This window comes from Panthera onca, chromosome D4 (genome assembly GCF_046562875.1).
Source record: "Panthera onca isolate mPanOnc1 chromosome D4, mPanOnc1 haplotype 2, whole genome shotgun sequence".
NCBI classification, from domain to species: Eukaryota; Metazoa; Chordata; class Mammalia; order Carnivora; family Felidae; genus Panthera; species Panthera onca.
Genome location: NC_138351.1, coordinates 15,235,787 through 15,371,003, shown reverse-complemented (window position 1 = coordinate 15,371,003; position 135,217 = coordinate 15,235,787). Strand labels below are relative to the sequence as shown.

General features: G+C 41.7%; 1 protein-coding gene across 2 annotated transcripts; it reads right to left on the bottom strand.

The window, feature by feature from the left end:
- Positions 1 to 53,023: 53,023 nt before the first annotated feature.
- Positions 53,024 to 132,802, bottom strand: GDA (guanine deaminase). 2 transcript variants are annotated; one of them, XM_060610063.3, is made up of 14 exons: positions 132,226 to 132,802; positions 97,557 to 97,645; positions 90,704 to 90,875; positions 82,822 to 82,909; positions 81,233 to 81,338; positions 79,763 to 79,790; positions 78,507 to 78,614; positions 75,879 to 75,986; positions 73,197 to 73,294; positions 72,331 to 72,398; positions 62,494 to 62,640; positions 59,547 to 59,677; positions 57,952 to 57,979; positions 53,024 to 57,060 (listed from the first exon to the last, which is right to left on the bottom strand). In XM_060610063.3, the coding sequence occupies exons 1-14, from the start codon at positions 132,346 to 132,348 to the stop codon at positions 56,990 to 56,992; spliced, it is 1,365 nt and encodes a 454-aa protein (XP_060466046.2). In that variant the 5' UTR covers positions 132,349 to 132,802; the 3' UTR covers positions 53,024 to 56,989. The 2 variants fall into 2 exon arrangements, with proteins under 2 accessions (XP_060466046.2, XP_060466047.2); XM_060610064.3 differs by having other exon boundaries at positions 97,557 to 97,641; positions 132,226 to 132,338.
- Positions 132,803 to 135,217: the final 2,415 nt, after the last annotated feature.

The following is a 135,217-nucleotide window of genomic DNA, read 5'->3' as shown; positions in this document are numbered from 1 at the left end:
GGAATGATTTCAGGAATGAAGAGGTCACAGGAGAAGCAGCAGAATAATGGCTCAATAATCAGTGAAATTATCTTGAGATAATAAATGCTTCTAGGAGGCAGCAGGCATGGGGGAGGGGGGAGGAGAGGAATTAAGTGATGAAAATGGCCCCAATTAGGTTTTCCTGTAATGGAGTTATGAAATAATCTGAATTGGCCAGGTTAGAATACTGGGTAAAGATCCCAATTCTTGTTGTGTGAAATCTCTCTTCTCTGAAAACATCTTTTATTTTGTCATTACTTTTTAAAGGAGAGTTTGCGTGAGCTTTGGGAATTCTTATTTTTATTCTTTCCAACTTATTTTTGGCCTTCAGATAGCTACTCAGAAGTTAATGAAGTGGCAAAGTTATACCAAGCAACAAAGAAATTGTTAAGAGAAGGAGGCGGGGGAAGGAAAAGCAGTGTGTAGAGACAGGCTTCCGTTCTTTAAGCCTTGGCTATAAACAATTTAACAACTAGACTTTGATCATACTGCATATGTGCCTGCATTTGACACAAATATCACCTATGAAGTAGGTATGATTATCATCCCCAGTCCACAGATGGAAAAACTAACATTCAAGGAAGTTAACTTGCCCAGGTCACACAGCTAGTATGCTGCAAAACCAGTATATTCAAACCTAGACCCAAGTGTATTCACGCTCCTGAATACCATGCTGTCTGGCTTCCCTGTGAGCCCTAACTGTGGGTTGCTTTGTACAAACAGCGTCCTGTCCACAGAGCCTTTTCCTATGGGAAGGTCCCAATGACAGCTGGACACTTTGTTCTTCATGACTCACCCCTCAACAGGCTGTGTTTCCATTGCTGACATCTTCCCACTGCTGCCTGGAGTTGTGTTTCTTCTTATTTATTTTCCTTAATGGAAACTAGAAGCTAAGATTGTTACTTGTAGTCACATTAGGGCTGCTCAGGGAAACGGACTTTATTTAATGCAGGCAAAAAGGAAAGAAAAGAAAGAACGGGCTGCTGGAATAGTACAAATCCAATTCAAGGAATTTCAACGCCCAGAGATGAAAGTCATTGCCCAACATTTCCCCCATATTTTTTAGGGTATGTGAGATGCCAGATGAATAACTAAGAAGACCTGAACAGATAACATAGTGATCAAAAGGAGGAGACTCTGAAGTCAGACCACTTGGACTCAATTCTGGTTCCGTCACCTACTAACCGAGTGGATCTTTGTGCCGGTTACTCAGAATATCCGTTTCTTCATTTGTACAAGGGATAAGAATAGTTCCAAATTCTTTGGATAGTTGTGAAAATTTAATATAATACTCCATGTGAAACTGCACAAAATAAGTGCTAAATAAACATCAGCTGTTACTCTATCAATATTTAACTTGCAGGGAGGGTTTATTAGCTTTGACATAGCAATTAGCACAAACCAAGCTTTCCAGAACAATAGAAAGGTATTGTCTCACAGTTCGGGAGTCAGAGACCCAAAATCAAGGTGTTGGCAGGGCGGCATTTCCTCAGGGGGCTCCAACGCAGATGCTTTCCTTCCCTCTTCCAGCTTCTGGTGGCTCTGGACAGTCTTCATGTCTGTGTCACTCCAGTCTCTGTGTCACCTTCAATGGCCCGCTCCTCTACATGCCTTCTTCTCTGTCTCTTATAAAGATGTTTGTCATTGGATTTAAGGCCCACTTGGGTAACCCAGGATCATCTCATCTCAAGATCTTTAACTTAATTACAGCTTCAAAGACCCTTTTTCCAAGTAAGTTCCCATTCACAGGGTCAGGGTATTAGAAAGTGGGCATATCTTTTAAAGGGCCACGAATCAATCCACTACAGGTGTTCGGCATGTCCTATCACTTCTCTTTCAGCTCTCTTCTTATCCCAATATTATACGGTTTCCTAAATGCTGATGGTCCTGCCTTGACCCAAAAAACACTAGCAGTCGCTAACTCCGTGTTAGGCTCAGTGCCATGGAGGATATAAAAATAAAACAGCTTGGGCCACAAAATAATGCAAATCAGAAATGATCGAGGCTATTAGAGAGATACAGATGGAGACACTGGAGGATGACAGGCCATTTTGGAAGGGGGACAGCAATCGAACCAGGTGGTAAGCACAAGATGCAAATAAAGGGGTGGGAAAATAACACTCCATGTAGAAGAAATAGCAGAAGCAAATGCAGAGAACTGAACTAGCCTGGGGTGTGCACTGAAAATAGCATTTTTTAAAAAATGTTTATTTATTTTTGAGAGAGAGAGTACAAACGGGGGAGGGGCGAAGAGAGAGGGAGACAGAGGATCCTAAGAGGACTCCACGCTAACAGCAGAGAGCCCGATATGGGGCTCGAACTCACAAATCATAAGATTATGACCTGAGATCATGACCTGAGCGGAAGTCGGACACTTAACCGACTGAGCCACCCGGGCGCCCCCTAAAAGCAAATGGTCATTGCTTAAGAACAAGGGTCTACAAACTATCCCGCTCTCTGTTTTTGCCTGGCTCCCAAACTAACAAAGGTTTTCATATGTCTTAATGGTTGGAAAAAACCCAGAGGAGGATGAAAGATTGGAACATGTAAAAATTATATAAAATTCAAGCTTCGGGGTCCAGAACCAAAGGTTTATTGCAATACGGCCACCTTCACTCATTTACATACCGTCTTCGGCGGCTTTTGTACTACAGTGACAGAACCGAGTGATTGCTAAAGAACCTAAAATATAAACTATGTGACTCCTCACAGAATAAGTTTGCTGACTCCTACTTTAGAGAAAGCATAAGGGGCAGAAAGGCAAATAGTGGGAGAAGATGACGAACTCGTTTGTTCTACCCACTCAGCCTCTTGTAATAGCCCCTCTTCTTGAGTTCGCCTAATCTTTTTCGGCTCGTCTAAATATACTATTCTAAATCTCACTCTCTCAAGGCTTTATTTGGTTATTTGCTCAATTGCTTCATAGCTGATTTTGCAATCCTCCTTAAGCTGTGGTTGAATCATAGCAGCTTAATGTATTACTTATTACACCTTCTGGTTAACGTATTTGGAATTTAGGAAACTCCAAACCACAAAATTGCCCCCTCCCCCCACCCCCCAGCAGATTGGTGGGACAGAGGTATTTGCAGAGACAAGCCTTTCTTCAACCTTCATGATGCATCATATAGGCAGCCAATGCTTCTACCAACGAAAAACAAATTTAGTTGACCGTTAGTTTTGTTATTTTCTTTTTCAACTGGTGAAGTTAATAGTGAGCCATTTGCTGCTAAGCTGCCCCTTGGGGGAAGGAAAAATGGCAGGAACTACCTTGCGATAATTGCCAACCATTGAGAGTTGAGTCTCTGTGCCCCCTTTAGTTAATAAGCCAGCCCTGGTAGCGATCATTAAGATGGTGATTTTTCCATGGAAGAGAAAACAGCTCTCTGATGAGCTGGGGCTGAGATTAGAAATATTAGGAACAGTGTTCTCAAACCTTGGCATGGGGAAGAATTGCCAGGGGAGCCTGTTACAAATGCTGTTTCTCTGCTCTCTCCCCCAGGGAATCTGGGTCTGCAGAGGAGCTCAGGACCCTGCAGGCAAGAGTTAGAAGGGGGACATGAAAGGTCCAAACTGCGTCCCACAAACGAATCCTTATCTTTTGCTCTTTAGCTGCTCCAAGAATCCCTTAGCTCTTATGGTTACATATATATTCTTACAACAAGAATGAAGTAGGCAGGGACATCATTTTGAAAAATTGCCCTTCTCCCATTCTATTTAACTAACTTTATCCCCAGGGAGTAGATATGAATTGGTCCCTAATCTGAGTAAGAAATAACTTGATTTGGGAGAAGGGCTGGGTCTTTGAAGGCAGTTATACATACATTGAAGTATTATACAGCCTTAAAAAAAGAGGGAGATTCTGCCCTCTGTGACAGCAGGGACAAACCTTAAAAACATGACGCTAAGTGGCAGATTCTCCATGATTCCACTTCTGTGACATCTAAAGTCATCAGACCCAGAGAAATCCAAAAGTAGAATGGTTGTTACAGGAGGCTAGAGGGAGAGACGGGGAATTGCTGTTCAATGTGTAAAGTTTCAGTCATGGAAGATGAAAAAGCTCTAGAGATGTGCTGTAGAGACGTGCTTATAGTTAACCGTAATGCACTGTTCACTTAAACGTTTGTTAAAAGGGTAAATCGTGTGTGTGTGTATGTGTGTGTGTGTGTGTGCATGTTTACAACAATTTGAAAACAAAAATGAAGGCACTATAAGTGGACGTTCAAAAGGGAACTCTGGACAGAGGTTGCTTGACTGAAATCTCACCTCTGTCAGCAACACTGTAAACTCGGATGAGATTCTAAATCTCTCTGTAGCCTAGTTTCCTCATCTGTAAAATGGGAATATTCAAATTCCTATGCCTTGCAGTAGCTTTGAGTGTTAAATAAACTATTGCAGGTAAAAAGCACAGAATAGAGACTGGCCCGTACCACATTTCAGTAAATGTAAGCACTTGGAGAAATTCTGTGTGCCCTCACGTACCTTATAAAAATGGTCATCAGGAGGCATCAGGAAATATCATATTTAAATGAGTTATAATTATACTAACCGACTCCAAATTAGCCAGGGACTTGTTCCTTACATACCACTCTCATTTTCCTTGTATGATCATGAAAATGATCCTCATGTTTATAAATCTCGAATCGAAACTTACTTTTTTAAAAAACATTTTTAAGTAGTATTTCATGCCCAGTGTGGAGGCCAATGTGAAGTTTGAACTCCCAACCCTGAGATCAAGACCTGAACTGAGATCAAGAGTTGGAGGCTTAACTGACTGAGCCACCCAGAAGACCCTTTACTTTTGTTTTTAATAACTAATGTGTATTGAGCACCGTATGCCCAAAACTTTGACAACGGCTTTCTGTGTTTCAGTTCATATATTATTAATCCCATGGGATAAATACTACCACCAGCCCCATTTACCGATGAGGGAACGATGCCACACAGCTGGTAGGCAGGGAAGATCTGGGACTCAAATCTAGGTCAGCTGACCCTATTCTTCTAGATAAGGAGCTCTCAACCTGGGGTGATTTTGCTCCTGTGGCAGGCCGACCCCCAAATATGTCTAGGTCCTAAGACCCAAAACTTAGGAACATTACCTTACATGGCAAGAGACTTTGCAGATGAGATTGAGTTAAGGATCTTGAGATGGAGAGATTAATTTGTGTAGTCCAGATCACCCAATGGAGCCTTATAAGATCTTTACAAGAAGGAGGCAGGAGAGTGAGAGTGGGGGAGAAGGTCACGTGAAGCCAAAAGCCAAGATTGGAGTGGTGTGCTTGGAAGTTGGAGGAAGGGGCCACTACACAAGGCGTACAGGTGGCCACCAGGAGCCAAAAAAGGCAAGGAAACAGAGTCTTCCCTCAGAGTCCCCGGAAGGAACCAGCCCTGCCAACAACTCGATTGTAGATCCATAGGACTTATTTTGTACTTCTAACTTCCAGGATTGTAAGAGAAGACGTTTGGATCGTTTTAAGGCACTAATTTTCTTGTAATTCGTCACAGCGGCAAGAGGGAACCCATACAGTCCTCCAGGGGACGTGTGGCAACGTCTGGACACGTGACTTTTGTATCTGTCATAACTCAGCTGCGTGGTAGCTAGTGAGGAGAGGCCAAAGATGCTGCTGAGTGTCCTACAATGCACCAGGCAGTCCCAACAAAGAACTATCCAGCCCAAATGTCACTAGTGCTGAGGTGGAGAATTTCTGCTCTATAGCACTGAACTGGCAGACCTGAAGGAGTGCCAAACGCTCCAGATCTTCGGTGTTCCTTCCATCTAGCATAACCCAGGTTGGTGGTTGGCACTTTGTGGATGCGGAAACTGCGCTTGCCGGGTTGGTTGTTAACCCACTCGAATCAGTCGTGGTATCATAGGATATTTGTTACCTGTAAGGTGTAATTCAGGCTCCTCCCTCTGGTTGTGAAGGCTCACCACAGCTGACCCCCACCTCCTTTTTCAATACTACTTCTTATCAGTCTCCTTCACCAACCAAACAACCTTGAAAAGGGGGCAACTCCACGTAGCTCAGCGGCAGGAACAGACGAACTATCTCCTTGGTGAAGCAGCTCCAGGCTCTTCCCGCCATGGCATTCCATTTCAGATTCAAATTCCACAGGAACAGTCTGCTTGTTCTAATGTGGCCAGGTGCTCTCCCCCAGGCTAATCACCCATGGCCAGGAGTCTTCTTTTCTCACTTGATTTGGAGAGAACTACCGGTGACTTTGAAGAATTCTCTAAAGCACTTGCTCTAGTGACTTACACACAGCACATATGCAAATATTGGTTAAATGAATGACAGGATGAAACACCAAGTCAATGGGACTTATTCTGTCCTTTATCTCTGGCCCTTATTTTGTAACTATAGCATCTGATTGTGTCACCTCTGTGTCAGATTTAACCTAAGCATTATGTAGCAAAATGTTTTTAAAAAACTAAAGTTCAGGTTCAGAAACATGTTATTACTAAACTAACTTTTGAAGCCTCCTTCTTTATCATAAGAAATGAACAAAATGTGTTGAGGGAAAAAAACAGAAATACATAAGTTACACTCAATACTACGTAATTTATTTAATAAATCAAGAAGGAAATTTATACAATTCACAGTTGATCATTCTGGGCCCACTACATACTTTTGTTCAACCTAGTAAATATTTTCCATTTCCTTGAGTAATGGCCCACTGCTTGTTTGGTAAATAAAGTTTTATTGGAACACAACAGTGATTTTTTTTTTTTTTTTATGTTTTTCTGTGGCTGGTTTGGTGCCACATGACAGAATTGAATACTCAGCAATAATCCTGTGGCCTGCAATGCTAAAATATTTCCTATCTATTTTTTTACTGAAGTGTTTTATGACTCCTGAGTTAAACTCTATAAACCTCTTACTGGTGATGTATTCTAATCCTAAAAAAAAAAAAAAAAGCTCAGGATTCCACCCTTACCCTCTTTTCCCACTCCAAGAGATTTCTGATCTGGATCAAGGACAGACAAAGGGCACAAAGAAGTCGCAGTGACATTTTGTGGGGAGGGGGAAGGGGCCAAACCCTCTTCCTGTTGATGATTTATTCTCCCCCTTCTCGTGCTGTCTTTGGAGATAGATTACAGAGGCAAAGTGGAACCACAACGGGTACTAGGAAAGAGTCATGTCATTGTTTAGAGCAGATTCGGGTTTAGGTTCCCAAAGAGAAAAGTCAGGAAAGAGTCTATGCAGTTTGCATTCGGCTCAGCCCAGCTGATCAAGACAGGCACTGGGGCAGGGCTGGGAAGAAACAGGGAGCCTATAACCAGCATAACCATGGTGTTCATTCTTTAGCTCTATTCCATTATGGAAAATGTTAAGATATTACAAAGCTTCCTTCTCAGAGTGAACAGAAATTCTCTTCATGGGTATTGATTCATTCCTCTAGAGCTTTCTTTTCATGTGGTATGGGCTTAATTACGTCCCCCTGCCAAATTCATATGTTGATGTCCTAATATCCTGTACCTCAGAATGCAGTATCTTTCTTGAAGGTAGCGCCTTTAAAGAGGTAATTAAGTTAAAATGAAGTCATTAGGATGGGCCCTAATCCAAGCCATCTGATGTCCTTAGAAGAAGAGGAAATTAGGACACAGACATGCCCAGAAGAAAATGCCGTATGAAGAAGACACAGGAAGAACAGCATCTACAAGTCAAGGAGAGAGCCCTCAGGAAGAACCAGCCCTCTAGACACCTTGATCTTGGACATCTGGCCCCTAGAATACGAGAAAAGAAATTTCTGTTGTTTCAGCTACCTAATCTGTGGTACTTTGCCAGGGCAGCCCCGGGGAACTAGTATCCAATGTATCAGCCTCCACACAGGAGGAGAAAACTACCATGTCGTCTGCTCACCGGGTTATACATCCATTTCCTCCTCCTACGTTTCATTTTAGCTTACTGACTGAGTACTACTTCCGTTATTTTTTAATACATATGTTTTCCAAATGTTTCTACCCATTGATTCAGCGATTCTACCTCCAGGAATTTTCCACACTAAGGAAATCATCCCACAGAAGCACAAAGCTCTATCCACAAATATTTATATCCCAGCGAGGCATAGCATTTCCTCCAACTTAAAAAAAAAAAAAAAAGGTATGTTATAGATACTTTATTTCACACACAAAAAATTAACCCCACATACATTTGGGGTGATATTTTCAAATAATACGAAGATTTATAAGTAAACAGTGAAAATCTCCCCTTACAGTTACCCACAAAGGCACTCCTCGGAGATAACTATGGGACTGTATCATCTGCACATATGCTGATGAATAGACACTCGTGTGTCTATTTAAACAGAAATGGGAAGATTATTATACATAGTATTAGAATGTTTTTCCACTTCTGATATCACGGATATCTTCCTACGTTAATTCAATTTCTCATCCTTTGCTCTCTTCACAATTCGTGCTCAGTTTGGAAGATTCAGGCTGTCATCCTCTTGTCTCTGCCTAATGCTCTGCTGGGTGTCCTTTCTCTGGGCTTTTACAGCACACTGGGCATGCCTTGCCCAGCACGTATGACCGTAGTTAAGAATAACGGCTCTAGAGTCAAGCTGCCTGGGTTTGAATCCTAGTGTATTGGTTTCCTATGGCTGCTTTAACAAATTATCACAGACTTGGTGGCTTAAAACAACATAAACTTATTATCATACAGTTGCGGAAGATACAAGTCCTAAAATCAAGGTGATGGTATGGCTGTGTTCCTTCTGGAAGTTCCAGGGGGAGAATCTGTCTCATTGTCTTTTCCAGCTTCTGAAGGCCTCCTACCTTCCTTGGATCATGGCCCCTTCCCCCATCTTCGGGGTCCACTCTGTAGCATCTTCTAGTCTCTCTCTCTCTCTCTTTCTCTCTCTCTCTCTCTCTCTCTCCCATACATACAGACTCTCACACCTGTGGTTTCATTGTCACATCTCCTCTGACTCTGATACTGCTGTCTCCCTCTTATAAATCTCCCTGTGATGAGATCAGGCCTACCCAGAAAATCCAGGGCAATCTTCCCCTCTCAAAACCCTTAACTTAATCACACCTACAAAGTTCCTTTTCCAAGTAAGGTAATGTTACGTTTTACTATTTTACCTTACAGGTAATTTCTATGTAGAGTAATATTCACAAATTCTGGGGATAAGGTGGTGGACATCTTCAAGCACCTTCTACCTACCGTATCTGGAAACACTATCTTGCTATCAAGATATGCCTCAGTCTCGACACCTATCAAAAGAGCAGAGTGGCACCCGTGGGGCTCAGTTGGTTGAGGGTCAGACTCTTGATTTCGGCTCAGGTCATGATCTCATGGTTCATGAGATCGAGCCCCAAGTAGGGCTCTGAGCTGACAGTGTGGAGCCTGTTTGGGATTCTCTTTCTCCCCCTCTCTCTACCCCTCCCCTGCTCTCTTGCTCTCTCTCTCAAAATAAATAAATAAACATTAAAAAAAAAAAATAAAACCTCACTCTGTGCCTATGAGGTAGGTACTATTAAACCTCACAAAAAAGGGAAAAAAGAAGAGCAGAGATCATCGCAGCTCATAAGGTTTCTGTGAGAATTCAGTGAGTTCATGTGAATGGTGTCTCAAACATGGTATATGTTCAGTAGTGTTCGCTATTATTACAACTATATAGTTATCTATGTGCCTTATTTGGCCGACATTAGACTAGTTCCTTGAAGAAAAAAAAAAACAAACCAGTATTCCTAGGGCCTAGCATAGGGTCTAGGACACATTACATCCTCAATAACTGTTTGTTAAAGTGAATAGCTCCACCTAGGAGACTATTATCAAGCCAGTAAAAATGAGAGAGAATTTGCAGTGTTATTAAAAACATCAACATGTTGTCACATTAAGTGACAAAAGCAAAATAAAATATGCATAGATAATCAGAGCTGTTTTCTTAAATGTGCACAGCTAGAAATTATGCGTAAAAATAGACTGAAAAGAAATATGGCCAAATGCGAACAGTTGATAGTCTTGGAACGGTAGAATGATGGGCGATTTTTTTTTCTTCCTATTTTTACCTTCAGACTTTATTTATGTCTAAGATGTAAAAATAACACACATCTGATTTACACACACACACACACACACACACACACACACACACCTTGCTCAAATATGACAGGCGACACTATGCATTGAGTAAGAGCTCAGGCTCTGAGTTACCATCTGGGCTATGGTGTGGCCCGCCACTTACGAGCACTGGGCTAGCGGTGGTTGCTGATGTTTTGGTTATAGCTGTTGTGTTTCTGTTTCACTGTTTTCGGCTGAACTGAGGACAGAGACCGCCTGCTCAAAGGGCTGCCGAGGGACCAGTAAACGCCCAGCACATCGCCTGTCACACAATAGAAAAAGGTTAGCTGTCCCTCTCACAGCCATTACTGGGAGGACGACGCTGATTTGAACACACATGGAAAGAGTTATAAGGAGGCATCGGTTCGGAGAAGGGAAGCAGAGAACATCGAGGATAAAACCAGCTTGCTGGATCTCGGGATCTAGAAGACCTATTTCATTTCAGCCCGTCTTGGGTATGGATGTGCCAAATCTGATATTTCAGGAGTGTATTACAAACATTCTATTTTTAACAACAGAACTCCCTCCCCCCAAACCTCTTTCAGATCCCCCAGATATAAAGCGGATCAAAACAGCTGCTCCAGTAAAATGGGGGTCAGGCCATGCCTTCTGAGCTCTCCATCGCTCTTACTGACCTGAGGCTTCTGGGCAAATACCTTGGAGAGCACTCTTGTGACACAAACCTAACGGGTTCACAAAGTGTAATTTTGCCCACTTCTGGGAAAGGGGGCACCGTGTCACTGGCGCCCTACTGTAGTTTTAGGGGGCAGCAGGGGCAAAGGGCGTATTAGGAACAGCTGTCCCCAGGCTTCCGGGCACAGCATTTATGCATGTCTCAGGCCTGTTCCTTAGGAGCTGTGCCCTTATTTGAGCCAGAACTACACAAGGGCATTGTCCTCAAACACTGGTCCTCCTCTTTCTTGACTGGCCCTTTGTTTACTCATTCATCAGCAGGTGGCGGCTGACACGTCCCTCTTTGATTTTGTGGTTCGGGAGCAGCAGGCTGAGACCTGAGCCGAATAAACATCGTATCATTTGGCAATGGCAGGATTCCTGGTAGCCTGGGTCAGGCGAGGTTTAAGGAGGATTAGGTTTAGATTAAAAAAGGGGTTGAGTGATTTTTTTACCCCTGTGGTCTCTTTTAAGTGCCTTAGGGTTTTGCAAGAGGAAAGTGGGCTGACAGCCTGGGCTCAGTTGCTCCAGAAATAAAAGTTGGTGAGCTTGGTGTTCTTTTCTGGAAGATCAGAACATATGCTCCTCCTGACTGTGGTTTCTCCCGTGAGGGTCGCGGGCTCTTAGGAATTTGCTGAAAGCTCTAAACCTTTTTCCTAGAAAATTCTGTGCGTGTGTGCGCACACACACACACAATTGTACTTATTTCCAGGTGTTCCAGGCTGGAGGGATTTTAAGAGCTTACACAATTCACTACTGGGAGGCGGCACTCTTCCCCTGCTGAGCCTCACATGGCTGTCCTTCCCAAAGCCGCTCCTCAGTGACCACTGGTCGTGCTGAATGGACCTTGTTGTCACAACGCCAGGTTTCCTTGGCAGTCTGGCCCCGGAGAGGCTGGCTGGGGGCTCTGGCAGTCGCTCTTGTTTGTTACACAAAGTCTTGCCCCACTCCCTGGCGACAGCTTGCAAACCAAAACTGTTTCATTTCCCAGAGACAAACAGGTTTGAGGGGAGAAGGCGGGGGGGGGGGGGAGCGGCGGGAACCAAGCCACCGCTCACCCCTTTTGAAAGCATAACCTCTCTTTGGATTCCCTAGAAGATTGTCTTTGCACCCCAGTGTCCAATTTGGCTTCTTGGGCAATTGTGGTTGGTTCTGTCCTCCAACAAAAGAATCGGCTGGCTGAATTTTTCCTCCTTATTCCTCCCTTCCTCTGCGGGTTTATTTCCTCCCCACCACCGTTTCTAAAAAGGGTGAGACTAACAGGGTTTTTCTCAAATAAATGGATGTTCCCATTTATGGTTAGACGCTGAAGTGCCCCATCTCTTGTTTACTCCCTGGATGACAGTGAGAAAGTTATTAACCTCTCTGAGCTTCAATCTTCTCCGGAGATTAAAGCAGTGCCTGCTGCATAGGGTGGTGGTGAGAAATGAATCAGGGGCAACTTGTTAGCAACTCTCTCACTCCAAGTGAACATTTGGGAATGGTTTATCATACATATTATAAGCAGATTCTTATCTGCCAGTGGCACATGATTTCCCCGCTAGGACTCCTTCCAACACCTTAAATACAAACATAAGCTCTCTCTAATTTTGTACAAGGAAATTCTACATGCCATGTCTAGGGTGAGTAACTACTTAGGTGGCATCATTTTGGGGCCCGATTGGAGGTTCTACACAGATAATTTTCTTAGCATGAAGGTAAGGGAACCCGGTGCGTCCAGCGTAGTCTGCTGTGTGATAAATACATTTTAAAACGTTCAGATGCTGCTCTTCATTTAATACCACTGTCATAAAAGTTATCTACCACGTACTGGTAGATATCCTACAAACAATTTACCTAGTTTAATCCTTCCAATAACCCCCCAAACAGGTTCTATTATTAACATAGCCATTTTGTAAATGAAAACAGAGGCTCAGAGAGGTTAGACAAATGGCCCGGGGTCACAGAGCTTGTAAATATCAGAGTGGGTGTTAAATCTAGAGGCTCCTGTATTGTGCTGCTTTGATCACTCCAAATTTTTATGAGACTGTGTTGCCTCTCTTTACACTCCTGAAAACAATAATTTTCAGTTGAGAAGCTCATCCTTGCTGCCTTTGATGGGCTTGACAGCCTCTCCCTAGCAGAAATCTCAGATGGCTTAACACTGTCCAGAGCAAACTCAGCTTCAGATTTATTTAAAGCAGCCTTCGTGTTGTTTATAATGCTGCTAGACAATTTACTTTTTAACCTCCGTGCAGAAGAAAATTATGTAAGTGTACACATCGTTCATTGCTCATCGGAAAGGGGGCTGGGGTGGGAGTAATAGTTCCATCATCTACATCATCCAAGTGTTTGTTACTAAACATAAGGAATAGTTCTTAAAACTGTGCACAGACTCCCACGGTGATGCTTGTAAGAACTCACGCCATGGGCTCCAGCCTATTTTCTTATTTCTATGGGCCCTGAGCGTGTTTCATCTGAACTAAACTTCTTTATGGGATGTTTTCTTCTGATTATAAAAGTGATATATGTCCATCGTAGGAAATTCAGAAAATATAGTAGAGTATAAAGAAGCCAATAAAATAGGGCCAAATCTCTTATTGTTTGATCTGGGCCCAGGTTCAAAGCTCTTTTGGGTTTGAATAATAACCTGTGCAGTTATTTTTGTGAAAAGCTACAAAGAAAACCCCTTTGATTCTAGGGCAATTTCAAGGTATTTTACCTTAAGTCATTTTCAAGCAGTCAAATGAGAATAAAGAAAAATTTTCCTACTTCTAGTTGTTACAGATGAATCTCTAGAGAATTGTTGAATGGGGGAGCAGTAAGCTTCTGATATTCCCAAATGCTTCGTATTGTATGGCAAACTGGATTCTTGTCTTAATATTTAAAACTCCCAAAATGATCTGGAATACTGAGTTTCCAAAGCTTTGGTTTGAAAAGACTTAGTAACTAGAAATGTGATTTGCCACTCCCCATTTTTCCCCATTTTTCTTCCTATTCATGAAAGATTAACATATTACACCTAAAAAAAGAAAATACAAAAATTGAGTTTTCAATAATTACATGTGGGCATTTAAAATATTTACATCTCATCTGAATGTGATTCAAAGACTGAGTTACTCCCACATATATTTCTTTCTGACTGTTCTGGCCATCAGATATTTTAAATCTATTTAAAAGCTTTTTGCACGCACTAACTGTATATGACCACAAAAAAGAAAAAGATCATACACATTTCCTTGCCCGTATCCTTAAGTCAACTATATTCAACTAATACATAATGTCTCCAGCAGTATGAAAAAATCAAATAGATCAGAACCTCATTTTCTTCTTTCTGTTTCACTTGATCTGAGAGTCAAATCAGAGAGGGGTTGATTTCACTCTAAACAGCAACCCTTCCCATGTTGTGTGCAGGGCTCAGTCCTATAAGGCAATTAGTGTTTTCAAATTTACAATCCACAATTTGAGAGGCATTAATTGCTTGTATAATTACTTATTTATGTAATATTTATTTACTTCTTTTCACTTCACCTCGTCTGAGAACCTCAATGTGATTCGTAAGTATTAACACATTGTAATTATGTTTCATCGCAAGAAAAACATGATGTATGGTCATTAGTAGTTTTAAACCATCGTTAGCTTTGCAATTGACCAAGAAAGCTGACAGTGAGATTTGTGGTTGTGGCTTATCTCTGATTTAGAGTAAAATCATTCTTCTCTTCATGTCAAAGATATGCTCTTACATATTGAAAAAAGTCTGGATGATATTTTAGCATTGCTGAGTGATACCAGAAGAATGTGATGTAAGTTTACCCTTCTTACTCTAAGATTTTCAGCATTTTGCCTCCAAGATATTAGGGATGTCTTTAATTAAGCACATGAGATTTTACTCTTAGGGTCCTCTAAGTGACTCTGCACTTCTAGAGTAACTTCCAAGAACCAACAAAAAGTCTAATAACTAGAGATTTGGCATTTTCCAGAATGAAAAACAATGGGCAAGCCAACAAACATTGTTCTGATACCTAGTTAGTCTGTCTAATCCTGTGACCTGTGCCCTTTGCCCTTTCCTCTGGACCCTTGGAACATTTCTGGTCTTTTCCTTCTAAACTTCAGATTGCTGACCTGCGTTATTTGCGGTCACTGTCTTAGCTGTTGTTACTTTTTAGTCCATTCTCTTAGGATGGTGGTGCTCCGTGTTGTGAATTATGATTTATAATCTCTTGTCTTCTATTTATGACCTTCTGCTTCTTTCCAACATGATTTATTGCTGACCTTGTTTTTGACATTTGGGCATGATGCTTTTGTATTTCAAAGCTGACCTCTGATCTTCGTGTGTTATATTCTGTTAATCTTGAGCAATGGATCTGGGGAATCACAGCTGAGGGGAGCTGAAAAAGGTCCCAGGAATGTAGGGGTAGCTGCTATGATTCACCAGCAGGGCCATGAGAGCTGATGTATAGCGCTGCTCAAATCCGGAACTTGTTTGGACCATAAATCTGAGTCACTCTCTGACCTAGTAATGCTCCAGCAGGGCCTCTGAGTCAAGGAAAAGGATCACCGTTGACTTTGTAGTGAAAAACAATGTCTATTTTTCTGAAAGAATGAACAAACTTGTAAGGCCCTCTTATTTCCTTTTAATCATACATTTTTCCTAGCAATATGCTAACTTCACAAACAAGTATCTGTGTATATCTCAGTGTCTCAGTAATGTTATTCATGTTCACGTTAGTGTGTTTAAATGTTGATAACTGTGTCGTTCTAGCCGTTTGGGTCTGCAAACAGATATGTCCCCATGAGGACATACTCAGATGGTCTTCTCAAAGTTTTCAATTGGACTACATTTAAATTAATACTAAAGGAAGTAATTACATTATAAAATTATAGTTGCCCCACAGGCTTTTGAGTCAAATCCCTGTTGTCCTTGAATCTGGCCATCGTTGATCTTAGGTACACCTTAGACATGATAATTTTCATTAAGGTTAATTCTATTAATTGCTGGGTGGCCCATTCCTACATCTAATAACCCATTTTCTGAGATACCTTCTTTAAAAGTAACAGAACTTTCTACCAAAGCAATGTAAGACCAGTATTTTAAAAATTATTATTATTTTTGAGCAGTCCTCAGTAGAAGCAGAAAAAGGGACCATTTGTCTTCCTTCCTCCCTCCCTTTCATCCTTCTCTTCTTACTTCCTCATTTGCACTCTTTTTTAGAAAAATATTTATTTATTTTTGAGAGAGAAAGAGAATGAGCAGGGGAGGGGCAGAGAGAGGGGGACATAGAATTTGAAGCAGGCTCCAGGCTCCAAGCCGTCAGCCCAGAGCCTGACGTGGGGCTCAAACCCACAAACTGTGAGATCACGACCTGAGCCAAAGTCAGACATTTAACTGACTGAGCCACCCAGCCACCCCCTGATTTTACACTCTTATAAAAAGGAAATATATCCCAGACATAAGCCATGTGGCTAGCAAGTCAGTATTCTATTACCAAAGCTTATCTCTTATATTTACCCGGTTGTAGACCCACCAAACTCTACAAGACAAGGACCACTGAAGAATAGTTTTTGGAAGAAGTATTAGCTTTGTATTTTGATACGTCTGCATCCAAATAGATCTTTTCCAACTAATCTGCTGTGTGACTTTGTATGAGCTAACCTCAGTCTCAACATTTGTAAAGGTGAGAAAACAACAGCGAACCTGTAGAAAGGTGACAAGGATCAAATTGGATAAGAAATGTAAGAACCTAAAAACAATGCCTTCTAAATAGCAGGTACTCCAGGTGTGGATCTAAGCTAATCTCTCAAATATTCTAACAACTCTGACTCCCCTCTCTCATCACTCTCTCCAGTCGTTTCTGAAAAACAGTAAGCTTTTCCTTATGTGGGAGTAATCCCACCTTTCAAAAAGAAAACTCCACTTTCTCTGTACCATCAGCCATCATTTCTTACTCATCTCACTTATGTAACCGAAGAAGTTTACAGTAATTGAAATTTACTAAAAGAAATCAAGAAACTCTGTCCTTCCCCCCATTGGCTGCAGTTGATAATGAGATTTCAAAGAGGGATAATATTGTAAGCAAAGGGAATTAGAAGATGGAACTGCGAAAGATCCAGAAAGACAGGAAGAAGCTATATGCAGATGCAGAAACAGAAAAAAGCATCTGAAAGGGCTAAAGTATTTTCTTAAAGAGAAGGAGGGGAATTTTTTCTTCTCTTAAAAAACAAAAGTGGGCACCTAAGGGAGGAAGGAAGAAAGAGGGAGAGGCCATCACATTGTTGCAGATAAGGAAGAAAGACTTGTTTTTTTGAGGACAAAGATGATAAACGTTGTAATCATGCTTTTTGCATTCTGTGTTACATAACTTTCACCTTCCCAAAACTCTAGTAAATTTGGCTACCTGTAAGAATGCCTTGTGGGGGACTAGTTAAGTGTCTGACTTCGGCTCAGGTCACGATCTCATGGTTTGTGAGTTTGAGCCCCACCTCTGGCTCTGTGTGGACAGCTGGGAGCCCGGAGCCTGCTTCAAATTCTGTGTCTCCCTCTCTCTCTGCTCCTCCCCAACTCTCTCTCTCTCTCTCAAAAATAAACATTAAAAAAAAAGAATGCCTTGTGTGAATGGTGTGTGTGTGTGTGTGCGCGTGCATGTGTGTGTCCATGTGTCTGTGTACCAAGAGAGAGGGGGGGTGGGTGAAAGACTGGGTTCTACATTGTATTCACATGGTACAGAATAAAGAAAGCAATAGTTTATGAAAAGACCATACCTAAACTCAACAACTTTAGCAGAATAGGAACTTGAGATCAAAGCTGACCAGGAGAATGTAAGCCCTCCAGAAATTCATAGAATCATTGAGGAATGCCTTAGACTTTCCACAAATCAGGGGCAGGAGGATTGAGGCTATCTCCTGTAGGTCTTAAGGGGGTACAGTGACCTCAACTATGACTCACATTATTTTTTTAATTTTTTTAAATCTTGATTTATTTTTGAGAGAGAGAGACAGAGTGCGAGCAGGGGAGGAAAAGAGAGAGAAGGAGACACAGAATCCGAAGCAGCTCAGAGCCTGACACAGGGCTCAAACTCCCAAACTGCAAGTTCATGACCTGAGCTGAATTTGGACACTCCACCGACTGAGCCACCCAGGCACCCCTCACATTATTTCTAAGTCTATTTGTTTAGGGGCGCATAGGTGACTCAGTCGGTTGAACATCTGACTCCTGATTTCAGTTCAGGTCATGATCAGGTGCATGAGATAGAGCCCAGTGCCCCTCCCCCACCCCCGTCTCTCAAAATAAAAAAATAAACCAAAATAATAATAATAATAATAATAATATAAATGTACTTGTTTGACATTACTTGCTAGTGAGTTTTCTCAACCAATTCAAAATTTGGATCTGTTAAAGAAACAAAAAGGTCAACAAATAAAAATCCACAAGCAGAATTTAAAAAAAAAAAACAGTAATGGCAAGACATTTTCCAAAAATGTCTTCAAATAAGGAAGTTGACAATTAACCAACTATTTCACTTGACCAGTTTCCCCATCCTCAAATATATCCAGAGGAAAACAAAATGCAGGCACTTTCCACTGTTCAACGTAGCTGCCTGTGCATAATGGTAGCCCAAGTGAACTTAACTCACTTGCTGTCTTCTGAAGTTACTAATTAGCCCCAGATAAAATATTTAGCATTTGTGAGTAATAATACGCACCACCCAGCCCCGCCGTGCAGCTTCTTCTGTTCAGTATTTATTATATCCTAACTGTACTAGATGTTCTGTGGGTATAGACTAGAAAGCAGGCACAGTCTATACTATCAGAAATTTCATGTGGAAACAGAATGTATGTTCACTATATTCTCCAAAGGCTAGTTCCATTTGCAAGAACGCAATAGTATTTATTCTGAAAGTTTATTTATTTTGAGAGAGAGACAGCGCAAGCAGAGGAGGGGCAGAGAGAGAGGGAGAGAGGATCCCAAGCAGGCTCCACACTCACAGCGCAGAGCCTGACAGGGGGCTCAAACCCACAAAGTGCAAGACCATGACCTGAGCTGAAACCAAGAGTCAGACGTTTAACAGGCTGAACCACCCGGGTGCCCCAGAACACAATAGTATTTAAAAGAGAAGAAAAAGGGGAAGCCAGAGATTGTACATTTGGGTTCTCTGGGAAACTGACCCTGAGATGGAACTTGGCATGCAAATAGTTTATAGGGAGTGCCCTTGGGATCAAAACCTATGATGGGAAGGGAAGGAGAGCAAGAAAGCAGGATGGGGAGAGGGGAGAAGAAGGGGTGTAAACCAAGGCCTGAGGTGACCCCACAAGGAGCGCTAAAGCTGGGGTGGCCCTTCTGCATTGCTCTCAGTTGTGAAAGGGAAGCCTGGACCAATAATTGGGAGCTGGCTGCTCCAGGAAGTGCTGTGACATTGAGTAGAATAGCTCTGTGGACTGTCAGCTGAAGTCCTTCCAAGAAACAGCTGGACGAATAGATCTCCGGTCCCGAAAGAGGGACCTGCGCAGAATGGCAAACAGCAGCCACACCCCCGGAAATTATTTAAGGTTTTGGAATTTAATCTAGTGATGCTGTAGACATATTAAACCTCCCCATCCCCGGTCTTTGGGGAGTTCGGAATGACTTTTCTGGACAGATTCTCCTTAAGCAGGGAACTTCGTTACACTTAGCCACCTTATGAGCCCATCTGACAAGACAGTTTTCCCGGACTGGGAAACGTGTTAGTCAGAAGATAACTACCATCACTTTACTTGGGATAGTCATGAAATTATTGATATTGGAACGAAGTGGTTCCAAATTGGTTCTGGAGTCAGACAGAATGCTAGTTCTTTCACTGGAGTGGTCTAGGTGCTTTGTAAACAGATTCACTTAGACCTTCATGTGTATGGGGAGCACAGATGGTTGACAGTGTCTGTCACGGGAAGGCAGCTGAGATGCTGTTCAATTCCTACTATTTGTAACTTAAACCTCTGCCATCAATAAAGAGAGCAAGTAGCCATGCTGGCGGAGATGCCTTGAGTTCAGAGCTATTAGCTACCCACTGCGACTTCACATTATTGTTAAGCACTTTACTAGGGCTCGGGGAGGGACACAGGACAATCAAATGAGGTCCTTCTTTGCTCTCAACAAAAAAGAAATAATAAAATTATCTTCCAAGAAATTGAGGATCCTGTCCTACCAAGAATGTTCCAAGAGAATCCCAAAGGTAAATTTCTTCTGTACTAAGCACTGTCCTACAATATGGAAGGAAAAGAAATCCAAAATCTTTCTTTCATTTTCCTGATAGGACTATGTGCACACACTCAAGCGACATGGGAATAACACTGCATCTACTTATCTCACAGATGTGGCTGGAACTTGCCCCACTTCAGGGTAACGGGAATGAGTTCAATGCATTATTGTTCGATTAATTAATTAACATAATGGTCCCGACCAGATTGTAAAGCCCAGCACCTTGCAGATGATTGGCTTTGTGTAGCAGAAGCAGGTGAAAATAAGACTAGAGACAGTCTGGCCAGGCCCTGTGCTAATTTGATTCATAATCTCCTAAAAAGTAAGACACATAAGATGCTCTTAATTGGAAATTTTCTCTTCATTAGAGAAATATGTCTTGACATGTTTTCATCTGAGAACCACTATGGAGTTTGTACAGAGTTTGGGGATGGCTCCGTGCGAAGTTAATCATAGCCTGCTCAGTTGATTATAGGATGCATTCTGTTGGCTTGTCACGTGAGTAGAGGGAGTGTTAACTGCGTGACATAAAAGGACTGGACGTGCCAGAGAATTATGTATTGTGTTATTGGTTTAACTTTAGAAATGAGCCCAGCGCTTAAGGCTGAAGACCGCTAATCAGCACTGGATTGTTCAGACTCAACAGTCCTGTTTACAACAATGGCAGATAGTAGGCTGGAGGTATCTTTCATTTGCAAGTAAAATGGGAACGTTGTCATTGAAAGCCCGTTAAAATTGCTACAGATAGAAGTTAGAAATTAATAACTTGATGAGGTTATTGAAAAAAATGGAAAAATATTTGTTAAAATTATCCAGCTGTTAGAACGTTCCCTGTCCCCAAGGAAACACTGGGATACTGATGCAAAGTGACTCGCCCTAATTTATTATATTCTTCAAAGTAAGTGCTACGTAGCATCTGAGAAAAGAAGGTATTATAGCTGCCACACTCCTAACTGTAATAAGCCAAGGTAGAGTGAGAAAACACTTGCTTTTTCCCTGCAGTGCTTCATCCAAATGTGGACAGAGTGCTCAGGAATTTTTGTGTTTTGTTATGGTAACAGGTACTAGAGTTAAGTGCTGGTTTGAGAATAGTGCTTGAAAACTTTAAGGGCATCTCGCTTTGTTTTGTCTTGTTCACAACTGGGGTAGCCACTATTCTTAATGGGGAGGGAGGTCTTATTATTTACTTTTTCAGTAGATAATTTTTTTGTAGGCTTCATTTCTTAAAGCATTTTTAGGTTCACAGCAACATTGAGCAGAAAGTACAGAGATTTCCCATATAGCCTCAGCCCCCACACATACATAGCCTCCCCCATTACCACCATCTCCCACCAGACTAGTACGTTTGTAAGTTGATGAACCTCCACTGATGCATCATTATCACCTAAAGTTCGTCATCTACGTGAAGGTTCGCCCTTGGTGTTGTCCATTCTGTGGGTTCAGACAAATGTGTAATGACACGTACCCACCCTCGTAGTATCACACAGAACAGTCTCACTGCCCTAGAAATCCTCTGTGCTCTGCCTTTAGATAATTATTTTTAGCATAATTAAAAAAACAGACAAGCACGGAAGACAGTTCTCAAAAACCAGCAGCCAAAAAGAAGTCTATTTGGCTCACAAGATTTGGATTTCTGCCTGTATTTACCATTGTTGTTGTATTTCGTCTCCTGAGCTATTGGCGTCTCTGACCGTAGCTCACCATATGTAGACCAAGGGTATCCTCCTGAAACAAATACATTCCCGGCTCACCGGAGGCAGTGGATGGACTTGATTTCCATGATGACGGTAAAGGGTGACAGGATGATACATTTTCATTAATCCTTTTCAAATATTCAGGCAAGAACCCCTGCTTGCTCTGCTTTGGTCTGCGGCTCAATTCTTCAGTTCAGTCTTTACTTCCCCTCGAGTTCCATCTCATTTGTTTAAATGAAACAGAAAGTAAATTAGGAAAAGCCCAAAATACTTTGACAAATTTAGGTCAATGAAAAGGCCTAAGGACTTTTTCTCTTCTCATTAGAAGATCGAATTCATTCATTTGTTCAGTTGGCCAATAACCAAGTATACGTCGCCAGCCCACAGATCCCAACCCGGTAAGCCCCCCAGGGGACGTAACAATGCTGAGGACATATCTTCTGACTTTGGGAACTGTAGAGAAGTCCCTGTCTCCTCTCTCCTCCTGTCCCCTCACCCTTTCTTCCCCTGCTTATCCAGTACACGTTTACTCAGGAATAGACCCATCTATCTATCTATTTACTGCCTAAGGCCCCGCTGTACATCATCTTAACAAGATCATGTTAAGGCCTCGAGTAGTAATGGCTTGGAAATATTTTTAAAATGTTTTTACGAAATCGAATTTTCCTCTGCCGGCACCTATTTCTGGATTTTCTGTTACCTCACAGGCGACTGTAGTCAATTCATAAATAAAGAACCCGCTTTCTTTGGATCCACGTCGCAATATGATATGTGCCCGTCCTACTAATCACTTAGTGATGGTGCAGGAGAAAATGAGTGTTGAAACATGGAATACAAACCGGGGCGTCACAAAGACCTGCGCTTACATCTGGGCTCCATTACTCAGTTGTTCTGTGATCCTGGGCAAGCTATTTACCTTGCCTGACCGTGGTTTCCTATGCTGTAGAAGGAGCTCTATGACCTGCCTTGAATACGTCCAGCAAGAGTTAAAGGGGAGTCTACCCCAAGCTGCCCCAGGCCGCATCAGCCCAGAGACGTGAAATGGGTCTTCTCTAGGAACAGTGTTCTGCTTTGCTAGGAATGCCGTAACAAAATACCTCAGGTTGGGTGGCTTAAACAATAAACATTTATTTTCTTACGGTTCTGAGGGCTGGGAGTCCAAGGTCAAGGTGCTGGCAGAGGCCTCTCTCCTCGCCTTGCAGATGGCTGCCCCGTGTGTGTGTGGGCACCTGGTGTCTCTTCCTCTTCTGGTGAGGCCACCAGTCATGTGGGGTGCACTGTCTTACATTCATTTGCATGGTGCACAGCTCTTCTGGAATCCCAGAAGCTGTCTTGCGGGTGCCGGGGGCTTTCAGGTGCTTCTCCTCTCGCTCTGCCCAGGGAGCCGCCTTGGGGTCCTCCCGTGCCGCCGCTCCTGCGTGGGCCCTCGGTGAGAACACGGACGTCTGCCCCCAGGGTGCCCTGCCCACCGCTGAGGGTGCCGTGGCACTGCGGCCCTCTTCAGCCTGCACCGCAACACAGGCAGGCCCGGCCAGTGGGGAGAACACCGCTCGCCCCGCTCTGTGTCACAGCCTGTCACTGGGCCCCCGGCAGGCGGCCTAGACCTCTGTGTCTCAGCATCCCTCATGAAAACAGCTGCCTCGTCATCTGTCTGCAGCCCCTGGCCCCAGAGGCCTCAGACAGTATGGAACCAAATGGCACGCTGTTTCCTACCCTCCCTTCTCTACATCAGGCACCAGGGCACGCCACCCCTCCCACTCAAGATTCAGCCAAACTCACTGACATTGACTTCCGGCGGCCTTGCTACTAGGTCGTGCCCAGGCTCAGACAGATCAGAATCCCTTTCCATTCGGGCCAAGACTCCTTTACACATAAACCCTTGCACCTACCCAGCATGCTTCTTCAACAGGTGCCTTGAAGGGGACAGTGCCATTAGCTTCAGATACAGCTCTCTTCGCCACTTGACGTCTTGCAGTGGTTCAAAGGGTAGGCTGTGCAGCCGGCTTGCCTGGGCTCCAATCCTGTTCTGTGACCTTGGGCCCGATCTTTCTCTTCCTTAAGCTTCAGTTTACCTATCTGCAAAGTAGGTGTAAGAATAGTTCATACTTTGTAGAATTATAATAAGAGAATAAGAGTTAGTGGTAATACATATAAAGAACTTATCCCCTTGCCAAGGACATCGTGGTTTTTGTCATTACCACCCAACCCGCTCCAAACAGGACCTCTTCCGGGTGTTTGTTTCAGGGATTAGCTCCTTTAATTCTCGAAGAATCCCATGAGGGAGGTGCCATCCTGATCTTGATTTTACAGACGAGGAAACGGTTAAGTCAGCGGCCCGAGAGGGCACCGTTAACAGGCCATACTGTCAGGATTCAGTCCAGTTCAGCGGGACGCTGCACAGACTGTGCTCTAAGCACTGTGCCCAGCAAAGGATATTTATGATTATTATAGTCACGATCAATTAGTCAAGAGATTTTATATAGATGTGAAGTGCACCTGAGTCGGTGGAGTGAGAAACACAGGGCCTTATAAGAAGCAGGGTTTTCTTTCAAGAATGTATGACCTCATTGGGATCTATAACCTCACTGACCTATGTGTGTAAAAACAGAACTGAAACAACAAGGGGCTGTGTGCAGATAGAAGTGGGAATAAAATACACTATGAGTTCTAAAAAGGGACAGGGAGCCCACGGCCAACCAGTGTGGTCAAGGAGGGCTTCAGGGAGAAGGTGGGCATGATGCCTGGAACAAAGGAGCTTTGAACCTGTTTGATGATTGAATAAATTCGGCAGGCACTGAAGGATAAGCAGAACTGGGAGAAATTAGGAGGAGGAGGGAAAGACATTTCAGAAGATTGAGGTGACCAAATACATTGCTACATTAGAGGAAATACCAATATTGTTTAGATTAGTAACTTAGGGTGGTCCTAAATGCATGTATCTCCAGATGCATTCAAAGCAAAATCACTTTTGCCAAGCTGCCCAACCTCTTTAACACCAGGGCATGTCGGCATAAAGGAATGAAGCTTCTAGAAAGTAGCAGCCAGTAGCCACAGAGCAGAGGCGACCCGGGCTCACCAGCTGCCCACGGACTGAAAGAAATGAGAATCTTAGTTCCTAGAACTGTTCTAAACAGCTTTAAAAAATACTTGGGGAGCATAGAAGCGTACCAGTGTTTCTCAGTGTGGCTTTATGTAATTATAACGCCAAAGTGTCTAAAAGTGATAAGCTACATGTTACCAAAGCAAACAGAAATCGTGCAATTAATTTTGCATAAACCCAGTGATGAAGCTAGTCTGAAGGCTCAAAAATGAGATGCATGATGAATGAAAACAGATTAAAACTTAGTGGTTCTTGAGTTTAAACATTTGACCAGCAAAAGTCAAGCAATAATAATGACAATAAAAAGCAGCGTCGTGAGGTGATGTCTGGCCACACAGACATGGGGACTGAGTTTTACTTATGAAATGCTTTATTAGCACAGTCTACCTGAAACAGCAGGACAGCACACGCATGGTCGCACATTTTGGGTGGCAGCACATCAGCTCCTGCCTCCCAGGCTATTTGAAAGAGAACATTCCATGCATTGTGCATGATGAGAAAATTGCAGTGGGCATCAGGACACAGCGGTCTTACTTTTAGATCCAGGCAGGAGGGGTCCTGTCCCCGGATACATAATTTTGGGGGTTTCTGCTCTGGCCTTCCACAAACAACATCCCTCCTTATGGAGCAAGGAATACATGGGGTCAAAGGGATGCAGAACCCAGCAGTCCCTTCCCCACCTTGACCCAATGTCTCCATTTCTGAGGGCATCTGTAGACCTTGCCCTCAGGTCTCTCCTTTGAAGAGTAGACTGTACCACTGCAGTGATAACCTCCAGCCAGAAAGTGACCAAGGACCTGCTGCCCATGAGGTGTGGACAGAGTTCAACGGGGGCAGTCTGGGGTGTCCACACCCCTTGCATCAAAGCTCCTCATGATTGAGGACAGAGCTGGGGTGGGGAGGGTTGAGCAAATGGCGGCACCCAGGTCTCCCTATGCCACTGTGTTCCAACGTGGTACTTTGGAGATTCTAATTTCAAAAACCTCTAGGTCGTTATCATGGCGCATAAGTCGAGGTGTACCACTTATCAGATTGTCCACTTGGTTTATAACCTTTAAATAGTTAGACATAAGGTAGGTGGATCCCCTTGACATTCTTGCCCTGGGTCCCACAAATGTTTGTGGTGGGACCAGAACACAAAGAGTCTGATAGAATGCAAAAAAGGACAAGGACATAGAAATCCTGAGTCTCCTCTTTTCTGAACCCTGGACTAGGGAATCTGTGGCACAAACAGGGGTCTGCGAGTGTTGTGTCCACCACCAACCCCATGTCTTTCTGTTCTCTTTCTTCTTTCTCTTCTTTTGCTTCCTTCCTCATGGCCTTATTTCTCCATTGCAAATATTGGAAGGGCCAGCCAATGTCCACCTTGGGCATTGCTTAGGCGGTCACCCACAGGTACCTGAAGGTAAAACAAAGTTGTTCAGAATTACAAAAACATAAACTACCTACCCAACAGCACAGCCCCTCAAGGTCACAAGTGCCAAGCCCCACCTCACATTCTAAACCAACTCAGGTGTTCTCCTGGTTCGCTATTCCTAAAGCTGGCCATTTTTAGCCTTTTGGAGTAGAGTTGACTCAATTTCTTTACTTTAATGGATGACCCGTGCCCTTCCTTGTATTCAGAACATATCTGCTACCTCAGTTAGTATTAACATCTTTGACTTTATTAATTTTTTACTTTGAGAGAGAGAGGGAGAGCACAAGCAGGGGAGGGACAGAGAGAGAGGGCGAGAGAGAACCCCAACAAGGCTCCGCACTGCCAGTGCACAGCCCGACACAGGGCTTGAACCCACGAACCATGAGATCATGACCTGAGCCGAATTCAAGAGTCGGATGCTCAACCAACTGAGCCACCCAGATGCTCCAATATTTCTTACTTTAAATGAAGCCAGAATCAGTGTTAAAAATTCTTACACCTAAACATAGCTTTCTTGGTAGAGTGTCTGGAAGCAATTCCCATTCCTACCCTTCTTACGCTGATGCATTTTGTAGCTTAGGCTAGAAAGGAAGGTGACTCAGGAAGTAGACTTTGGGTGCAATTTGTACCAGTGAGGTCAGTTACTGGTTTCACCAACCACTAAAAAGGATTCAGGAATTTACACAAACTTAAAGAAGAAAATATTCTACTTTCTAATATTCTAATTTCTATTTAGAAAATATTCTAAAGAAGAAAATAAGCCTACCTCTGCTTAATAACTATAATAAATTTATTAACAGGCTGACTTTGGTCATGCGTTAGAAGGAACTAAAACACCAAAAGTAGGTGATATTTTTCTTTTCTCAAGCCAAGTGAAAGAGGTGGCCTTTAGGAAAGGTCTTGAGATCTGAATACAGAAAATGTGACTTTGAATCCCAGCAGGGCCTTTCACCAGCTGTGCAACTTTGCGTAGGTTCCCTACAGTCTCTGAATCTTAGCTTCCTCAATAAAATGGAAATAACATCTATGGATTGGATTGCCGATGGTCTCAAAAGACATGTATCATAAAATGTTTTCTGAACTAAAAAGCACTGTAATTATGTTATTATTAAATGCTCATTACAAGGCCATTTGCTCTCAAGTGTCTGTAAGAAGAGGACAGAGAAGAATTTTCAGGAAAATGGCGAAAAATAAATGGGAAAAATGATAAAGATACACACTAAACCAGAAACCACATATTTAATATCACCCATTAGACTCTCTGTCCACAGTGGGTGCTGAATAAATATTATTGACAATGGACAAAACTGAATTCATAATGAAACCTCCCCCAAGAGTCAGATGGAATTTTAAGTCAATATTTTTATTTCAGGACCCAGAGATTTGCTCATCATGTCTCGGTAAATATGTTAGCCTAGAAAATGCACACTTCCCTGAAGTATTTCTATATCCTATTAAATGAGCAAACAAAAAAGCCTAGTAACTATCGCCTCACACAAAAATGGAAGGTCCAACAGGACAGAGAATTTTGTCTATTTTATTCACCGAAATATCCCCTGTGTGTAAACCCAGTGTCTGGTTGACAGAGCATATATATTTGTTGAGCAAAAGGAATTGATATGTCTATCTAGATGACCACTGTAATTTGGGGGGCTAGTTTCCACAATCATTTACATTTAGGAGAATCACAAATGAGCCCAGCGTTTCTGTTCCAAGAAGTCCTTTGTTAGTATAAGACTCTGTGCATTAATGGCAAAGGTTTCTTACATTTAAATTTTGAGTGAATCTGGCCTCCCTCCATGGAAGGTAAGGCTGTGTAACTCACAGAGACTTTGCCCGTTGAGTACATGGTCTCCTACCAGCTGGAGGAGAGGTGCAAGACCGAGTGTTTCCCATGCTAAAAATAACTTACATGTATGCAACTTAATTATTTTATAAAGGTTCTTTTATATATGATATCTCAACCACACGGGGAAGTAGGTAAGTGATATCGCCTCTCCATCTTGTTAGAAGTTGGGTCCTTGAGTCCTTGTCTGCTGACCTTCTTACCAGCCCATAATGTAGGCATGTGGTCATAATTAGGAGATTGCTAATTTTGGGGGCGCTTGGGTGGCTCAGTCGGTTAAGCGTCTGACTTCAGCTCAGGTCATGATCTCGTGGTCGGTGGGTTCAAGCCCCGGGTCGGGCTCTGTGCTGACAGCTCAGAGCCTGGACACTGTTTCAGATTCTGTGTCTCCCTCTCTCTCTGACCCTCCCCCATTCACGCTCTGTCTCTCTCTGTCTCAAAAATAAATAAACGTTAAAAAAAAAAAAAGAGATTGCTAATTTTTTTATCAATGGAAAGATGCTTAAATGAAAAAAAAAAAAAAAAAGCCAATTTAAACAGCTGTTTGGAGTAAGTTAAATCACCTTCAATTGAACATAAATATCCCCAAGATGCTTTCAAACTGTGTTATTTTTGTCTCGGCTTTCTGGGTGGTTCCTCATCTTCACTTTACCTTGTAAGCTTGAACCCAGTTGGTTGTCTAACTTCCTTAAAGTACAGTGCTCTTTACCATTTACTTTCATTCTGTTGAGGAGAATGTTCTCTGACTTCTTGTTGTTTATGATCTAAAATTAAGTTTATTTTAAATCTTTCCTATTTCCTGCACCCTAAGCAAACTACGGAAGAGATAAATGTACAAAAAATAAAATCCATGGACCAAAAGCAAAAAGGATGTGGACTCTTAGTGGTGAAGGAACTTAATTTAAAAAGCATGCCCCCCCCTGCTGGGGAAGTGGTGATATGACGTCTGGAAGTGAATAAAATTAGAAAGGACGGTGCAATCATGTTGAAGGTCAAATCTGACACCCATAAGCCTTTATTATCATGTAAGGACCCCTAAAATTATAAGCCTTGCTGCCTGTTCAGATTAACTTCAATCACATACTCAGCCCAGAAAATTCAGAGTTCAAGAATAAGATAGCACACTATTGAGTTCTCTGAAGATATAAAATTCCATCTTAGACCAAGGGATTTTCTTTCACAAATTATTTATGAGGACACTTTAGAAGAAAATAGAAAATTTACTTCTTGAAAATTTTTAAATATAAATTTAGAAACAAAGCATACTAGTTGAGATATTGAAAAATATCATCTTCCTATATCTTTCCCCACAAAGCCACTCCAGAGACATTAAACAAAAGCTATAAAAATATATAAAGGTTCTTCTTAAAACTGAATTTCACACCATATTTTAGAAAATTAAGTATTATTAGACCTAGAAAGTATCTGAGAGTTGATTAATTCAAGTATATACCCTCCCCAAGATTTCCCTCCCACCTCCATTATATAGATGAAGAAACACAGTCTATCGAAATAGGATAACCACGCAAGTTCTCATGCCCAGGAATTAGCAAAATAAGGTTATTATCCGTGTCTTTTGATTCCAATCAGTGTTCTTACTGCTTCAGCATAACCACTTCCTTTCTAATGATCCCACAATAGCACGTCCTGCCAAACTCTTCAGGGGTACCTAATTTCATGTCCTTGAACCTCCTCAAATTATATGCAAAATGTGTATGCATGTATTTTAATGTCTGCCTATATAAAAGAAGCCCTCACTCTGTAAACATTCATGCATGCATAATTCATGCATTCATTCAACAAATATTTATCAAAGACACTATGTGGAATCCTCAACAAAACACAGGCAAACTGAAACCAGCAGCATGTAAAAAGGATTATACATGATGGCTAAGTGTGATTTTTCCTAGGAATGCAAGATTGATTTGATATCTGAAAGTCCATCTTGTAACATACCATATTGATAGAATAAAGGGCAGAAAATAACATGATCCTCTTCTTGTCGACATTGATAAACCGATCTCAAAATTCATATGGACATTCAGGGGAGCCAGTAGTCAAAGCAATCTTGCAATAGAAGGACAAAGTTGAAGAACTCGGACTTTGTGGTTTCAAAACCTACCATGAAACTACAGTTATGAAGGTAGTATGGACCTCGCATAAGGGTTGACAAAAGGATAAATGGAGTAGGATTGAGAATCCAGAAATAAACGATCACATTTACTGTCAACTGATTTTTGACAAGGGTGCCAAGACAATTCATTGGAGAGAGAATAATCTCTTCAACAAACAGTACTAGGACTATTGGATAACCACATGCAAAAGAATAAATTTGGACCGCTTACTTTACACTGTATACAAAAATTAACTCAAAATGGATCCAAGACTGACATGAAGATGGTAAAACTATAAAACTTCGGGAAGAAGATACAGAAGTAAATCTCTGTGGCCTTGGATTAGGCAATGGTTTCTTAGGTACAACACCAAAATCACAAGTAATAAAGGAAAAATAAGTAAACTGGACTTGATATAAATAAAAATTTGTGTGTGTTTCAAAGGACACCGTCAAAAAAGTGAAAAGACAATCCATAGAATAGGAGAGAATATTTGCAAATCATAAGGGACTTGTATCTAGAATATATCATAAAGGATTTGGATTTAGAATATATAAATACTTACAATTAAACAATAAGAACATAAATAACCAGACTTAAATGGGCAAGAGATTTGAATAGGGATTTCTCCCAAAAAGGTATGCAAATGACCAATAAGAACATAAAAAGATACTCAACATCATTAGTTATTAAGGAAATACATATCAAAACCACAATGAGATACCACCTCACACCCCTAGGGTGTCTATAATAATAATAAAAGACAATATCAAGGGTTGGTGAAAATACGAAGAAATAAAGACTCTTGTACATTGCTGGTGGAAATGTAAAATGGTGCGGTTAGTTTGAAAATTAGTGTGGAAGTCAGGCCGGGATTGAAAGAACTTTTTTCATGGCTCCTCCAGTAAATGGTTTAAACTTACAACTAGTTTGAGGGCTGTGCTAATAGATTGTGAGCTCTTTGAGGTAGGGTCTATGCTTTGGCAGCCTCCAGACTCACACACAATGCCTGGTACTTAGTGGGTACTCGTTCAGTATTTGGGGAGTTGAATGCTAAGATACTCATTTGAATGTGACTTAGCTAGAGCAAAGCTGAATCTCAGAAAAGACAGAGCTACCCCATTCCCCCATCTCTCCCAAGATGTTATGTGTACCTTGGGTTGATAAAGCCTTCTTTAACTCTCAGGGAGTTTGGGGGCACTCCTTAAAATACAGTCCTGCTTTGGGGCACCTGGGTGGCTCAGTTGGTCGGGCGTCTGACTTCGGCTCAGGTCATGATCTCGCAGGTCGTGTGTTGGAGCCCCGTGTCAGGCTCTGTGCTGACAGCTCAGAGCCTGAAGCCTGCTTCAGATTCTGTGTCTCCCTCTATTTCTGCCCCTTCCCCGCTGGTGCTCTGTGTCTCTCTCTAAAAATAAATAAACATTAAAAAAAAAATTTTTTTTAAATACAGCCCTACTTCAAGTAAGACCTGTCCTGTTCATTACTCTTCTACTCCTCCTTGCCCATCCAGCCCTCGAGGAGCCTACTTAAATATCCCTATTGGCTGAGGTCCAGCTGTCCCATGGGAAGAAAGTGGATTTTCCCACAACTGAAGTTCAGACATGCATATGTAGCGGGAGGTTAAAATTCAAATTCTGATAGACTTCAAGATGTAATAGCAGTGAACATCCAATGTGAGGTGCCAAATCACCAAGCACAGAATTTTAAATGAAATGAATGAGAACTTCTTCCATGATCCTTACAATCTCATGCCGCTTTGAGAATACAAAGGGTATACAAAAGCCTCCAGGATAGTGGGGAAGGGATTAGGTGAAGAGGCTATCTTTGGAGGATGCTGGACTATGAGCCCCATCTCCTTACAAATCTAGATTGGCAATGGATTCTTTAGAGGGAAATCTCAGAAGGTCTGAGATGCTTCTCCCGGGAGTTGAGGGGAGCTCTGGAATTGGGTCTGACGCCTGCCTGGGTCATTCGATGGGTGAGAGAAAAGTTGCTTGACTGCTTTGATGGCCATGCTGGGAGATGTCTGAAGCACTGGTTGGGAATGGCAAAAATTTTCAGTTTCTTGGACCAGTGAATAAATGGGTGCCTCCTGCAGACCAGAGGTGGATCACCCAGCACTCAGAGCTGGCAAAGGGTCATCTTGGGCTTCTCTGATTGGATGACCAGGAGGGGTAGAGGGTCCACAGCATCAGGAAGCTGGAGCAAATGCTGGGGGCAGAAGAAGTCATGAGTCATTTATGGAATAAAGCTGCATCTGCCGAGGCTCAGGGAACTCAGGAGAGGGACCCAGCAAAGACCTGGAAACAGCCTACAAACTACCCCCTCAAAGAAAAAGTTATCTGTAGCATTGCCAGGTCTAGAAAACAGTGAGCCAGGTATCTACAGTGCTAGAACTTTCCATTTCCTTTCCTTTTCTGATGTTCTTATCTTCCCAACCCTGAAAGCAACTGAAACTGGCTAGCAAGTTGGTGTGGTGGAACGGGAGAAGGGAGAGAAACTTGTTTTGCCATTTATCATTACCATCACTCGTGCCCTTTTTCCCTCACTGAGACCCACAGATCTCCTTGCTAGGAGGCCCTGATTTGGGTTCTGCTGAGAGAGGCACAGGCATGGGGACTGGAAGGAGGGAGAAGCTAATTTTTTCTTCTGCTGGCAGCTCCTTCTGGCAGTGAGTAACTGCAGCCTACAGCATTAACTGTGAACTCGAGCACATTGGTGGTGACTTCAGCAGCTCCCAGGAGCACAGCTGCCCGGATTTCCACCTAACAGATCCGGTGAAGTGCCAACAGCAAGAACACTTCACACGTCCCTAGTGGCTGAGCTGTGTGTTTGGCTCTGGGCTCCAACAGACACCTTCTTCACTCCTTTCCCTCTTCTGCTCCTCAAGCTCTTCCCCTTTGAGAACAAGCTAAATCCCTCTCTGCTTGACATGTCTCGACCAGTGCCCAATTCTCTGACCAAACGCTAACTGATACACTCTCTTGTCTAAGTTCCAGCCTGAAGCAGGTCCAGACCACATCTGGGGAGGAAACTCGAAGCTAAATCAAGTTCAATGCTTGAATTTCTACTTTGGGCTGGATATTCTAATTTCTGAATTAAGAGTAGGTTTGGTTTCTAAAGGAACCGTAGGCCTTAAAGTGAGCTGTGAAGTCATGAGTCTGCCAAGGTCTGAGGAAGATCACTCCCATGGAATAATTTTACAGGGATGTAGGAGACTAAACTAATGTTGTGTTTTGATTGTGTCATGAGCCAGGCTTGTTCAGCATGTTTGCACATGTAGACCTGTATTGAAGAAGTCTGTCTTAATGACCAAAGGGAAACAGCAGAGTTTAAGGGTGTATGCTTACCAGCCTCCAAGATGGTCCCCAGTGGTCCCACCTCTTTGTATTCATGCCCTTGTGTCATCCCCTCCCACATCAAATAGGACTGACTTGGGTAACCAGTAGGATATTGTAGAAATAACAGAGTATGATTTCTGAAACTAAGTCATAAAATATATTGTGGCTTCTGCCTTGCCTCCTCTTGGATCCTTGGCTCTGAGGAAAACCAGCGACCATGTCATGAAGACACTCGAGCAACCTTATGGAGATGTCCATGTAGTGAGGAACTGAGGTCTCCTGCCAACAGTCATGGGTGTGAGCATCTTGAGAGTGGATCCCCCAGCCCCAGTCAGGACAATGACAGCCCCGGCAGACATTCTGAAGATACCTTGAACTCAAATCACTCAGCTAGGCTGCTCTTAGATTCCCGATTCACAGAAAGTATGTGAGATAACAAATGTTTCTTATTGTTTTAGGTCACTAAATTTTGAGCTAATTTGTTATGCAGAAGTAGCTAACAATGGTAAGAAAGGACAGCAGTTCTGGGTACAGGAGAGATACCAGACAGCAGAGGGACCAAGTTCTCTCCCTGCCACATGGTGGCTGTTGATCCAGTCCACATCCAGAATGACTTGTAAAGCGACCTTACCTGGGGGCACCCCTGGGCAACGAGTTGTAAGCAGTAATGTTGAGTGGGGACCCTGATGAGCTCAAAGCAAAATAGAGAAGTACGTCGAGTTTGTTTCCAAAACTATGTTGAGAGTCTTCCTACTGCTTTATAATTCCTGTAAGACCCGCCTCCTGACATCTCAGCCTACCCTCCTGCTGCACTGCTGCTTCCCCCTCTTTCTTTATCCAGATTTATAAACCACTTCAAATCAACATATACCAAGAGCTGGCTCTGTGCAAAGCCCTCAAAAATGAACAATCTGCCAGCCCTTTCCTAATAGATACTTCCCTGTATAGACTCTCTTGTGTTAGAAACATATTTGACTGCCTCTAACTTCAATGGCAGATGTTAAATTGTGGTCTGATTCATCAGGTCTGAGATGGGGCCCCAGACTCTGCATTTCCGGGAAGCTCCCAGGTAATGTCATTGCTGCTGGTCCAGGAACCACACTCGGAGTCCAAGGCTCTAAAAGATTCTGCAGTGTAGAGATGGAAGAAGGTGCAGAATGCCCAACAAATGCGTGAACTCTCAAGGGGGCACCCACCGCCTGCAAATCAAACCACATGTACAACTCTGGTACCTTATGAAATGTGCAAGTTGGTCTGGTTTTGTGAATTTTTCCTGTGGTGACAGGAGCCAAAGGATTCTATTTGTTCAGTTCGTCAGTCAAGACTTCTAGGACGGAAAGTCCTCTCCAATCACTCAGCCTGTTGTTGAATCCCCTCCGTGTCATCCCTACCAAATCATGGTCTGAGCTATGTTTAGATACTTCCAGTGATAGCAAACTCACCACTCCCAAGGCAGTCTACTTCACCTTTCGGCAGCTCTAATTTTAGAAAATTCTTTAGAAAGAACCAAAATATTTTGTCTCCAAGTTTCCAACCAGTCGCTAATCTTACTTACAAAGTCATTTAAAACAAATCTGCCTACATTCAGAGACGTCTCCCTGATCTGTGTCAAATTTTCACTTCTCCACATTAAACACGTTCAGTTTTTTCACTTAGTGCTTTTGGGCCATGCTGCTTGGTTTTAACTGATTCTTGGATGTTCCCCTGAACACGCTCCAGTGTGTTTCCACTGGAAACAATGACAGAGTCCAGTTAAAATAATGAAAGAAGAGATTCTGGAAGAGGGAAGAAAAGCAAGAGTTGAAGACAGTTTTCTAGCCATGATGAGTGATATGCTGTTGAACTCCGGGTACTGAGTTGCAGAGGGCTGAGGTGACACTGTGTGAAAGCCGTTAGCAGAAACACGATCACGCACAGAATAAAATGAGCACGGCAATCAGCTGGGGTCTGCACCCTAAACTCTCATGAAAGAAGTTTAGCCTGAGATCTTATTGCTTGGAATACTCAGGCCCAGGTTGCCTCTTCTGTCAGTGACAGAGCAGTGTTCTTATAACACCTGGATTAGAGCAATCTAAGGTACCTCTTTAAATGCTGATTCATGAGCCTTATCAAAAATGAAACCAACATTTTTGTGGCAGGAAGCTGCATTTTATTTTATTTTATTTTATTTTATTTTAAGTTTATTTATTTAAGTAAACTCTAAACCCAACATGGGGCTCGAACTCACGATCAAGAGTCACATGCCCTACCAGCTGAGCCAGCCAGGTGCCCTGGAAGCTGCATTTTAAACAAACTGTCCAGGTGATTCTTAGGAGCATGAAGTTTGAAAACCATTATTCTAGGTCCTATCTTGATTGCTCTTTGTTGCACCCACTGACTAGAAGGAAAAAAGGGCAGCTCTACCAAGAGAAAGGTCAAACACGGCAGGACTTCTAAGAGAGAGAGAGACTGGGAGAGTCTGTGACAGAAGTCAAAACTTTAATTCCTTTTCTTCTTAGAGCCCAAGATCTCCTTGCCCTCAACTTACTGCTTAAACTTGACCCAGTACCAGCGCACCTGTTCGCGTTGGCGTAAAAGGCCGTGGGCTCCCTCTAGAGGCCGACTATAATAAGGGCAGGGAGAACAGAGGTCATTGAAGGTGAGGAGGAAAGAGGGTGAAATGCTGGAGGGCTTCATAACTAACCCAGCTGGCACTCACTTACTCTATAGCCCCCTGGCACAGCAGTGGGGTCCAGGGACCCCAAGTGGGTCTACAAAGTCAAAACTCTGTTCATAATAATACAAAAATGTACCTCTTTTGTTCTCATTCTTGCGTGAGCGTACAGAGGTTTTCAGAGGCCACATGACATGCTGAAATCACAACAGATTGCACGTAGATGCAGATATAAGAATCCTACTGTCTTTATTAAGCCAGACGTTAAAAGTATTGGTAAATATATGTAAAGCAACTCCACTTTTCTTTCTTTTTAAAAAAAAATTTTTTTTAATGGTTTCTTTATTTTTGAGAGATAGAGAGAGTGCAAGTGGGGGAGGAGCAGAGAGAGAGGGAGACACAGAATCCGAAGCAGGCTCCAGGCTCCAGGCTCCGAGCTGTCAGCACAGAGCCCGATGCGGGGCTTGAACTCATGAACCTTGAGATCATGACCTGAGCCAAAGTCGGATGCTTAACGACTGAACCACCCAGGCACCCCCAATTCCACATTTCTAAGTTTTTTTTTTATTTTTGAAAATATAGCTATTTTTCATAAAATTACTTATGTTAATATACAGTGAGCTTATTACCACTATTTTAAGTGAATTAATAATTGTTTTGTTTTAATATCTAATATACTAAATATCTATAGATATAATCCATGTAAACAGAAACTCTTTGGGGTCCTCAACAATTTTAAAGAATGATAAGATTCTAAGGTTAAAACACTTGAGAACCATTGCTCTCAACCTTGGCCTCCCACTGGAATCAACCTAGGAAGCTTGAAACAAATATTGATGCCTGGGTTCTGTGCCTGGAGATCTTTATGCAATTAGTCTGGTGTGTAGCCAAGATATTGGGATTTTAAAAGCTCTCAGGCAATTCTAATGAACAGCCAAGGTTGAGAACCTCTGCTCTAGGCTGAAGGCTGTTATTGGAAGTGAAAACAAGCACAGCCATGGCCGGGTAGCAGGAAAGCAAATACAATCCTCAAATGCAAGTTGGGGGAGAAAAGCAGCAAACAGTAGAGCTACTGAGTTTTTCCCCCAAAAGTGCAACAGAAGGGAGATATTGTAAGCCTCTACCAGTCGAAGAGTTTTTCTTTGGCCGAGGATGTTGGGTTTATTCATACATCACCACGTCACTGGATGGGACAAAGAAGAATAGAGTAAAACATGACCCAGGTGAGGGTTAATATTTTTTTCATTAATAGCTTTATTCTGAGAGAGACAGAGACAGCATGAGAGGGGGAGAGGCAGAGAGAGAGAGGGAGAGAGAGAGAATCCCAAGTAGGCTCCAGGCTCCCAGCACAGAGCCCAACCCAGGGCTCCAGCTCACAGAACTGCGAGATCATGACCTGAGCTGAAACCAAGAGTTGGACGCTCAACCGATGCCCCAGGTGAGGACTAGAGCAGGTTTTAGGGACATAAGGTAATCAAATCTATCCACAGAGCTGTCCCCAGAAAAAGGAATCAAGCCAAATCAAAGCAAACCAAACCGAATCAACAGGATGCTATTCCAATTCCAAAAAAGTCAGGTTACACCTGGGGGTGTGGGTGTGGGGAAGGGGGTTTAGGCCCATAAGGAAATGCATTCCCCACTGTGATGGACACAGGCAAGTTTTCACAAGCTCCAGCAGGTGATCATTACTTAGCATGACCAGGGCGATGCCAGGAGAAGAAGAAGGTAGAGCTAAGCCTTCCGGGGCAGGGAGGGTTTAAACTACATGCAGAACTATGAATGCAGTGATAATCACACTTTACAGCTCTCAGGCTGACAGGGCTCTCAAGCTTTCAGGTAACCTGCTCCTTTTCAAAAACTTGCGTTTTGCAATCGGTTATTCAATTCAGACATCAGCCTCAAGCTCTTTTGCTTGAGCTCTGTATGGCCAGTATAATTATAAATTCATGTACAGCTGCTATGAAGATGGCCTACCACTGAGTAGAAGGAAGAAAAAGGAAGAAAGAAATTCATAATAGTGGTAAAAACTAGCATTTATTGAGCATTTACTATATTAGGCAAAATATTAAGAACTTCATATGCATTATCTGGTTTAATATTCTCAACGACCCTATGACATAGTCCTATAATTATTCCCATTGATAAAGAAAATAAGACTAAGTGGAAGTCAGCTACCACAAGATCCCCAAAAACCCTCTCTTCCTGGAACTCACCTCCTCATGTAGACCTTCCCACTTTGAACCAGGACTGGTCTGTGTACCAACAGCATAAAAAGAAAGAAACTGTGTGGGACATTCAAGGCTACATTACGAAGCATAGTAAACATTTAATGTTGGTCTTATGGATCACTTGCTTCGGGGAAGCCAGCTGCCATGCTGTGAGGACATTCAAGCTGTCCTGTGGAGGGTACATGAAGGGAGCCGAGGCCTAATGCCAAGACCCAGCACTAACTTGCCACCTGGGACTAAGTCACCTTAGAGAAGGATCCTCCAGCCCTAGACTAGCCTTTGGATGACTACATTTCTAGGTGACATCTGCTGGCAACCTTACAAAAGACCCCAAGCCAGAATTGCCAGGCCAAGCTCTTCCCAAATTCCTGAGCCACAGAAACTGTGTACTTTTCAGTATTCCCAGCAGGAATGAGCTCTTGGTCATAACCTTGATAGTACACCCTTATATTGGCTTTTCTTCTTTCCCTGTCTCCCACTCCCACTCCTGGTTCCCTCACTCCTGCCTCCAGGGATCACTTCCAATAAACTACCTGCACCCAAGTTCTTTTCTCAGGCTATATTTTTAACGAGAACCCAAACTAACACAAACATCATGATGATTGGGCTTAGATTCAAATGATGTCCTATTAAAAACATACAAAGAAAGGAGTTTAAATTTAAAGAACAATTTCATCCCACACCCCAAAAGTTCTTTGCTTGTTTGTTTGCTTTTCTGGTTCCCTCCCCCAAAAAAATAGATTTAGGAATTTCACCCAAACTGATGTGCAGGACTCAAAAAGGGCTTTGAGTTTGGTTTCATTAGTGTTAGCAATTTTCAACCAAGACTCTTTCCCACCTGCAGAGCTGCCCTTGAAATTTCACTGGTGACAAAACGTCCCCCAGGATTTCAAGGGCAGTTACCCATACAACCAGACTCTTGGCCAGTATGGTCTCACCAACCTGTGTGGAGTGCATTTGTACCAGTAACCAAAAATAATCAAATCTTTAATGAAAATTTTCTAAAGAAAGACTCTAGCCATGTCTTGGCTCTTTTCTTGGACCAGTATAAAATATTTCTTTGACTCAACCAAGACACGAATATTCTCTTGATATCCTTGGTATCCCAGGTTTAGTCTCTACAGAATACTCCTGAACATTAAGACTTCTGGTGGAAGCTATCAGAAAATCATATTAACATGCCTATGTCCGCCCTACTTAGAAGCCGATCGCATTGACTAGGTGAGTCAAACACTTTCCAGCATGCTGTCTCCAAAGATTGCATTCACTAAGCTGACTAGAAATCAATTGTTTGGAGTGAAGAATATATTTTCCCACAAAGACAGTCATTCCTAAGGTAACCAACCCACCGTGGTTAGTAGGGACTTTTCCAGTTTTAGAACTGATAGTCCAACATCCCAAGAACACCCTCGGGCCTGGTAAACCAACAGTTCTGGCAAACCGGGATACCAGGTCACTCCACTTATTTCAGACGGTTATGTTTCCAGATTAGTTCATAGAAACCTGTTTAACCCTTGGTCTGGCTGAAATGGAGTCCCGATCATGAATAGGTTCTGAATGATGGACAAGAGAAGGCAAGGTCCTGTGGTGTGTTGGAGAATCTCAGGGCTTATATAGGAGAAGACAGGACCAGAAGATGGCAGTATTGTACAACATGCTCCCTGGGCAGTGCTGGGACAGGGTTGCTTGAGAGGGGACATCCCTCCCTGCGGGCGATCTTCCAGATACAGAGGTGAGGACCCACCACCTACAAGGGGAAGAGGGCCAGGGAACTCTCAGTGGGGAGGGGACTTGAAGAGGGGGCTGTGTGTCTAGGCAATGTCGCTCAGCAACAAGGAGGGGAGTCTCTGATTCACAGAAACACGTTGGGGTCTTTTATGACGTGGGGTCTATCTTATGCACGGCTAGCTGTTGCTGGGTGAACTTCCACAAGGTATGCAGAGCCGTCAGGCTCTGGATTGCTAGAAATAGGCCTATTGGGGCTACATTTAAAGCAATTGGATGTGTAAGGATTCAAGGTTGTTGTTGGTGGGCTTTGGGCTAACAGTCCGATATACAGAGCTCATCTTTGCATACAGACTTCTAACCACGGGGATCAGAACACATGTCACTCCTGGTGCAGCCTTGACCATGAGAACAAAAAGTTCCCCTGCAGATGGCCTTCTGCTTCCCCCTCTTCCCACTCTTACACTTCCTACTTCAAACACCAGTGATGAGTGGCTGTCGTGTCCTGGAGAGAAAGGTCCAACAGGAAAGGGAAGGAGACGGTAGCGGCGGGGGGCAGGGGGGGCGCGAGGTAGTGTTACTGGTGGATTGGGGGTACTGAGCCAAAATAATAGGACAGGTGCGGACAGGATGTGAGGAACACAAATGTTGTTCTGGGACATGAGAGTAACTAATGGGACCTAGAAGTCAAATCTGCCTATACTGTAGGGATGAATCTTATAAACCATTTTGATCTTTATCCAGATTGTCCCGCCATCCAGCCCTTTTTTTAATTTGCAGAAACCCCCCACTCCGTGCGTCCGTGGGAAGTGGTACCCCATCCTTCACTGAGGTCACTCGGGGCAAAGTCTCCCTACTTCATGTCCCTGACAAATATAGGGGCACAGGACGCAGGCTGGCCCATCAGGTGGCCAGGCACCAAGAGCGGAAGTACAGTTAGAACCATTCGCCATGGCGGTGTTCTCCCATAGCGCTGGCAGTGTCCACCAAAAGTGGAGTCAGCAGGGCCTAGAGCACCCTGTTCCTGTAGCCTGATTTTCACGGTGGTTCCAGCCAGTCAGCCTCACGTTGGATCGTGCCTGACTTCTAAGGCTGATTCTCCAGCCTCCATGGTGACTTTGTAAACAGCTCTCCTTAGATTAACTGGGGTCATTTCCATTGTGTTCCACAAAGAAACCTGATCAGTACAAATGCCACGGCCCCTTTTTGATCCAAAAGTTGTAAATTTCTATGTCCACCTCTGTCCTCAGAGTCTTAAAACAGATCAAGTATGCTTCTCCCCACCCCCCACTGAAAGACAAATTCTTCCCAAGATTATCAGTCCTCTAAACATAATGAACAATTTCCATTACAGTAAGTAAATACTACCCGTATCAGACTCATCTCTGAACGGATAGAAAAAAAATAATGAATTAGCAAATGTGAAAACATTTTTATTGACCTGAAGATACAGTAATTTTAGAAAAGCAGAAGAGTCGACATTGTTTTCAATTATTGTCACAGCAAGATGCCTGTAAAATTCATATAATTGGATTGAGTGGCACTGTTAACGACTCTGGATATGTACAAATCTAGTCATACACTTCAAAATTTGCGGAGGCGAATCAATTTAATATGCTTTATTCACTTTCTGGGGTGGGCATTGGGTCATATCCCATTTGAACAAAACATCAGATGAGCTCTAATTTGCATTTTTGCCCACAACATACTTTCCAATTCTGCCTCATTCACAATATTATTTAGTATTGTGACTGTGCCAGTCATTTGTTAGATGGGACATTAATCGCATTCATTATCAGCTGAATGATTTGCTTCAAAGGGCAATAATAAATCACACTCAACTTAGACAGTCGAATACCAAACTCTTCTGTGATCTACTTAGGTTGGCCAAAGGAAGGTTGGTCACAGCTACCCTAACGGTTCCTCCTTTCCAGGGAACACAATATCAGAAGTGCTGTGAAGTGTGGCTCCACACTCTGTCTACTGTTCAATTAGTGCATATCCAGGATTATATATGTATCTGATTTGGTAATAGCATATGGATGCTTTGTTCTCCCGGTGAACAGTTTGTATATGATCATAAAAACAAAAATCTACAGAAATGTGTCCCAGTGGCAAAAGCAAAGAGAGGCCTTGAAATTTAGGGTCAATTTAAAGCCCAAATCATAGGGTATTCACTGCTACCCACCGGGAGTTCAAACAATACAGAAGCATATAAGTACAATTCAGTGACCAACCCATCTTCCCTGCAACCCTCCTTCCTCGAAGTAAGAAAAGGTTTATATGTATATAACCACCTGGGACTCCTAGCCACACTGGCATTGCCTGAGATGAGAACTGGAGAAAATGCATGGTACCCAAATGTGGAGAAAGCTGTGTCCCACAGGCCTCTAGCAATCATCCAAGCAGTGGAAAGGAGTTGTTTTCCCCAACCTAGTCAAGAGCCCCCAGGAACCCTTCCTATTGGAAGGTCTTTCTACGGCCCTCTATTGATGAAGCTTAGCATTGTGCCAGACAAAGGTAGAAGATTTGAAGGGTCTGGTTACATTTTCATAAGTAAGGCAACGAAGCATGAATTTGAAGTTAAGAGGCAATAAATTGATAACTGCCATAACACTGTGCATACTGCTCTGAGCATTTAAGTCTAACTCTTGGACTTGAAAAAAAAAAAAAACTAAAATAGAGTAGCTTAAAATAACCACTGCATTATTTTCTCTCATGAGTCTGTGGTTAATGGGGCCAGCTGGGCAGTTCTCTTATTCCGTGTGATGACATTTGGGGCTGTGGTCATCGGGAGGCTCAACTGGGCTAGAATAGCTGAGGTTGTTTGCTTACATATATTGCATCATGCAGAAATGACTGGAAGGTTGGGCTCAGCTGAGGTGCTGGAAAAGCTGAGTCTCTCCCTCCATGCAATCTTAGGACTTCTTCATCTTTATGTGCCTTCTCTATGTGGTCATTCCACATGGTCTCTTTAATAGGTCTTTTTAGCTAGACTTCTTAAATTGTGGTCCAAGAATGGAAAGAGCTTTGGGACACAGCCTTGACCTCCCTATCACTCCCAGGGCTTAAACAAGCTTAAATATTCCTTGCTGGAGATATTAAAGAAGGGATTCAAGCGTCAGCCAGCTGGCCAGACTAGATGATCTTTAAAATGTTCTTCCAAATCTGAGATTCAAGATTTCTAAGATTTGATTCGTAAGATCCTTCATGGGACTATGACACACCATCTTCCAAATTCCCCTGCTCATGATTTCATTTGGCTGTCTAATACTGGCAAGGGGATAATGCCTGTTAATTGGTAATTGGTTTGGCATAAGCTAGAGCAAGGCTTATCATTTGGATCATGCATGTATGTGTAGTAATTGAAAATAATTGACCAACCTACAAGCAGTGTGGTTGAATTTTATATTTGGTGAATACGTAAAACAATTTGTCTTACATTCTTACTTTTTTAAAAAAACTGTTTATTTATTTATTTTGAGAGAGAGAGAGAGAGCACTGAGAGGAGGGGAGGGGCAGAGAGAGGGGGAGAGAGAGAGAATCCCAAGCAGGCTCTGCACTGTCAGTGCAAAGCCTGATACAGGGCTCAAATCCATGAAACACGAGATCATGACCTGAGCTGAAATCAGGAGTTGCATTTAACCAACTGAGCCACCCAGGAACCCCACATTCTTACTTCTTAAGACAAATTTAACATACCCATGGAAATTCATCATTTTGCAGTATGTCCACATGCAAGATTCCTTTCCAGTGGACACATCTTTGCCTTTTATCTTCAAGGAACTGAGACAACTTGAGCAAGCCATTTGAGATTTCACAATTTTGTTTCATTTTTTTTTCCTTGTGAAATTGTCTTCACTAAGGACAGTGAGTAAATTATATTTGTTTGCATTGAGAATATAGTTGTTTTGTTTTGTTTTTATGTTTTGTCTGTTATAGAGTCTGGGTTCAACCTAAGAAATTATTTGATAATTTCTTTGTATAGGAAAAGAATATGTCCAGCTTCCTGCTAGAAAAATACTCTTCCAAATTTTCTTGTATTGTTTTAGTCTTTTATGAAAATTGTAAGCTTCCGCTCTGCTGGATGTCAATATAAAATTAATTTGGCTCTTTTCTCCCTCTGCAACTTGGCCGTTTTAGTTGTTCAACGTTGGCTGTTGCACAGAGCAGTCTGTTCAAGCTTTGGCCACTAGGTGGTGCACTCATGAAACATTATCTCCACCTCCCTGGATACAAGCAATCTTGCTTTGTACTCCCAAAATGCCCATTTTAGATCTTGTACCAAAGAGCCAGTTTCATTTACTTTGAAATAATTGTATTTATCTTAGGATTTAGCCCACTTTGAATTATATTTTCTTTCAATCTGATACATCATTTTCTTTTTTTAAGTTTATTTGTTTTGAAAGAGAGAGTGAGTGTGAGACGGGGAGGAGCAGAGAGAGGAAGGGGGAGAGAGAATCTCAAGCAGCCTCTGTGCTAACAGTGCGTGGGACTCAATCTCACGAACCATGACTTCATGACCTGAGTCGAAATCAACAGTGGGGTATTAACCAACTGCACCACCCAGATGTCCCTACATAATTTTCTAATTCATCTATGTTGTCATAGAATAAAATGAGCTGGTTAAAACGAGTTTCTCGTCAGTGGAGGTAGGCAAGCAGAGGCTGGATAGCCATTTGGTGGAGAGAAGTTGGAAACAGGTTGATACTTTATCTCTAAATACTTTCAGGTGTGGCCACTGTCTGTGGCTGCTCTTGTGCTACAAAGACAGAGTAGTCATGACAGAGACTTCTGAGGTATGCTCACTGCTGATCCACAGAGCCCCAAATATATACTCTTTACATAGACAGTTTGCAGACCCCTGATGGAATCTGCAAATGTTATTCAAATCTTGCCAATGATCACACCAGTGTCCTTTACTGGGCTTTGAATCTAACCCTCTTCCTTAATTTCCACATGCCTCAGTCTCCCTCTTTGTGAAATTAAGATGATGGTGGCCCCTTCCTCTTAGTTTCTGTGAAGACTGAGTGGATTCAGTAAACGTCTTGGAACAATGTTTGGCATAAAGTAAGTACATACTAAGTATCAACTACTGTTTGTTATTACATCAATCTCAGTTTGGTTTCCATCTTTTATTTTTTTTAATCTTTTCTTAATGTTTTTATTTATTTTTGAGACAGAGAGAGAGAGAGACAGGGCATGAGCAGGGGAGGGGCAGAGAGAGAGGGAGACACAGAGTCTAAAGCAGGCTCCAGGCTCTGAGCTGTCAGCACAGAGCCTGACACAGGGCTTGAACTCACAGACTGTGAGATCATGACCTGAGCTGAAGTCAGATGTTTAACCGACTGAGCCACCCAGGTGCCCCCTAGTTTTCATCTTTTAAAGAATAATAAGAGAGGAAGTCAGGAAGTTCTGATACTCTCCAGAATGGGGGGAGGGTACACCAGGTTGGGGTATCATCCCTCTGGGGAACAGGTGCCACCCTACTGAGGACTTCAGAGTCCTGCATAACTCACGCATCTCCTCCTCTTATAAACCAAGTGCCGTTCAGCTTCTCTCCAGGTGCATCTGAGAAGCCCCCAAGCGGTGGCAGCTATTTTTTTTTTTAATGTTTATTTATTTTTGAGAGAGAGAGAGAGAGAAAGAATGTGAGCAGGGGAGGGTCAGAGAGAGAGAGGGAGACACAGAATCTGGAGGAAGCTCCAGGCTCTGAGCTGTCAGCTCAAGCTAACAGGGCTCCACCGGAGGACAGTAAGATCATGACCTGAGGTGAATGCTTAACCAGCTGAGCCACTCAGATGCCCCTAAGTGGAAGCTATTTAACTGCAGAGGATTGTTTCATGGGTATTAAGTGGAAGCTGAAAGAATTTCAATAGGGAGTCAGACCAACTGACTGCGGAAACAGGGGCTTATTTCACCTCACCAACGATGAATCATAACTCTAACCTGTGTTGTCAAAATGGCAGAAGATACCTCCCCTCCCCCCACTCACACACACACTCCTCCCTCCCCACCTCTGCCTCAAGAAATCAGCTGCTTGCTTGCTGGGGTAATAGCTGCCCCGGAAGGGATAACAGTGCTCCATTTCAATGGCAAGTAGGTAGGTCTTTATTTAAGAGTTGTAGGATTACAACACCAACAACAACAACAACAAAAAGAGGCTATAGAAGATTTAATACAATAAATCTTGCAGGACTTGCAACAAGGAAGAACACAGACCTTTTAGGAGTCTTGACTAAAGGAGGCAAAAACAAAAAACAAAGTTACCAAGTGTTCAGCATAGCTTCTCGCCTTCCCTGGGACCACATGGTCTCTTCTCTGCTTCTCAGCACAGGCCAACCATGAGATCAAGACCTGAGTGGAAGTCCAATGCTCAACTAAGCCACCCAGGTGTCCATGTTGTATTCTTTTTGTCTAATCTCAAGTTGCCATCATGTAATGTTTTCTGGAAATCCCAGGCAAACTTACTATCTTTAGTGCAGTTTCAGAAATTTACCCCTTGTTTAATTCTCAAACATATGTTTCTGTTCCTTCAATTCCTGCACAGTCCCTTCTCGGAACTTTCCTAGTAGCTTCTTGGGAAAGCAGTTTCCGGCTTTCCTGGAAATGAATGTTTCAGCCGGAGTATCCATAATTTCCCTTGGAAGTTGTTCTACATTCTTCTGAGATGCTTGTCAGACGTTTTTGGCATCGGTCACCAGGAGTGATGGGATTTTGATGCATTTCCTAGTGGTTTTGTCTGCCCTTGAAGTCCAGAGATCAGCTTTCCATGAAATGAAAGTTTAGGGGCTTGCTGTTCTGTCCTTTTGGGACAAGGTCTACCCTGTCCTCACGTGAAGATGTGAGCCTGTTTGGTTATTCACTAACTGCTGCTTAAACAGTGTTGGCACTTTTCTAGAACAATGATCAGGGCTGCTTATACCAGAATCTCTCAGAGAGACCCAGAGAGACTTAGGCCTGGCTCAAGCATTCCTAGGCCACCACCAGAGCACTGAGCAGCGCCCCAGGACTGGCTGGGGAGATGTCATACCAACTTTCAGACTCCAAAGCAACTGCTGTTTTGTCTCTGGCTGCCAGTATCTGTTTTCTTTTTTTAAAGGTTTATTTATTATTAGAGAGAGAGAGAGAGGAAGAGAGAAAATGAGTGAGGGAGGGGCAGAGCAAGATGGAAACAGAGGATCTGAAGCAGGCTCTGTGCGGAGACAGCAGAGACCCCAACACGGGGCTTGAACTCACCAACCGTGAGATCACGACCCGAGCCAAAGTCGGACTCTTAACCAACTGAGACAACCAGGTGCCCCAGGCTGCCAGTATCCTGTGGGCCACAACTGATCACGAGGAACCCCCTGGTAACCCAAACAGGTGCCTGGCAAACAGGAGGGGCCGTCAGTGGGCTGGGGGTCAGGTTCCATTAAACAGCGTTCTCTAATTTGGGTCTGCTCATTGCACAAACAGGAAGTGATATTATTTGTCCAGTCCATTTGCACGAGTGGAAAATGCTGACTGCAGCCAGAGGAGAGCAGCCATGAGCTCTGGCCGCTCTGGACCTGACCTGGCCCTGTACCCACACCCCTGGGAGAGGAACATTCTCTTGAGTTCAAGTTTTCTTTGGCAGCAGGGAAGCCTGATGCTGCCTGCAGAAGTCACAGGGGTCTCCCCACCTGGCTTTTGTTTTGGTCTATCCAGGTGGGCGGGGACAGAGCCCTGAAAGGCCTCAGCAAAGGGCATAACGAACAGTTCTGGATTTCAATATCAGAATGGCAGTGTTTTAACCAGTCGTGAATTTGCGGTAGGGCCAGCTGGTCCCCTTTTAATCCATGTATTTCTGGATCAGGGAGACTCTGATGGTGACTTGGTGACCCAGGCTAATTGCATCATGTGACCCAACCATCTTCAGCTCACGGCTCCCAAGCTTGTCCTGCAATTTTGCAAGTTTTCTCCACTCCATGAAGTCACAGAAGTGTGGCTGCCTCTGCAGAGGGAACAGGTGCTTCTTTTAGCTAAACTTGCCACCATTTACTTCCTTAAACAGCGTCGGACTCTCCTCATATCCCACCTGGAATTCTGCCATGAGTGATGTGTCGCTAGTACCTTTATTGGATAGAAACTAGGGACCCGTGAGTGGAGGCTGGCCTGGGGTCGTGGAGGACGCCAGGTTCAGCTGCAGGTGCCCCTGTGGATGTGGAGAATAGAGCCTCTGGGCGTGCTTGGGTGGGGGAGGCAGCCAGATGCCTGTGGTTTCTTTATCGTTCGTTCATTTATTTACGAAGAAAATGGCTGTTTCACAATTTATAACCTGTTACTGAGGAATTTAGCCCTAGTGGGGCAGGGGAGAGATTAGAGGGATTTTAGGTGGGGATCTTTGATTTGCCAGAAACAAAGCTGGCAGGGGCTTAAGCCACCAGAGGATATTGAGGTAGCTCATGAAGTGGCAGGGCAGTAGGGAGCCACAGCAGCCCCGGGTCTCCAGTTGGATCAGGGCCTCACCTGTGCCGGAGCCCCTGCGTCTCCAGTTCCAGACTCAGGAAAATTCAACCTCTGGGTGTTTACGAGCAGGATTCACCTCTCCGGTTTCTCGTGGTGGCAGGGGCATATGTGGCTGGAAGCTTGTCTTTCCCCAGTAGCCGTGCACACGGTGTGCTAACAACACATTTGCCCCGTGAACCGGTAAAGGACCCTGGTTGCACACGAGGCTCACAGTCCTGCACTCAGTGAATGACACACCTTCTCTCTTCACTATTCATGCCTCTTACCACACCCGGTCCTTGTCTTCACCAGGATGGTCCTCTTCGAAACACATCGACCTGACCTCACTGAGGTCACAGTACAGTTCATAAGCCCCAGTCCAGACCTGCTGAACCAGAGTCTCTAGGAAGAAGGGCCTGGAAAACCTCATTTTGAATCAACACCCCTGGTGACCATTATGGTCACTGGGTTAGTCCATCTCAATCTTAGCTTACTTTTTTCAGAGGTCATGTTCTTTATGAGGACTGCTGTTGCTCATGCCGAATGCTCCTTTTGGAAGATTCTTTTGAGAACCTTCACATGGAAAAGAAATTCCTATTCTTCTTTACAGCTCAAGAATTGTGACACCTCTGTGTCACCTTCTTTTCTTCTGTGACACTGTCACCACTAGCCCTTGCCTCTGTTTTCCCTGCCCACCATGTACCCAACACACCCCAGCCTTCGCCTGTAAACACTCTATACATGTGTCATGAACTTCATATATTGACTTCTCTGCCTAGTTCTCTCACCAATCATCCCAGATCGAGTTCCTCAAAGAGATAAACATCGCTTTTATTTTTATTTTTTGTTACTTGAAAGAGAGAGAGTGCACAAGCAAAAGAGGGGAAGAGGGAAAGATAAAGGGGGGGAGAGACACACACAGAGAGAGAGAGAGAGAGAGAGAGAGAGAGAGAATCCTAAGCAGGTTCCATGCTCAGCATGGAGCTTGATGTGGGGCTCAATCCCATAGCCCTTGGATCATGACCTGAGCCAAAATCGAGAATCGAAGCTCAACCAACTGAGCCACCCAGGCACCTTGAACGTTATTTTTAACCCTTGAAACTGGGCCATGCCTGGTATCTCGTGTGCATTTAATAAAATATCACTTGAATGAATATTGTTTAAAACTTACCAACTTTCACGATGAGTAAATAAAACATTACTTACTAGGCTGTAACTTATGCTTCCTGCAGGGATGGGTTTCTATCTACCTTTTTTAAAAGAAGCAATTCATTAATCTTAAGTACTCACTGCTACCAATGAGAAGCATGAGAACAGCCATGTGCATTTCAGCGCAATTTGATCGATTAACTGCGATTTCCTTTGGAAGCAATTGTGCCATGTTAAATGGTCTACAGTGTCACAAACCATGTTTAATGAAGACTTTGTATGCATTGATGTTGACTTCTTTCTTATTTTATCTGGGCAGCAATTTTATAAGGAACATGAGGAATTTGTACAAGTCTCTACAGACTGGGTTTTCTCTGCCCATGTGTTACAATAAATAGCCCACTTGCAAGAGATAGCACAGTTGTCCTGGACATCAAAAAAATCTGTCACCGAGCTTCACACGACAACAACCACAAACACCCTAAAGTCCACAACTTCTCTTTTACACCCGCACGATGGAACCATTGCCATGGGGTTTTACTGGATGCATTGCCTGCCCCTGCATCGTGCCAGGACATGTTTATGATGCTGAAGGGGTCCGTGGCACTCGCATAAACTAATCCAGAAGATGTAATTGGCTAAGTCTGATTCATCTTTCATAGTTCTGCCAGGAGAAAAATGTTCATGGATTAAAAGAAGCGTACACACTGCTTTCTCCTGAGGCTCTTAACTTCTCCTTTGAAATAACAAAAGCCTCTCATTTCCTCTTCGGTTTAGAGGCTTCAGTGGAGATTTTCAACGTGTTTGCCAAGCGCAAAGCCATCCTTGCACTGGTTGCCAAGTTCAGGTGACAGTGGACTCAACTTTCGCAGGAAGACAAAAAACAAAACAAAAACAAACAAAAAAACCCCACCAAAGCTGCTTAAAATCTCTCCAGTGCTCCAGGAAGCAAATTTAGAAATTAAAAAACAAGAGTAAAACTCTTCCTAAGATTATTCAATTCAGATTTGTGGCTTTGTTTGAGAGAAGTAAAAACAAAAGTCTGATTTGGAGACCGTCCAAGATTGGGACAGAAATTAACTTCACTGTGGGGCACCTGAGTGGTTCAGTCGGTTAAGTGACTGACTCTCGATTTCAGCTCAAGTCATGATCTCACAGTTTGTGAGATCGAGCCCCACATAGGGCTTTTCACTGACAGCATGGAGCCTGCTTAGGATTCTCTCTCTCCCTTTCTCTCTGCCCCTCCACTGCTGCCTTGCACGTGCACTCTCTCTCTCTCTCTCTCTCTCAAAATAAATAAACAAACGTAAAAAAATTAATTTCCCAGTGAAGCTTCAAGTCTCTTGAAGCTTCAAGTTTTCAAGCAAGTATGAGAACCTTTTGTTATCAGACTGAATGATAATATTTCTAGGGACTTTACTTCTTGTATGTTGGATTTTACGGCTATGACTTTGAGCTCTCTACAGATGCAGAATGAAGTTTGCTTAATTCCCTATAGGGGTGGGCACAGTCCAGGCGACTGAGGAGGGCTCAAGTGGCCTGTGAAACTCCATTTCATCTGTTCATATTTTCTTTGATCACTTTTTATGTATAGGCAAAAGAATGTTTTATTTGGGGGGCACCCAGCCAACTCAGTAGAGCATGTGATTCTTGATCTCGGGGTTGTAAGTTAGAGCTCCACATTGGGTGTAGAGGTCACTTAAAAATAAAATCTGTTTTTAAAAAACGATTTATTTTTTTCTGAGTTACCACTGAAAGATTTCCCACTAAAGTCTTTCCCATGGAGAATACTTTTTTTAGCGATCTTTCTCTCTTCCCACCTCAAAATATAGACTCAACTCATACAGAAGCATGAAAAACCCAAGAAGTATAGCAAAGTTAATGTCATTTTACAATGATGGTGTAGGCGGGCTTGATGGTAAAAGCAGATGAGTCTGAATTCTTAAAAAAAAATAATTACACTTTAAAATAATGTTCTATCACTTTAAAGAACAGAGACTAACTCCCTTTTTCCATTTCATTTAAATTTTTTCCTCTTATCCCATTTTAAAACAAGATTAAAAAACCCCAAAACTCAAAACCTGTTCCCGTTGGTTAATACTTACGGGTCCTGTTCCTTTAACTGAGTGACCTCCCCATGGAGTCTTCAAACACCCTACCACAGGTTCGATTTTGCTACTAGCAAGTATTTTTATACCTAAACCTTATTTTATTGAAATCCCTAATTTAGTACCATGCAATAATTTGCACATGTCTGTTAATTAACTATTACAGAACTCTGTGCCCACGGTTGCAAATTAGGCACACGTTATCGCTAGCTTACGCGCCTGAGAATTCTCTTCTGGGTATTTTCACTAAGTTGTTCTTCAGGAGGAAGAAAAGATGCTTCGTGGCTTGCTCAGAAAATTGAGGGTGAATTTAAAGACCAAATCTTCTACCACTTTCTTATGTTTCGTGTTATAAAGAAAAAATGAACATCACAGCGCCGGGGGGGGGGGGGGGGGGGAGAAATCAGATTTAATCCTTACAGAATATTTTTATGCGCAGAGAGATCCTTAACATCACTTGATTTAGATTCTAAAAAATAAACTGATAAAAATACAGTTCAAATTATTTTTATTTCTGTTCAGTCTGTATTCATTTTAAAAATAATAACTACCGCATGGTGAGCCCTCACTTGGTCTCAAATGCTCTCCTGGGAGCTGGCCATGTATTATTCTATTTAATCCTCACTACTCTAAGGCAGGTACTTAGGTCAGGCCCCAATCACAGAATGGAGTCATGGAGACTTAAACAGCTCAAAAGACACTAGAAATTCCGCTTCCACACTGCAGCTGCCAGCCCACCAGGACCAAGAAACCAACCTGCGAAATCACTATCAGCATAAAAAAAGCTTAGAAGAAAATATCATAGAACAGAACACAAAAGGATGGAACAGAGTAATAGTGCAGAAAATAGCCCAAGGGCATCAGTTACGGAGAGTATTATTTTGTGGGAGTTTTGTTTTAAATCCACATGCACATATGTGAGGTATGAACTAATTCTTGCTGCTCAAGTGCATTTCTGACTCTGGGTTGTGACTTTGGAAAATAGGAAATTTGTGCAGAAATCAAAAGCGATCGCAATCTGATTCTGAAGGGTTGACATTATAGCTTAATTTTTTAAAGTTATGTACATTATCTGTCATAAAATGTCATGATACATGTTGGTCCACAGCTAAATATTCTGTTTTTAAAACTTCACGTTAAAAGGAGGAGAGCATTGTAAGATTAATCTCCCTTCTGTCAGAATGATAGAACTCACAACAACAAAAAAATGTAAACACAAAATCTCATTTATTTTTGTCTGAAGCACAAAGGAGTTCACTCAGCACATGAACAGTAAGCAAATCACACAAATATTGAGTAAAAATGTCCCCATGAATACACACATATATATTCTTAAAAGCAGCAATCAGGAGCTTAACAACCATGGAAGGTGGTTTTCGATAGAGAATGCTTTCTGACAGGCTCTTGAGTAGGAAGTGGACAGGTAAGTCAATGCCATGTAATATCAGTGACTCGAGTCACTTGAACCCCGTGGACTCTGAAAGCCATCTTGGAATTTATACTGACGTCCATCACTGGCCTGTTCAACTTTTGCATTTCAGTAAATTCGGATCAGATTTACAAACTAACCCCTCAGCTCTCAATCTCTCGCCTTTGGGGCTGTGGGAGGGAAAGGACAGGTGTGAAAACACGCATGGGGACCAATGCTAGGGCTTGCCAACAGTGTCCCTTCCTTCATCTTTGCACTTGTTTCCACACTTTTCCTTTAGACACACTGAAAAGGGTTGGGGTCCAAAATCATACCTAAAGGGGCTAGGTACACCTGAAGTTGCAAATATCTCTTCTAAAATTCATAACAATCCATGTAATCTGAAAATTATTTCAAGACGTTGCCATGACACAATTCTTCGTCTAACTTTTAAAAATTCCGAACACTCCTTTCAGACATGTGAATGTGTCCAGAAGCATCATCAACTTTAAAAAAATGGACAAAAATGAAAAGATGTCCCGGAGGCTACTTACTACACAAGCCTCCACTTCTGGAGATCTTTTAGGTATCGCACAAGGTAGAACTGATCCAACGTGCCTTCCAGCTTGCCTTGAAAGCCTTCCATATGTCTAGTTCTGAGGTGAAAAGATTAAAAATAGGAAGAGTCTGGAAGGGAGTGAAGATTCAAAATACATTGCTGGATCTCACATCCATTATGTTTCCTCTCTGACATCTCAGCTTTAGTTGCCAACAGGGATTTCAAGGGCACAGTTCAAAATCAGCTGAGCGTAACAGGAGTGTTTCCAACTACTTTCCTCCCTTCACCATGCAGAATTCGCACGAAAGTGAAAAAGAGATTCAGTGGGGTTCAATTTTCACAAAATTAACTCAGAAAGATCTGCTGCTGCCATGAAGGGAGCTAGTTCAAGATACTCTCTTGGATTCTAGAGCCCTTGACAATTAAATCAGAGAAGGAGCTTATGAAGGGAGCAGGGTCTCAGTCTCAGGTTATGATTATGAGGACAATGTCTCGGGCCCTAGTCCCATGTTTCATTCCCTTTTGGAAATTCAGTGCACCTTAGCTGCTCGGCCTGCTTTTGTGTTCTGTTGTAAAAAGTACCTTTGAAATGTGTGCTAGTCACCACTATTGAATCAGTTTTTACCTGCTAATGTGTATGTCACTAAAAGTACCACAAAACCCGAGGCAAACAGTGCCGGGTGAGGTGAGGGGGCTGATAAGAAGTCTCAATTAATTCTTTCTTTCCTGTCAGAGAGCAAAATATTCAAACATAAAGTGACAAACCGTGTTGGGATGAAATACCGCCTGTCCACAATTCAGAAAGTTAAGCCGCACGAAGCAAAGCCAAGGTTTCAAAGTGTAGAGCATTTGGCCACATGTATGGCCGATGCCTGTAGCGCTGCGAAAAGCATATGCGACGTTCGGAACACGGCACTTGGAGAAACCAAACACGTAAGTTGTAAGCAATGCAGGGAGATCAAACTACATGTAAACATGTCAACACATTCTATTTTTACTAGAAAAGAGAGTAGGGTCTTAACATCCTACTGGGCTACATTTAATGTTCGACAAATCGGTGGTATAGATCCATTCTACTTGTCGCTGATGCTGCGCTTACTTATATACACCGTGTATGAATCCTTAGTCTAAATGAAAACTGATGGTCAACGTCAAAAGTACATCTTTAAGGAAGGTACAAGTGTAGGATCTTGCAAATGCTGGGGATAGCCGCTGCCTATTAGTGGATTTTGCGTGTCTCCTCCAAATTCTTAAGCCCGCTCCTGTGGGTTAGACACCAGGTAATCATGTTCCTTTGGCAGGGACTAGGAGGCAGAGCAGGAAACACTCAGTCAACACTACAGAGAAATGGGGAGAAAACTGGCGGGGCCTTGTTGACACAGCTCGGGAATTAGGAATTCTGGAAATACAGAGATTGACACCGGAAACTGAATTTACTGAGTTACTTTATATCCCACAACACAAACTCTGTCGTTGTTGTTGTTTTAAAATAAGATCAAATTGTGAGTCGACGGTACTCAAGAAAAGTTCCTAAAAAGAATAACAATAAGATCAGTAGGTGTTGTGTATACAAAATCAATTATAAAAGTGTTTCCACCGGGAAAACAAAAACAAAAAACAAAAAGTAGGCAAATCAAATTACTGCTGATTTAGCATAACTATGTGAGAACAAAGTATAGTACAAGAGGAATTTGGTCTTAGTTCGGTAAATATGGAGTTAGCTATATGATATTACATGAAGTTCTCTCTCTAAAGTAAATAATAAAGAGTCACACTTAAGCTCGAGGCATGAGTGTTATGATATATTAAGAAAATCTATTCCTTTTCCACATTGGTTTATAGTATTTGGAATTAAACGGGAAAATGTAGTATTTAAGTGACATTCACATCAATACTTCTTAAGGGTTTATCATAAAGTCAATTTGTTTTTAATTATAGGGTATGGGAAAGCACACTGTAAGAGTTGGGAGGCATAACAATACTTTTTGCTTTGTTTCATGTTCCTAGATGTCTAGTACAGATTAAGTCCTATTAATATAACTATCAGGTGGGACATCTACATAGTTTTCATTATCCTAAAATTTCTGATGTCCTGAAAATTATTTGAAGTAAAAAGTCAATAGGATAAAATTGAAACACAGAGTACTTTCGATAAGCAGGACTTAAAGATTTGTAACAATATTTTTAGTTGAATTTGTCCTTCATTTCAAAGTTCTAACAGATTGATATCCGAGTATGAAATTTTCAGCAACTGTGGCATTACTCTTGGAGAGAATACGTCATTGCAATGGAACCCTTCCTTTTAGTACTGACGGATCCTTGACATCCAGCACTTACCCCAGTTTAGGAAGACCAGTCTACACAACAGTGTGGAGTATGGAATGTGTTTCTCTTCTAATAACACGGAAGCAATAATAGCATCACATAGTTATACTTTAAGGTGATTCTGAAGTACACAAAAATATCACTATTTATGCCATGTAGTTATATGAATAATATTCCTAAGAGACTTTAAATCTTTAATACCCAACCTCTGTCAAACACTTTGAAGCACAGAACTGTATTAAGAAAGCATGTGGCATCCAGTTTCTGACATTTCATGCCCAAAGAAGGCAAAGCACAACAATAACATCTCTGAAATGCAAATTCCATTAAGTGCAAATTTCCAGAACACAAGGTCAATCTAGAAACACATTTTAAAATTCAACAAGTTCTCTTCTGAAATTAATATGCTCAGCATTTAATTTTCAAACATAATCTGAATTGATTTTCCAATGTTTGCTCATAGTCTAACTTTTTCTCCCTCATAAAAATATATCCACTGTTTCATTCTCCATTTCTGATTTTCACATTTATTAGCTCAAAGTATCTAACCTTATAGGAGTATCTTTTCTCTCCACATTTCCAAATATGGAGTGATTTCACTTAAATCTCATAATAAGAACACCATCAGGAAGAACATTCCCTTATGTTTGAGCTTAAAGTAAATCCGAACAGCTCAAAAGGGAGAAATTTTGAATCCTCCCAAACAGAGTTGAGAATTAACGCAACTTCCTTCAAATGATTTGTCAAGTGAATACTGTAACTAGACACAGAAAGAGATAGTCATCCCAAGAACAAGATACTATTTTTTGACTTTCTAACTCCGCCCGGGCACAAGGGAGACGCAGAACCACGTGATCCCAGAGCTGGTAGAGGCCAAGGGTCTTACACTGAGCTTGAAAAGGGTACCACCTGCTTTCCGCCCACGTAAACTTCTTCAATATTTCGGTCATCTCCTGAAAGAAAAATGAAAGAATCATTCATCAAGGGCTTTTATGTCTGGAGTATTCTAATTGCCACCAGGCGGGTTTTAGAAACAAATACCACTTCTATGAGAGAAAACGCACAAAGGTGCTTTTTTTCTCTCAGATTGTTTCTTATCTGGACAAGGGGACATGGCCAAGGGAAGATGTTGCCTCGAATTTGAGGATTAGGGTTGGAATTCTGCATCTAAGACAGAAATCACAGAAAGTTGGGTCCACTCCCTTTCAGCTGGAGTGGTTTGCATTTCCAGCACCAACTGTAAAGGAAATACTATCTTTACACCTCAGAATCATACTCTGGGTGGTGAGGTGGAAGGCCTGCAGGAAGTGAGCTCAAGAAATAGCACCTGCGTCTCTCCCATCTCAGGTTTATGCAGGACTCAGAGCTCAGTGGACCAAGTGGAGGCAGGGTAGAGCCTTCGGTACTCTTTATTTCTGTCTCTCAGTGAACGGAATGGAATGTGAGTACATTAAAACAAAACAAAACAAAACAAAACACAAAAAACCACACGCAGTGAGACTCCACCACAAACATCACAAATACGACATGGTAGGGTAGCCTTGGGTGGGGGGCGGGGACAGAGTGAATGTAGAAGGAAGAGACAGGATGGCCCCTCCCCTGGGCCTGCCTGCCATTCCTCAGCTTTGGGTTTATCTCGCAGAGAGCCATGTGCATTTCAAATAGTGCCTTTAAATAGTGTGCCCTAAATGGGCTTGATGCTGAGAAATGTTAAAATAAAATAATAAACCAAATAAAATGGTCACGCATAGGGTTTAGCCTGTGGTGCCACAAATATAGGGAGCCATACCCAAGAAAGAGACAAGCAAAGATTTTATTTCCCACAGAGACATATATCCACCTACCTACATAGAGGAACTTCTGGATAACAGCCTAAAATACAAAATAGAATAATAATAAGAAAAAAATTCTGTGCATTTAGGAAAGTAAATTCATAGCCAATAGGGGTTGGCAAAGCACAGACATAGAAATGTATTTCTCAATGGCAAAATCTACTCTATTGGTGAAAAAGAAATGGTCTTTTGCTTAAAAAATAATCCTGGCTATTAACAAATGTTTATCCATTATGTAAAGTTCTTGGCATGTGATACTGAAATCTTCAGAGAAAAGTGTTACATAAATTAAAGAAATTAATTTAATAAAATAATTCAAATATTTTAAGAGGTGTATAAGAAAAGTGGGTGAATGGGACTCAGCCCTATTCCCACAAATTTACTTTAATGAAGGAATAAAAGAATAAGTAATATAAAAATAACAAATGGTACCACCTTCAAGCAATCTGGCATCTTTCTTCTAAAAACCTTGACAAGTTATATATAATGTCCTGTTTACTCTCACCAGTGTATTGATTTATAAGTAGTAGTGATGAGGAGAACAAATGCAAAATAAATGTAGACAAAGTTAAATTTCCCTAGAACTTTCAGCCCATTGACAAATACTTGAGACAGGCAGAGTAGGACATTCTTCAAGGAACTCAAAACTGCTTTGATGTTAACACTTTGCTAGAGGTAAAATGCAACCTTTCTTGACAATAGCCACGACTTCCAGGATCCTATGAGTCTTCTTTAACATATGAAAATACCTCCTAGAAACTTCCTTTGTCTTTACCACCCTTGCCCACCACCACCACTTAAAAGTATATAATCAATTGTTCCTCACAATTCCAGAGCAGCTCTTCCTGCCCAAGGGTCCTGCCTCCATGCTTAAATAAAAACATCTTTTTGCACCAAAAACATCTCAAGAATTCTTTCCTGATCATTCGCTCCCAGCCCTCATCACATCAGTAATAGTTAATTACTTTCTAGAAAAACTCAGTTTTATAAAGAGTTGTTAGGAAGAACCAGTTTAGACATAGAAAAAATATTTTAAAATAAGAGGAACAAGGTAATAAAACTCATTTTCGTATAAAGGTAAGAAAATCAAGGTAGCATTGTGGTCAAGAGGCCAGACTCTGGAAGTCAGAAAGTCCTGGGCTGGAATCCAAACTGTATCTACTAACTACTAATTACTAGCCAGGAGTCCTTAGGTAAATCACTTAACTTCCATTAGGCCTCACTGCCCATGTGAGCAATGAAGAGATATTAATAGCATTTGCGTGTCATTAAGAGTCATTCTAATGGTTAATCAAAAAGGATGCATGGAAGTACTTAATCCCATACTACCTAGCACATAGCAAGTGATCAATAAGGAATAGGTATATTGTGGTTTCTTGTAGTCAAATACATTCAAATATACAAATATCTTCAAGATACAGATTTCTGTCAGTACCATTATTCACATTGCATTGGCAAATGATAAACAGTTGAAAAGGATCTAGTGTCCCTTTTAAGATCCTCCTGCATTCCATGAAAAGTTTCAGTTTCTATCTTTTTTTCTATAGGGAAGATATTGTGACTACTTCATGAAATCTATGCCTTCTGATGAAATTTATTTTACTTACTTCCGACGGATCACCAAAAAAATCCCCAGAAAACAAGTCAATGGGAGAGTCAGACGCTTTGGGGTTGATCAGGAGGGCATCAAATTCCTTGCCCACTTCAAAGTTTCCAATCTCTTTTTCCAGCCCCAGGGCTACAGGTTGGAATAAATTAATAAACAGTCAGTCTTTGGAGCCATCAGGTGGTGAAAATGTCCCAGTTTGCAAGGACAGAATCTGCCAACATATCACTAGAAAAAGTTAGTATCTTAGTGTGAAGCAGAAAAGCTCTCTCATTCCAAGCGGTCCTAAAACTTTGACATACAGAAAGCAGAATAAGGACAGAGAAAGCAAAATCTAAGAATCAAGACAGTTCCCCTCACCACCACAATCTATGATTCGGATGGCGTCGGTCTATCTCAGCTCTGTCAGTGCATTTCACAGTCCAGCTGGTCTATGATTTCCATTCATCCCTCAAACAAACATGACAATTGACATAATATCTTTCTTCTTCTTCCCTCTCCTTCTCCCCTCACATTCCAGCTCTTTTCCTTGCCCTTTTTGTTCCATGAAACAGCTGACTGGATCTATTTTCATGGCAGTGAAATGAACCTCGAGTCAATAAAAAAATAAGTATCCTTTTACATATTTGCGAATGCAGGCATATCCATCATAAGTTCCTCGGTTTACATCCTGTGACTGGAGAAAATTCGCTTCTGAAAGTAAATAGATCCCCATAACTCAAGAGTCCCAACACTTTTGAAAGCAGACTGATTTCTCTGTACCCTCAAGGGCTTTCTGGTTGCCAGGGAAGAATGGTTTTCTAAAATAGGCATGGGTCAATAACATCTATTGACTTGATCCATCTCAAAGCTAGAATTCATGTTCCATGAATATTGGATGTCAAGGAAGAACATCTGTCACTTATGATTTAGTTTCAGAAGATGGGAGTGGTTGGCTTTCCTAGTCAATAAAGGTATTAAGTCTAAAGCTCCTTAAAGGCTGTAATTTAAGTGTGCACTGAGGTGCCAAATGGAAGCATGCATAAAAGGAAGGCCAACTGGAGGGCAGCATTATTTATTTGAATTTTTACATGTGTTGGTTGTACTCTGTCCCAGGCAGGATAGAGTCCAATGTGAAAATACTGGATTACGTATCTCTGTCAGACAATATCTGGTACATTGTATTTCTACATATGGATATCCAGTAGTCTTTTGGCAATTGTCTAAGCACTGATTTAGAAATCCTACTTGTTCTTAAAAGATTATTTAAAGGGCGATTCCTTTATTCTCAGAAAAGAAAAAGAGTGTGTAGCTAAAGAATTCTTTTAGGAAGACAGGGGTGTAAAAAGAATTAGAAAAGGTTAAAGGCAGTTAGGTGACTTCTACTAATTATGTGGGGAAGGACCAAATGTAATAGAAAATCAGCAGAAATTCTCTCCTCCTTTACCGATTACAATCTACTTCTTTTTGCCTTTGACAAAGAAGGATAACAAATATGAGTTTTTAATGACCGTATGCAACATAAAATAGTTGTGTGTTTAATAGGCCAGAGAACCGGCTTCATTTGTCAGTGTAATGGTATATATAAACTAACTGAGCTAATCATTAGAAGCTGGAAAGTCAGGCATGAACTAACCAAAAAAGACACAATTGCTTTCGTAAATTTGTAAGTTGGTCTAAATTCAGATTATTGCAGAGAGGCCCAGCAGGGCTGGTAAGCAATTCAGATACGTTTCAGGAAATGCAGTTTTGCAGCCTTAGAGCAAATGTCTCTGTGAGGGTGATTTATGCACATCCTGATCTTGAGAGTGAATGTAAAGGCTGTGGCAAGCTGGGAAGATGCCACAGTTTAAACAGGGAACTGTTCATCTCATTTCCCTCATAGTGTCATAGAGGCACAAGCTAAGGAGAAGAAATTTCATCACAGGAAGATCAGTGGCCCAGAAAATAGATTTAAAAGCTATACAGCCAAGACAGAAAAGGATTTGGTAAGCACCCCATACCAGCTTGATCACATACAGGATCCTGATGAAGCACCTCACAGAGAGTCTAGAATAAAAAAAGCACCATTTAAGTACAATCCATTCGCACCCCGAAAATAAGATGGTAGGCCAGCTACTCAAACTCAGATGCACAAACGGACTGGGGGTGGGGGTGGGGAGTGTCACACTTGTTTTTAAAAATGGGCGATTTAAAACTTGGAACTTTAGAAAACGAAATCATTAGGAAAATGCCAAGAGCATGACCTCTACTTGTTTTTTGTTTTTTTTCAATGTTCTTTATGGCGTTCATCATAGCCCCAAACATTCAAAGAAGAGCCAGGAAGTTCTCTTCCCAGGATACTCTCAGCTACTATCATCCTGCATTTCTAAGATTTATAGAGGAAGGTATCACAGTGCAAGGGTAAGAACCTGCGCTCTGGCATCAGACGATCTGGATTCAAACCATGGCGCTCTGTACCTTGATGGTTGTGTGTGCCTCATTCAGGTATCTCACTGGTAAGGTGGAATTCGTAGCAGTGGTTATCAGGATTGAGGAACAACATACGTAAAGCATGCTGCATACTGCCTGTCATCTGGTGAGACTTCAGTAGCTCTTGGCTATTATTTTTACTATTATTGTTATCATCACTCAGGCCAACAGAGAGCATGTTACTTGACTCTGGGAAAAAAAACTGATTATTTTAAAGAACTCACATGTGACCATTGCAAATATCCAGCAAAGCAAAATTAATATAATTGTGTGTTGAGCATGTCTTCTGTCAAAGACAGGGGGCTTGCTGAAGAAATGACATCTCCGCCACATATCTGAACCTTAAGTCGCTAAATTTGGGATATGTCCTATGAGATACAACAGTCATGAGTATGGGATGCCTGCTGATGCGACCCTCCTGTGCCTTCACGTTGCTTGCAAGGACACAGATCGGCATGGTTGTATACTGTTCAAGAAAGAAAGAAAATGGTCATTACCTTGACTGCCTCCAAGAGTAGCTAGTCTGAAGGCCTCTTTGAGGCTGAGGCTTTTCTCATTTATCTTATTAATTAAAAGTATATTGGAAACCATCACTGCTCTTCTGATTGCATCAAGCATGGAAGATGAATAACCACCGGCCACATCTACGGTAGACAAAATAAAGCCAAAGCAGTCACTTCATGAGATAAATGGAATATGAGCTATATGGAGTACGAGGTATGTGAGGTTGCGTTTTTGGTTTTAGTGACTGATATTCAGTCTGTAATATACTTCAAAGAAAAGATCTTCTCTAAACACAGAATAGGTATACAGTAACATTTAAAATAATTGAAAACCTGCAATTAGCATCAAATGGATACCTGTATTCCTTTCTTAGGGTTGCCACAACAAATTACCACAAATGTGGTGGCTTAAAGTAGCAGACGTGTATTCTCTCAGAGTTTTGGAGGGCAGAAGTCTTCATTCGAACTGTCGGCGGGGCCACGATCCCTACAAAGGTTCTAGGGAAGAATCTCTCTTTGCTGCTTCAGTTTCTGGTGTCTCCTGCCGTTCCATGGCTTGTGGCAATATAGCTACAATATGTGCCTCTGCCTTCAAATGGCCAACTTCCCTCTGTCTTTACATGGTGCTCATTTTCTCTTATGAGAACATTCATCATTGGATTTGGGGCCCACCTTAACTCAGAATGACTTCATCTTGGGATCCTTACCTTAATTACATCTGCAAAGACCTTTTTCCAAACAAGGTCACATTTACATGTTCCAGTAGACATCTTTTTAAGGGGGGGCAGAAACGCACAATTCAACCCAGTACAATGCCCAAATGGTTAATAAAGTTAAGGGAAGAAACTCTTATCTCTGAATATTCCCTGAAGCCTCACAGAAATATGCCTGCATAGTTATGAAAGTAATTTGGGTAACATGAGATTTAAAACAAAGTCACGCTCTTATGCCCTAAAATCTCATCCTAAGTCTATTCTAATCCAGATGAGAACTTTGGGCATTAAAAAGCTACCTCTTTATGATAATTTTTCAGGGATAGCTTTTAAAATGAACTTAGACATTCTGGAAAATTAGTGTAATAAATGAACAGTGCTGATGTAAACAGCTTTACATGTTGGTTGGCATCATCATCAGATGAGGAATGTGATTTTTAGTGATTTAAATAAAGTCTCTAACCATAATTAAGTTGAAATACTACGTTTGACAAGAACAAATGTAGAAGTTATGAAATGCATTTGCGTAAATAAATACCAAGTAAATAAATAAGCATGTTTTATTAAAGGAAAAGTACATCTATAACTAATAAAATACCTTTTATATTTTAAGGGTTCCTTCTGCGTTTCCAGGTAGACAAACTTAATTCTCAGTGTCTACATATACTTCAAAAGTGGAAAGTAATAGCCTATTAAGTAATAATCTCTAGTCTGCAGTTCACTTCTATGTGCAACTGTCTTCTATGTCCTTAGATAACATGTATAGAATTTTTTTTAGGAATTTTTTTCTTTTAGCAGATGAATACTACCAGAAGATCATCCACTTCTTTGGCAAGTTTTATTACATCTACCTAAGTTATTAGTTCATTTTAATGAAGAAGATATGATATATATGTGTGTATATATATATGTGTGTGTGTGCGTATATATATATATATATATATATGTATATGTGTATATATACACACACACATATATATATATTACACAGGCATATTACACAGGAATATTATTCAGCCATAAAAAATAATGAAATCTTGCCACATGCAACAACATGGATGGAGCTAAACAGTATTACGCTAAGCAAAATAAGTCAGTCAGAGAAAGACAAATACCATACGATTTCACTCATATGTAGAATTTAAGAAACAAAACAAGCAAAGTGAAAAAAATAAGAAAAAGAGAGACAAACCAAGAAACAGACTCTTAATTATACAGAACAAACAGATGGCTGTTAGAGGGGAGAGGGGTGAAGGCATGGGTTAAATAGGTGATGGGGATTAAGGAATATACTTGTCATGATGAGCACGGGGTGATGTATGGGAGTGTTGAATTATTCTATTGCACACCTGAAACGAATATAACACTGTTAACTAACTGGAATTAAAATAAAACCTTAAATTTAAGAAAAGTTATTTGTCCATTTTAGTAACAATCCATTAAATCTTCATTTTACCATAGCTTCAAAATTTCAGATAAGATTCAGAAATAACATACTTTTAACTTTGAAAAACATTGTCCGCTTACTTTTTATTGCTAGAACCAAGCAAACGTTAAGTGTAAATGCAGAATAAAAATGCTATCACCATAAGGTATGGAAACATGTAAAGACTGAATATATATTTCAAAATGCAGCTGACCTTTGAACAACACGTGATATGTAGATTTTTTAAATAGAGTACAGTATCGTAAATACATTTTCTCTTCCTTATGATTTTCTTAGTAACATTTTCTATTCTCTAGCTTACTTTAGTATAAGAATACAGTATATAATGCATATAACATACAAAATATGTGTCAACTGACTGTTTATGTTTTGGGTAAGGCTTCCAGTCAACAGTAGGCTATTAACAGTTAGGTTTTGGGAGAGTCAAACTATGCACGGATTTTCGACTATGCATGGGGTCAGCATCCCCAACCCCCACATTGTTTAAGGGTCAACTGTATGTGGACAAAGACTGAAAGGAACAAAAACAAAAGCAACGCCATTAGGATGGTATTAACATGGAAGATTTGACTAATGCAGTTAAAAAAAAAACAGGTTTTATGAAAGATGACAGAAAGTAGTATTTTCTTCAATATCTAATAAAAACTAACAATATAGAAAGAATAAGGGCAGATTAGAAAACAATGCTATGCAATTCACTGAGAAAATTTTGAGAGCTATCTTATTATGTTGCTGAGGATCCTATATTCTTCAGTTGTTATGTTAGTAAAGTACCAATAGGAACCATACTGTGCCGAAGAAAGAATGAATGGACCCTGGTGTTTAGTCTGGACTATTTGTGTAAAAGTCAAGCTTTTCTTCTGGGAATTTCTGTCCAGAGTAACTAACTTCCTGATCCCTAAGATACCCAGTGAGCTCAATGGTTTCCCCCTGCCCCCCAACACCTCCCCGCAACACATTTAATGAAAGTAAAATCCCTATTTTATCATATCACAAGAGGCAGCGTGACGGGGTGGAGAGAGAAAGAATGAGCTTTACATTTTACTGACCTGGTTTTAAACTGTGGATCTGGGGCTTTATTGTTTTATAGACGTTTGGTCGGTACCTTATGAACCTCAGTTTTCTCAGAAAATTAAAATAACATGACCTACCTTAACAGTTGCTGAGAAAATCCAATTAAATAGCATAAGTGCAAAGAAATAAGGACTAAAGGATGGAAACTACATGGGGGAACTGGAGGGGGCAAAAAGAATGCATTTTTGCAGAAAATGGATTCCCAAACCCCCAAGTCCCTCTACCATCACAATAAGGAACAACACTATCATTTGCCAGTCAACACGAAGGACATTATTTACAAGAAGACACTGAAGAAACCATACAAGAGTAAAAACTTGAGCCAAAGGGCAATGGGAAGGTAAAAGCACATGATTAGATATGTGCGTGTGCATTTTGTTTCATTCATTCATTTATTGACCGTCATTTACTGAGCACCTTCTATGTGCTTGATCTATTTAAGCACTCATAAGTAAAAGTTATGGGCTCCACATGAGCCAACTACCTGGCGAAGGAGAAGGAAAAGAGACACATGAACAAACAAATATTAAGTATAGATAACATTCAGCTAGTAATAAAGAAAATGGACAGGGAAAACCCATTTAGCCAAGACGGTGAAGAAAAGACCTCTTTAAGACAATGATATTTAAACTAGGACAGGAGTGAGAACTCAGCCATATAAAGAGTGACATAAAGGGCATTCCAGGCAGAGGAACAGAATGCACAAGTTCTTTTGGTAGAAGGGAGTGTGACTTCGTAGAGTGGTTTAAAACATAGCCAGTGTAGGGAACGGGGAGAAGTGAGAGACAAGGCTGGGAGCTGGACGGGTGTCAAACCATGCAGACAAAGCTTTGTGTGCCTTGGCATGAGGTTTCCCTATTCAAAACTCCACTGAAGGGTGTAGGCAGGAGGAGGTAAAATGGTCTGATTTTCACTGTAACTCTTTTGAAAAGAGAAGACTGAATTAGAAGGGCCCGGGATGAATGGGAGACCAATTAGGAAGCTAGTGCAGGAGTTTAGGCAAGAAACCATGGCAACCTCAGGTGGCCGTGGCTGATTTGGGGAAAGGGGGTGGACTCGGCAGATATTAGAGTCGTGGGTTGGATGAGTACGATGTAGACTACAGAATACACCTCACTCAGGGTGTGTTTGTTTGGCTGCAGCGAGAGGAAGAAGAGAAAACTCAGACGCAGGAAAGTGTGTACGTGGGGACATTTGGTGTGAGGAAGAGGAGGGAAGGATTTCCGATTGTTTCTATTTTCTCAATGACATGAGAGGAGGGTAAAGAAGTCAGGAGGGTAAGAGTTGGAGTAGAAAGTTTAGGGCAAACAAATAAGAAAAGGCCGTCTTGGAATACGGGGATGCATGCGTATTTAGAGCAACGTGATTGTCTGTTTGGGTAGTGCTGAGGGCCATTTGGAATTTGAAAGCAGAATTTAAAATGAAACCCCACCGGAGAATTTTTTTCGCAACAACTTCCAGATGCTCAGCTGCAGACGCTGAGAAGGGGAATCGTTGGGAGAACCAAGGAGGTTCACGTTTTGCTAAGTGAGTACAAAGAAAATGAAAAGGACACGAGAGTTTCCAAGGAAATGATTATAGCAATGTATTCTGGCATCTAAGCTGGGTAAATTAGGAGTGGAAAATGGATTTGAGAAAGCACGGAATCAGTGGCTTGGCGTTTACAAGTTGATCAAAGAACTATTGCTTTGGGAGTAATGGAACAAGTAAGATAGAAAGTCAGGAGATTGTCATTAGGAGGTGGAACCCTGGGGGGTGCCCAGATGGCTCAGTCGGTTAAGCCTCCGACTTCAGCTCAGGTCATGATCTTGGGGTTCACTAGTTCAAGCATCACGTTGGGCTCTGTGCTGACAGCTCAGAGCCTGGAGCCTGCTTCACATTCTGAGCGTCTCTCTCTCTCTCTCTCTCTCTCTCTCTCTCTCTCTGCCACCCCCCACACACTCTCTCTCTCAAAAATAAACAATTTAAAAAAAAGAAAGTAAGTAGGACCCTGGTTCCATGTATGTTGTTTGTTTTAATGAAGTCGTAGGTCTTGTTGACGTAAACCTTGTTCCATATTTTTTTCCCTTCAGATTACTGGTTTTTTGGTTTTTTTTACTATGTCCCTTTATTCTGAGATGAGAAATTTTATATACTTAGAATTTTGTTCCCATTTGCAAAATACATCATTCTGTTAACCTTACACAGAAACCACAATTTCTTGGTTTCTGTTAACAAAATCAGAAAATAGAAGAAATTTTAGTATTTGGAAAGTTTTTTCTTGCAGAGAATGTACCGCTTTCAAAGTTTGTGATGAAAGATTAAAGATGTTCAAATGACATAAGGGATATATAATACCAAACCTCAAGGACCTGGCACTCTGTATCAAAAGTAAAATATTCAGGTCCCAGGAACCTCTTCCCAACCAGACGGAGACTCTTCTTGATTTACTGATTTGCCATTTTAATTTTTTTAATGTTTATATTTGTTGCCATTGTTTACTGACTTTATTTTTTAGAGCAGTTTAAGGTTCACAGCCTGATAACTTTTTTATAAGATATTACTTTTCACACTGTGCACATTCTATTAAGATACATTTTTGATTTTTGCTTTCGTTTTTTAAACTCTTTTACAATTTTTTAAATCTTATTTCTGTTTTAACTGACTTAGCCTTCACTGATATCCTATTATAATATCACTTCCTTGATCCTGGCCCTTTATTTCGCCTCATAACTCATTTAATGCTGTAGATTTTCAAGTAGTTTTTCCAAAGCGTTCATGGGGAGAATATTTTCCAAAACTTTGTACATCTGAGAATTCTGTTGCCTTCACAGGAGAATCTCGTCCAATATAATATTCTTGAGTAACAACTATTTGGCTCCAAACTCTTTCTTTCTCTTGGTATTTTTCATGCCAAACTGGTTTTTAATTGTTTTAGTGATAACTGACTTTTTTTCCCTGCCTCACTGTTTTAAGACTTTTTTGTTTCCTTTTTCTTTGCAACTCCAATATTTTGCCACAATGTGTTCAGTTATGATTTAGCCTGGAACAGGGTAAGTTCTTTGAATATGATACACAGTTTTTTCTTAAGCTTAAGGAAAAGATTTAGCCTTCAAAACTTCTATTATCTTTGTTCTGGATCCTGGGCCAGGAGACTCCCCTGTGCTGGTGCAATGCTGTCCTGCGTTCCGCGTGGATCATCCTCAAACACCCCCTTTGATCTTTGGTCAACTTTGTTCTTGACATCACTGATTTAATTTTCTGCAACAATAGTTCTACTTCGCATAGCTTCCCTACATGGTTAGTTTATTTGCTATTTTTAAACTGAAGTATAATTAAGATATCATAAAATGCACAGAAGGCAGGTGTCCAGTTCGATGAATGCTGACGACTGTACATGGCCATTGAAGTACCTTTCAGAAAAACAAGATATTAAACATTTCCATTGCTCCGGCAAGCTCTCTCGCCACCCTTTCCAGTCAATTTCTGCCTCCGGCCCCAACCCTTGGCAACCGCTTTCTGATTTTTATCAACACCAGGTAAGCTCTACTGGTCCCTAGGTTTCATGCATATGGGGACATGCAGTGTGTGCTCTTCTGTGTCTGGCTTTTCTCATTTAACAAAATAGTTTTTAGATTGACCCTTGTTTTGCATACATCGGTGGGTCGTTCTTTCCTGAATGCTGAGTAGCACTCCATTGTAGGAATATGCTTCAGTTGGCTTATCCATTCTCCTGTCGGCAGGTGTCTGGATTGTTTCCAGTGTGGGGCTGTTATAAACACAGCTGGTATACACGTCCGTGTACTCCTCTTTCCATAAACACACATGTTCATTTCTCTAGGGTAAATACCCCAAAATGGAATTACCAGGTCCTATGCAGATGCATATTTAACTTTAAAAGCAACTGCCAGTTTGCCAGTTTTCCAAAGTGGTTGTAAAACTTACTGTCCCTCCAGCCGCAGCCGATTGTCTAGTGCGTCTCATTCTTCCCACCCTCCCCCCACCTCCGGTTTTCTTCTTTCATTTAAACACATTCCCTTTCCATCACAACTTGTGGTCTTTTCAAAGCACCACGTCTTCTTGTACTCCAAGGATGACGGCAATTTTCTGAAACTTTCTTCTGGATCCTGCAGTAGGTCATTTTCTGAGATAAGCTCATCTTCTCATCCTTTGGAATACTACTTTCTCTTGGTTTGCAATGTTTTTGTTAAGCTTCATGTGAGTTTCTCCTATCTCATAGGTGAACAAGCCCAGATCTGTCTCCACTGATGATAGACAGGGTGAACAAAGTACTTTTGGACCTGCTGTCTCTCTACAGTATGAGGTTAAATGATGTTCTGGAGCCTCCAGGGGACAGGCAGGTTGTTATATAAAGGGCATATTCAGGAAAGGGTGGAATGTAGAGGGGATATTTTAACAGAAACTATGTAAAATGCAATAGCATTCTCCAAATGCATAAGTGAATATATCATATTTAATCAAATCTTTGGTCAATACACCAACATTGATTTTTCCTTTAAACCAGTCTTTGTTGACTGGTGCAATGTGCCAGGAATGTGCTAAGCACTTTGCATGCATTTTTTTTTTTTTAATTTAAGCTTCAAAACAAGCTTATAAGGTACACATACCTATAACTGTTGTTATCGTAATTACGAAATGAAGTCTTAGAAAATTAAGGTAATCTGCTCAAAGTCTTACAGCTAATAAGTGACAGTTTCACCTAAAGGCTTTATGCATTCCTATACAACCCAAAGTCAAGAACTAGAAGTCACGTGATGAATTTTTTTAAGTTTTTATTTATTTATTTATTTTGAGAACGAGAGAGAGAGAGAGAGTGCATGCACAAGTAGGGTATGGGCAGAGAGAGGGAGACAGAATCCCAAGCAGGCTCCACACTGTCAGTGCAGAGTCCGAGGGGGAGCTCAAACACTTGAACCGTGAGATCATGGCCTGAGCGGAGATCAAGAGTCGGACACTTAACCAACTGAACCCCCCAGGCACCCCTGGAAGTCATATGACGAATTTAAATCATGGAGACCAAAATCCTAGAAAATTGGAAAGCAACACTTACCTGATTTTTGGCTGTCTACAAAATTTGTCATTAACTGACTAGCGTGTAACAAAAATTCTTGGCCATGTTTTTCTTATTCATTAAAGCTCTTCTGTGAAGGTAAAATCACCACCTTAACACCTGTGACTCTACCCAAGTATTGCCACAGTCTCAGTGATTGAAGCCTTAAATTAGAATAAAAAAAAAAATCTTAATTCTTTTGATTCATGTAAAATTGGGGGAGAAAATCTAACATAGCACACATCTTTAAAAATATTAATAATTCATTTTGTATTATTGTATATCTTACCAACATTGCTGGTATGAAATTAACTGAAACAGCGGTGCCTGGTTGGCTCAGTTGGTTAAGCGTCCGACTCTTTTTTCAGCTCAGGTCATGATCTCAAGGTTGGTGGGATCGAGCCCTGCCTCAGGCTCTGTGCTGACAGTGCAGGGCCTGCTTGGGATTCTCCCTCTGTTTCTCCTCTCTCTACCCCTCCCCCACTCACGCTCATTCACATGCTCTCTCAAAAATAAATAAATAAGCATTAAAAAATAAAAAGGAATGGAAAATATATCCTTGTGCCCCACACCCATTTAAAATTTTTTTTAGTTTATTCACACACAGTAATAAAAGGTTCACGGCAGATATGCCTAGACATTCGGCCTGTCTCATGTGTCCAAAGTGAGAAGCACTGCACATACTCAGGAAAAACAATTAAAATGTGCTGCGAACAAAAAAAGACATCTCTAATTCCTCAGACACCTGGACTGTCCTTCAACACAGCCAACGACAGACTACCTTCGGGAAGTGGAATCTCATTTTGTGAAACACTGCTTAAAAGCAAAACAAGTTCTCAACATACCACCGAGTTCACAATGCTGGCCTCGATAGAATCTGAGTTTACTATGTGGCAAGGTCAAATAATTTTCTGTTGAGACAGTATTTGCGATGACATAGTTATTAAAAACTGAAACCGTACAAACCCAAACCGTCAAAAGCTAGCCAGAAGGACAAAACAAAAGGGGAAGAAAAATCAAGGAGCTTTAAAAAAAAACAACAAAAACCCTTTAAAACACCTTAGAAGGACTTACCCTTTATCACCCAATCTCTGAACAGGAAGCAAGGATAATGGCCTTCAGGAGGTTAGTATCATCAAAACCCCTTCTTACTGCTTCCAACCTTACCATTTTATCAGCTCGAGACAGTACTAGCAGATAATAAAACTATTTTTTAATACATTTTTTTAATGTTCATTTTATTTACTTTTGAGACAGCGACATGGAGCGTGAGCAGGGGAAGGGCAGGGAGAGAGGGAGACACAGAATCAGAAGCAGGCTCCAGGCTCTGAGCTGTCAGCACAGAACCCCACGTGGGGCTCAAACTCACGAACCTCGAGATCATGACCTGAGCAGAAATCAGACGCTTAATTGACTGAGCCACCCAGGCATCCCATAAAACTTTTTTTTTTTTTTTAACATAGAACTGTTACCTGAAAATTAGTCACATCAGAAAGTTACGCACTTACTCAACCACTTTGCTTAGGTCCAAATAGCGAACTACTGACCTGTACCGAGCCCTATTTTCACTTTGTGTTTCATGACTTCAAGGACATTGAGAAAGCCGCTGCTGAGCCTGTAGAGAGAGGAGAGAGTCAGGACAAGGAGACCCACATGCTTCCAACAAAGAAAGGACACCAACAGTACTGATGGTGATTTCACTACACTTGGTTCCTGTCACATCGGCTCTCACGTTGGTACAAACTCATTAGCCACATCAGATCACCTGAGTCCCAGAGGAACACACAATCATAAAGGATCTTTAATCCTTGGGTTGAGGTTAATCTCAGGAGGGTACAAAGCAGCAAGAAGCAGAAGAGAAAGCAGGGGAATCATTTGTAAGGAGAAATAAATGAAACAATTCGACCTTGCAGTTAGTGCAAAAGTCTTATTGGTCTTCAGTGTTTTTTGTTTGTTTGTTTTGGTTTGTTTTGAACCAACTCATCCTTCTATGTGAAGACGTACAAATTATAAAGCATCATCTCTCCTCTCCGTCTGGAATAATTTGTTGCCCTGAATGAGTCGGGACTTGCAAGGCCAGAGAAAGGGGATACCACCGGAAAAGGGGGTGCAGGCTGATGCGTCGGGGCCTGGCAGTTCACAGGCTGCCGCTGAGAACTGCAGAAACTAGGAGAGAAGGGTCTAGGATGAATTCCAGACGTGATGCATTGCACAGACTCAGAAATTTTAAAAGACGCTGTGTTCTTCGCGTGCATACTCCGCACAAAGTGTCCTCTTTCGAGGGCCTCTGTCCCAATCAGATAGGCCTCTAGAAGAGGGACACTAAAGACATGACTGAGAAAACGGAGGTCTTTGGGCTGCTAACTCACACCCCAAATGCTCACCAGCTACCGACCGATTACCGCCTACTTACGATAAGTTAGAATTGGGGCAGTGTGAGAGCGCCGCTCCCCGCTCCCTGAACACCTTGAGTTCCTCGGCGGAAAGGTAGCAGCCGTGCGCCATCACTGTCTGGAGAGAAGAGTACCCGCGTGGAGTTTACCACTTAACAATGTTTGGTGAGTCTTCACTCACAGCGAGACGTTACAGGTACACGCAGCTGCTGCGGCTGGCCTCGTCCCCACAAGAGCATTTATGATCACTCGTATGGATAAAATCCCTGTGTACCGGGTACCCCCTCAAAAGAGGCCCGTATGAACATGGGATCACACGAGGCTCAGCAAGTTTTGTGGCTCTTACCGTTTTCTCTTTTTCATCTGGAAAATAACGAGGGTCCAGGTTACCGGCAGTATAGGATACCCACCCCACCCAAAGATACTACGATGGCTTCATCGCCACCCTAAGAAAACAGCCACGTTATTTTATTTCCTAACTCTATGTGGGGAGCAACTGGCGGGGCCGTGCTTGTTCCCATCCTGATCAGAACTTTCTAGAAGTGAGCTTTCCTTTGCCAGCACATGGAAGCTGTGGGGGTAATCCTGGAAACGGTCGTTCTTTATTTCTGCTCCTAGTAAAATATATGCACAATGCTCTTGACACATAAAACCATATAATCTTTGTTCATCTATTTGTAAGTCTTTTTTTTTTTTTTTTTTTGTAAGTCTTTTTTTTTTAATTGAAGTATAGTTTACACGACCAAATAAGCTTTGTTTTATCACCCATATTCACATTTTCACAATAATTAGGAAACGTGATGTCTTATAAGCATTAACGTGGAAGTAAAATGGATCAAAGAAGTTGGGCGGTGTGCACACACAGGAGAATTTTCTGTTTAGTCCTGGTAATAATTTGTGGGTTTTCCTGAATGAGACTTACCTCTTTCTTATGGCATATATCCATACAGACACATAGAATGGAATATTACTCAGCTATAACAAAGGATGAGATCATGCCATCTGTGACAACATGGATGGACCTAGAGAGTATTATGCTAAGTGAAATATGCCAGACAGAGAAAGACAAATACCAGAGGATTTCACTCATGTGTGGAATCTAAAACAAAGAAAAATGAATAAGCAAACAAACAGAAGCAGAAGCAGACCTGAAAACACAGGAAACAAATGGAGGGTTGCCAGAGAGGAAGGTAGGCGGGGAGGGAGAGAATGGGTGAAGGGGAGTGGGAGACACAGGCTTCCAGTTCTGGAAGAAGTCATGGAAATAAAAGGCACAGCACAGGGCATATAGTCAATATATATAGGTACTATAACAGCATTGTGTGGTGACAGGGGTAGCGACACTTCTAGTGAGCACAACACAACATAGAGCAAAGTTGAATCACTACATTGTATACCTGAAATTAATGTAACATTGGGTGTCGACTATACTCAAATTTTTAAAAATTAAAATTAAAAAAAAAAAAAACGGCTTTACTCGTTCAAAATTCTTTTCCCCTCAGTACAAAACCCGTTTTCAAATAGCTTTCTCTTTTGGGAGGCACGGTTCCGTGACCACAGAATTAATAAAATAAAATTTTCCCAAGCTCTATGCAAATAAAATTAACATGCAGCTAGAAGGTTAATTTATTAATCACATGGAAATAGATGTAGAGAAGGATGAAAATTACAGTGTAGCATTTAAAGACCTATGTAAGGGATTAATCTTTCAGATTAGTCATATTCAGCCCTCTGTTCACATAAGTCCAGAAGAACTGATTTGCTGCAGTAGTTAAACTCTCCATACACTTTGTGCAATTCATTGAAGGCCAAGGCTAAAGGGTATACTGTGGAATGAAGTCTCTCCTCACTATATTAATCTAAATTAATGTAAAATTATTTAATTATGAAAGTAATATACACTCATTTTTTTAAAGCAATAGCAGAGTGTTTAAAAACAAAGAGTAAAAAGTCCTTCTGCCTTCTCCCTCAGGAGGATCACTTTTAACATTCAATGTTTGTATTTCAGATAATTTCTTTCTAACTGAGCATGCAACCCACACAACATCAAGCAATACTGTACAAACATTCTTCCTTGTAAGCCTGGATACATCATTCTTGTGAATGTTGGATAAAATTTTAATTATGAATGTTCTATAATCTAAACAATCCCCCACTGATAGATATTTTCTAACTTTCACATTAATTAACATTCCTATTCATATCCCGTACAGAATGGATCCTTAAAAACGTACCTGCTAACTCAAGGAAATGCGTATTTATATTCTAATGGATACTGACAAAATGTCCTTAGGCCAAATGACCTACCCTCCCTCTAAGAAGCCTTTAGATTTCTTTACTGGGATGGAACTTCAGGTCATTTTTAACTATCTACCCACATATGTGCATGCTCTAGTTTGGGAAATGCACATAGGTTGGAGAAGTCTGGAGATTACTATTGAGATTTTATTTTATTATTATTATTTTTATTTGAGAGAGAGAGAGAGAGAGAGAGAGCAAGAGAGAGAGAGAATCTTAAGCAGGCTCCATGCTCAACACAAAGCCCAACATGGGGCTCGATCTCACAACCCCAGGATCATGACCTGAGCCAAAATCAAGAGTCAGAGGCTCAACTGACTGAACTACGTAGGTGCCCCTGAGATCTTAAAGTGTAGATAAATATGCCCTGCTGTATACAGGCTATGTCACGATATGCAATGTACCTTATTTGTCAGAAGATTGTTCCTATCATACACATCTGTGTAGTTTTTATAATCAGGAAATAAGTTCTTCACAGCTGCTACTTCACTGGAGTTCTCACTTATGTGGCTCTACAAGAAAAGAAATAATAGTTTCAATTTTCTAATGTCAAATACCATCAGAAATGATACTTCTTCCCCAAAAGGATAAGGATGGATTCTACTTGCCTATGTAAGACCACGAAGACTGTACATGTGTTCTATTGAAAGCAATGATACATATCATATATGACAGCTGCATGAAAAATTAACTATGACTATGTCATTACATGAGCATGTAATGTTCTAACCCTAACCCTAAGCCAATGTTATGTTCTTCCAATGAAGTCTTTTCAAATCCCATACTATGTTAGGAACAAATGAAAGTAAAAAGTACTTGAAAAGGGTCAAGAGCTTAGCTATTGGTGGCAATTTGCTTCTGGGGTTAGCCGTTTAAGATAAGAGTTTAAGGGCCACAAAGGGACAGACAGCATGGTTCCCTCATAAGAAAACTAGAATTTGAACAAGGAGAGCTAAATATTAGCTCAAGTTCTGAGCTTAATTGTGTGTCTTAGGGTGAGTCAGCTACTTCCTTTGGCCTCCACATTCTCAGCTCTCAAATATGAGGGTTGTGCTAAGTGAGTGATTTTCCAAAAATTCATATAAAAATTCATAGAAATCCAATATGTAAAAGGCATCAACAAGTTGCCTTTCAGGAAGAAGCAGGGTTGGGATTTGGGAACCCTGTCGTCATTCTGTTCCCTTTGTCACCTTCCAGAATGTCTCCTGTGCAGAAAACAGTTTGACAATAACAGAGCTAGACAATCTTGAAGTCACCAAAAAAGAGCCCATAAGAATCCAAACGCAATCAAAACAAATGAGTCCTGGCCCCCACACCTGCAGAACATCACAAACCCCAAGAGGGCAGAAAGTGTTTTTGAGACACAACACTTGGGTGTAACCACCTCACTCCCTAGCCTAAAACAAAAATCTCCAGACCAACTGGTGATGAGTACATATTATGGGGGAAAAAAAAAAACTCATGAGCAAGTTGCCATTTTCAAGAATGGCAATACCATTTCCCTTCTCTGTGAAGTAGAGTGTCAGTCAAATAAATAGAAGAAAAAAAGAGCCATGTTCTAAAAATAGAGTATTCCAACTAGAGGGTGAGCTTTATCCTGTCCTTGAGGAAACTTAGACCACTGAAGAAATGCCTGGGCATCTGAAGGGAAAAAAGGACAACCAGATGATTCATGTCATTGTAATAAATTTGAGGAGACGTTAAATGCACATGCACACATACATACATCCCCAGCAAGGACACGCTTGATTTGGTTGTGTCTTCATGGAGCTCAGGACAGACTACCCCCAATTATGGCACTGTGGCATATTGTATTATTTTAAGCTGAAGGAAAATAGCTGAAGTGGGAAGGTCACTCTGACCTTCCTCCACCCTTCTTCCTTGAAACAGGGAAATAAAATAAAACTCTTGTGTGAGGGGTGCCCACCCTATACTTGGAGGGAAGAAGCATCCTTATCTCTGAAGACAAAAGGATGCCCAGAAGAATCCAAACCAAAGATCATATTCCTCCATGACTGCACTCGTCACCCAACCTAGCCTAGAAATGCTTTGGGCTCTTTCTTTGGGTTTTCATTTCCTTACGAAGTCTCCTGTATCATGTAAAGCTGAGATTAAATACCTTTGTATGCTTTTCCCTTTTTAATCTGTCTTTGTCAATTTAGTTTTCAGATGTGGCCAGGGACTCTAAGAAGGTTAAGGAAAACTTTTTCCTCCCCTACAATTATGTGCAATTGAATAAGAAATACAAATATCACAGTCCACAAAAAAAGGGGGGTGATGAGAAGAGTTGATAAGCCCTAACAAAATAAATCTTATTAAAACAAAACAGAACACCTTCCACTCTGATATAGAATCAATGTGTTGTCTCTCTCTTCCCTTGCCCATTGTGATAAGATAGTCAACTCTTAAGACGGAAAATTGGAGTGCAGTACGTGATGAAGCCCGGAGGATGTGTGAAGGGGAGCTTGCAACCCCCAATTTTAACCTAGCTGGAAGCTTTAGAAGGGTTTTATTCCTAAATTGCAACCATTTAATGACAAAGTAAGATATGCTTTTTTTGTTCCTGATTTCAAATTAAGAAACTCAGAACAAAAGGGCTTTTAAATGCATTTTTGCAAGTAGAAATTAGGTTCTTTTTGCTTTTCAAATAATGGGTGGTTCCTCCAAAAATCAAGGACTAGAACACTGACAAGAAGTATCAAATAAAAGAGAGAAGTAGGAAAGAAATGCCTGAAATTTATCCTACAGAGAACAGGTAACTGGTGTGTCGTAGGTCTGGCTTGGTTACTCATGATGTCTTTGTCTCTCCAAAGCCTGATCAGAGAAGACCAAGGGTAAAAGGAGCTTCAGGTTTCTTACCTGAGAAATGAAAGGAGTGGATTTAGGTGACGTCTGTAAGAGCCCTTCCTGTGCTATGATGCTATTTCTCTAGGAGATCTCAGGAGAAGAATTGGAGATTTACTGCAAGAATTTAGGGTACTGAGAAGTCTTGCAGGTTTGGACAGAGGCAGAACTAGGGGGAAAACACCCACCTGAATGTGCAAATTATGGGTCTTCGCGAGGTTTCCCAGTTTACCCAACAAAGTCTCAGAGCAGGAAAGGGAAAAACGTGGTGTCACTATGGGCTTCACTCTAGAATACTGGAAATAATATAAAAAGCAATTAGTCAGGAAACCATGGATATCATGAATGGGTGGCAGACCCTAACATGCGTATCATACACATGTAACTATGTTTTCATTTTGGGGGACAGTCTCCCATTCTAACAGCGGGTGGAAGTTTTGGGTTTCATGGAAACGGCTCATGACTGAGGACAATGGAGACAAGATTCTACAGCACCAAGTTCAATGGAAGAAGATTCTGTCCTAAATGACAGACACCCCGAGTCACACATTCACATGAAGGCTCAGACAAGGCCTTGACTGGGTGGCCTTCATGAAGAGAAACGGGAAACAGAAGAACATCCGAAGGAGGCCACTGGGGAGACTAAAAGTGAGCTGGAGGCCTATTCACCACCTACATCTTGGGGAGGTGTGCTGGCCGTGGCCTCCCTCGGGACGTTTAGTGGCAGCATTGGCTCTGATGCGACCCAGGGTAAAGGCTGAACAGGAGAGAAGGGCTCGGAGAGCAGTAGTGAAGATGAGGACCCAGGAGGCTGCAGGTGGATCTCCCGAGATTAGATTGCAAGTAATGGATTTCTTAGATTTTCAATCAGACCTCAAAAGGTGGTAAAGGAAGGGGCTGGCTTGCACAGTGGAGCTAAGAACCAGCATGCTGGGGTCGGGAAAGGAAACAGCACTGCCTCCAAGGCTCACCGACACTAGGGCATTGCAAAGAGGAGTGTCTGAATGCCTGCAGGCCATGTGATATACCACACATTAGGCACCAAGGCAGCCAACGGCTGGGGCATCAGGGTGAACACTGTGCTTCAGACCAGATCAGGGAGTACAAGAGGCCAGAGCCAACGTTGAGGTAGCCAACTTCCAGTTTTTACCAATCTGTCCACATCCGTGAAGCCCCCTCCTACCTCCCCAGGGACCAGTCCTGTGAGATGAAAAGGTTCTAGAGAAGAGGAAGGGAAAACCACAGAGAAGACAAAAAAGGCTGACCTCACAGAGCTGAGTTGATGGGTCCACTGTAGGAACAATTTAAGGCTCTGGGAAAATATTTCTGCATGCATGGAGTAAGCCAAACACGCGCAGACTAATCTTTACCAAACAACTTAATAACGCATCCTGCAAACAGCACAAAGGCAATCCAAAAACAAGCTGGGAACAAGCTTACTTACGTTCTTTTGGAGCATTCTCGACACAAATCTGAAATACAGCAACAAATGGGAAAATAGAAAAATGTGGCATTTAAAAATACGTTTTTAAAAAGGGTGAAAACATGATCCTCACAGGTCCTAACTTCCAGACAAACATTTCTAATGCTGTACATGTTTCACCACCAGCAGTTAAAGATTAACAAGTAGTAATTATTCTGCTTTCTCACGTGCGGCCAGGGAGATAAAGTGCGAAATCAGAGGGAACTGAAGTTTTATCATCTAACATCAGCTGAGCTGTTCGTAAGTATCCCCACAGCACCGAAGCCATTCTGCTGGCTTAAGCTCTATTTGGGGGAATATTGTAGGGTGTTACGCTCCTTGGATATTAGAATCATGGAATCCTATGCACCTGGAGGTGTTTAGAAGCCATAGGACTCTCTCCTCCTAATTTTCCTTTATAGAGCGAAAGCTACTTTCTCACACAACATCATCATTCATTTCCAAAGGCCAGGTGCTCCTGGGCACAGACGATAGAATAAGGCAGAAGGAATAGGCCAGAGGTGGCTGTGAATTGGGGGCAGGGGGCACCAGATGGGACCAGGTGACAATCTTACCCATTGTATCTGCAGGGACAGTAGTATCCGTAGGGCCTATGAAATACCTATTTGTGCCCTGGCCGAATATATTTACTAGCTAGCTTCCTGCCTACTGGTAGACCTTTGTTTTGGAACAAAACGCAGATTAAGGTTTACTACGATCACAAACACAGATCCATAGAAAAATTCAGCAAATGGCCGATGATAAAAGGCGTGTTTCATTCTTTCTGGGAGCAGGTGACGGTTCCTAAGCCACCCTTTTCAGAGGACACATTTAAGGTGAAGGAAGTGTGGAACTGGAGAAAAGGTGGGCTTCTAAAACTTGCATCAGGATAGGTTAGGTCTTGGGGGAGATTTGAATCTAAAGAATGTTCATCTGGATCTCTTGCATGTTGAGAGTCATACAACACAATTCCTTGTCAAATCAGATCCTAAAGGGACTATGGAGAAGCCATTAAAGAAGTGTAGATAGAGTATTTTGGGGATCCATAGAGTATCCCAAGGTCATCTTAAAAGAACAGAACAAAAACCAGTGATCTCAGGCAAGAGGATGACCCACAACCAAAAGTAATCTAATGAGCACACCACATATATTTAAAGCAAGTTCAATTTACAAAAGCCTCCATCTATACTAAAGGAGAAGGGAGTGGTAAATCATTAACTTTTAAAAAGAATCTTTCATTTCACAAAGGGGTTCACCCCAGGACTCCTATAACGAGTTCACAGAGGCTCCCAAACAGTATTGACATGCAATATTTTCTTTAGGACCAGACCAACCGCATAAAGTGGGGCAAACCCACACAGTGACATATGTGTATATCCGCCTGGTTCACAGAGGTTGCCTCCATCAGTGCTGCAAAGGGACTGCCCACAAGACAAATCAAGATGAATATACCTCTCTGTCTCCTCGATTGACACCTCAGTGGTCTCCTTGTATTCGGGAACAGTAACATTCAAATCCATGCAGACTTTGCCCACAAATGCCCGCTGCCCGAATTTATCTGTGAGGCACACACAAACAGAATCTGAAGTCATTCTTTTTCTCCCAAATGGTGTCTTTCCTAATCTTTCAATTAAAATCATTATGAAAACATAAGTGAGAATGTATCATAAGTGGGGAATTTGACTTAGTTCTACCAGCAGCTCTCAGCACTAAGGAACCTAGTCCTCATTAGAGGTGCTAGAGAAATCTTATTTTAGCTAGAAAGTTGAAGCTATGTGGGGTAATATTAATTTTTTTTTACAATGTCTGTGCCTCTGTCATAAGAGTCTTGCAAAAGCCTTTTTGCCTCTTTCCCCTGTAATTCGTTTTAATACCTGGCCATTATATTATTCTTCCCTAAAACCGCACCTTCATCAGATACCTCCTCTAGCTTAAAATCTTGAGTGTCTGATGCACATACGAACCTGTCCATAGTCTGAACTGTCCCATCTCCCCCACCTCCTCCCCCACCCCACCCAGCAATGAATCCTGTCCTCCAGTTTGGCTACTCTGTTCCCTGCTTCCTGGATCTACTATGGATGTTCCTGCTCTCACACCTCTGTCCATGTCATTTCCCCTGTTGGGAAGACATTTTCCTTTCTCCCCATTTTATGTCCCTTTGAACCCCATTTAAAAGTCCCTTCCGTGAATTCTTTGCAGATGATCCAATTCTGAGTTTTCTCCGTCTCCTCCCAAAATAGCAATATATATTTTCAGTGCTACCCTTCAGGCCTCTGGCATAAACTACCTTAGCCAGCAAGCAGAAGCATTAGTGCATCAGCCAGAGGAGCCAGAGGTATTTACTGAGCATCTGCCATGTTCTGGGCACTGTGCAAGGTACAAATTTTGGAATCGCTCATCTAAATCCAGTCTCCTTTCTGCTTACTAGCTCTATGACTTGGGCATGTTCCGTCCTCTGAGCATCAGTTTATGCATCTGTAACATGAGGACATTAACGACTACTTCCAAAGGCTGTTTGCAACTGAGCGGCAATAATCCACACCGAGTGCTCCATGTAAAGCCGGGCGTCTAGCAAGAGCACAGCAGCTGTTACTACAGTTATTAATTAATGTGTGTAGCTATTAGTCAGTTAATCCTGTCTGACTCCTCAAGGGCAGAGACGATTTTCTATTTCATTGTATTCCCAGCACCTCGCACAGTCTCCTAACTGTAGCCAGCAGCCAACACAACATCTGCGGATCATAATAAACTGTTGCCACAGTGACAATTAGTAAACCTGTTTCAAAATGCTCTAAATTAATACAAAAACCTCAGACCCGTATACACCATTCTGAAACCAAAACCATTGGTAAATAATCAAATTACTTAAACAACAAAAAACATCCAAGGGCCATACACAAACACCTAATTACTCGCAAGAAAGGCGGTGCTCAAACTCCAGCAATTAAAAGGCAGGACTGCTCACAAGTAGAAGTCATTGCCGGACATGGTCTGACTGTCTTGGATGGATGTGCCCATACATCATGCTTTCATTTCCTCACCTGTAATTTCTGCAAGGAGCAGGGATGAGTCAGTGTGAATTGTTCCAAAGTAACAAGCCGTGGTTGTTCCATTCTTTAGTGTTCTCCTCTAAAAATAAATCACAAAACCATGAATCGCGTGTGCCCAGAAAAGTCACATGGCAGATGAAGACGAAAATAGAATTCTAGTTTTTAATTTTAAAATGTTTTTATTTAAAGGTATGCCATCTTGATGTGAAGTACAATTAAGGTAAATGGCAAAAGTATTTATATTCCAAAAGTGTGAACTGGAGGAGAAGCTGGTACTTTTGATTTCCTAGATTCACACAGTTTGGTGTTGCAGAATTCACAAAATGCAATACTAATTAATTCCTTGTTTTTTAGGATTATTTAAGGATATCCAAACTTTATTGCACCAAGGGGTGTAAATGAGATTTTTCTATCTATAAGAGGGCAAAATTATGCAGCCAGATTTCTAGTTCAACCTGGCAGATTGGTCACATGTATTTATCTCCCTTCCTTAGCAAATTTCCACTAAACTAACAGTAAAATTTATTAACACACAAGAAATAGACATGAGCAGAGGAAACATTTCTATATCTTCCTAGACAAAAAAGAAAAAAAAAAACAAGGATGAGAACGTGGAGGTGACTTTGGAAGGAGAGAAAGAAGCATGGAGCTGTTAAGAGAGAATTGGCCGATAGTCTGTATACAAAAGATTAAACCCTGGCAGGACCCTTCTCCCACTTGTTGAAATCAGCCACCCACCCAACCTGATCCTGCAGGAGATATTTACTCTTGCAGAAACTGTGTAGTATTTGAAGACTAGACATCCAATACTGCAAAGTATGGCCGACTGAAGAGTTTTAAGTGGATAATCTGGCTGACCCAAGGATCATGGGATCCTTGGTCATCACCCCCCAAAACGTCACATATGCAACTCCCATCACTCCTGGCAGGACTGATGACTCTTTCCTAGAGAAGATGAATGGTTCTAGAAAAAAGATATCCTCACAATGGCATTTGGGGCCCACAGTTGGAAGGGCCATTCATTGCCTTCACTGTCCATCCTAGAATAAAGTTCACCAGTCAACAAGTGCTACTTCCCATCCAGACTCCCAATCAGCATCTTTGAGTGTCACACTTAAATATGGAATGTATGTTTGAGGTTCAATAGATACTTGAGGAAAGCTACTCTAAAAAAAGAGAAGAAAGAGCAAAGAACCTGGGAAAAAATCTCAGAGAAAAGAGGCAATTTATAAGGTCAGAATAAAGTTTGATTTAAAAAAAAAATCTAGGGTGCCTGGATGGCTCAGTCCGTTGAGCATCTGACTCTTGATTTCGGCTCAAGTCATGATCTCACGGTTGGTGATATGGAGCCCCATGTTGGGCTCTGTGCTGACAGCATAAACCCTGCTTGGGATTCTCTCTCTCCCCCTCTCTCTGACCCACCCCCTCCACTCACACACTCCCTCTCTCTCTCAAAATAAATAAATAAACTTTAAAAAAATAAATAAGGAGCGTCTGGGTGGCTCAGTCAGTTAAGCGTCCAACTTGGCTCAGGTCATGAGTTCAAGCCCTCTGAGGACAGCTCATATCCAGGAGCCTGCTTCAGAGTCTGTCTTCCACCATCTCTGCCCCTCCCCTACTTGTGCACTCTCTCTCTCTCAAAAAAAAAATTAAAATTAAATAAGTAAATAAATAAATATCTATGATTAACATTCTCAATGAAATAAAAGAATATATTGCATCCACAAAACAAGAACAGAATGCTATGAAAATGAGAGAACAAGGGCTCTCCAACACTAAAGATTTTATAAATGAATTTTGAAAGTCAATAAAAGGGTTGTAGGATAAATTAAAAATGAATCTCTCAGGGGGAAAAATATTTTGCACTTAAGATAATAGGGAAGAATATGCCATATTTTAAGACCCTCTACTCAGCTTCAGCCAAATGTTGAAAAACAACAAGTGAGAGCCCAGTGACATCAGTTAGTCCCAAAAGTTGAGAGAATTGGGAAATCTGGATTTTTACGTCAATCTTTTCAAATTAAGACACTTTGCATATGAAATAAAATGTGTTTGACTGCCAGAGATGTTTAGAGCCTGTCAGCTACAGATAAGGATAAACTCTCTATCAGATTCACAAATCCAGGAGAAAGGGTAGTATCTTGACAGAGACATTGAATTCAATCTCTAGCAACCAGAAAAGCGCCTGAATTTGAGTGTGTGCTCATTAAATGTTTGTTGAATGAATACCTGAGGTAGCAGAATTACTAAGCAACAAGAGACATAAAGTGAACTAAAATCAGCATCCTTAGATGGATAGCAGAGGACATTTTACCCTTGAAAGAGAAATGGACCATTAGAACGGTAAGAGTGAATTAATGATTTGCAAACTTGGGCCACAGCATTCTCTATGAACATAGCACAAAAGAGACATGAAAGTATATGAAGATATTTCATTATTTTTCTAACAGGGCTCATCACAAGCTAAGTGTAGACTGGAGGGAAGTATATATGGGGGGAAGAGAGGGGAGAGGTGGGGGCGGGGGGGAGAAATATCCCAGAATGGAAGAGAGACAGGAGTTCTCATATTGAAAGAACTACATATTAAAGAGAATGAACTGAAAAAGAGATCTATAAGTGAGATCTCAGAACATCAAGAATGAAAAGAAAATCTTGAAGGCCAGCAAATTAGCCAGAAAGGAATACATGTCAGATTGACTCCAGCCCATTAGATGCTGGTGGGAAAATCATTTTAAATAGAATTCTCTCCACAGCTAAAGTGCATCATTCAAGAGTCATAACAAAGTAAAACCATTTTTAGTAATTCAAGGATTTGGAAGGCTTATCACCCACCTTATTGGAAATGCTTATCAGAAGCTAATTCTTCAAGAAAATGAAACACGAATACAAAAGGAAGACAGGGATCCAAGAAGCACAAGAAAAAGCAAGCACACTGTTAAATTAAGTACAGATGTTGAAAAATAAAGTGGAGTTAAATTTTAAAATATTAAACTTAAAAGCTGAAGCTTATTTAAAAAATTTGTTTAATGTTCATTTATTTTTTAGAGAAAGACAGATCATGAGCGGGAGAGGAGCAGAGAGAGGGAGATACAGAATCCGAAGCAGGCTCCAGGCTCCGAGCTGTCAGCACAGAGCGCAACACGGGGCTCGAACCCACAAACTGTGAGATCATGACCTGAGCTGAAGTCAGATGCTTAGCCGACTGAGCCACCCAGCCACCCTGTAAGCTAAAGCTTATTTTAAATTAAGTGTAGATAGTGAAAAAAAACTGAAATCAAAACCTCAGATGATAGAACATAAGATGTGGTGGGAAGGGGGAGACGAAGAAGGGACAGTACATACAATATTCTTGTCTTCTTATATGGAAGAATATATTGAAAAATGATAGAAGACTTGTCTAACACTCTTAACAACTCAATCTTACAGAGACGTTAAAATGTCATGTTGACAGAGAACCCACACTCTTTTAAAAAATGGGCAGGGGGCACCTGGATGGCTCAGTCAGTTAATTGTCTTTGACTTGGGTCATGACCTCGCAGTTTGTGAGTTCAGGCCCTGTGTCAGGCTCCTTGCTGACAGTATGGAGCCTGCTTGGGATTCTCTCTCTCTCTCTCTCTCTCTGCCTCTCCTTCACTCTCTCTCTCTCTTTCTCACTCTCTCTCTCTCTCTCTCTCTCAGAATAAATAAACTTTAAAAAATAAAATAAAATAAAAAATGGGCAGAATAATCATAAAAAAAATTGACCTTTTGTTGGGTCATAAAATAAAGTGAACTAATTCCTGAGAAAAATAATCACATGAGTTGCACACCCTAACCAGAATAAAATGAAACTCAAAACGAAAACAGAAGTGTAATCTAACATTTTCTAAATTCTCAAAATTTCTCACCCTTTTCTAAAAATTTGGCTTGAAGATGAAATCAAAATTGTTGGCTCATTAGCAAGAAGGACGATGGAAGCACCGCACAGGCGCCGACAAGTCCTTCCTCTGACTCGGGGGTGGGGGTGGGGGTGGGGGGGAAGGGGGGGAAGCTTTCACTGGGTGAGAAACTGCAGTTTCAAATTGGACTGGATCAAACCGGAATGTTCAAGAATCTGCCCGAATTATAGTTAAGGAACAGGACAGGGAGAGTCCGCAAAGCAAAATAAGAAAAGGCAGGAGGGAAGAGGACGATGCAAAGACCGCCCATGCTACTACTCCTGCCGGTTCCCACGGAGTCCAGCCCATTGAACAAACCAGCCACATGGGCGTGGCTTATGTAATTGAAAGAAATAAGAATCCAGCTTTAAAACTTACTGAAGAGGCCCTCTAAAATACAGCTGCTTTCCTTCTTCATTTGTTCTATATTTGGGCATCCCAGACTCCATTCTGCCCTGGTTCCTCATAAGCTTTCAAGGGGGCTCTTCCATTAGTGACGAGTTTGTATTTTTCCCATTTACAAGACTCTATCAAGAATAACATCAGACTGTGGCCTGTGTTTTCAGTCTTTCCTCAGCCTTCAGTTCTTGAGGCTAAGATTTTTGAGCTCAAAACAGACTCCAAACTTAGGATGACTACCAACTTCAAGGCTTGCAGCAATGGCCTCTTAACAGATTAGATGATTTGCATTTCCAGTGTGCTAAAATAGGGGGGAAGAGTGACCCGTTCCCTTTCTTTTCACCTTGTACTTTAATGATTTGATACCACTTTGGAATTGTTTGGATTCATTAGCTGAATCTTGGACAAACCCAAAGAGTAAGCATATTCTTTCTATTATCCACAATATTTGCAACTAGTTTATCGTGGTCCATTTACCAAGGATCTCACCTCCAATCCCTTGATTACAGGCTGTATAATATATAGATTACTGAACTCTTTCTAGTCTTTTTAGTTCATTCCAGTCCAATTTAAAACTGTAATCTCTCACCCAGGTTGCAGTGGTTAAAGGTAGAAAATCTAGGCTTGCTTTACTGGGATTTTTTTTCCGTATAATCTCAGAAGAGGCTTGCTAATATATACTTTAAATCATTTGCGGATTGGAGCGCCTGGGTGGCTCAGTCAGTTGAGCATCCAATTTCAGCTCAGGTCACGATCTCATGGTTTATGAGTTCAAGCAAGCTCTGCGTTGGGCTCTCTGCTGAGCCTGCTTCAGATTCTGTGTCTCCCTCTTTCTGCCCCTCCACCGCTTGGGCTCTGTCTCTCTCTCTCTCTCAAAAATAAAATAAACGTTAAAAAATTTTTTTAAAATTATTTGCAGATGAAATGAAATGAAATTTGCACCACTGTCATCTATGGTGCAAAACTCTGGGGTCTGGATTGCCCATTTGTTGATGTATAGATCTAGGTTTTCTGTGGGAGAAAATAACACAAACAAACAAAAATGGCTTCCCTCTAATCGTAAGTACTGCCTTAGCATCCCTTTGCACTGCCATGGGCAGTCTTCAGCCTAGGGACAGGTTCTACTTAACACATCTCAACTTGAACAGATTTCAATCATACCATCAGCTCATCCAACTGTTAAAGTGTGTGGGCCTGCTTGCTCCCAATCAGAAACATAGGACATATGCAATGCAAATATTTGTCAAGAATAAAATCTATTTGGGGCGCCTGGGTGGCTCAGTTGGTTAAGCGGCTGACTTCAGCTCAGGTCACGATCTCACAGTTCGTGAGTTCGAGCCCCGCGTCGGGCTCTGTGCTGACAGCTCAGAGCCTGGAGCCTGTCTCAGATTCTGTGTCTCCCTCTCTCTGACCCTCCCCCATTCATGCTCTGTCTCTCTCTGTCTCAAAAATAAATAAACGTGAAAAAAAAATTTAAAAAAAAAATAAAAAAAGAATAAAATCTATTTTGAAGTCACTGACATCAAATACTTAACTCTCTGATATAAGAAATAATATTTATAGAATACTGTCTGAAGGATATATGGTTCTAGATACTCTGTCTAAAACATAAAACACAGATGTGTCTGGTTTTTTATACTATAGCACCTTAATAATATATATTTTGACAACATAGCATGTATTTATATTAAAGATTATTGGAATTAATTTTTAAGGAAATCAGTATAAGGAATAGACATGCTTTACCTTAAGCAATGTTTTATTTTTTATCCTATACACTGTGTAAATTACATAACTGATTCCCCTCTCTGGATCAGCTGTTAGAAACTTAAAGCATTCAGCTTCAAGTGAAGTTATTGAACTGAGTTAACTCATTCAGCTTTAAGTTAAATTCATTGTGATAAATTCTAAAGAATACGTGGATCCCCCTCCCCCACCCCCTGGCCATGGCATACATTTAACTCTCGGTTTTATTTTGTTTTTTTTTTCCTCCCTCTTTTTCCTTTGCCATGCTCTTGTGACTCATTTGCTTCCATTGTACATTATGTTATTTTAAGATATCTCAAACCCTTTCTAGAACAATGGGAAGTATAAATAAAATTTGAGGATAAAAAGGTTTGGTGTGGTTAACATGATTCATTAACACAATGCAATGGCAACTTCATGCACAGTGTTAGTCCTTCTCAGTTTTTCTGGTGTCATGTGGATGCTAGCTGAATATATAAGACCCACAATTACACTGAATTTATAATTAAGCAAGTCAAGTGTATAAAGGATAGCACTTGCTTTTACTCCTCAAGGCTTGAATGACGCAAGACCAAGGAAAATGGCAAAATGGCTGGGTAACCGCATAACGCTTATAATATTGTCGCCATCACATAGTCGTCACTTTAGAAGAAAAACCATCGACGGGTCCAACAAAAATGCAGGAATGTTCAGGCTAAGTGTGTTGAATGATAAGAGGTAGTGGTCAGATAAGATGGGATCTGAAGAAGGTATTCTCAACTGCAGAAGCTGTTTCTGGCTGCTGAGCGAATTTGGCATAGGGCTGGAATAAGAAGAAGGGAACTGACTTCTTTGAAAGAGTGGAAGGAAGGACATTTTCAGAGCCTCCAATATATGGCGGGTATACACCACAGGCGCTGCTCGATGACTGAACTAGCTCCATAGTTCCCTCTAGTGGTGTTAATGCTCATCACGTTCCCACATGCCCTGCTATAGGGGGGGCACCCGATTTCTCCCAATTTGGAAGCTACTAAAATAATGTGATATTCTTCTAACTGTAATTTGAAATTTTAATTTTAAACTTCCTTGGGTATTTAAAGCAAACATATAGAGTGTTTACCATGTGTCAGGCACTATCCTAAGAACCTCACGATACTAACTTATCATAACAATCCTATGAAATAGTTACTATCACTATCTCTATTTTACAGATGGGGAAAATGAGTCACGGAACTTTCCAAAGGTTACACAGCTATTCCATATGGTCCCCAGAACAGCACTGTGGATTGGCAGGAGTAAGGGAACACACATATGCATTAAACTCAAATTTAGTAATGCAAAAACACAAGAAGTAACAGAGTAAAGAGAGGCTACCCAATCAGGGATTTGGGAATTTGGGGTTCAAGTTGTCTCTCTGCTAGGGGTTAGCTTATGTAGATGAGGTGGTCACCAACTCCTTGGGCTGTAAAAAACCTTAAAAAGTCTCAACAGTCCATGCTAGCCTTAACTGCTAATTTTATAATTAAAATTTGCCCCCAAGACGGGGCACCTGGATGGCTCAGCCGGTTGAGCATCCGACTTTGGCTCAGGTCATGATCTCACGGTTCGTGAATTCAAGCCCTGCGTTGGACTCTGTGCTGACAGCTCGGAGCCTGGAGCCTACTTTGAAATCTGTGTCTCCCTCTCTGCCCCTCCGCCATTTGCATTCTCTCTCTCTCTCTCTCTCTCTCTCTCAAAAATGAATACACATTAAAAAAATTTGCCCCCCAAAATGGACCCTTCTACAGGTGATTCAGTCATAACACACCACTACTCACAAGCAAGATACTTACGACAACTCTGGTATATATTTCTTCAGCAAAATCGAGGTTCTGGAATTTGTGTTCTACAGGAAACGTGTACTTGGTCAGCCAGTCCAAAAGTGGCAAGTCCACATTACTCCCAGCAAAAGAATACTGAGCGGCATGGATGTGCGTATCAACCAGCCCAGGCATGAAAAACTCACTGGAAATTAATACGAGAGGAAAAGAACTTTAATACCATCTTCAGTCATTTTCCATATCTTTAAATCACATCTTCTGTCAACAATGATTTAATTGTTCACCCCACACAGGTTTAGAGCTGATGCAACCAGAGGGCTGTAAATTCCCCTGTTATCTAGAGATCAAGAAACAACAGTAAGGCTCTGCTGGGAGAGACACGGCTCCTCTGTTAAAACGGCTGGTGTGAGGTTAACCAAAGATGACAAAGGGGAAAAAGCACAGCACGGAGTAGAAGCAAAGCAGCCGTGGACCAAGACACCTCACGACTTTGTTCTCACGACTGGAAGGGTATCGACGGCGAGCAAAGATGAGAAAGAGGGTCTTGAAAACATCTAGAGCCCTGCTGAGGAATTACTCCCAAGTCACTAAGGATGACTGATGATGACACACACACAGTGGCCACAATTTTAGACCCAGTGGTCACCTGACCTTGGCTGACTGAAAGAAATCTAGTTTTTTCCCATGTGATGTAGGGGCTGAGTTCTGAAATAGAAGCAGTAATGCACACTGAGGCTGGTTAGGGGCAGGCAATCTTAAGAGACGAGACTATCAACCCTTCTCCAGGTGCTGCTGATCTCTCCTGCTGTTACCTTGGCCCTCCAACTGATTTTCATATGTCTACTGATTCTTATGACAGAAACTTCTGGAAAGATGTTTTTTTAAAGAGTTTTCAGAGGCATTCCCCACAAAATCGAGACAAACCAAAACTAACGGCTTTTCTAAAGAACGAATCCAGTTCACTGGTGTCTATTAAGTGTCTAAACATATCCCAACAGATATTTGTTAGAAGACAGTATGCACCACCACCCTGAGAAAATACTAATTACATTTTAATGTACATAAAGAACTCGAGCTCAAAACTTGACATAACAAAGAATTCCTTATTCTACCAATTCAAATGTATACCACCTAGGTGGAAGACAAAACCAGGGCCGCCTATAAAATGCTTTAGTTTCAGGGGTGCCTGGGTGGCTCAGTGGGTTAAGCATGTGACTTCAGCTCAGGTCATGATCTTGCAGTTCGTGGGTTCAAGCCCCACATCAGGTTCTGTGCTGACAGCTCGGAGCCTCGAGCGTGCTTCCGATTCTGGGTCTCCCTCTCTCTCTGCCCCTTCCCTGCTCGCGCTCTGTGTCTCTGTCTCTTTCAAAAATAAATAAACATTTTTTAAACGCCTCATTTTTAGAGCAGTGGGAACTAGGAATGGGTAGCGCTACTGCTGACAGTTGTAGCAGCAGGGAATTTTTTTGACAAGGTGCATGTACTGGGCACTGGGCACCGCACCTACATGCATCATCCTACTTGTGGGAGGCGGCTGATTATAGGGATTCGATATATACATTCTTGACTCAGTCTGCTTGATTTTGAATGCAGACCCCGCCATAAATCAGCAGTGGGATAATCGATGTGTTTTGTGACTCAGTTTCCCCTTATGTAAAAGGGAGACAGCAGTAGCACCATAGGGTTGACATGAGGATTGTTAGCATGTGCTAAAACGGCGCCTAGATAATAAAAAGCATTCAAAAAGAAAAAAAGCAGTAGTTGTTATGATGATGTAATGCTCACAACAAACTTACGAAGTAGTGTTGTTATCTTCATTTACACAAGAGAAAACTGAAGCTCGGGAAATGTGAGTAGCTTGGAAAAAATGCGATCATTCAACTAGTCCAGGAAGTTTGGTCTGCAGACTCACTACTCTTGGTCACTACCCTCCGTATGACTGAACTCTTAATGCACTCTGGCAATGGAGAGCAGTGACCAACTAGCATGGCAAGAAGGCAGCAGGAAGCGAGTCTACAATGTGGGGCATGAAGAGAGGGAGGATGAACTAGGGATTCCTCTCAGGTCTGAGTCACTGACCTCTCAGGATAACCCAGTCCTTGGGACCTTTACTGTCTCCACTACCACACAGTGAAATGGTGGTATGATTTCTTTATGTAGTTGAATTGTTCAATCAAATAATATTTCCCAAGTATGTGATACGTTAAAAAAAAAAAAAAACTCTCCTAAGCCTTCTGGAAAGTCCAAAAAGAAATAAGACATCTTGTCTCCAAAAAGATTATAACCTGGTTGAGCAGATTAGGGGTGAGTGAGGATATCTGTGTGTGTATGGGGGGGGGGGGTGTTGTGAGACAGCTAGAGAGAAAAAGAGAAGTAAATCTGGTCATAATATAAAAGATCTTAGTGAGCAATTTCACTCCTAGTGATTTACCCAAGTGAAATAAAACATATGCTTACAAAATCAAAAACAGGGTACAAAAATATTTATAGCAGCATTATGTATACTAGCCTCAAATTGGAAACAATCCAAATATCACAGGAAAACAGATAAACAAACTGCTGTATATTGACACAATGGAATACTATTTGGCAATGAAAAAGAAAGAACTACTGATATAAACAATAATATGGATGCATCTCAAAACATTATGATGGATGGAAGAATCCAGACACAAGACGTCTTGGTTTATTCCATCCATACAACATTCAAAAACAAGCAGAAGTGATGTATGTGATAGAAAAAAAATTAAACAGTGGATGAGGGGGTGGAGAGTGACTGGAAACGACACAAAGGAACTTTCTAGGCTGATAGGAATGTTTTATTTCTTTCTTGGTGTGTTGGTTACATATGTAGATATGCTTATCAAAATTTATCAATTCACATCCCTAAGATCTATGCACTTTACTACATAAAAAATGTTTCAAAAACAACAACAGTCAAAAAAAAGTGTCTTTAAAAAGAGTCTTGAAGAGTCAATTAAGTGAATTAATTGGTATTGGTTATTCTGGGGTGCCTGGGTGGCTCAGTTGGTTAAGCATCTGACTCTTGATTTCAGCTCAGGTCATGATCTCACAGTTCGTGAGTTAGAGCCCCACATCAGGCTCTGCACTAACAGTGCAGAACCTTCTTGGGATTCTCTCTCTCCCCTCTCTCTCTGACTCTACCCCACTTACTCTCTCTCTTTCTGAGAATAAATAAAATTAAAAACATTTTGTATTAGTTATTCTGTACCCAAGAGAGAGGGGATTGAAATGGTATTTGTTACATTTTTTTCCTTCTCTTTTGCAGAACTGTGACATATTGAACCACAGGTTTAGGACAGAAATCTGGTGGTGCCAGGCATGTGTTGGGAGATTCCTTTCATCTCCCAACTGTCACATTTCTAAATAAAGATTATGGTGATAGGAACAAAAGGAAAAGATGAATACAAAAGAAAAACCTTGACATTTTATCAGGTCTGGGAAGCAAAGGAGAGGAATGAGTTCAAGAGAGAGTTTTTGAGCATGCGATGCTGAACATATGATACAAAGGGCAGAGAATGTAGGAGGAAACTCCACATTGAGGGAGGGGCGATGTTACGAAGCCTAGGTTCCAAGTGTAACCTCCAAAGCATCAGAAACGTGGGTTAAGAGGTCACAGAAGATGTACAGATGGGATTCACGTTGGAGAGTCTGCCCTGAGCTGCTAACCCTAGAAGTTGGTGGTGCCAGAGACTTCTGTGGAAAAAGAACAAAACTGAATCTTGAGCAGCAGCATCCACTTAAGGAGTAAGAATGAGGAAGAGAAGGCCATGCTCCTTCTGTGCAGATTTGTCAAGGAGGACAAAGGGAGACCCAGGAAAGAGGTATGAAGGGCACCAATGAAAGGAAAGGACTTCAGGACAGGGAATAGTGTTAAAACTGCAAGGGCGAGTGATTTCAGGAAAGACTGAGTGCTCTCATTTCGATGCAGTGGTTGGGGGAGACACCCAACTTCACATGGCTTCAGTCCCTCCTTATATCTAGAATGGTTTAGTTACTGTCCTAGGTGCTGAAAAGACACACAGGAACATGGAAGATGACTGTTAGAGAAAGTACTGGGCGGAGGGAGAGCTCTCTTTAAAAATATTTGGTAGTGAAAGAACGGTAGTGTAGGAGGAGAGGGAAAGTCACGTTTTGTTGAGCACGTTTTTAAGAAAGCAGAGACGAAAGAAGCAAAAGAGATAATTTAGGGTACAACAAATTCAGAGGCGACAGAAGAGCAGGGATTTACTGCATCCTACATGTGACTTTCATCCAGAAGAGCTAACGATTCTTTTGGGGAAACAGGAAGCACTTTCTACTAATGTTTATTAGTAGAAATATTGACATGAGCAATATTCACATATTGCTTATATATGTATCATGTATGTATCACAGGTATTGGTGCATGTGTGAGTGTGGACTGTGAGAGCTGCTCATGAGATCAGAGGTCACTGAGCCCAACTAATCATTTTACAGAGAGAGCAAAAGGAAACTTGGGCACAACACGCTTGTTTTCAGACATGCATCTTGTTAGTGGTGGCCTGGTCAGGATTAGAACTCGGTTCTCCATGAAGACCTCACTTGCAGCTAAATCATAACTAATGAAAGTCAAGCTGCAGACACAGCAGAGATGAGGCTTACAGGTGGAAACAGAAAAAGGTGAAACAGCTCTCCTTCCTTCTGCTTTTCAGCTTTCCTCTTTCCAATTTTACTATCTTAATTCCCTTAGAAAAGCTCGGTGTCTCCCCCCTCCCCAGATAAAAACCAATCGACTTCATCTTCCAAACCTGTGGTGCTGGCCAGCCTGTATTAGACTCTGAGGACAAAAAACAAAGTTTGCCCCGATATACACTTGCCAGAACATCCACCCATGTTCTAACCAAGTGGAAAACGTTAATAAAAGCTCCACAGTCAAAACACATGACTGTCTAGAAGGGTCTGAGTTGCCCAATCTGTTTGTACATCATTGTCAACCTTCATTAACCTGCCCTGCAGGGGGTGTGATGGTCCCATGGGCCTGGGGAGCCCAGGCCATTTGAAAATGACTGTTTCTTGCACAACAACACAGGCATATAAAACTATCAACAACATTCTGTCTTCATTTAAAATTTTGGTATTTTGTTCATCATGGATTCTTTGCATTAATTTTGATTTTTCAAAATACTGCACCAAACTATTACTTATCTTGATTACTGACTTTTTTTTTTGCCCTCCCCACCACCCTTAAATTCCTTGCCCAAGGTGAACACCTCACTTGCCTCACCCTAATCCTGGCCCTGCCAATTTCTCTATGGTCCCATAGCCACAATCTGATCCACTTCTAGGAAAGCACCACTCAGAGTGTTCCAGTTAGTATTTGCATTTAAAAAATCCACATCGTGCTGAGGTAGACCTGTAGGCACAGGAAGTCTGATAAACACACTGTCAGAGACATCATCTTCTGTGTCATTTAAATTGCGACTTAAAGAAATTCAACTGCACGTATCTCGTGTGTTTGATATAAGAATTACTTTGTATTTTGGGGCACCTGGGTGGCTCAGTCAGTTAAGCATCTGACTCTTGGTTTCAGCTCAGGTGGTGATTTCACAGTTGGTGGAATTAAGCCCTGCCTTGGGCTCTGCGCTGACAGCAAGGAGCCTGCTTAGGATTCTCGCTCTCCCTCTCCCTCTGCCCCTCCCCTGCTAGCTCTCTCTCTCTCTCTCTCTCTCTCTCAAAATAAATAAACACTTTAAAAATAGAATTACCTTGCATTTTAAAGATTATTTTTCTGGGGTGCCTGGGTGGCTCAGTCAGTTGAGTGCCAGACTTTGGCTCAGGTCATGATGGCACAGTTTGTGAGTTCAAGCCCACATCAGGCTCACTGCTGTCAGCAAATAGCCTGCTTTGGATCCTCTGTTCCCCTCTCTCTCTCTGCCCTTCCCCTTCTCATGCCCTTCCTCATGCTCTCTCTCAAAAATAAACATTTAAAAATAAATAAATGAATAAATAAATAAATAAATAAATAAATAAATAAATAAATATTCTTTTTCTCCAAAGACTTCAGTCTTCCACCAAAGTTTACATTTTGTCTTACCTTACCACTTCTCTGTGTGTGGTGCTTACAGGTCCACCGGAATCTACATTTGTTTGATGGACTTACCTCCAAAAGCAGCCTCATAAAGAGGGACAAAAGAATATAAAAGGCCACAGAAGTATTTGCCCTTCCCCTCACCCTCCCACTGCTGAACCACTTGCTTATGGCCTCCCGACTTCCCTCTCTCCCTCTTGTGCACTCCCACAGTTTCTGACCCCATATCCCAAAGGCACACAGGCAGGAATCTTAATGTCAGTCATTCCTCAACATATATTCTCAAGAAAATCTAGAAAGAGGAAACAGGCAATAACACAGAAGTGGCTGGAATTAGGTCTTCCCTAACCGTGCTGTCAGTTACTGATCCCCAAACCTCCATCCCCTTCCTCCTGGTGGTTTATCTCGCTTCCTCTTTATTTCCTTCATAAAAGGTATCACAACCTATCGCTGGTGTGCTTCTGTGTCTGTGCACCCGCTTCATCTCTGAGAGCCCCGTGGGCTGTAAACCCCGCGAGGGCAAAGACTTTATAGACCATTTTCTGCTCCAGATCCTAGTTCTTGCACACAGTTAGCTCAACAAAGGGTTGCTAAAGGAATGAATTAATGATGGCAGACTCCTGTTCTCAAAGTTTCCACCCTACAGCTCCCTGTTCTCTAGTCCCCTCTCAACTCACCCCAGAGGGAAAAAAAAAACAAAACAAAGCCTCTCTGTCTCCAGGCAGGTGTCTAATCGTCTGAGACTAGTTGACATCACTAGTTGACAGCAAAGGGAAGAAGTTGGCTATGACTTACTGGTTGCTCAGTTCTCTTACTTCGCACGGCCGGAAGCACCATTCTTTGGCCAGCTTTTCCTGTTGAGATGCTTCTTCTAAAAACACTATCTTTAAAAGAAAGAAAGAAAAGAATCACAAATTAATAAGTCATTGGCATTTGTTGTTGTTAAATGTCTAAATCTTTTAAAAAGAGACTAAACTGTAGCTGAATTGATTTTTAAAGGTGTTCCATACCAAATGGGATAGCGTTCAGAGACAAAAAGACAGGGTTTTGCCTCTGCTTGTCCAAGGAAGTAAGGAAGTTTTTCCTTTTCTGCCTTTCTGTAGGCATAAGTAAGACTTCAAAATTCTAATTTGAAGATATAGGGTATTAAAAATCGTTCATCGATATCTATTTCTCCCCCACCCCAGAATGATTGAAGGAAACAATTGTTTATAGAAAGTGTACCTCACTGCAGGTGAATAAAAGATTTTTGTTAGGCTTTTATAGGAAACCCGCATCTAGAGTAGGGTAGTAGTGTATCATGCGGAAGGTTATTGACACAATATGATTGCACATAATAATTGCCCAGTAATCGAATCTCAGCATGACTTATGTTGATGCTCTGGTGCTGGACATCGACCATAAAAAGGGAGGTCTGCTATATTTTTCTAGTACTGTGGATGAGATGTTAATAGAGTGATCTCTCACGCAGGCTTGGGAGCCCTAGGCAACTGCTGGGGAAGCTTGGATGGGCCTCTTCCTCTCTCTTTGTCTGGTTTCCCCATCGCAAACTGGGGGTAACATCAGAGCATACTTCACAGGGCTACTGTAGAAAGTAAATATCATAATTTTGGAAAAGAAATTAGCACATCTCTAGAACATAATAAATGCTAGACACTTTATATCTATTGCTGATTTTTTTTAAATACAGTGTTATTGTCTTCTCTATAAAAATGGATTGCAAAGCAAGAAAAAACAAGGAACAATGGAATATATATATACAGGAAATATATATATATATATATATATATATATATATATATATATATATACAGGAAATATCCTGCATTTCATTTATAAATGTACTATTGTGAGAATACATGTTTTGTGGAACATAAAATACTGAAAAAACACTGGTAGATAAAATGTATCTAATTAATTAGAAGCAAGGCAATATAGTGTGGGAAAAATAGTTTGTGGAACTGAAAGTAAAGTAAAATATATGTTGATTTCTCTATTCATTGATGATATGCTTTTTAAAAAATTGGGATTTTTATCAGAAGAGGAAAATAGAAATGTAATTCCTACAAATAAGAAAAAGTAATTTGATGAGTCTAAAAAACATATTTGAATTCATAAGTAGATCAAAACAGATCCATAATTAACTTAAAACACACAAAAACAGTATTTATCTATATAACTCAGAGCTGACTCACCATTAAAGACATAAATACATACATACATACAAAAACTATACAAAGCACTATATTCACACATTTGAATATATATTTCAAATAAACGTGTGTTTTTTTAACATTTATTTATTTTGAGAGGGAGAGAGAGCGCATGGGGAAGGGGCAGAGAGAGAGGGAGAGAAGGAATCCCAAGCAGGCTCCGTGCTTTCAGTGGAGAACCAGACGCAGGGCTCAATCTCACGAACCCGTGAGATCATGACCTGAGCTGAAATAAAGAGTTGAAAGCTTAACCGACTGACTCACCCAGACACCCCTGAAAGAAATCGTTTTTGAAAATATGAACAATCAAAATTTATTCTGGGAAACTGAAGGAACTAGTAACTCTAGAAGAAACTGAGGACGTTTTTCTAACCCATTAGGGAAGCTCACGGTTCAGAACCATGATACCTGTCACAAACACAAGTTTCTCCCTCCTAATAATTGGGGCTCTACCCTGAGGACACGATTGTCTCTGTGTTTCTCATGCATCCCGGTCAGGCAATGAGTTTGGTTTCTTCCATACCAACCATGGCCATCTGTAAACCATTTTTCCTTCAGCTCCTTGTAAACTAAATTCCTTTAAGACTCACCCCTTCCAGCTTTCAAGAGCACCTTTCCTCTCTTTGTTGTTCTCCTTTACCAACCTTTCTCTCATTGTCTACATTTGTCAATGCCTGCCTCACATTCTTTCTCTCCACTCCGAGCCCTGCCTTCATTCCTTAAAAAATCATCATGGATCCTTTCGACACCATGACCACCTATTTCCACGAACCCATCTTCAGTGATTTGTTCATAAACAAGTGAACAAATGAAGCTCATGAACTTCACATCGTGGTTACACCTTAGACATGTTCATGACCCATAACTGTTCCACCTCCAAAACTCCTGAGTCATACATATGACAAAAATTACCTCTCTTTCCTGTTTACCATTTCGACTCCTCCAACCTGTCTTCCACTTGAATTTCCCTTTATCTTCTCCTCTCTACTTTTCCCCAGTCCATCAGTGCTCTTCTTCCACACTGTCCTTGTCTAGCTTAGATTCTACCACCTATTATTTCATATTTCTTACGTCTTAGTCAATACATACCAGGTAGAAGTTTAGCCTTAGCTGAATCCAACTCTCCCCTTCTCTGGGCCGCAGCACATGACATGGTTGATGGAATATCCATAATCTTCAAGGTCCAAAGTGTTCCTACCAACTCCTATCAACTCCTGGCACCCTAAGACATTTCTCTAGCACCGTGGTCTTTACTTTTAGTAAAACTTACAGAAAACGTAATTGCATATCCACCAACAGATCATTAAAAGTGCTTTTTCAGTGATATATTAATAGTAATTGTTATCAAATAACTCAGAAGGAATTGAAAAAATTGAGAGATACTGCTATAACAAAGCCCCTCCCAATCCCACCCACTTGATTCATGTGAAAATATTTCTCAGCACTTATATGCATAAAAATGGAAAATAAGGGGCCCCCTGGGTGGCTCAGTTGATTAAGCATCTGAATCTTGATTTCAGCTCAGGTCATGATCTCATGATTTGCAGGATCAGGCTCTGCACTGATGGCTCGACCCTGCTTGGGATTCTCGCTTTCTCCCCCTCTCTCTGCCCCTCTTCAGCCCGTGCGCGCTCTCTCTCTCTCTCTCTCTCTCTCTCTCTCACTTTCTCTCTCTCAAAATAAATAAATATTTTTTAAAAAGGAAAATAAAAAAAAATTGATGCTACTCCTATTTCATTTGACCAACAAGTTAACACTCATCCAGAGATATATTATCTAGTTGGGGGGAAAAATAGCTTTTTTATTTTACATCTAACAAATTATCTTATGGTCCCAGGGAATTTTAAATACCTTTATGCACAAAAATCTAACTGCAGTGGTTGATCAATAAAAGACTTTCAAATGTAAAATTATATTGCATTAGCATAGACTCTGTAAGGAAAGTAGAATAGAGTTAGTAATTCAAGAAGAAAAGGGGACTATACAGCATTTCAGATCATTAAGAAGAAGTGAGCTCATGATTTTTTTTAAAAAGTAGATTAAGATAGATATCAAATCACTGTATTTTTATTCTGTTAGATACATTTTAAAAGTAATGTCACAGTTCAATTTTAACACATATATGTTTACAATCTGCAAAAAATTATGGGCTTTTTATGTATTTAAATTATTTTTGAGAGAAAGGGAGCAAGCACATGCACACATGTGCAGGAGTGGGGGAGGGGCAGAAGGAGAGAGAGAGAGAATCTTAAGCAGGCTCCACACCGACCATGGAGACCAACATGGGGCTGGAGCCCACGACCCTGGGGTCATGACCTGAGCCAAAATCAAGAGTCAGAGGCTCAACCGACTGAGCCACTCAGACACCCCTGTTCTTTAAATACCATTGGAGGGGTGCCTGGGTGACTCAGTTGGTTGACTGTCCTACTTCAGCTCAGGTCATGATCTTGTGGTTTGTGAGTTTCAAGCCTGCATCAGGCTCACCGCTCTCAATGCAGAGCCCTCTTCAGATCCTCTGTCCCTCTCTCTCTCTCTCTGCTTCTCCCTGCTTGTACTCTCTAAATAAAAAAATAAATAAATAAATAGGACATTTAAATACCATTGGAAACCTGGGTTGGAGACAGCTTTAATTCACAAATCAAGTACTTAATTAATAGATTGCTTTCTTGTTCTTATTCATGTATTCACTCAACAATTATCGCCTGCATGTAAATAAATTGATAGGTGAATATCAGATATATTGCATAGATTAGTGAGTGCTGTGATGAAAAATAAATCAAGGTAAATGGATGAGGTAAAAAGTGGGGTGTGATGGATGTCTCTGAGAAATGATGTTTGGGCACAGATTTACATGAAGGGAGGGAGTAAAACACTTGATATTCTGGGAGGAGCATTCCAGGCAGAGGGAACAAATCAGCACAAAGGCTCTGATATGTTATTCAAATTTAATTTAAATTGGATGCTTGGCAAGTTTTGAAACATCAGGGATACCAGTGGGGATACACGACAAGGACCAGAAGAATAGAGACGGTAGCCGGGGCTTTGTAGATCATGGTACAGCCTTGAGATTTATTTTTAAGAAGTATCTAAAAGTATTTTGGAAAATGAATGTGGCAAAGTTATAAAATATCACTGAGATTCTCTTTATGGGGCAATGCTCTTTCATCCTGAGTTTTTCTGGGCTTATGTGGCCATTCAACCACGTCTTCAATCTTTCACCATTTAATGAGTGCCTGTTATAACCCACACACTTCCTCCACAAGCCACGGATTAGGTGGGCTGTCTGGCACATACAGAAATCAATAAAAACCAAGTTTCATAAAATCATAGATGGTGCCAGCTCACAGGAACCTTCCCATCTGACCTCCTTGTTTTCCAGATGAGGAAATCGAATCCCTTCTGTTAATCAAACAATTCCAAATACTCTCTTATTTGAAACTGTGACTATTTAGGATGGGCAATAACAAGAATGTCAGCAATATTAAAGCCAAAAGTAGATGAGTAATGGCTGTTAGCTAATGAAAAAAATCTTTGCAAGATAGAGGCTTCAAACACCAGATGGTAAATTTGGGCAAGATGTTTGTTGCTATGAACAGAGTAAACTGCTCTTCAGGCCATTGTGAAATAGCTTGCCCATCCAACTAAATAAGGTAACATATATTGCAACCCATTACATAAAATCCACCCTTAGGCCCTGTAATGGGAAATAAGATCAGATAAAAAAACATGAGGTTTCAAAGATTTCTGAATCTTTTGGACGGAGATGAAAATCACCATATTAGCTCAATTCACCACAAACAGATTAATGGAAAAGAAAGACAAAGTGTGATTGCCTTAAAAAGGCAAAACAAACAAAAACTTGTCAGCTTATAGAGGTAGAACTGAACAAACTCATGTTACAAAGGCACCAAATGGCGGCGTGGGGAACTTACACATTCAGATCTGATATTCTCATGTCACAGGTGAGGAAACGGACCAGGTTATATAACTTGTTGAAGGTCACGAGGCAAGCCAGGAGTATCTGCTTGACTCGACCCGTCTTATGGATTCTCCCAGACCTTTTATGATTGCTTCTGCAATAGTATTAACTAAGGGTCAGCAAACGTTCTATGAAGGGCCATATAGTAAATATAGACCACGTTGTCTTTGTGGTAAGGACACAGCTCTGTCATGTAGCACAAAAGCAGTCCTGGATAATAGATAGGCCTGGCTATTTTGCAATGAAACCTTATGTATAGAAAAAAAATTGCATTTTATATAATTTTTACTTGTCATGAAAATTTCTTCTTTTCCAATCATTTAAAATTTAAAAATTATATTAGCTCACTGGCCATATAAAATCAGTCAGTGGGCTGTATTTGACCTGTGGGCCGCAGTTTGCCAAGCTTTGCTGCAGACTCCTAAAAAGACTCAGGGATGTTATAATCATATAATTTGAAAACCATCTCAGTGGCTTACACTAACATTTTCAAAAAAAGCTTTATCTCAATTTATGATTGGTTTTTCAATTGGCAATAACTTTTACCAATTATTCCTTTAACTTTAGCGTTTGATAAAATACTCTTGGAAAAGTATACATTCTGGCTACCTTATAAAACCTGATTTTGCTATAGAAATACAGATATTTTTCAATAAATTAAAAAAGTAACTTCAGGGGCGTCTGGGTGGCTCAGTCGGTTGAGCGTCCGACTTCAGCTCAGGTCACGATCTCGCGGTCTGTGAGTTCGAAACCCAGGTCGGGCTCTGGGCTGATGGCTCGGAGCCTGGAGCCTGCTTCCGATTCTGTGTCTCCCTCTCTCTCTGCCCCTCCCCCGTTCATACTCTGTCTCTCTCTGTCTCAAAAATAAATAAACGTAAAAAAAATTTTTTTAATAAAAATAAAATAAAATAAAATAAAATAAAATAAAATAAAGTAACTTCAGTAATTCTTGTGATCTAATGGCATTGTAAATGATTCGTTGGCATTTAGTAACTTTTTAGTACAAAAATAAAACATTCTAAAATTATGGGACATCTGATAATAAAAATATTCTTATTAAATGTGCTTACCATGTGTACGACACTGTCCTACACACTTTACCTGTGTTAACTCATTTTAACTTCACAAGAACCCTATGAGGTAGGTACTATTATTAACCTCATTTCACAGATGAGAAAAGTCAGGCATAGGTATGTTAACTATTTTACCCAAGATTACACAGCTGGTAGGTATCTAAAATTTAAACTATAGTCCCTGTCCAGGCTGAGGGCTATTAAGCACCATGCTACACATTTTTAAAATTGTCTTTCACACAAAATTTTGTTAAAAGCCCTCCCCTTTAATTTCTCTCTCTCTCTTTTTGTTTTGTTGTTTTGTTTTGTTTTTTACAAAATATTTCTTTGTGCTTTTCCATTTCCTTCCCTTCCCTTAATACGTCCCAGACTGTGGGTCTGGTGGGACCAGGAACACAAAGGCAGTCAGGACTAAAGGTGTCATCAAGGCTAAGAAGGCTAACAGGGCCAGAAGGGCTGGGGATGAAGAAGTATAGAGTCAATAAGGCAGGTTAAGAGGACAGGGATGGCTGAGGAGACAGCTACCAGGATCAAGAGATTGATTACACACAGGTAACCAGCAAGTAGGTAAACATACTGTGGTTAATGATAGTATTCTCAGAGGGGAGTGACAAATATAGAAAGGGAAGGCTAGCATATGGTGGTACTGGATTTGAATTGGAGGTACTGGTGTCAACCATGGTTTTTCATTTAGACAGATCAATAATAAATAAATGGATACATACATACATACATACATAAATACATATACATACATACATAAGTCCTTCCTAAGTCTGTGTGCTGAGAGGACTTAGGAATAATGATACTCTGTAGCAATCAGCACCCATAATGCTCAGATCTTGGTTTCTATATACCATTCTCCATTAGAAAGAATCAGATTGACTGCAGCAACGGCTGCAGCAGAGAAAGTACATGACAAATCTGGAATGTAATTTTGTACCAAAAAGGAAGCACTAAAAATATAGTTGAAGAATGTTAAAAAGTCCACAGGAGCCACTTTGAAGAAGCTCCAGCTAGCCAAATATGGGCCAGTTTTAGCATCTAATAATAGTAATAATAATAGTAATAATAAATTAAATCCCAATGAATAAAATAGGAATCCCTAAGTCCACACAAACGAAGGAAGGAAGGAAAGGAGGGAGGGAGGGAGGGAGGGAGGAAGGGGAGTTTTTTCTTACAGTAGAACACCAACTAACCCATGTGGAAAGAATAATAGAATTAGAAAATGAGCATTTGGCAGCCATCATTGTAATAAATGACTCATGCAAAAATCATCAATGAATGTTAAAACTAGTGGGTGAAAATTTTGTTGCAGAACAAGATATTTATATAAATCCAAAATATCTCCCCACAAAATTTATTTTACAGAGAAAAATGGTAACTATATGGTAGAAAAGCTTGGTAAATACTACTTTAACTAAGTGAACAAAGTTAACATCAAGAATAATGGGATAAATCAACATTGTGTGCCTCCTGCTATGATGCACCAAGAAGAACACAGCTCCATTTCTGTGGTATTCCTGCCAAAAAGTGCATAATCTTACTCTAATTATAAGGAAACATCAGGTAAACCTAAACAGGAAGACATTCTAAAATAAAACAAACAAATTGTCCTGTATTCTTGAAACTTATCCAGGACAAGAAAGACTTGAAGACCTGTTTCAAGTGGAAGACAACTAAAAAATCATGACAAGAACGTGCAACCTGTGATTCTAGTGGGGATCCTGACCCAGAAGAGAGAGAAAGCTATCAAGGACATTGCTGGGTCAATGGACAAGGTTTGAATGGATCTGTGGATAAGAGGGCAGAATTAGATCTATGTTAATTTTCTGATCTAGATGATTGTACATGATTATGTAAGATAGCATCCTTGTTTTTTCTTTTTAGGAAATACATGATGAAGTATTTAGACTAGAACAGCACGTCTGTAACTTACTCTCAATTAGTTAAAAAAATGTGTGTGTGTGTGTGTGTGTGTGTGTGTGTGTGTGTGTGTGTGTGTTTGCATATGTATACCTACATATATCTAGAGAAAGTGGGAAAGAACCATGAAGCAAATATGGTTAACATTATAATGTTAACAGTGGGGAACCTGGGTGAAGGCTATATGAGAGTTGTTCATAGTGTTCTTGTAACTTTTTAAAACAATTTGCAGTAACTTAAATATTTAAAAAATCTTAACTACCAAACAAACAGTATATTTCTTAGAATTACATATATTTAAGGGCGCCTAGGTGGCTTAGTCAGTTGAGCTTCCAACTCTTGATTTCAGGTCAGGTCATGATGCCAGGGTCATGGAGTCAAGCCCCACATTGGGCCCTGCACTGAACATGGAGCCTGCTTGGGAGTCTTTCCCTCTGCCCTTCTCCCCAGCTCTCATGCTCTGTCTCTAAACTAAATTAAACCAAACTAAATAAAATAAAATAAAATAAAATAAAATAAAATAAAATAAATTAAAATAAAATAAAATAAAATAATATAAGAAATACAAATATTCAAATGAAAGTATAAGGACAAGTAAGGACATGATAAACATAAAATTCAGGATAATGGCTCCCTCAGAGGAGGAAGGGAAGGAACGGGGATGGAAGGGGCATCTGGGAGGCTTTGAATAAAAACAACAGTTCATCATGTCTTCATCTATTACAACCACACAGGCATTATAGCTGTTCTTTTTTATGTGAGCAAATATATGAACAAAAACAAATTATATGCTCATAATAAATGTTAGTTTTTAACTTCAAAATCATATTATATAAAATGCTTACACTGATAATCTGTGGAACACCCAAATGACCAACAAGAAAAACTAAGAGTGGGGCGTAAGCAGCGGGAAAACAGAATGACACGGATCTAACGTTGATAGCACCCAACACCAGCAATCTAAAGTGAGGTCATATATGTTCCTTCTTTTAGTAATGTGCCCAACGACCTCTACATGCACCAGAGTTTGCAAAAGGCTTTGGGATACAAATTATTATGCCCTAATGTTTTTTGTTTCTTAAATTCAAAATCCCCTGATGCCTTAACCAATTTGTGAAATAGGGAAACTGCTAAGATGGTTACAATTATCACAAAACATTGAATCAACTTCACTCCAAATCTCAAAACCAAGGTTAAATGACACATTTGAATCATGAAATCATTAAACAAGCTAACAATTTCAGCTGCTGTCTCACAAAAGACACCTTCAGAAACTAAATGCAGGAAGTGGACAACTGAGTATGAATTTAGGAAAAACACTCATTCTTCTTTTGAGAACCGAAAGGTGATGTCAACTGTCCCCAAGGTTTATCTCAACAGACGCGGCAGATACAAAGCTACTGATAAGAAAATGCAGGTATACACAAAAGTACTGGCTACACAAGTCTATTCCTTTGGGTTTTTTTAAACATGAAATCTGCCTTAGAGACCTGTTATAGGTTGAACTGAGAATCCCTCAAATCCATCCACTGAAGTCCTAAACCCCCAGCACCTCAGAATGCGACTGTATTTGAAAATACGGTCTTTACAGACATGATCAGGTTAAAGTGAGGTCAATAGGATGGGTCCTAATCCAATAGGACTGCTGTCCTCATGAAAAGGGGAAATGTGGGAAGTTGATATGACAAAACACAGGGAGAAGATGCCATCCACAAGCCATAGGAAAAGGCCTAGAACAGAAGCTTCCCTCACAGCCCTCAGAAAGAACCAACTCTGCTGATACTTTGATCTCAGACTTGCGGCCTCCAGAACTGAGAGACAATAAATTTCTGTTGTTCAAACCACCTGGCTTGTACTTTGTTCTAGTACTCCTAGAAAACTAATAGAAGTCTCTGTAGGAGGAAAGATTGGAAGACTATTCTAGCAAATAAGCAAAGGAAAAACACTGCAGAAACTCTCTTCCTTTGTTTTCTGTAGGCACCTCGTCTGAGAAGCTTGAAGTGGTTACAGAAAACCAAAACACTAAACTCACTGAAGAACCAAGATTCTGCTATTTAGCAGTTCTGTGAACACAGGCTAATCCTGTACTTTTTCTGACTTACGGTTCTTAAAAACGTGCTGATAATATGTGCCACACTTTTCAATCTTATAAAGGCAAACTATTTTCAAATGGAGATATGTAAAAACAGTCCATGAAGTGTAAAAGCTCTCTGTAAACATAGGTATTATCAGTAGTGTTAACATTTGATATGGTAGGAGACGACTGCCGTCGCGGTGTGCTTTGATTTCGGAATGGCATCGGATGGCCCCAGAGAGTTAACTTTGTTGGGTAAGTTCGAGAAAGGCAAGCTGGATGACAAAAGAGTTGGAGAATTCATATTAGTTTATATATTCCTACTCAAGGGGTTGATGAATACAATGAGGGATGCATGTCTGGAGATGGAGAGAAACATCAGTAAGCTCCATCCCAGCCTCTACTTATTAACAGCTTTTAGATATGAAAAAGGTAACAATTTGGAAGGGATAGTTTCTTCCCTAGATGGCAACATCAAGTTTTAAAAAGACATCCATGGGCTAAGACTACCAGAGAAAGCTTAACCAGAATGTAAGTAAAACCTGACATTTTCTATTTAAGAAAAATCAAATGCACAAGGTAAAGATGTGTGAGGCTTGATAACCACAAGGACCATGAGCTCAAACAAGCCGTGTGGAATAATTGCCCATAAAAACAGATCTAACTAAGGTCAAATGTGTAGAAACACAGGCAACACCTGCTCTGCATGGTTCTGATACTTATCAATTTCAGACACCACGGTTTAGTTGAACAACAACAGCGCGCCAACGGCATGGTTCAAGGTTACCATGTCTACCAGTTACCATGGTCTACCATCTGTTACTGAGTTCACACACCGACAGCAAAGCATGTAGTTGTGTTACCTCCTTGTCTCCCAGCAATAAACTCAGGTGGCATTTTACAAAAATAGATCATTGAAAGAATGAATTGCTTAACAACGATGAAAGTACAGCAGAGAAGTGAAAAGCCATAGCACAAGAAGTGCTTAGCACAGCACAAGAATCTAACATAAAGGGAGTTATACAAGAAATAGCTGACCATGGGAACGTTGACAGTGCCACCATTGGAGAAATTCTAGATCTACAGCCAGAGGAACTTAGTGGAGGTAGACTTATCAACATAAATGAGGATAGTGATTAAAGATGTCTCAGAAGGCATGGCACCAGCAGTAGCTTCCCATTGAAGGAACTCTCAGAGAAGTATCTCAAGAGAGATTTCACTACATCGAGAGTTCAAGACGTAAAATCTTAGAAGTTGATCCAGAAGCTGGATGGCAATTTGCCAAGGTGAACAAAAGATGTCTGCTCTGTATAATTATTATATAATGAGAAGAGAAAGGCAAGCACTGTCCAAACTACTCTTGCTGTGTTTTTTAATAATGAAATAAAACACTGTGACTCTCTGTTTCTAATGTTTTAAGGTATCCTACATGAACACTATTTTTACGGTTTCTTTTCATCTCCCCATGCATTCAGATCAGAAGGAAAATTTTTAATACTTTAACAAAAGTGTTTAATAATCTCAATAATCATAATTTTCTCATTGATTATTTTTTCTTAGGTTTATTTATTTATTCTGAGTGGGGGAGGGGGAGAGAGAGAGGGATAGAGGGAATCCCAAGCAGGCTCTGCACTGTCAGTGTAGAGCCCAACTCGGGGCTTGAAATCTTGAACCAGGAGATCATGACTTAGGCCCATCAAGAGTTGAATGCTTAAACCAACTGAGCCACCCAGGCACCCCTCTCATTGATTCTTAAGATTACTTTGCATGGTTTCAGTTTTCACAGTGGTTTTTTTCAGTCTTTCCCTATTGTGCCAAGTGAGGACTGCCTTGTCCTGTCCTTCTAAATTTAGCTTAGGGTACAGAACTAGTTGTTGGTTTGCAGTTGTGGAGGGATGAACTGAATTGAAATGTTTTCAGGAAGGTGACCACAAGGTGAAAAAACCCTGAAATCAAAACGTGAGGGGAAATTCTGAGTGGAGCTGACAGTATTTTCTCTGAAGAAGAAAGAAATCAAGAAGATTATCCTGGTTGCAGATAATGGACACACCATCACATAAATGTGCCACTCTAGAGCAGCAGAAGTAGTTTCAATATTGGAATGTTCAGCAGAAGAGTTGTCAATTTCATGAATAGAATAAACTTCTAACGATTGAAAATGGGTATAAATGGAATTCACTGACTCATAACGTAGTGAACTTCTCATAGCTGGAAGTGCTAAGCAGAGGCTGACTGACCATCTGTTAGGTTTGTTGTAGCAGAAATTAATTTCTACACAGGGTGAGAGGGGGAGCTCCCTCCACAACTCAGATTCCAAACATCCATGTGGTGGCTCTAAAACATGTCCACAGATTCTTCAGTGCTCCTCTCTGTCAAAAGGTGGAGTCTAGTTCCCTTCCCCAACCTTGTAGTGGACCAAACTTAGTGATGTGCTTGGAATGAAGCACTCATGATGCTGTGTGACTTCTAACGCTAGCTCAGAAAAGAATAGCTTCCACCTGGCTCTCTCACTCTTGCATTATTATTCTGGGGGAAGCCTCCCATCATGCCTTGAGGATACTCAAGCAGTCCTGGGAAAAGCACTTGTGGGGAAATACCACAGGTTGCTGCCAACCACTGTAAGCACCAGCTTATAGTAATGCAAATAAACTTGAAACTTGGAAGTGGATCCTTCAGCCCCGGTCAAGCCTTCAGTCATGGCCAACATCTTCACTGAAGCTCCATGAGAGATGCTTAGCCTGAGCCTCTCAGCTAAACTTCTCCTGAACCCCTGAGGCAAAGGAACTGCGAGGATAGTAAGTTGTTTTAAGCCTCTACATTTGAGGTAATTTGTTACACAGCAATAGTCACCCAATATAATCCATTTTGATCTGAACACTAAGGGCACAATGCAGTCTTGAGAAGCCTACTCACACAGCCTTTTTTTTTTATGCCACTTTTCTTTTAATAGATCCAAACCACAATTTCCAAAAATTAGCTCCTATCATTGAAAGATAAGTGATTATACAATGGTAATCTGTTGTAAAAGTACACAGCAGAGAAAGATTCTAAAATGAATTCCTCCCACTCTCCCTGATTATTACCCTACATTCAAATCTGCTGCAAAAGACTAATGCAGACCTCACCAATAGGCCTTAAAGTTCTCTTTAATAGGCATGAAGTCCTTCAACAAGTTCATCTCCCGGTTGCCAATGGTCAGTGAAACAAGTCCTGAGCCTTTCGACTTTTCATATATAAAGGGACCACCTCTTTTAATATGGCACCATCTGCTCAACCAAACTTAAAGGTCCAACCCAGACTTCTACAAACTCCAGACCCATATATTTGACATTTTCCTTGATATCTCATGAGTATTTCTCACAAAGCACTTCAAAGTCAACATGTTCAAACTGGAATCCATAATCTTATTCCCAAACTTCGTTAGTCCCTTTCCAGGATTCCTGTTCTGGAGAACAACACCGCATCAATTCACGGTACATTGTAGAAAGTTTTGCCACATCTCTCTCTTATCCTTTGCTTAAAACCTCAATGGCTTCCCACTGCATTTAAGATTGAGAAAAGTTTATAACGTGATCTACAGGGCCTTGAGTGGTTTGCACCTATGTGCCTTCCTAGCCTAATCCAATTTCAGCTTAATCCCATGTCTTGCTCCTCACTTCCCTTGCCCTCTCTGCTCCACCATACTGATCCCATTTAGATCCTGTAGGCACCCTACTCTCGCCACCATGGGGCCTTTACACATGACCTTCCTTCTGCATAAACACCTTACTCTATTTTTGCCCAATTAACCCTACTCATATTTCCTATTTAAGTTTAGCTGTCTTTCCTTAGGATGCCTTTCCAGACTACCTCAAATTCCTCATCCCCATCCCCAATGAATGATTCTCAAAGCACCAGGCACCTTCTCTTTGTGGAAAAACATTGTGGTTAAATGTACAAAATCTAGAACCAGGCTGCCTAAACTAGATCCTTTGCTGTCGTGTGAACTTCAACAATTTAGTTAAACTCTCTGTGCCTCTTTTCTCATCTATAAAGTGGGGATAATAGGGGCACCTGGGTGGCTCAGTCGGTTGGGTGTCCAACTCTCAATTTTAGCTCAGGTCGGGATTTCGAGGTTTATGAGATGGAGCCTTGTGTTGGGCTCTGCACTGACGGTGTGGGGCCTGCTTTGGATTCTCTCTCTCCCCCTCTCTCTCTCTACCTCTATCCATGCTGGTGTGCGTGCACTCTCTCTCTCTCTCTTTCTCAAAATAAATAAATAAACATTAAAAAAATAAAGTGGGGGGGGCACTTGGGTGGCTCAGTCAGTTAAGTGTCCGCCTTCAGTTCAGGTCATGATCTCGCAGTTTGTGAGTTCGAGCCCCGCATCAGGCTCTGTGCTGACAGCTTGGAGCCTGGAGCCTGCTTCGGATTCTGTGTCTCCTTCTCTCTCTGCCCATCCCCTACTTGTGCTCTGTCTCTCTCTATCAAAAATAAATAAATGTAAAAAAAATTAAAAAAATAAAGTGGGGATAATAGTTGTAAACACTTTGTGACAACTAAATAAGACAATATACATAAATGGTCAGTATGGTGGCTGACACATCACAGACATTATATAAGTCTGAGTTACTATTTGATTACAGTTGCAATTTCACAATCTCACATGTATTCATAACTAATGTTTTATTTATATCTGTCTTTATCATTAAATGGCAATCTCACAAGGGTGGAGATGTTCATTTTTACTCATTGTCATACTTCCATTTCTGGCCACAGTCTTAGTACATCAGAGGTGTTTAATGGACACTGGATAAATAAATACATGCCCTAGACTCTGGAGAACCTTAAAATGTCATATTAAAGAGTTTAGACTTTATTCTCTGGAAGTTTTTTTTTTAAACAAGAGTCAGGTGAAAATTAATGGAACAATGATTGTAAGGTAAGTTGGGAGGACAGTTTAGTGACAGGAAGAAGCTTTCGTCACCCATTTGAATGGTTCATTTTGGTGAAGGCAATGGCCAGTGCAGAGAGTAGCAGAATGTGGGCAGAATGTTAAGGAAGAACCCTCACAACTTGGTAGTATACTGGATGTGGAAGGAATGGTTGAGGATGTGTATACATATATGTGTGTGTGTGTGTGTGTGTGTGTGTGTGTGTGTGTATGTGTGTGTGTGTATACATATACATACACACACACACACATACACACACACACACACACACACACACACACACACACACACATCTCTGAATGAGAGAATGAGGAAAGAAGGATAGAACTATGGAAGGCCATGAGGAGATAAGGGTTTGTGAGTGGAGACGAGAGATGAGGTGGGGGGGCAGGACTTGTAGACAGAGCTGTCCAACAGCAGGTGTGGACACAGGACTGAAGTTCTGGAGGTGGCCAGGTCTGGAGACAGGGACCGGAGTCATCTGTGCGGAGGTGAGTGTGAACTCCACACAAGAGGATGACATATCTAGGAAAGAGCCATATCTGGATGAAAAGGCTGATGGAGGAAGCCTAGGGTTTGCAGCTGATTTGATGAGTCCAGAAGGGTGAGAGGAGCCAGGAAAACAATTGTAAGAGGTAAAGCCAGAGAGACAGAACTGGGGAGAAATGACATGGAAGCTCATTCCCACCCACTCTTGAAGAATTCAGCTGAAGGGCCAACCACTAACTCGGTGACCTATGCCCTCAGGTTAAACAGGGCATTCCTTTGGCACTGGTTGCATGCGTCTGCTAACACCACTGTGGTAGGCTCAATGAAGAGCTCAAGGATTCCAGGTGAGGCCATGCTGGTGGCTGCAGCAGATGGCTGGGGTCGGACAGGTGGAAGGTGTAGGAGATCACGTTACCCACATCCCCTGACCCCAGGAGGGGAGAGGGGCTGGAGGTGAAAAAAAAAAACACACTGGTGGCTGATGATTTAATTAACCCTGCCTACATAATGGAGCCTCCACAAAACCTCAGAAGGATGAGGTTCAGAAAAGTGTAAGACCGGGGAACAGGTGGACATGTGGGGAAAGCTCCATGACATTTCCCATGCCTTGTCCTATATATCTCTTCCTTCTGGCTGTTCCTGAGTTGTATCCTCTTATAATAAACCACTAATCTAGTAAGTGAATAAATAAATAAGTAAGTAAGTAAGTAAGTAAGTAAGTAAGTAAGTAAGTTTCCATTTCCTTCCTCGTTTCCAGAACAGAGAAAACACCTCAGCAGAAAGCAAAAGAGAAGGTTGGCAAGAAGTAGGCAATCGGGAGTCACACGCCCTGAGTTCACACCCCAGCAAAACAGATAAAATCGTTTACATGCTCATCTACATAGAATGCTTAAGTACATCCTGGCCCATCTCTATAATGCAAAATTATGGACGACTAAGATGTGCCAGTTTATGTGCTAATAGGAAAGGTCGTCCAAGACAAAGCGTTAAACCTTACATTTAGTTACTACCATTTGCCAGGGAAAAACGACTACATGTAAATATTTTCAAGTGTAAGCTATATACATTCGTTTGTATGTGTTCTATACTATCTCCAGAAAAGTACGTAAGACATTGGTAACAGACATTGGTTGCCTGTTGGAAGGGGTGATACCATGTCTAGGCTACAGGAACAAGGAAGGGAACTTACCAGCAACTACATCTCCTTTTGTGCAGTGAGAACTTCCTATCGTGCGCATGGATTTATTTTAGGTAGATATTTTTTTAATCCCAGTTCCAACATTCATCAGCTGTGCGACGTTGGCAACTCATTACTTAATCCCACTAGACCTTGTTTCCTCACTCATAAAATGAGAATAAAACGACTACCTTCCTCATAAAGTGGCTGTAGGCATTAGCTGAGATAGCACATGTGCAAATGCTCGAAAGAATGCCTGAGGGCGCCTGGGTGGCTGAGTCGGTTCAGCGCCGACTTCAGCTCAGGTCATGATCTCACAGTTCGTGGGTTTGAGCCCCATGTCAGGCTCGGTGTGAACAGCTCGAGTCTGGAGGCTTCTTTGGATGCTGTGTCTCCCTCTCTTTCTGCCCCTCCCTTGCTCACGCTCTGTCTGTCTCTCTCTCTCTCAAAAATAAAATAAACATTAAAACAATTTTTTTTAAAGAATGCCTGGCATAAAGTTAGCATTCAGTAACATCTACGATACCTGTTTCCATAAATATGGCGGGCAAGATACTGTAAAGAGCCTTCAGTTGCAAAATAATGATATGCTGCACAAGACTTCTTAGGTTGAACTTTCAGGACACAGGGAAAGCATCGACGCTTTTCAAAAGGAGGCACTAGGCAGAAAGAGGAGCAGTGAGCAGTGAGCTCAGACGAAATGCACGGTAGTCCCTGTAGTCCCTAGCTCGCAAAAGAAGAAAATAAAAATCCTTTCTGGAAGAACACATCCTGGAACCATTTCACAGAAAAGGAAGAAAGACCCACAATGAGTGCTGACTAGCCCATGATCACACGATCCTTTGAATAACAGAATCCCTTCTCTAGTTCAGGTATGCCAACTTCCAGACTAATACATTTTCCCAGAAGATTTACTTTATAAAATCCCTTTTACACACAGCTCCACAATGATACAGTTATTAAGGTCTGGAAAAGATCTGCACTGGATGAAGGCAATGATGAGCTTTATTTTTCTCTCAGTTTTTATATATATTCCTCGCCGCTTGCTGCATACGTTATGTAGTTCTAGGAGAGTCACTTTTTGCCAACTAGAATTCTGTCTTTACAATTATTATGTGCAAATCCCCTCCCCCACTCCTGAGCTCCTGCAACCAGTTCGCTCCAAGAGCTCAGGGAAAATTGTGTGTTTTCATGAACACTGCATCATTAGTCAAACCTGTGGGTCTAATCCAAGTTTCCTGTTGTATTTTTATGGCAGCCATAGAATGGTATTTGATGCCATATTCCCTAAGTTTAAAGGGGCAAAGGCTTTATGCTTGATTTACAATTCTCTCCTCATCCCATTTGGTCACTGGATGGGACACAGGTGTAAAAAATACCAGACAGCGCCCCCTCCTGGAGGCTCAGATGTAGGGCACCATTACCTGCTCTCAGAGCTGGAGGATACATTTTTTTAAACGACTCTTTTTTTCTACCCAAAATGGCAAAATTGATAACGTATTTTTGTCGGTTTTCCATTTGTCACGTTAATTACAAAGCCTTTCCCAGTTCCCCTGGAAAACCAAATGTTTTTCAATTTCTAGCCTCTTTGGTTGTTGTTGTTTACTGTTGGTTTGTTAATCAGATTGACTGCATATTGAAAGTTGGATGAGAACAGAAAGGCAAAATTTTGGTTGGTTGTTTCTGCCAAGACTTCCTACAGCTATTCCAAGGTTTGATTTATAAAGCCCACTTACAAAGTCTATATAAATGTGTAACAAAATCATGGTGGCCATCCAGGCAGCATGCATTCACAGCTGCTAACTTAAAGTCAAATCAGGGCTCTATTTCCAAAAGAGTAGATTTAAAAAGATAAAATCTGAGTCTGACAAGAAGCATTTCATGTGACTTAATATTCTCTCCCTCCCTGCTTGTCTGTGTTCTCTTCATAGTATCTCTAAATGCACTTGACATTAGATTTCACACAACCAACATGGGAACTGCCTGCTTAACTCCACAAACTTAACTCCTGAGACTAATAAAAGAAACTCAGAACAGGCCCAGCTATTGGTTTTACAAATTCCTCTCCTGTGTGAAGATGTATGCCAGCCATGAACTGTTACTAGGTTACTTTTCACCACTGCCAAAGCCAACCTAGGAGGTCCTAAAGCTCTAACATGTAACAACATAATAGTGTTATTGAAAACCTGATTAAGAATTAGCAAATTGTTGATCTTGGAAAGGACACATAATTGCTTCAGGTTTACTGACAAATTGTCAGAATGCCTTAGGAGTTTTGTGTTGCAAGACAAAAAGACAAAAGCAAACAAAAATTTTATAACAGTAACTGACTACTATATCCTAAGGCTTCCATATACCACCAAACATCTGAGTAACAATAAAGCGTTTAACTTCTCCCATGCCAGAGCTGCTAAAGGTATAGACTTTAGAACTAGACCATGTGGCTTTAAATCCTGACTCCACTAGTTATCAGCTATGTGACCTTGAACAACGCACTTAAATTGTTGCTGACTCAAGTTTCCTCATCTGCAAAATGGAGACACAATGGTACTTAGTTCACAGTGTTGTTGCAATGATTGAGTTAGTATACATAAAAGACTTAGACCAGTGGCTGAAACATAAGATGTGCTATACAGGGGCTCCTGGGTGGCTTAGTCGGTTAAGTGTCCGACTCTTGATCTCAGCTCAGGTCTTGATCTCAGGGTCTTGAGTTCAAGCCCTGCATTGGGCTCCCTGCTGGTCTACTTAAAAAACAAAAAAGTGCTATGCAATCTTTTGCCTGTATTAGAAACAATCACTTTCTTATTTATTCATTCCTCAAATATTTGCCGAGAACTACTTTGATAGCACATCTTCATTTTCCCATCTACATTCTCAAGAACATTATACCATTTTATTAAAAATGCCAAGTTTGGGTTTTTTTCAACTACTTCTTGAGAGTTACCGCATATATAACAAGGATGAGAAATCGCACTGAGGCACCGGTGCGGGCGAACCGGTTGGGCTTGTGGGCTTGCCAAGTGATACTGACCAACATGCTGACATCAGCTTCTGGGATTCGGTCCTAAACCCCCACAAAATGAGAAGCAGCCATCTGTGAAAATCACACCCGTGCACGTCAAGAGCTTGTGACGGAGTACATGCCAATCAAATCATGGAACACAGAGGTTGGGGGAAGCTGCTTAAAATATTTTTCTTGGCCTACCTTTTGTCGTGTTCGGTAATGCATTTCAACTGATAACAATTCAAGGCAGCACATACTGTTGAAATGTACCTCATATGCCCATCAAACTGCTAAGGATATATACATCAGATATATACATATCAGATATACGTAGAAGAAATAATCCTCACCTTTCAAGAGTTCATATTCTAGGGGCACCTAGTTGGTTTAGTGTCCCACTCTTGGTTTCAGGTCAGGTCATGAACTCACGGCTTGTGAGTTCGAGCCCCAATCCAGCTCTGTGCTGAGAGCTCAGAGCCTGAAGCTTGCTTTGGATTCTGTCTCTCTCTCTCTCTCTCTCTCTCTCTCTCTCTCTCTGCCCCTCCCCTGCTCATGCTCTTTCTCTCTCAGAAGTAAGTTAACATCAAAAGAACGAAAAAAAAAGTTTATATTCTAGCTGGGGAAATAAAATTTAAGTGCATATAGGAAACTGAGAACCGTGCACGGTGGCATATTTGTAAAGTCCAAACTGGCATTACAGACTGAGCTGAGAAAACTCAAGAGAAGGGAGAAATCAGTGAGGACTAGAGAAATGAGTTTGCTTTTTGGAGGAGGTGATGGATAAGGTATACATACATATGGGAGAATGAGAGGTAAGGGTATTTGGGGTGTGGACAAAACGATGGCGAAGCCCAAAGGCATGACTAAATGTAAACTGATGTGGGCTTATATTACTATTTGTCACTTCATTTTGTTTCCATATCCTTTCATCTTACTGCCTTCTTACTCTACCTGCCAATGCTTTGGCATTTTGGAAGCACCCAATCCTTTCTAGGTTACATGTGTAATTCTCCTTATTCTAATTTCAATTGACATAAATCTAGCGTAAGCCTTCTTGTTTTTCTCCTGCTTCCTACTTGATTATCTGGACAGAGAAAGAAAAAAAACAAAAACAGAACGATTATACAAGCCTGTGTTCAAACATGTATAGATTGCAATTCTCCTTAATATGAGTCATTCAGGAGTTGTTTTTCTCAGCTGGATTAAATCTCCTTTTCAAAGTCATCCACCAGGAGGGATGGAAGGGGAGAGGTTTTTCTTGGTACCCTTAGAGAAAGTCCAAAAATGCTTTCCTGCAAAGTTGACTGCATTTTTAAATAAAGGAAACATCTGGCTTTATGGTCTTTTCTAGTTTTATTTATTTATTTTTGTTTTAATTTCAAAAAAAAATCTCAAACTCAAGGAAAAATTATGCCTTTCCTGTTAGATCTTAATAAAATGAAAACAGTTTCGCTGCTGGCATCCTGTACTATAAAACAAAAATACTGACTGAATACCAGGAATTCTGGTGACGCCGAGACGGTAAGTAACATTTCTGAGATAAGAGTGCAAAATGATTATTAAGAAGGCTGCAACCACGTCTAAGCACTGGCACATACATGTTTGCAAATGTCTTGATATCCACTCAAACACTGGCGAGCGGGAGATACCAACATGCTTATATAATGTTACAAGTGGCACATTTGTATAAAAAGTACTCAGGTAACCTAAGAATTGGGAGAATAAAACATACATAATTTATTTGTATTTTATTACTATTAAAGGCACTACCTTATTTTTCTCAGAGGATAAACAAAAGTATTGCACATTTATCATCTCAAAAGAGTGGTCTATGACCACTGTCTTCATTTTCTTATCTTCCACCCATTCCAAAACCCAAATGAAGCTGATTGTCATCTTCTCTATAGCCAAATAAGTTTTCTTTCTTTCTTTTTTCTTTTTTGTTTATTTATTTATTTTGAGAGAGACAGAGACCACCCAAGTCAGGGAGGAGCAGAGAGAGAGAGAATCCCAAGCAGGCTCTGAGCTGCCAGCACAGAGCCAGGTGTGGGGCTCGAACTCATGAAACCACAAGATCATGACCTGAGCTGAAACCAAGAGTCAGATGCTTGACTGACCGAGTCACCCAGGCGCCCCCTTCCCCAAATAAGTCTTCTTAAGGTCGCCAATAACCTCAGGTTGCTAAATCCATTGGACATGTTCCCAGTATTATTCCTCTTCCTCCTACCATTCAATGACATGTACCATCTGTTCTATTCCCTCCTTCTTTTTTTTTTTTTAATGTTTATTTGTTTCTGAGAGAGACAGACAGACAGACAGACCACAGGCAGGGGAGAGGCAGAGAGAGAGGGAGTCACAGAATCCGAAGCAGGCTCCAGACTCAGAGCTGTCAGCACAGAGCCTGACATGGGGCTTGAACCCATGAACCGTGAGATCGTGACCTGAGCCCAAGTCCAACGCTTAACCAACTGAGCCACCCAGGCACCCCCCTCCTTCTTGAAGTTGTCCCCCATCCTTTGTTTCCTATTACACCACATTCCCGGGGTTATCCTCTGACCTTTGGGTTGCCCTTCTCATCTCACTCAGTCTTTTACTCCAAACTCAACCACCGAGGTTAATATAGTTCCTGTTCTTTTCTCAAACTTTATTCCACATTTTATATCTCCCACTCAGATATCTCCTCTGATATTCAGACCTGCCAGCCACCCCCTACTTGGCATCTCCACATGGATGTCACAAGGGGGCCTCAACTCAGCATGACCAGAAAAGACCTCTGAATCTGCCCTCCCCAGGTGGATCTCTTCTTCTGTTCCCTCAACCAGTGATGGCCAACACATCCATTCAGTTGTAGAAGCCTGAAATATAGGGGAAGCTTGTCCCTAGCCCTCTTTAGCCAAACGGTCACCACACCTCATTGATTTCTGCCTCCCTATTGTCTCACACATCTGCCCATTTCTCTCCAACTCTATCACCACCTACTTGCCCTGTTCCACAGTCCAGTCTGTTTTCCTATAATTATTACTCTGCAATTATTGTTTATATATTTTTTTAAATGCAAATCTGATCTGCCTTCCTCTCTGTAACATTCTTCACTGGTTTCCCATTGTACTGCCTTTGGGATAAACAAAAAAGCCTATTATCGCCTGACACGTATCTCCCTGGCTTCATCTATTTCCACCAACCCCTCCCCCCCACCTCCACCCTCCACAGCATCAGTTTCCCGTTGTTTCCCCCTACTGGGTCTTTGCATAGGCCTTTCCTCTTTCTCTGACAAATTACCTCCCATGCAACCTTCAAACTCAACTCAAATGTTGCTTCCTTAGGGTTGCATTCTTGAAGCCTCTCTTCACAATAAGCCAAGTCCTCTGGTTTCACACCTCCTTAGTGCTCTGCATTTTTCTTTCTTAGAAATTATATACTTTTCCATGCTCATGTGGTTATTGACTCTGAACGCAAATAAGGCAGAACCTGCATCTGTTTTGCTCATTGTTTTGTCCCTAACCCCTTGAAGCCTTTGTTCTTTCTTCTTCAGCTACCAATTCTTATGAGCTCCAAGCATCCTAGCTACACAGGACTGTGAGTCCACACCAGGCTGGATCTTGAGGAGACTGATGTGCTCACACTGACCCGAGGACCTAGAGTGTCTTCTCTCTGTGTTTTATACTTAAAACAAAAACAAAAACAAACAAACAAAAACAACAGGTTAAGGCATACATGAGACCCTTCTACACATGGCAGGGGAAAAGCAACCTCTAGGTTAAATAGTATGGAGGAGGGGCACCTGGGTGCCTCAGTTGGTTAAGTGTCCTACTTCGGCTCAGGTCGTGATCTCACGGTTTATGGGTTCAAGCCCCGTGATGGGCTCTGTGCTAACAGCTTGGAGCCTGAAGCCTGCTTCAGATTCTGTGTGTCCCTCTCTCTCTCTGCCCCTCACCCCTTCTCAAAACAAAACAAAACAAAACAAAACAAAACAAAACAAAACATTAAAAGAAATAAATAAATAGTATGGGTGAAAAACTTTGCCCCATCTATGCATCCCCCCAAAATAGCGTAGAGAGCATAGCAGACCATTCTGTCCTTTCACTCAGAAGCATTTACTGAATGGCGATTTTGTGCTAAAGCAGTAAGTACTATGAGGGCAGGAGACGGATAATAAGAGTTATTATTCATGGAGGGCCTAGCATGTTCCAGCACTGTAAATTGTAAGTGGCAATTTAAAAGCAATATTTTCAGTAAATTACCATTTTATGAAGACGTGAACACTTAACAAACCATAATATAAAACCAAAGGGAATAAGCAGTCCTATATAATCTACATTATTCCGAATCCTTCACATGGTTCGAGCTAAAGGCATTTGAGAATTTTATGAGGTCTCAGAGTTCCAATTAAACTCTACTTTTCCAGGTTCTTAATTATTCACTAGGACATGAAACTAATTACAACCCCCAGTGGCCAAATACGTTGTATCAAGCATCTAGCTTAGAAAAACCCAGAGTTCTTGTTCAAACAATTGGTTGTTTGGAAGATATTTTTAGCTAGCTGTACATTTCGCTGACTCCTCAAGTGAACTTTTCCATCCTGGTTATCATGTGGTGAAAAAATCCAAACACCATTTATTTATCCAACAAATAGTCATCTGAGTGCTTACCATATGCTAACAGCTGTGGATACAAAAGTGAAAAAGTTGAAAGAAAGAAAGAAAGAAAGAAGAAGGGAAGGGGATGGGAGGGGAGGGGAGGGAAGGGAGGGAAAGGGAAGGGAAGGGAAGGGAAGGGAAGGGAAGGGAAGGGAGGGGAGGGGAGGGGAGGGGAGGGGAGGGGAGGGGAGGGGAGGGGAAAGGAAGGGAAGGGAAGGGAAGGGAAGGGAAGGGAAGGGAAGGGAAGGGAAGGGGAGGGAAGGGAAGGAAAAGAAAGGGAAGGAAAGGGAAGGGAAGGGAAGGAAAAGAAAGGGAAAGGAAGGAAAGGAAAGGGGAGGGGAGGGAAGGGAAGGGAAGGGAAGGAAAGGAAAGGGAAGGGAAGGAAAGGGAAGGGAAGGAAAAGAAAGGGAAGGAAAGGAAAGGGAAGGGAAGGAAAGGGAAGGAAAGGAAAGGGAAGGGAAGGAAAGGGAAGGAAAAGAAAGGGAAGGGAAGGAAAGGGAAGGAAAAGAAAGGGAAGGGAAGGAAAAGAAAGGGAAGGGAAGGAAAGGAAAGAGAAGGGAAGGAAAGGAAAGGAGGAAGAAAGAAAGAAAGACAGTCATAGTCCCTGCCTTCAAGGTGAGGTTATGGGGGAGATTCAAGAAAAAAAGTAAGAGATGTAAGGAGGTGCCAAACAAAAAGGGGGACAAAATGGGCTTAGCTATTCCTGAGAACAGGAGGACTAGAGTGATAACCAACCAAATGGGTAAACTTTGGAAACATTAAGCTAAGTGAAAAAAGTCGGGCACAAAAGGTCACATACTGTATGTGTGCATTTATTTGAAGCATCTGGGATATGCAAATCTAGAGAGAGAAAGCAAATTAGTGGTTGCTGAGGGGGGGAGGGGAAGAATAGGGGGTGGCTGCTACATGGTTCATGCTCCAAACATATTCTGGAACTAGGTAATGGTAATGGTTGTACTGTGACTGTAATAAAGGACACTGAAGTGCACACGTTAAAATGGTAAATATTATATTAAATTATAAAAGTAAAACGAAAACGAAAAACTAACACTGAAAAGCTAGAATGTGCAACATAAAAATTCTCCTCCACGTCCCTAACTCTCCGCTCCTACTCTACAAAAGTAAATATTATTTTTGGTTCTCAATTTTATATATTTTTAACGTTTATTTATTTATTTTTAAGAGAGAGAGAGAGTGCGTGTGTGCTTGTGGATGAGGGGAGGAGAGAAAAGGAGACAGGAAACCCCAAGCGGGCTCCGCGTCCCCAATGCGGGGCTCGATCCTGCAAACTGTGAGATCACGATCTGAGCTGAAATCAAGAGTTGGACACTTGGGGCGCCTGAGTGGCTCAGTCAGTTAAGCGTCCAACTTCGGCTCAGGTCTTGACCTCACAGTTGTGAGTTTGAGCCCTACATTGGGCTCTGAGCTGACAACTAGAGGCCTAAGGGTCTGCTTCAGATTCTGCGTCTGCCTCTCTCTCGCTCTTTCTCTCTCTCATTTGAAAATAAATAAACATTAAAAAAAAAGAGTCGGTCACTTAACAGATGGAGCCACCCAGGTGCTCCATTTTGGCTCTTAATTTTAATATTGCCTTCCAGAAATGTGTTTTATAAGTGTGTTTATAAGAGTATAGGTGCATGGAGAGGTTGTATGATCACATGATACACTTTTTCTGTCCACGTAAGCCTTTGGGGAACAGCAGGCCTTTAAAATTCCTAGGAAGCCTAGAAGAACTTACTTGTAATTAGAACTACAGTATCATTGCTTTAGCCCTCAAAGATTTTTTTTAACTCGTGAACCAATAGCTTGTCGATAAATTGAGATCCGCGCAATCGAGTTTTCAAGTGGGGTTTTAACTGAGAAAGGTTCATTCAGTCAAAATAATTCTTCAAAACCCAGTAATAGGCTGGGAAGAGCAAGAGGTCTGTGGCTATAGGAACCGGTGTTCTGCGGGTGCCAACCTGAGCGGGGACAATAGGGAAAGAAAAGATGCAAAGGTGTTTGTTGTGAAATGGTCTCAGGTAACAGTGCATGAATAACTTATTCATGGGAGGAAAAAAATCTTCATTTCACAAGCAGAAGCACTGAATACAAGGGTCAAAAGATTTTGAAAACTGGATCTCCATTAGAAGTTAAATTTGAAGTTAATGTAGCTTATCTTTTAGAATTAATAAAGTAGTATAATAAAGTCAACTAAAAAAAAGTCTTCACAAAGGAAAAGAGTATGGCTTTTTAGACAGTAGGAAACAATGTCAGTCAGAATCATGCATGAGGTAAGAGATGATCAACCTTGGAAAATGATTACAGAGAAATTCCATGAACAGAAAACACTACAGAACCAGAGAGTGGCAAACTCCAGTCACACTCAACAGCATTGCTTCAAAGCCTCAAAGAAGAAGTCCAATTGTGCTTTTAAAAAATCTCTCCAGGGGCACATCAGTTAAGCATCCGACTTCGGCTCAGGTCAGGTCATGATCTCACAGCTCGTGAGTTTGAGCTCCGTGTTGGGCTCTGTGCTGACAGCTCAGAGACTGGAGCCTACTTTGGATTCTGTGTCTCCCTCTCTCTCTGCCCCTCCCCTGCTCACACTCTGTCTCTCTCTCTCAAAAATAAATAAACATTAAAAAAAATCTCTCTGGGATATAGTCTTACCGTTGTTAGAATCGCTGGAGACAAAAAGACAAGAAATAATAAGTGTTGGCAAGGATATGGAGAAAAAGGAAGCTCATGCACTGTTGGTAGGAATGTAAACTGATGCAGCCACTGTGAAAGACAGTATGGAGGTTCTTCAAAAAATTAAAAATAGAACTACCATATGACCCAGTAATTCTACTACTGTGTATTTACCCAAAGAAAAGAAAAACACTCATTTGAAAAAGATATCTGCACCCCTATGTTTACTGCAGCATTATTCACAATAGCCAAGATAGGGAAGCAACCCGCGTATCCATCGATAGATCAATGGATAAACACACACAAAGAAATATCACTCAGCCATAAAAAGAGAATGAGATCTTGCTGTTTGTGACAACAAGGATGGACCTAGAGGGTATTATGTTAAGTGAAATGAGTCAGAAAAAGACAAATGCCATATGATTTCACTTGTACGTGGAACCTAAAAAAACCAAAATGAATGAATAAAAAAAAAAAAGGCAGAAATGGACACATAAATACCAAGAACAAATTGATGGTCGCCAGAGGGCAGAAGGTAGGGGAATGCACAAAATGGGTGAAGGGGGGTGGGAGATCCAGGCTTCTAGTTATGGAATGAGTAAGTCATGGAGATAGAAGGTACAGTATAGGGAACAGAGTCAGTGGTACTATAATAGCATCGTATGGTGAGTGTTGGTGAGCATAGCACAAAGTATGGGGTCATGGAATCACTATGCTGTACATCTGAAATTAATGTAACACTGAGTATCAACTATACTTAAATTTGAAAAAAAAATCTCTCTGGAGCTATAAATGTCTTTTTCACTCATCACGCATGACTGTCTTCGTACTACACACCACATTCAACACATTTTACACACACACTACACAACACATTCAATAGACCTAATTTGCATTCAAACGATAAGTCAATGTTGAGGGGCCCTAAGGACAATAGGGTTTCAGCCCTTCTCATGACAGGAGGCAGGAGGGACTCCTTGAAAGAGCACAGACCTTGAAATCAGTCATGAGTGTGAATCTTGGCTTTGCCACTAACTTGCTGTGGCCGCAGCTGAGACAGACAATTCTCTGAGCCTCCCTTCTTCATTTGTAAAGCACAGATGATGAAGCAAAAAAAGGACGATGATGATGCGGTCTCATCTCAGAATTGCTAACGTACAAAGAATCTGCTAGAGTCTGACAAAGAGTATGACTTAATAAATGTTACCTTCTCTCCAGTTCACCTCCCATTTGTAAAAGAAGTTCACACTAGCCCAGTGAGTGAGGACGTTCTATAAAGCTAAGCATAATGAAAGGCAAAAATGAAATAATTACTTTACCGAAAGAAAAGATAAGAACAGTGGCCAATATTTATTGTGCAATTGCTATGTGCCAAGTACTTTACACACTCTGTCTTATCTGCCTCACCACTCCTTCAGGGTGCTATTATTGTCCACAATTTATACATGAGGTGCCAAGGCTTAGATATGTTAGAAAATTCATCCAGGTAAGAGGCAGATTTGGGGTCTGAATCCACATAGTCTGACTCCAGAAGCCATGCTCCTCACCACCAGAAAGACACTGGTGTCAGTATATATGCCAACTTTTGTGGGAGAACAAAGGGTAATTTATTGCAACTGAAGGAGGATGGCCAGGGCAACTTTTGAGAAGAAGAAGAAGACATCAGAACTGGGCCTTGAAGGAAGAGCAAGATTTTATTTTGACAGAGGTGGAGTGAAAAGGGGGATATAAAAAGGAGGACTATTCCGGGCTGTGAGATTGGCACCCACAAAGGAGGCATAAAAGAACACGATGTGCTGGGGAACAGTGAGAAGTTGGCAGGGATAGACATCCCTGAGCTCATGGATACCTCGTGGTGTAAACGAGTCATGGAAATCCCCCTCCCATTTGCCAGGGAGAAACACGGAGCAGGAGGAAGTATTTGTTAGAAAAGCAGGGTGGGGTCAAATAATGCCATCCCTAGAATGTCGATCAGGAACATTTCGATCTCAGAGACAACACAGAGCCAACGGTAGTGGTATGAGAGGCGATACGTGATGCTCGCCATGCTCCAAGGAAGTAGCCTTCGGGGATGTGGAGAGCATTGATGAGAGAAACGGGCAAACCTTGCCCTGCCCTTGTGAAATTGATAACCTGGTGGTACACTGACATGACCCATCAGAACTTGAACTAATCAGGGGGTGGAGAGAAGGCTTCCCTTAGTGTCAAGTGACATTTAAATTGTGATCTAAAGGAGGAGTAGGCATTAAATAGACATCGGAATGCAGAAGAGCAAACAGCTAGGAGGCTCCTGTATTAGTTTTGCAAGAGAAAGTGAAAGGCTGGACAAGGTCAATGATAATGGACAGGGCGCATACAAAGATACTCCAGAGGAAAACAAGCTGGTCTGGACTAAGGATCTGGGTGCCTGGAAAGACACTGACATTTTGGGCCAACAAGGAGAAGACAGAAATGGGGAAAAGGAAAAGGCAGTGAGCAGTCCTTTGAAATAATATGATTTTTTGGAAAAAAAGCAGTGCCGTAGTTAGAGGTGCCCTGGGCTGCAATTAACAGATGTGTAGACCCAAAAAAAAAGCCATTTCATTATCCCGCAGAAGTCTGAGGGCAGTAGGCGGAGGGCAGTTCCCGGGACAGTTAACTATCCAATGATGTTATTCATGTATGTATTCGATGATGTTCAAAGACAGACCAGGTAAGTGTCTCTGAAATCCTCTAAAGCTCTTCCTCATCGTCTCAAACAAGGGCAGCAGGTCCACTCTTCACATGAGAACATCCAAAAAAGGAAGAACTCTTCCCACATTTACGAGGGAGAAAAATATTTCCCAGAAGCCTCTTAGCCAATTTCTTGCATGTCAGAATGTCAACACTGGCCACCCTTCAACACCAGGAAACTAGAAAAGTAAGTATCGCACCACACCTTTTAATAGAGTCACACGTATCTCTCTAACCATATCATCAAGTCCATTTGACCCGACCTAAGTTGACACCAATCCTGTCCACCTCTCTCCACCTCCACTGCTGATAACCGCTGATGTTTACTGGGCATATGCTACGTCCAAGGCGGTATTCTATGCACCTGACAATTAGTAATTCACGTAAGCCCTCCAACAACCGTATGAGGGGGGGTTACGCTAGTTATTTTATACATGAGGAAACTGGAAAGCAGAAATGTTCAGTAACTTCATCAGATGCACATAGTTAGGTACTCTTAACAGTTCATCTCTTACCAGAAACTAATGTAACATTGTGTATCAACTATACTCATATCTTTTTTTTAAAATTTTTTTAATGTTTATTTATTTTTTTGAGAGAGAGATTGGCCGAGCATGAGCATGGGAGGGGCAGAGAAAGAGAGAGAGAGAGGAAGACACAGAATCTGAAGCAGGCTCCAGGCGTTCATATCTTAATTGACACAATGCACTGCCTCTCTCTTCTGAACCACATCCATTTCACCTAAACTACTGCAGCAGGCTCCTATCTGATCCCCTTGCCTGCACTTGACTCCTCTCCAATGCATTCTCTTTTTTTTATATTTATTTATTTTGAAAAAAGTGAAAGCGAGTGAGCTGGGGAGGGTCAGAGAGAGAGAGAGAACCCCAAGCAGGATTTGCTCTGTCAGCACAGAGCCCGACATGGGGCTCGAACTCACAAACCGTGAGATCATGACCTGCGTTGAAATCAAGAGTCAGACACTTAACCGACTGAGCCACCCAGGTGCCCCTCTCTAATGCATTCTTTAACTTGAAGCTAAAATGACCTTTAAAAAGTGCACAGTTTGGGGTGCCTGGGTGGCTCAGTCAGTTGAGCGTCTGACTTTGGCTCAGGTCATGATCTCTCAGTTTGTGAGTTCAAGCCCCATGTCGGGCTCTGTGCTGACAGCTCAGAGCCTGGAGCCTGCTTCGGATTCTGTGTTGCCTCCTCTCTCTGCCCCTCCCATGCTCATGCTCTGTCTCTCTCTGTCTCTGAATAATAAATAAATGTTAAGAAGAAAAAAAAATTAAACAGTGTACAATTTGATGATGGCAAATCTGTGTCCCTGCCCTCCAACTCCCTATGCACTCCGAGACCTTGCCCTGCCTATCTCTCCTGCCTTATCTTGAGTTATCCTTCTCCTAGAACTTTGGACTCTAACCACATCGATGCATTCATTCTTTTCTACCCCAGGGTCTTTGCACAGGCTGCTCCCTCCCTATCTCCAATGCCTCCTGCCCTACCTATTTAATTTCTACTCATCCTTTAGGTCACAATTTAAATGTCACTTGACACTAAGGAAAGCCTTCTCTCCACTCCCTGATTAGTTCAAGTTCTGATGGGTCATAGCAGTCTGTTAATGTATCACTATGTTATCAATTTCACAAGGGCAGGACAAGGTTTGCATGTTTCTCTCATCAACGTGTCGTCAGCAACGAGTCCAGTCTTTGGTTTAGGAGTCAGTCCACTTTTATTACAGGTACACGTCTAAGCTTTGTTGCTTAAAAGTGCAAGTCCTTTGCGGCTGAGGACCTTGCCTCACAGAGGCGGCTTGGTCTAGTGAAGAGAATATGGCTTTGGCCCCGCTAATTCAAAATCCAGCTATGCCACCATCTCTGAAAGCATGCTTTCTCAAGTCTCAACTTCCCCATCTGTAATGGGAATAATGACACAGTAATATACTAAATACAATGTGCTGGCACGCCTGGCGACAAATGCCATGTAGATCTTTCTTCCCAGGTGCATCTTTGTGTCCCAGTGGGCCAATGACATGAGCTGGGATGCTGCACAGTGGAAATGTGGTGACCTCCCCACGTCCCACATAGTGCATCATAGGCCATGGCTTTCTCCTCCACCTGCTGGTCTGCACGATGCCATCATGTGGAAATATGCAAAAATGCTACAGTGAGCCAGAGGTTAAGGGTTTGCTAGGAGCATGTCACTTGAGTTACATGTCACTTGAGTTAACTCTGAATTCAAAATGCCCAATACTAAGATGTTGACGAGAGATTTTTTTAAATTAATGTAATTTTCAATGAGCTTTACTTAATGAATTAAAAGTAGTTAGTCATTACCATGCTCTAAGTCCTAAATGAAGTTACAGGAAATGAGAGATGAGGTCTAGAAGGAAGAGAGAGAAGGAGAGGAAGTCATGTCCCCTCTATCTGACAAGCTACCCCAGACCTGGGCTTGAAATGGAGAACTAGGTCCCAAGACCCTCTACAACTGGTCCCATCACACACCCTATACCCTTGTTTACCCCAAATCCACCCACAACCTGCATCCAAATGCCCTGGGGCCTTTGCTGGAATGCCATTTCCTGGGGGCCACTCCAGATTCACCTTCTCTGGAGTGAGAATGACCCCCAGGAACCAGCACTTAAACACCCTTACGTGTTTCTGATCATCCCAAGGTTTGTGAACAGCTTTAGGAGCTCAGTAAAAATGTAAACATCACAATGACACCACACACTTATTTGTTTCATGGGGAGATAATCTTGTGGAAGAACCTTGACATTTTTTAAATGAACATTATCCCAGCAGCTACAAAGGCAAAGCAGCCCCATTTTCAAAATGGAGGAAGTCAAATCTTGGAATATATATGGCACATTCTTCCCTTACACGCAGTCTGCAGCCAACTGCCTTACAGCTAGAAGAGCAAATCAACAGTTACCAGTTCGGACATTTCATAAGGCACTCGATTAACTCACCTTTGTATTCAATTCCTAGCTATTTTCTTTTGTGGAGGAATGGCATTTTTCTAAATTTATAACTTCAGTATGCTCTCGCTGAGGAATAGACTTCCTGACTGAACTGCTAATTGCATGTTCGGGACACTCTTTCCTTCTTCTTCTCTAAAACCCCCAGAAAAGGTAATTTTTTTTTTTTTAGGTGAATTACTTCCTTTTCTTACTACGCGCTACCCGGTGAAGGCAGTCTTCAAACCCACCCTCTTGTCTGCTATCTTCCCAAGTAAAATTCTAGATATGGGAAGTTGATTTTTAAATAGAAACCCAAGAGATGAACAGCTCCTGGTGATTAGGGAAACACCTCTGATCTCTCCCCAGAGTAGTGGTCGCTGTTGCTTTACTTCTTGGGACTAGCCCCAAGTCTAAGGGTTCCCTGAAACTTGAGGGTCAAATGCACCAGGCAATAATGTATCACTCTCTGTGGGGGTGGGGGGGACATTATTAAAGCCTCCCCATTTGGGGGAGCTCTGCGAGTTCCATCACCTTGGAAACACAACAGCAGTCTCCCTGAATACACACAGAGAGAATCATTTTTAAGCATCATAAGAAAACAGGGTTCAGTTATCCCCAAACGTTAAGAGTCACGATTCAAAACTGTCACTGACTCGGAAGCGTCTCGAGTCTAGGAATGGTATCTTCAAGCTGACAAGTCACAAATAGGTGTACTTTTGCTAACCAGACTGGTAGTTGAGGAAAAGCCCACCCTCGTCTTTATTTTATTTTATTTTATTTTTTTTCTGCCAAAAATGGAATGGCTTCCACTTACCAAACTAGCCAAGCCACTGCTGATGCAGTCACCACCCCCAGCCCAGTGCGTCCAGCCCGGTGCGTACGAACAGTAAATATCAGACATCAAGTTACCTAGGTCGTTTGTAGAAATCCCGATTTGGGGAAAAGAAGTACAGAAGACACACTCATAGAGGACATTTTGAGCCTTAAAACGCAACTGCTTGCTTTGATGCAAATGGCTATGGGGTGGGGGGCAGGGTAGGGAGGACGTGGTTAATTTCGCTCTGACTACCTTTCTAGCATTGTAAGTCATCTCGCTGGCATCGTTGGTATATTGTCTGTTGAGCAATCAAGTGAATGAAATCAGTTGTTTGCTTATTCTATGCACTGAAAGGGCTAAACAACACTAACCAAGTGACTCCCTCGTCTGTTATTTCTTTCACAATAAATTCAATGAAACGTACGGAGCGCCTAGCCTGTGCGAGGCACTATGCCAGGCGCCAAAGACACAAAGATGAATGAAGCAAGGTTCAGGTTTATTAGGGATTTCTTAATACTTGCGAGGGCACAGCCTCGCTCCCCCTTCCACCGCAGCCTGGACGGCTGTCTAACCAATCGTGGGTGTGAGTACTCCACAGCTCCCAGCTTCTGGGAACGTGTTACTCCCAGGCCAGCCCACGAACCTAGCCCCAGGGCTCTTGTGGCGTTCCCCAAGAGTCAAACAGTCAAGTTCAACTCTGGAGCCGAGGCTCTCGCTCCGCAGCGCAAGGTGCCAGACTCTTTCCACCTGTCCGCGCGCGCGCCCGTCGGGGTTCGCCAGACCCCGCGCCCGCTTACTTTGCCGCTGTCGCTCACGCCGAGGAGGTGGTCCCGTAGCACCTCCATGGGGTTAGTCCAGGTGGAGTGGATGAATGTCCCTCGGAAGATGTGCGCCAGGGGCGGCATCGGGGCGGCGCACATGTCAGCGGCAGAGCGCAGCGCGGGGTTCGCGAGCCGAGGAGGGCGCACCGGGCGGAGGTGCCAGGAGGGGTCCCTGCAACTGCGGGTGGCTGCCGAGCGCACCTGCTTGGGCCTCCTCCTGCCCCCGCTTTCCTGGGCGATCGCCTGCCCCCTGCAGGCCGCGCCCAGGGGCGGGTTCCGTGCCTCTTCGATGCCAATAGGATTTTCCTCCTGTGACTTGGCGCCGCACTCCCTTGGGGTGTGGTCTTTCTCTCCTCCCCTGTGTTAGTTTTTGATCTGTTAACTCTTTGAGTTTCCAAATTCACAGCCTACATCGCAGTTCTTTCAACCTGGGGTGGCTGAGTCACCAACCCAGGTGGGGAGGGAAAGAAAGGAAGGGGCAGAAGGAGCGGACGTTTCCAGCTTTGCACCTCCGTCGGTCGCTAAATTCGCCACTGCTCCGCGTCCCCCAGCCTCCTCCACCTGTCTTTTTTGGCACACTTCGCGTTGCGCCTGCCTGGTCTCTCTGCCCTTTAAACTTCGGGCTGCTTGTGACCAAACCCTGTACCTCTTCAACCTGTAGCACTTTCAAAGTCTGAACAGTCCCAAGTTCAGGAACAGGTGGAAAGGTCCGCTAGAACTGCCTGTCTTACGGATCAGTTTTGTTTTCAGTTTCTGGGGATGCAGTATTTGTCCTAACCTGGTGTTCCGGAAGCATCCCTCAACAGAACTGCTGGGGGCCCCGCCAACAAAGGTTGATCTGTATCCCCAAATCCCTCTCTTTTTCCTTGAGTCCAGCGTTTTGGCGCTTGTGACCATCTACAAACAATTCCAGTTCCAGTCTTTCTCACACCTAAAACAAATGCATTTCTTTGATTTAATTCCAGTTGTACGGGGGGGGGGGGGGGGGGGAGGGGGGGGCTTGGGATTAAGTTCTCAGGCCAAGTGGCTAGGAATGGCACTGTGGCATAGCTTGATGGAAAGAGCACTGGACTAGGAATCAAGAGAGGATGGTCAAGGCAGTGAGCCTCGGCCTCTTGATCTTCATTTGTGAAAACTGAACTCCGAAGGGGTGGTTGTTAAGACTGCCTCAGGGTCAGCATTCCTTCCTTGCAATGCGTTCACAAAATCATTTACTAAATTCCTCCAGGGAGACCAACTGGTTTCCACTCAGGGCCACACACACTCTGCTCCTTCTGCCCTTAAGGCCGCCTGCGGATCTTCACCGTGACCGACCCTTCTCATCACTGGTTTGCCTCAAATGTAGCTCCAGAGTAATCTTCCCAGCTGGCAAACGAGCAGCAGCGCCCCACCCCCAAAGTTTCTATTCCATTCACCTTATTTCTGCCATTGCATTGATCATATCCATCCTCATTTATTGCCTGTTTTTCACTGATTTCTGGTCCTCTCCCTGCAAAACACACACACAGTAACGGAAGCACCACAGGACCAAGGCTCTCTCTCTCTCTCTTTTTTTTAATGTTTATTTATTTATTTGGGGGGTGGGGAGGAGCAGAGAGAGAGAGAATCCTAAGCAGGCTCCACGCTGCCAGTGCACAGCTCATCACAGAGCTCGATCCCACCAACCCGTGAGATCATGACCTGAGCTGAAATCAAGGGTCCCACACCTAACCGACTGAGCCACCCAGGCCAACCAGAGACCAGGGCTCTTATGCCTAGAATGGTGCCTGGGGTTTCTTACATGTTTACTGAATAAATGTATGCATGTTTTTTGGGGGGGAGCAGAGCAATAACCTGAGATAAATATCTATTGTGGCTCTTACCTAAAGGATAAGGGTTTCTCATTTCAGCGTACGAGCAGGCTTTCTCTGAGTTGCTGCTATTATGACGCGGGGCCAGTTTACATAAATGATTCGTTCCCCTCTCAGGTCCTTCACCCTGAGGAAACTGTGGTCCCAGGACACTGAGGTGGCTGGTCACCCTACCAGGGACTCAGAATTAGGAAGCCCTGAAGCTGAGAGCATCGTGCTTGCCTCTTAAGGTTGCCACGTTAGCCCTTTGTCCCTGTCATTTTGTCCTGATTCTGCAGACTCGCACACCTTCCCTGTAGGTCCAACAGCCAGCACAGTGAAAACATCCTCTTGACTCAGGCTTGGATACATATGAACCTCAGAAGGAAAAGTGAAGAAAATGTCAGGATTTTCGTGTAAAAAAGGAGTCCATTCAATGTTTCCAGAAGAGGTACTGGATCCCTAAAACAGATACGGCTAATATGTTATTTGTAATGAAAGCAACCTGAGTGACCAACAATAGAGACAAGTTTAGTGGAATATTATGCAGTTATTAAAAAGCAAGGAAATATTTAAAACAGCCACATGGCAATTACATAGAAGATGGTAAGTTTTTTAAAATATCATTTATGGGGTGCCTGGGTCGGTCTGTCATTTGAGCGTCTGACTCTTGACTTCAGCTCAAGTCATGATTGTCAGGGTCATGAGATGGAGCCCCGAGAGTAGCTCGGTGCTGGGCATGAAGCCTCCTTAAGACTCTTTCTCTCCCTTTCCTTCAGCTCTTCCCCCACTTGATCTCTCCTCTCTCTCTCCCTCTCTCTCAAAATAAAATAAAATAAAATAAAATAAAATAAAATAAAAACGTCATTCATGCTATGGTTACAGTCATGAAAAGCCTATAGGCGTATATGCTAGAATTTAAAAGGTACACCAAAACAATGGATGTCATTCTGTGGAGGTAATGGAATTGCTAGGGAATTTTGTTTTGATGTTTGTTGACATTGTTATGTGTGGCTTCTGGAATGAGTAATGATTGTGTAGCTTTAAATACAGTTAATCTTAAATAGAAGGAATGGGGTGGGGGGGGCACCTGGGTGGCTCAGTGAGTTAAACTGCCGACTTTGGCTAAGTCACGATCT

Coding starts and splice junctions, on each gene's coding strand:
- GDA (XM_060610063.3), bottom strand. CDS start 132,348: ATGTGCGCCGCCCCGATGCCGCCCCTGGCGCACATCTTCCGAGGGACA. Junction 97,646..132,225: donor GCGTGAGCGACAGCGGCAAA/GTAAGCGGGCGC, acceptor TTTCTTTTAAAG/ATAGTGTTTTTAGAAGAAGC. Junction 79,791..81,232: donor TCAATCGAGGAGACAGAGAG/GTATATTCATCT, acceptor GCTGTATTTCAG/ATTTGTGTCGAGAATGCTCC.